The sequence below is a fragment of the Sebastes fasciatus genome, chromosome 15 (assembly GCF_043250625.1).
Source record: "Sebastes fasciatus isolate fSebFas1 chromosome 15, fSebFas1.pri, whole genome shotgun sequence".
Taxonomy (NCBI): Eukaryota; Metazoa; Chordata; class Actinopteri; order Perciformes; family Sebastidae; genus Sebastes; species Sebastes fasciatus.
This window is the reverse complement of record NC_133809.1, coordinates 16,887,614-17,021,829: the sequence shown is the minus strand read 5'-3', so window position 1 is coordinate 17,021,829 and position 134,216 is coordinate 16,887,614. Positions and strand designations below refer to the sequence as shown.

The 134,216-nt window shown below is 41.3% G+C and overlaps 6 protein-coding genes and 1 long non-coding RNA gene across 13 annotated transcripts; 4 read left to right on the top strand and 3 right to left on the bottom strand.

The window, feature by feature from the left end:
* Positions 1 to 17,867: 17,867 nt before the first annotated feature.
* On the bottom strand, positions 17,868 to 22,543 carry LOC141783977 (homeobox protein six1b). Its single transcript, XM_074661632.1, has 2 exons — positions 21,673 to 22,543; positions 17,868 to 18,557 (listed from the first exon to the last, which is right to left on the bottom strand). Exons 1-2 carry the CDS (start codon positions 22,230 to 22,232, stop codon positions 18,260 to 18,262), a joined length of 858 nt encoding a protein of 285 aa, XP_074517733.1. The 5' UTR covers positions 22,233 to 22,543; the 3' UTR covers positions 17,868 to 18,259.
* LOC141783978 (uncharacterized) lies at positions 18,452 to 34,092 on the top strand. Of its 2 annotated transcripts, none has more exons than XR_012597392.1 (3): positions 18,452 to 18,591; positions 29,025 to 29,127; positions 33,954 to 34,092. It is a non-coding gene; the product is annotated as an uncharacterized LOC141783978 (long non-coding RNA). The 2 variants fall into 2 exon arrangements; XR_012597393.1 differs by having other exon boundaries at positions 33,950 to 34,086.
* Positions 30,298 to 37,124, bottom strand: six4a (SIX homeobox 4a). Its single transcript, XM_074661624.1, has 3 exons — positions 36,205 to 37,124; positions 33,930 to 34,624; positions 30,298 to 32,990 (listed from the first exon to the last, which is right to left on the bottom strand). The coding sequence occupies exons 1-3, from the start codon at positions 36,927 to 36,929 to the stop codon at positions 32,398 to 32,400; spliced, it is 2,013 nt and encodes a 670-aa protein (XP_074517725.1). The 5' UTR covers positions 36,930 to 37,124; the 3' UTR covers positions 30,298 to 32,397.
* Positions 34,208 to 77,245, top strand: mnat1 (MNAT1 component of CDK activating kinase). 4 transcript variants are annotated; one of them, XM_074661631.1, is made up of 10 exons: positions 34,208 to 34,346; positions 37,120 to 37,267; positions 39,745 to 39,839; positions 47,673 to 47,825; positions 48,223 to 48,296; positions 50,329 to 50,432; positions 51,270 to 51,410; positions 53,137 to 53,268; positions 64,486 to 64,607; positions 76,930 to 77,245. In XM_074661631.1, exons 3-10 carry the CDS (start codon positions 39,751 to 39,753, stop codon positions 77,048 to 77,050), a joined length of 936 nt encoding a protein of 311 aa, XP_074517732.1. In that variant the 5' UTR covers positions 34,208 to 34,346; positions 37,120 to 37,267; positions 39,745 to 39,750; the 3' UTR covers positions 77,051 to 77,245. The 4 variants fall into 4 exon arrangements, with proteins under 4 accessions (XP_074517732.1, XP_074517731.1, XP_074517730.1 ...); XM_074661630.1 differs by having other exon boundaries at positions 34,217 to 34,356; XM_074661629.1 differs by lacking the exons at positions 34,208 to 34,346; positions 37,120 to 37,267 and adding an exon at positions 38,520 to 38,666.
* On the bottom strand, positions 77,242 to 81,423 carry trmt5 (tRNA methyltransferase 5). Its single transcript, XM_074661625.1, has 5 exons — positions 81,291 to 81,423; positions 80,221 to 80,816; positions 79,212 to 79,336; positions 78,462 to 79,101; positions 77,242 to 77,555 (listed from the first exon to the last, which is right to left on the bottom strand). Exons 1-5 carry the CDS (start codon positions 81,296 to 81,298, stop codon positions 77,494 to 77,496), a joined length of 1,431 nt encoding a protein of 476 aa, XP_074517726.1. The 5' UTR covers positions 81,299 to 81,423; the 3' UTR covers positions 77,242 to 77,493.
* Positions 81,424 to 81,440: 17 nt separating this feature from the next.
* Positions 81,441 to 96,285, top strand: slc38a6 (solute carrier family 38 member 6). Its single transcript, XM_074661626.1, has 16 exons — positions 81,441 to 81,716; positions 84,939 to 85,063; positions 85,178 to 85,251; positions 86,532 to 86,584; positions 86,706 to 86,745; positions 88,730 to 88,808; positions 90,710 to 90,795; positions 90,890 to 90,948; positions 91,025 to 91,096; positions 91,541 to 91,597; positions 93,272 to 93,351; positions 93,456 to 93,556; positions 93,672 to 93,796; positions 94,719 to 94,863; positions 95,199 to 95,293; positions 95,429 to 96,285. The coding sequence occupies exons 1-16, from the start codon at positions 81,636 to 81,638 to the stop codon at positions 95,510 to 95,512; spliced, it is 1,356 nt and encodes a 451-aa protein (XP_074517727.1). The 5' UTR covers positions 81,441 to 81,635; the 3' UTR covers positions 95,513 to 96,285.
* Positions 96,286 to 105,880: 9,595 nt separating this feature from the next.
* prkcha (protein kinase C, eta, a) lies at positions 105,881 to 132,795 on the top strand. 3 transcript variants are annotated; one of them, XM_074660538.1, is made up of 15 exons: positions 105,882 to 106,054; positions 106,192 to 106,586; positions 111,938 to 112,001; positions 115,821 to 115,968; positions 116,063 to 116,097; positions 116,183 to 116,265; positions 116,909 to 117,041; positions 117,134 to 117,267; positions 117,362 to 117,493; positions 118,524 to 118,697; positions 121,504 to 121,658; positions 126,643 to 126,781; positions 128,467 to 128,655; positions 131,968 to 132,114; positions 132,249 to 132,795. In XM_074660538.1, the coding sequence occupies exons 2-15, from the start codon at positions 106,236 to 106,238 to the stop codon at positions 132,396 to 132,398; spliced, it is 2,034 nt and encodes a 677-aa protein (XP_074516639.1). In that variant the 5' UTR covers positions 105,882 to 106,054; positions 106,192 to 106,235; the 3' UTR covers positions 132,399 to 132,795. The 3 variants fall into 3 exon arrangements, with proteins under 3 accessions (XP_074516642.1, XP_074516639.1, XP_074516640.1); XM_074660539.1 differs by having other exon boundaries at positions 105,885 to 106,046; XM_074660541.1 differs by having other exon boundaries at positions 105,881 to 106,586; positions 116,912 to 117,041.
* Positions 132,796 to 134,216: the final 1,421 nt, after the last annotated feature.

Below are 134,216 nucleotides of genomic sequence, written 5' to 3'. Positions count from 1 at the left end.
ACAAAAATCCTTTAATTTGATATTACTTTAACTTGCAATTCATTATTTTAACTTTGTAAAATAGCAACATTTAAAGAAATTGAGTCTAAAGTATATCAGAATCAGTCTAAAGAAACAGCACATGTGTAAGGATTGTAAAACTTAAACTCCTTTTAAAATTCCCAGAAATCATACTGTCCTCTCTCTGATTAGATATAAAGATGGGATTTGACAAAATGCATGTCCCAGGCTTCAGTTCAATTTAAATTGAGGAAGCCATAGAAGTCCCATTAAGGGTCAGTAAATGCTGATTCATATGAACTCAGCCTCCACCATCAACAGTGAGATGCTGCAGGAGACGTTCAGCACCACGGACAGAGACACAGTTCACCTAATTCATCAGTAATCTGTTCCTTAATCATACATATGTTTTGTTAAAACCTCTTGTGATTCTTTCACTTTGTGGAAGAAACCCTGTGTACCGTCTCGTCTGCTTAATTATGTGCCATCAGTATCTCCCGCAGTATGAAACCACATTAACGATACTGGTCATTTTCACATTTTGGCCTCCACAGATTGATCAAGTTCTTCTATATTCGACATATTGTATTAAATGAATAAAGTGTAAAATTGCCAATATGTCTTGTTTGTTCCTTGTTACTGATAGAGAGTTCAATCATCCAATCCACCAAACAACTCAAAACAAGAGTCAACACCAACAGGAGAATACACTGTTTACCATTGACGGAGCATTTTGGCAAATCTTTCTTGGGCGCTCCCCACATAATCAGCTGTGCTGCTCATCCCACAAATGCATGATCCTTACAAGTTGGACATCATTGCGAAGGTAAATAAACAGGCTTTCCAACCATGTAAAATACAATGACAACTAGCATTGTAACAACAGAGAAATAATCCACCAAACACAAGTTTCCAAACTTAGTTTTTCCAGTTTATTATTACTGAAAATCAATTAACAACACAAAACAATGACAGATATTGTCCAGAAACCCTCACAGGTACTGCATTTAGCATAAAAGATATGCTCAAATCATAACATGGCAAACGGCAGTCCAACAGGCAACAACAGCTGTCAGTGTGTCAGTGTGCTGACTTGACTATGACTTTGCCCCAAACTGTATGTGATTATCATAAAGTGGGCATGTCTGTAAAGGGGAGACTCGTGGGTACCCATAGAACCCATTTTGGTTTGGTTCCTTATTTAGCGTCCTTCCTGACAAGTTAGTACGACATGGATTCGTTAGGTTTTCTAGTTTCATATGATTCCAGTATCTTCACTCTAACTTTAAAACTGAGCCCGCTACAACCTCCAAAAGATTGAATAGCAGCCGGGATAAATTGCAAGTTGCGTCAATACTTTAAAGAAATTAGTGCGTTAAAACAAATTTGTGTTGATGCATTACTATCCAGTTAACTTTGACAGCCCTACTTCTTAGTAATACTTTATTGAGTTTAAAAGGACAGTTCCCACAAAATGCAGATAACTACAATTTTATCACATGCCGAGTTGTGCATCTCTTCTATCCGATGTCCAGTGTTCTTTGTCTTTTCAGTTCAGTTACAATTTGTTTGAACACTGCATCATCAGAGACTTGGTGAAGGACCACTGCACACTTTGTCTTCCATATATTTGTAACAACCGCACAGCGTATCATCCAGTAAATTCTTTCTTCAACTTGGGAAGATTTTCTAGAACAAAAACACAAGTTATAGTTAAAACTAACACCTGCTATTTTTTTCCCCATGCATCTCTAAAAAGTTAAGTTTTCCATATCAAACTCAGGAAACCTATTCTGGGCATTGTCATGGCCGCAAAATTGGAAATACACTATTTTCTGAAATATCACTGTATGCTTTAGCATCATGGAACTCAGAAACTGAAACACCCGCATAGACCAAAAGTACACAAGTATATGGGCCATTATAGAGTATTTCCTAAAAATGTGCCATTTTAGAGAAAGTAGGTTTTCAGCTGACAGTGAGGGCATGTTTTTCTTTGTCAAATCCACTTCTTAACATATTGACCTGCACTAATAGGCTGTGGATGTAATCACCATGTTCACAAATGAAATCCACTTCTTTAATTGTCATTGTTGTTGACCGTTTAGTGTTACATATAGCCTTTATACATATGTATATGCTATTTATATACATTTAATCTGTCTGCCAAATGATACATTAAGTTAAAAGTGGTTATTGTAGCCTACTTAATATAATAAAAATGCACTAACCAAACTTAAAACAATAAGATTTTCTTGGTACTTTCTGATAGATGATGTTGCTTTTGTATCTTTACTACACTGTGGCTGTGTCTTACTTAAAGGACTCTAATAATTGCCCCTTATGTAAGGAAGTCCCATATAGGGCTACTTATTGATCAACCACGACTGTAGTTCACATGCTGATGTTCTGCAATTTAGACCTTCAGCAGACCTCTGTTAGTTCGTCTTAACAGACATTGATTGGCCCCGTTTAGTTCTGCTTTAAATCGTGTTCATGCTGGCGGATCAATCGATCAATCGATACATCGCTCCAACCTTGACTCGTCTGCTTCGCTCCACAAATCCGCCGTTTGTTAGCAGATACAATGCAGACAATGTGAGGCAATTATGTGAAGTCAGCTAGCAGCGTTCACATCATCATCAGGCTGCTCTGCTCACACAAAGAGGACTAATGTCAGCCAGGATCCTCCGCCTCTTATTGGAGCTGCAAGTGGCCTTTGTTTTGACAGGCGCTGGTGACAAAATATGGGATGAAAATACAATCCAGTCCTGGTTTGTGGCGACACTAATATTGACAGAGAAGATCTTAGATGAAGCTTCCTGCTGGAGGTCAGATGGCCTGCAGAAAAGTCAAAGACTGTGTTGATCTCACAAAGACTGCAAGAGAAAGTAGATCCTTAAGTTTGATAAAATGTCAATACAGAAATGTAGAAATACTCTGTTGAAGTATTTTTTGTACTTGTTATGTAAGAGGTTTCTGAGCACCTTTAAACGTGCTAGAAAAACCTAAATCTATTAGGCCTTTTATTATGTAGAATGACTTCTTTCCATTCAGCCAGTAGATGTCGCACTGTCCCTCCCCTTTGCATTTACTTCACAACAAGTGGTTGCCTGTTCATTGCACATTCATTGCATATTTTATGGCCGAGTGGAATGACTCAGACAGTCATGAGAAGTCATGAATCTTTCCTGGTAGAGTAGTGAAGTCATTATGCAACCTGTAGCTATAAGCCTACATCAGCTAGGTTACTTTGGTTACCAAGCACGGCAGAAGCAGCCTCCTTTTATAGCTGAGCACTTGGGATTGGTACTGGAGGGAAGCTTGAGTGCTTACCGTCAAACTCAGCCATTTATCCGTTTTTTTCCACACTAACTGGCAACTTCATCGCTGATATAACATGTGATGCAAATGTTGTTATACTGTTTGCTCACAAGCCTTGTTAGAAGTTGGAACCAAACGTCAGATAGCTTCCACAAAGATAAACAAAACATTCATTTTGGACCCGTCAAAATTTTTTAAATGATTAATTCACAATCATACTTGTATTCGACACCTTTCTAAAAGCTCAGTGGATGTATTATTTTTGAAATATTTTTTTGTCTACATACAAATGTTATCAGTATAACTTTTAAAGCCAGGGTAGGCAGAACGTTTTTGGCATCATTGGGCAAAAATTCCATAATAACCTTGGTATAGTGTAATTCAAGTGTTCTGAGAGAAAACTAGACTTCTGCACCTCCTCGTGGCTCTGTTTTCAGGCTTTAAAAAAAACTAGCCTGTGACGGGAGACTTTGGCCAATCACAGGTCATTTCAGAGAGAGCGTTCCTATTGGCTGTGCTCCGGCTGGTGGGCGGTGCTTGGTATTTCCCCAACTGATCTCAACATGGTCCCAACCTTAATCATTTTACAGCTAAACAGTACACTACAAGATGATTCTGAAAACATTTGAGGTGAGAAATAGGCATTACAGTAACAGAATATTGATTCATATTTGATCAACGCTGTCAGTTTGACCGTTTGATCGGAGTTTGTGAGTGATTGACAGCTGCTCAGAGACAGCAAGACTCCAGCTCGGCTCTGATTGGTTGTTTTCCTCCTGTCTGTGAAATCTTGCAGATGCCATAAGGAGCACCGGAGGACACAGAGGCACATGATCTTTTTCAGATTACCTGTCTCATGCACTACTGTCAGTATATAGTTATCATTTTAAAAAAAATAACTTTTTTAAATCATATTTGCTCCATTTCTACCCACTGCAGCTTTCATCCACTATAGGGGGTCCCAGAGGGTTATTGGCTTTGTTCACAAAATACATTTTGACATGGAGTAGGAAAAGAGCAGGTTTAAATTAAATGAATGAAACACTATCACACAGTGTCATGACTTACTGGGACACTTGAATACAACAGAGCCATTGTTAATGTTATTAATAACATCTTTACTTTTATGACAAATAGAAATGTCTGCTGTGAAAAAAGGCCTGTAGATTTTGACACAAGGCCTCTTTACAAGACGGGGCCTCAAGATTAGTTAACTGTAAAATGCAGTATAACACCTTAAAGGCCTTTCCAATTCAGTTTATATTGTGCCGTAGTGGTGCATATTGTCAAAAAATGTGCAAATAATCAATTTACCACAAAGCAATTGCCATACAGGGAACCTGGGTTCTTGTTCTTAGGCCCTGAGGCAGTTGTTTTGACCAGATGTTGTGATAACTTTAGTGTTGGGAAGACTCAACTTCATATTTCATAAGCTGGTGTTTTTCATCAAAATTATATTCTATTTTACATTGAGGGCAAATTATAACCAAGAAAGGGAATTATTGCTGTGAATTTCTCAGGTCAGTGAGTGCAGTACAGTATTCAGCCACTAGATGGAGGCGGTGGCTAAAGAAAGAGATGCAAATGTACTGTATGTTTCCTATGCCACTGAAGCCCCTTTGAATAGAATTGATTTCCTATAGAAGCCTTGTTATATTTTATCCAGATATAAGTGGACGTCTGTCATTTCAAAAATATGTTGTTTTTTTTTTTGCTGTGGCTCATTCATCAACTTTGATCAACTGCATACATTATTTTTTTTGATGAAAATCCTTTACCCCTCAAATTAAATTTGTTTTTCCTTCAGTAATCTTTAAAATATGACAGACTTTACCAAAGTGCTGTGAGATTTATTTTAAATGCTATTTTTATAAATAAAATATAATATATAAAAAATATAATATAAAATTATTTTAAATGCTATTTTTTAATATTATATCCGTTGTTTTTATTTATTGTATTGCCATTTAAAAACTATTAATAATAATATCTATATCATTTTTTCCTTTTTAATTTTTTAATTTATTTTTTTAACATTTTTTAATTCTGTGCTCATCTATCTCTTGTTCAGATAAGCCTTGTGACAAATATTTTTTATGAATGGGTGTTTTTACCAAAAAACAATACCTAAATAATTATGATCTAGGTGTAAACATATATAACACAAGCTGACTTTCATTAGTTTATTTAATCAAAGAAAAAAAAAATCACTATTATATCAGTGTTTATACTGTCTTTACCTGTAGTACTGACTTTTGACCACACGATGGTGGACAAGATCCACACAAAGAGAAAACCACTCAGCAGCTCTACAGCTGCAGGTTTTCTACACTTCTGTCATACATCACTATATCAATGAAAAGCTTCACATAGTCAACAAAACCTTTATTGACTGCTTTTATTAAAGAAAGAAAGAAAGAAAAAAACAAACTGGCACTCAGAAGACAATGGTCTGAGAGGACATATGTTTGTTTTGGCCTTCAGGCCTCCAGTTTGGTTCCATTCAATAAGAGAATATTTACCCCACATTAAGAGTAATATTGAACTGTACAAAGAGCTCTTTAAATACATATTTTGACCGTACACGTATACAAACAAACACACAAGTAAATTTGGACCCGAGTGTAAATGAGCGTACGGCGTTACTGACTGGAGGGTGTGAATGTACATGTGTAAGAAAGTGTCGAGGCAGGGCAAGGGGGCCACCAGTTGGGATTTTTAAGGGTCTATATTTAAACTCTCTGGTCTCCAGTTTCTGCAGCTGTCGCCAAGTTTAAGTTCAGCACCTTGAGCCTTTCTCAGTCATGCTCTTGGGTCATAGTTATAAACCTGCCAAACTCTGAGACAGAAGCAGAGACACTCGTCTGCCCTCCGTGTAGTATCTCCTGGAGCTTCAGAAAGTGTCACTGAACTACAGTACCAGCCTAACATCAGCTCATCCGTATCTCTACCAACATCACTTTATAATGCTTCAAACTCTGCCACAATATTACTGCACTTCTTCTAAAAGGCTTGACAGACTCTTTTATTGTTCATGGGATCTTAGTTTCCCCCATTTCACCCTCCTAAAGTGATATTATCAATGATTCAGCAAGGAAAACTGTTTGTTTTTTTGTATTGGTTTGTTCTTGTTTTCCCTGCCCCCTAATCATTTATCATAGAATCAAATAATTATTATAGTACAATGCCCCCAGATTTCTCAAAGGCATACGGTTGTTTTTGTTTTATTGTAGCTAGTTACAGTCGATACCATCATGGTCATATCATATTTAATCCAGTTTTAGTTTAAACCTGTCCGCAAGCAGTTATTTTTAAGATATTGTATAGAAACAGACGGATGAGTGAATTATTTATAGTTTTTATCTCAATAATAACCACAAACAGATCAGAACTGAAATGTTTAGAGGTGAAAACTGTATATACGTTATATGCTTTTCATACACCTTCTAATAACAGGTAGCAAAAAGCATCATTGCTGTCTGATCAAAACAATAGGAAGTCAGTGTAATCAATTACTGTATGAAACTTACAAAGGTTTTTACTGCATCGTTAAATACTGTTGTATAATGTATCTACTATAATCTGCATGTCACAGTGAGTACTATAGCAGGTTCACAGCACTCTGTGTTGTTGTCATGACTTTGGGACAGACTATAGGACCACTATGGAAATACGTTATATTAACTTTGAGTGTTTTTATCCTGAGTCATGCCTCAATTTTTTCCAGTTTTATATGCTCAGTGGTGGAAGAAGTATTCAGATCCTTTACTTCAGTAAAAGTACTAATACCACACTGTGAAAATACTCCACAGCAAGTAACAGTACTGCATCCAAAACCTTAAAGTATTTAAGTATTGTCAGCAAAATGTACGCAAAGCATGAAATGTAAAAGTTCTCATTGTGCAGTAAAATGGTCCCTGTCAGTGTTTTACTATTATATATCATGTTTCTGGATTCATATTACTGCTGCTTTAATGTGTATGTTGCATTTTACTGCTGTAGATGTTTAAGGTTGAGCTAATTTTAACTCTTTTAAATACTATTGGGTAGTTTAATTTACAGCAACGTATCATATTCTATAAGATCATCACACGTTTGTAGCGTCGCTGTCCTGTGAGAACAACACATTTAGCTTAAGAAGTAGGAGAATTTTCTCAACCCTTACAGGAACATTTAATCCTTCAGTTTATCACAAACATACAACATGAACACATCTGGAGATACGTGGTTTTCATTGGACAGGAAGGGGATGAAAGTAATCTGAAAAGTAACTAAAGTGGTCAGATGAATGTAGTAAAAAGTACAATATTAGCCTCTGAGATGAAGTGGAGTAAAGTATAAAGTTAGTAAAGTCTCAAGTAAAGTTCAAGTACCTTAAATTCCTACTAGTACTTGAGTAAATGTACTTAGTTACATTCCACCACTGTGTAAGCTGTTTACATTTTGTTTGTTTTGAATTTCTAAATGCTCATGTTTAATTTGGTTTAGATCTGTGTGTTTGCTTGTGTTTTGTTTTGGTGAATATGTGAAAAAAGTGTGTTATGTGTTGGTCGTTGTGTGACAGAATGAAACGAACCAAAGTGTTTAAACATTTGAATTATGCATGAAAAGCAACACAAAATGCAGATTTTATCAGAAAACCAGAATTCCACACTGTGTTTTGAGAATAATGATTTTCATTTGAGATTTATGCCAAAGCAAATGAAAAAAAAAAAAACATTCAAATTCAATCTATGTGAATATGTGTTTTTTTGTAAATGTTATTCCATACTATTCCACATTATTTTGTCTATTAAACATTTTATAGCTCAATCATAACTATTGTTTTTTTTATCTTCAAACTCTCTATATGTGATTGCTTAAAATCCTCATTGTGTGGGTGTTACTTTGGAAAGACTTGAGAGGTGAAATTATGAAATATCTTCATATACTTCCAGTATTCCAGTAAAACCAATGTGCTGAATGTAACTGTTAAATCTTTGTATGTCCCTAACTGATCTGCTTCTTCTCTTCTGCAGGCAGCAGCAGCAGTGAGTTTGATGACATGCAGCAAGAGGATGATGAGAAGGCTTCTTCTTTCCTGCTATTCTTTGATGAGTGAGTTGATTTACATAAATGTTTTTTCCAACTGTCCCAAAATGCAGCCTTTATAAAGACATGTCAGTCATTTTGGTAGAGCGAGATGATAACTCTTCTGTGCGTACGGCAGCCACATATGATGAATATGTTTTCCCACATAAAACAAAGATCCTACTAATTTAGCACTCCAGCCTGTATTTTGTAAGTAGTAAAACAATCATTATGCAGACAGACAAGATAGAGACATTCATACACAGATAGATAAATAGATAGACTCTGTGTGTGCTGTAGTGGTGCCTACTATCCAGTGGCAGCTCTGGGCCTAATAACAGAGCTTAGCTGGCATACCAGAGCCGGTGGCACATTGGTGTAGCGGTAACTCAGAGAGAGCCTGGTAATTACCACCGGCCGCTGACACCATGCTGCAAATGCACCAGTCAGCACTGAGAGGACCAGCGGAGCATTTCCCCCCTCCCTCATGCTGCCAGGATCATCAGCCATGGCACACGAGTTATAAGAAGGAGGAACGTGCTCTCACCAAACAGCAGAAAGACAAAGAAGTCTTTCCTGTTTCTTTCTGCTTCATTAAAACAAATCTAAGTGTGGAAAAGTAGTTTTTTTCTCTCTCTGCCTATTTCTTGGATGCACTCGACTGGGCTATGAGCACTGAGTGAGGAGTCATGAAGGCTTTCTCTCAGGAGAGGCCCGCTGGAAAACATACTGCAGGGCCGGAATGGGAAGTTTATTTTGCTTGGTGCATGAATATCTGTGGGATGTGGGGCTCTGTGCACAGAGCACTCCAGTTTCATCACTGCAGCACCCTCCTCCTCTTTCACTGTCTGAGGAAATAATTCCAGTTCATCCCCCCCACTGCATCCTAATAATTCCTAATTCCTCACTCGTCTTAATTTCATGCCTTCTCTTCTCTCCTTTCCGTCTCCGTTCTTCTATCATCTGCAGGCTAAAATAGGGCCGGCAGCAGCAGCAGCAGCTTTTCTCTGGGCCTTTTGTCCCTGCTCAGGGAGACGTTTGGCACACAGAGGATCGTGTTACCACTTTCATTTCCTGAATATTTTTCCTTTTTTTTTTTTCCCCCTGCGTGGAAACCAAGAAGGGTATTTTATCCTCCTGCTCTGCAGCATGAAGATGAAGGGGCGAGGGGAGCGAGATGGCAGCTCAGATTCGGGCTGCTGTCACTCCAACGTTGGCAAACAAATAAAGTGCAAACTGCACATAGCTGCAGGGTCCTGGTGGAGGGTAGCTGTGGTGTGGTTCGGGGCTCAGCGGGGGTTGTGGATCATGTGTGTGAAGCAGGGGGGCCTTGGTTATTTGAGCTATTTGTGAGCCCCAGGATAGGTGAGGTGATGCCCTTTGGGAGTGTGAGGTATATTTCATTATCCCATATCCCATACCACTTCCTCTTGTTGTGTCTGCCACCGCTGCCCCTCCCCTAAAGCCCCTCGAGCCTGGAGCAGTGATGTGTCTGTGTTTAGATCTGTCTTGGCTGGATATAGAAGCGGTATAGCGCTAACAGTCTGCAGAATTATCAATTATTAATCCTATTGTGAAATAACACCCATAATATGATACCAAACCCAGTCAGGATGGCTCTAGTTATGTCTGGCTCCTTAAAAGAAGCCATCAAGGCTGTTTTATGTTCTGTACATAACAAATCTCTGGATACAGTTGAATAGGCAGAGAGGGAAACTATAATTGAGGTGTTTTTTTGTGAATTTGAAGTCAGTAAGTTTACTTTAAAGGTTGGTGCTGGTGTTAATTTATATTTGTTTTATTATCAACAATAAGAAAAGACCAAAACCAACAATGTCTTAGTCCATCTCTCAATACTTTCATCCCTCCCTGTGGCTCTCAGCCCTGAGCCCATTGTTCCACCCGAAGACTTTAATCTTTAATGCGACTTGTAAATATATAGTTTTGTTTAAAAAAAAAGGCTTAGTAATTTCCTAAAACACCTGGGCTGTGTAGATTTTATCAAGTGTTACTTAAACAGAAGTAAATCATGCATTTGTTAGGGACTACTTTCTGCAGTGGATTAATCTGTGACAATTTACGCCATCAGAGCAGTGCTGGTGTGATGACTCACACTAAACTACAGTGCCTATGTTCCTGGTAATGAAGGAACATGTCACCCAGTGCAACAATGTGGCTCACTGATGATTTTTTTTTATAGTTTTTGGACGACAATTAAGCTCAATGGTACAGGTATATCAGGCTTTGGCTACATAGAAAATACTTGTACTTGAAAATACATGTTTGTGTTGGTTTTAGTCTTTTCATGGGATTTGCTGACAATAAGGAAAATATAGAATATCACCAGATGTCTCCTTTAAATTAAAGAAAGTCTTCTGTCTTTGTTTGGGTTCTTTATTATGTTTGCATTTCAAATTCAAATTTCAATCTCTATAGTTTGACATTCATCCTCTAAAAATTAGAGATTAGATTAAACAACGACCTCTTTTCTAAAATGTAAGTGAGTACATTTTAAACAAAATTTATGTTATTACACTTGTGCTTTTATTTCCACTTATGTTAAATAAACTATCAATACTTCAATTTATGTAGGACATTGTTCGACTGTTTACATTGTTTCTGCCCCCTGCTTTAAAGTATACACCTCCTGCCACTGTAAATACTCACAGAACACCAGATGTGTATTAATCCGCAGCTGAAAATACTCCCCAATAATTGCACTATTTATTCCTGTTTGAGTAACGTTTGATTCAAAACTACAGTGACCAGCTATTTAGGAATATTATAGAGCCTTATTTTAAAAATGAAACTATATATTTGTGACCCATTTTTAAAGATTTATATCTCCAGTAGGTACCAGTGGGCTGAGAGCCACAAACACATTGTTGGTTTTGGTCTTTTCATTGTATTGTTTGAAAATAAGAAATGTATAGAATAACACCGGCCTAAACCTTTAAAGATTGCAAAATGAGATTAAACTATCTCTAAAATGTAAATGTGTAACATTTTCTTTTCTTTTATGGATTGGATATTTGCACCTGTACTTTTGTTCCCACATAAGTAAACTAATAATAACATAGCATACTGCTCCTGCTCCCTAAGGTTTCTTCCTCTCTATTCACTCTTTTCTTTGACTCTTCTTCAACAGACCACCATATATCCCGTCACCTAGAAATATGTACAATTAAATGATCATATAGTGTTGTTTTAATTTGACTTTGAAAGGCCATAGCTAACCGAGAAAATCTGTTGAGTAACCCAAAAAAATATCCCAGACTGAAGTCACTTTCCTGATCAAACATATGAGACTAATGCCACTATCATCTTTCTCGCCAAGCTCCAAAAATATACATATCTGATTCTCGGCAACCAGAGCTGGGTTTTGTCTCTGGAAGGGAACGGGTTGGTTTGTTATATGAGCCTGTGCCTTCTGGCCACATTTTTTTTTCTTTTATACAAGTCCTCTTTCGTTGACATTACGCACGTCTTATCTTGTCCTTTGTCTTTTCCTCTTGTAACGTATTAGAAAATTTCCCTCTTTCATCGGGTAATATATATGATGCTGTCCTTCATTTGACACACAACATGCCATTTAACACCCTTAATAGGCAGGGATCGTCTGCTGAGTCTCCTCCTCCTCGTGTCTGAACCCTGGGTCATACATCACTCATCTGACTGGAAGAGAGAGATAAATATTTCTTTCAGCTCTGTCACATAGGAGCTTCCTGTTGGACGAAAGGCTTCCTACTCGCAGTGCCCACATCAGTATAATTAACATTTCTCAGGCAGAGTAGCCTAATCCCTCTGATCTCTGTACACTCATAGAAATATAGCAGTCGCCTGCCACTGCCATGTAGGAAATGTTTTACTTTAGTCAGTTTTATTTCTCCAAGTCTGGTACACGTGAGTTTTCCAACACACACACACACACACACACACACACACACACCCAGCCGTGTACTTCTATCTTTGTGAGGACACTCATTGACATAATGCATTCTCTAGTCCTTTACCCTAACCTTAAATCTTCAGTAGGCAGGATGTTTTTGGCATCATTGGGCAAAAATATCCATAACAACCTTTCAGCATATTGTAATTCAAGTGTTCTGAGAGAAAAATAGACTTCTGCACTTCCTCATGGCTCTGTTTTCAGGCTTTAAAAAAAAATCTTTCCCGTGACAGGAGTCTTTGGCCAATCACAGGTCATTGCCTAGTTTGACCTTTTGATCGGAGTTCACATAGACTGGGCGGCAGACTCCAGATCAGCTCTGAGTAGTTGTTGTCCTCCGGTGTCTGAAATCTTTTAGATGCCATTAGGAGCACAGGAGGACGCCGGAGGACACCGGAGGACACCGGAGGACACAGTGGCACATGATTTTTTTTTAGATTACCTGTCTCATGCACTTCTGTCAGGATATAGTGACCGTTTTATAAAAATAACTTTTTCTTAATCACATTTGCTCCCTTTCTACCCACTGCAGCTTTAACCGTCACAACTAAATGCCTGACCCCAACCCTTTACCCTAATCTTAACCTAATTCTAACCTGAACCTTAAAACCAAGTCTAAACCCTCAAACAGGCCTTTGAAGGTCTGTCCAAAGGCCAAAATGTCCTCACTTTCCAAAAATGTCCTCACTCTGAAAGTCTAAAACTCAAATTGGTCCTCACAAAGATAGCTGTACAAATACACACACACACACACACACACACACACTGCGTCTGCCTCTGGGTACGTCCAGGCAGGAACATTGTCAGATCCATGCATCATTGGTAAGAAAATCTCTCTACCCCCCCACACACCACCACCGCCCCCACCCCTCTGAGTCAGACCTGAAAAGATCCTTTTGTCCCTCATCACCCGCCTGCCCCCCGCTCCCTCCCCCCCACCCCCGACACACACCCCTCATACAGCCTGTGGTTATGGATACCTGGGACTGTCTCACACCCGGCTCCCGTGTGGCGTAAAGCTACCTGCAGGCACCAGACCATGGAAAGGCAAAAGTTCCTCATCTTTTTTGGGGGGAATTTAGTCCTTTAATAGGAGACGCACTCTGACTCTGATGCCAGAGAAAACATTAAGCCAGCTGAGGCTCATGCAGGCTACTCTCCATGTTTATTTGCACACGTCAGGGCCCTTCCTGCTGTTGATTTAGAGCCACTGCCACTTATACGCCTATGAGAAATGAAATGCCCTTTTGATGACTCGGACTCTGTTTGCCATCAGCAGCTGTTGTTGCTGGCACTGGCGTGCTTCAGGCTAACGTTACCTCCATCTTTTGTCATCTAGTCTATAGGCTGGAGCACGCCTAACATTTTCACTTGTTGCACGGCCGATGAGAGGAAGACACAGCGGCTGATACAGCAGATAGATTTATGGCTGCAGACGTTGTCCCTCCGGATTCGGAAGCGAGGGATTGGAGCGTGATTAAAAGCACTGTCAGAGTTTCCGTGTTGGATTGATTTTAGTCTCTTGCACATCCTGAAGGTGACTCTGATAGCCTCCCTCTGTCATGTGGCACAGAGCCTGTTTAATCCTTGATGTGTCTGTACGCTGCCGGGACATGTTGTCGTTAGATTAACAGGTATGAGGAGTCACTTTGGTGGCTTTGTGATCACCTGTTTGCTAATTTGTGAATATTTAGCCACACTGTGTGCCAAGGACACGTGATCTGCAGGACCTCTGCTGAATGTGACATGTGGGCAATACTGTGGGATTCATTTAGGCGTAGGCTGTTATAGTAAACATTTTTATCTTAAAATTAGGTCTGTCCTCGACCAAAGAAATTCTTAGTCGACTAACCAATTAGTTGATTTAATCAACAGATCAGTTTCTCCACAAAGAATCACACAAAAGCACCACCTTAAATCTTGTGTTTACCAGAGATGTTCTCATAAGATTCTTGGAAAAAAACTGAAAAAAACGAATCTAGGGACACACCGGTACTGATACTGGATCGGGTATCAGGCCGATATGGACTCAAACAGCTGGATTGGATATCAGTGACAATGGAGCCGATCTGTTAAAGTCAATTCTATGTTCATATACTATATACATTATACACTGTAATTGTAATTGCTGTTTAAGTTTTGACCAATTTGTTGTTGCATTAAAAAAATGTACACTTGAATTGTAATTCCTGTTAATTTTGAAGATTTTTTTAAAGTTGCTGGTGTACGATTTATTATTTTAATAATAAATAACAAATACATTTATATCTATGTATCTATTTGTTACATTTAGTTTGACAAAGTTAGGAAAGCTATGTTTGAGTCAAGCCTGGTGTTACCTTACACATAAAAGAATGATCCCAGTCACTTCTACACAGTGAAGCATACAGCTTATTAATTAAACACTGGTACCGGATCGGTACTCGGTATCCAAAGCTCAGATATCGCTATCGGGACTGAAAAGTTGAATCGGTGCATCCTTACACTAATCAACTAAAGTAATCTTAACAATTAGTCGACTAATCGGCTAAGAGGGGGCAGCCCTATACGTGAAATACTACCACATACAAGTTAAACCATTTGTATTTACAATAAATCTAAATGTTCTGGGCAAACTGCTCTATTGTAAAAAATATCCCTTAATACTTTTAATTTGGTATTTAAAAAATTCAACAGCTCATATAATCTACATCTTGACTGCTTTATAAAGTAAAGTATTAATGACCATCTACATCTCTGTGTTTGTTTTTTAGTTTTTTAGCCAGAAATCATTTTGTAAGAACACATATGTCACATTTTTGTTTTCATATTTTCAGATTGAAATTAAAATGCTCATGTAATTTCACCAGCTGTGTAATGTACAATAACTACGTACTTTTACATAGGTAGCTAATTTAAAGGCCCTGAAAACACATTTTCTCCACCAGCTTTTTACTGTGAGTGATGGTTCGTATATGAGCACACTATTTTCTGCTTAAGTTAGATAAGTTTGTTTTTCTGTATATGAGTTTTTGTCTCTCACTGGTTTGAAGTTAGAGGGGCTCAGATGGAAAAGGTAATGTCACATAGGCCTATTTCATAGCACCAATCAGAATTAAGCAACATGTGAATCATAATCTGATTAAAGTCGTGGGATTGTTGGCCTTGCAGGCTGCTGTCAGTCAAATCTGATCAAACCACACCCACACAACCCTGATGAAGCAAATAGGGCTGTAACGATATACCGGTATTGACAATAACCGTGATATTTAAAAAATGAAATATTGATATCATGTTAGCAATACTGTGGTAATAATCCAGTGCTCTTAAATCACGTCTTTGTACAGTAATGGTTACAGACGCTCTCTCCACCTCCCTACACTCGTATTTTGAGTGTAATTAATTTGCCAAAAAAGAGACAAAACATTCAATACACAAAGTTAAAGATGAATTTCACTGATAGCACTATTATTAATTTTAATTTTCTATAGATATCATGATATCGGTATTGAATTCCTTTGGCCATGATAATCGTGTAGTTAAAATCTGATATTGTGACAGCCCTAGAAGCAAATAAGTTGAGGTTTTGAGTGTTAAACTCTTAATAAGTAACACCCAACTGTGTTTTTCCTAACTTTAACTATTGCGTATTTAGTCATAAATATTTCATGTTAAAGAGACATACTTTTAAAACAAAGTTTTCAGGGGCTTTAAGAATTATGAGTATTTCCATTTTATGCTACTTTACTTCTGCTCTGCTACATTTCTTTTTACTGCAATAAATGTATCTGACACTTTGCAGATAAAAATCAATGCATTGCATTCATGCAAAAAACAGGATGCACTGTTATATAGACTAAACAATCAAACAGCACATAAAATATCTAGAATTAGCTTCACATCTGCATCTGTAATAATTATCTAATAGCATAGTAATACAGGACCAAAAGGGGCTTTTCTGTGTAGTATTTTAAAGACATTTTTGCTGCTACTTTTATACTTTTTTAGGTACAATTCTGAATGCAGGTCTTTTACATGATACTACTTTAAAATGTGGCATTGCTAATTTTACTTAAATAATTGATCTGAATGCTTCTTCCACCACTGACACTCACATATTAAATGTCAAAAGAAGAAACAAGTGATGATGGAAGGTCTGCTGAGGACATTCAGACAGACACATCACTCAAACACAACCATATGGATCTCTGTATAGTTGATAGATGTGGAGCACAGCCTGGTGTTTTTAGTAGACCTGAGAGGGAGGCCTCTGGGATGCAGAATACCTCAAGGTCCCTCCACTGAAGCCGGGCGTTGCAGCCCCTGCAGCCCTGCAATCTTAGCAATCAGGCAGTAATGCTGGCAGCGACTGTTTCAGATTATGCTCAGGAAATCCTCTGTGCTCTCTGCTCAAAACAATTTAGCCTGACATGAGCCCAAAAGAAGAGTGTAGGGGGGTGGGGGACCAGAGAGCTGTCTTCACCAGATTCCTCCTCTCAGACCACCAGATTCTCATAATCTGGCCAACAAAATAACTTATCTATTTGTATTATTATATCACATTGTTGTTGTTTATTATGGTAATTATTATGATGACCTCTATAAGAGTGTCTACTCTATTTTAGCAATCATATATAATTAGTTTTTTTTTTATTTGTTTTGTTTATAGGGCACATTGTTGTTGTTTATTATGGTGATTATTATGATGAGCTCTATAAGAATGTCTACTCTATTTTAGCAATCATATATAATTTGTTTTTGTTTTTTTTAATTTGTTTTATTTATAGGGCAGCTATATAGATGACATCAGGCATGTGAAATTTAAACTTTTCTCATATGGGATGTTTGCCATTTTTTGCGTCAGAATATCCAGAGCTAGTATAAATAAAGGTTGAGTGGTGGCTCTTTCTCATGGCCCGGAACCGACAGAACAAACTCTCGGAGAGAGCAAAGAAAACACGGCAACAAGAAGCCAATGATCCGCAGCACTAGGGCTAAAAATGACGAAAAAGGAGAAGAAAAATTCCTCTTTCTCCTTCCTTCAGCCAAACCTGTAATATTATTATTATTATATATATATGGAGCAGACAACATAATCAAAGCAACCAAAGCTGCTTCATGCTTATATACACAACCAGCCTCCTGACAGACAGCTGCTCATGTTGACTCACATTTGGATAATTAAATTTCCCTTTATGACTCTGTGTTTGAATTTTTTGAATTACCATTATTATTGTTAAAAAAAAAAGAAAAACCCACAAAGAACCCGTAGAGCAGCTTTTAATCTTTACCACATAATTACTCATAATACGTTCCATAGAGATGCATATCTCACCAGTGTAAATCTGATTGCTTGCTTTGCTTTTTTTTTTTTTGCATGTAATTTTGCAAAAAAATTAAATAATAATAATAATAAGAAAAATAATAACGTCCTTTCCTCCAATTCACGATTAATTAATGGTAAATTGTCAGTGATTATAATTTGTGTTTGAAGGGCCAGAATCTATTTTTTTATTCTAAATACACAAATAACACAGAGACAAAATGTATTACTTTTGTTTTATTGGAAACTACCATGACTCTAATGGAAAACGTTACCTCTTAGTTTCCATCGCAGGACGTTTGCTATAATTCTTTTATCTCAACAAAATATCATAAATTAAGCACATATGGGCAGTCCAGTTAAGTGTTTCGTTGAGTTAAGAGTTTGTGTGTGTTCACAGGAGATGAGAAAAAAGCTCCTGTCATGTGGGGATATACAGGTTAAGAGCATAAAAGGAGTGTTTGTTCTATAACCAAATTTAACAAGTCAGTCTATATTATAAGGTATAGGCTACTATAGTGTTATTTCATACATGTACTCAATCTGATACACTTAATCAGTGTTCTTGGGTTCTTTTGTTGTTTGTAAAATAGAATGGAATTCTGGCATTCTCTTTAAGAGCCCAAATCCACGAGACTGGAGGTTAGAGGTCCCAGTAGTGAGTCCTGCAGTTGGTGCGGGTGTCCGTGCATGCTGTGCACCGGCTGAGGAGGCCCCAGGCCGGACATGGGGTAACTGGAGGCTCCGGGGTGGTTCATGGAGCCCTGCTGGAGCAAAAGCGATGAGTTCTGGTCTGGGCTCTGAGGGGGAGAAAACTCGTCCTCCGAGCTGGACATGAGCGACTTCCCTCCGTCCAGAGGAGACAGCTGGTTCTGTTTGTTGCCGCCTGCGTTGCTGTTTTCACTGTTTTCTCTGGAAAAGAGACAACAAGGAAGAGGAATGAGAGGTAAAATACAACACATTTTGGAGGATTAAAATCCGCATGTTGACATAGAGGTATATCCTTGATGCAATATACACCTCAAGCAGGCGGTTAAGTCTTATTTTAATAACTATTTCCACTCATGTTGAGCGTTATTACCAACATCTTATTACCAATATAATATTAATACTGTTAAATATGACATGTTAGAAAGACTAAATCGTATCACAGCCTTGATAGTGCTACATATATCTATGCTATATATATATATACTTGAGCAATATACACCTCAAGTGCAACTACCTTTGTAAATGACAACAAAGGAGGAATGAGAGGAAAATACAACACATTTTGGAGGATTAAAATCTGCATGTTGACATGATATTTATAGGAGATATATCCTTGATGCAATATACACCTAAAGCAGTCGGTTAAGTCTTATTTTTAATAACTATTTACACTCTTATTAAGCGTTATTTCCTCTCTTAAATCTTAACGGTTGACCGTTAAAAAGACGTTAGAATTCTTTTTTTAAATGAGCTTTTAGCTAACGGTTTGCTGTGCTCTCTGATAATGTGACTTCCTGTTGGATATAAACCCCATATTCTTATTACTAATGTAATATTAATATTGTTAAATATGACTAGCATGTTAGAAAGACTAAACCGTATCACAGCCTTGATAGTGCTACATATATATGCTATATCCTTGAGCAATACACCTCAAGTGCAACTACCTTTGTAAATGACAACAAAGGAGGCATGAGAGGAAAATACAACATATTGTGGAGTATTAAAATCCGCATGTTGACATGATATTTAGGCAGTGGTGGCTGATGGAAATGTTTCTTGGTAGGGCTGTGCCACATCCAATCAATTTCAGCAAACATCCCAGTATGATTTAATGCAAAAAAAAAGTGAAGGTATCAAAAACACATTACTACTTTGCAGTTAAATAATTAACAATTATTTTATTCCAACAGGAAGAGTAAATAATGCTTTGAAAAACACACCAGTATAAAATGTACTCAGTGGTGGAATGTAACTAAGTACTTAAATACAATTTTGAGGTACTACTACTTTACTTGAGTATTTCCATGTTCTGCTACTTTCTACTCAACTACATCTCAGAGGGAAATATTAGACTTTTTACTCCACTGCATTTAAATGGAATGGAATGGAACTACATTTGGTATGGAATGGATGGAACTACATTTGGAATGGAATGGAACTACATTTATCTGACAACTTTAGTTACTTTACAGATTCAGATTATTAATACAAAATATAATCACATTACAATCAAATTACACATTACATTCAAATTACACATATTACTGGGTGCATTCCATATTAAAAACACACAAATATTGACAATTTGTATAATTTGTATTGTTATTATTATTATTATTATTATTATTATTATTATTATTATTATTATTATTACTAGTAGTAGTAGTAGTAGTAGTAGTAATGTTGTTTTGTGTGAGACTCAGGATGACTGAGATATATCTCAGATATATCCTTGATGCAATATACACCTCAAGTGCAACTTTGTTTACATTTTATTTATTACATCTACTCTACCTATTTTACAACTGCAATTACCTCTGTTTTACATTACATCTATTTTTATATTTTATACTTCTAGTGTAACACTTCTGTTTATATGTATTTATTACATCTACTTTACCTGTTTTATTTGCTATTGTATATTGTTGACAATAAAGCTTTCTATTCTATTCTATTCTATAAAAAGGGCAGCATGAAAGGCAGCCATAATTATTAATAGATAGATAGATAGATAGATAGATAGATAGATGGATAGTAACTTTATTGATCCCGAGGGAAATTCAAGTTTCCAGCATCACAGTTCCATAGTGCAAAACATGTTAGTAAAAAGGCATAAAAAAAGTTAGTAGTGCAAAGTACAAAGAAATATATACCGGATATAAAAATACAAGGAGATGAAGAAAACTCTTAAAACTGAATATAGTGCAGGGTAACAGCTGTGATACAAGAATATAAAAAAAATGAATATAGTGCAGAAGAGACTGTTAAAAATGAGTATAGTGCAGTAACACTAAAAATATACAGTGTAGGCCTGGGCCTTGAAGAAAAACTGATCAGAGGTTCAGTTTTTTTTCTTCCTATTTGTATAAAAACATGTTTCATATCTTTTTTATGTTGGATGATATTTCCCCATAACTAAAATAGAAAACACCACGTGTTAATTTGACTCCACTGTAACCCAGTCAAAACGTCTCCAAAAATGTGACCTTATTGTTGTTGTTGTTGTTTTTTTATTTTTCCAACATGTATTAAACATTATCTTCATTGCTGAAGAGGGTGTCTTTTTAAGATTACGTGTAGTTTATGTTATAATTCAGGCTCAAGTCAAACAAGACAGACAGAAAGTCATTTGTCAACAACACGCTTCTGTTTACCACCATCACTGTTATCAGGAGCTGATTCTGGGAACTACTATAGCTGTATCCGAAACGACAAAAAAATAATTTCTAACTTCTACTTGAAATAAAAGTATTTCCATCAGAAATACAAGTTATTTGCCCACGTTGCCACTTTCTTAGTGTGAATATGAAGACTGTGATTCCTGCACTTTTTTTTTTTTTTTTTTTTTTTTAAACTTTGTCTGTTTAGCCACATTTTTACCATATTTCATTCTGACTTGAACCTTAATTTGCTCCTGAAACATGCATCAAAATGTGAATAAGATTACATGTAGTTTATGTTATAATTCAGGCTCAAGTCAAACGGGACAGAAGAAAGTCATTTGTCAACAACACCTCTTCTGTTTACCACCATCCCTGGAACTATAAAGCTGTATCCAAAATGACAAAAATAATTTCAAACTTCGACTTGAAATAAAAGTATTTCCATCAGAAATACAAGTTATTTTCCCACTTTGACACTCTCTTAGTGTGAATATAAAGAATGTGATTCCTGCACTTTTGTTTTTAAACTTTGGCTGCACATTTTTCACCATATTTCATTCTAGCTTGACCCTTAATTTGCTCCTGAAACATGCATCAAAAAGTGACTATGTGTGTATAAATGACAGGCTGCTTCAGGCAGCTGCACGTACCTCTCCTTGGCCTCCGCAGCTCTGTCCCTCTGCCGTCTGTTTTTGAACCAGTTGCTGACCTGCGTGGTGGTCAGTCCTGTGGCCTCGGCCAGCTCTCTCTTCTCCCTCGGAGACGGATAAGGGTTGTGCGTGTACCACTCTCTCAGCACACCCCTGGACTTCTCCTTAAAGCAGTAGCTGGTCTCCTCTCCGTCCCATATCGTGCGTGGCAGCGGGAATTTCCTCCTCACCCGGTACTTCCCCACGGCTCCGAGCGGCCGGCCGCGCAGCTTCTCCGCCTCCACGTAGTGCGCCTTCAGCCACAGCTGCTGCAGCTTCGGATGGTTGTGCGGAGAGAACTGGTGGCTCTCCAGGATCTTGTAAAGCTCTCTGAAGTTACCCCGGTGGAAAGCCACCACCGCCTTGGCTTTGAGGACGCTCTCGTTCTTGTGGAGGTGATCGCAAGCCGGTAGAGACCACAGGAAGCGGCCGAGCCTCTCCAGGTTTCCTCCCTGCTGCAGCACCTCGCAGACGCACGCAACTTGCTCCTGCGTAAACCCGAATGACGGTAGTATAGACATGATGTCCTCCGCCCAAAAGGTTGGTATCCAAACCTACAGCTGTCCGTTTATTTAGTGTTTTACTTTCTTGCAATCCAGCGCAATACCGTCCGCGCAACACAGGCCCTATAATAAACTATCCTATAATAAACTATCCACTCTCCACTCCAGCTCCTGATGCGCGCAGCAGATTGGGGATGTTGATTGTTGGGACAATTTGTTCCTGTTGGAGATATGTCAGGCTTAAAGGGAGCCTGTGCGTTTCGGTGATTGGCTCTCTCCCTCCTCTCTGCCCTGCACCGTGTACAGCAGAGCAGGACTGAGTTTGCAGCTCCGTTTCCTCCCCAGAGGCAGTGCGTCAGGGGCTGAAATAGGAGCGCTCCTCACCTCCCACCAACCCACCCCCACACAGTCCCTCTCTCCAGCTGCACCACCTAAACACTAATCAATTATTACAGACCTCTTAAGAAGAAGCCTTATTAACATGTTCTGAATGCACATCTTCTGTAATGGTGGAGACCACGTCTCATGCTGGACATGAAACAGACATTTCAGGACTACCATTTGCACTGACACTTCTATTTATCTATTTATTAGGTATTAAGAAAGCCTTATTAACATGTTCTGAATGCACATCTTCTTATCATTAACACTAGTAAGACAGAAGAAATTACTTTTGGCCTTCCTCCTGACTGTCAGCTGCCTCCAGTTACAATTCATAATGTAGAAATTAAACAGGTCTCTTCATACAAATACCTGGGAGTTATGATGATAGACTCCACCCTATCATGGATCATTGAATTTACTTGCAGCGCATTTACTTTCTTTGCAGACTCAGATCATTTGGAGCCAGTAGCAAGATTATTATTTTTCTATTTTTCAGTTCAGTGATTCAGAGTGTTCCTGTTGTACTGCAGCACAGCCTGGCTCAGTAGTATATCTGTAAAACTTAAAACTAAACTTTATAGCCAAATCAAAATCTGCGCTAAAAAAGATCATTGTCCAACCTGTGACAGCCTCCTTTCAAGCAGCTCACAACAAGAGTATGCTCAGACTTGCTAACAGCATCTCTTCTGATCACTTACATGTTTTAAATTGGGAATATCAACTTCTGCCCAAGAGGCGATTCAGAGTCCCTACATTTAACCTGTATCTGGTTAAAGAACGCTTTTGTCCATCAGTCCATCTTGTTACTAAATAATAATGAATGTGCTGCTAAAGAAGACATGTAAATCCAGAGGACAGATGGTAATTTTGTAATGGGTTATGTATGAATAATGGTGATGTGTGTTGTTTTTTTGTCTGATGGGTCTTACTTGTCTGTCTGTCTATGGTAACAGTTTGTCTATTGTATGTGTACTTTTTCTCAAACTGAGCTGCCTATGGATGCAAAATGAATTTCGGTACAAACTGACAATAAAGTTGTATCGTATCGTATCATATCATATCGTATTGTATCGAATGGTGAAACTATATAGGCTTCCAGATTTCCCCACATGGGGGTCAAACCAACCACAGCATCTCCATATACGTTATCAGTAATCACAGCCAGTGGAGGGTGAACCCACAAAAACGCAACGCTTTTTATCTGAAACAGACATCATGAAACAGACATTTCAGGTCTACTATTTGCACTGACACTTCTATTTATCTATTTATCTATTTATTAGGTATTTATACAAGGATAACTACTGGAGAGTCATTGGCTTTTTATATATATATATAGCACTTTTAAAGACCTGATTGCTTTTATACTGCTTTACTCTGTTAATCATCCTGTCATCCACTTTTTATTGTGCTGCACCATCACACTGTGTTATGTTCTATGTTTGTGACTATTTTTGTATGTCTGTGTTTGCACCTTGGTACGTGAGCAACGACATTTCGTTTTAACCGTGTACTTTGTATGTGGAAAAAATGACAATAAAGTTGAACTTGAACTATAGAGGCTTCCAGATTTCCCACGTTGGGAATCAAACCACACACTGCATCTCCATATACGTTATCTCCACTATATATAATATCCTTTAATTCTAATGTAACCTATGATTTTATGGACAAATAGGTTTAAGATAGTTTTCAAAATACACCAAAAAAAATCTCAATATTAGGGAATGTGAGCATATGTTTAGACTACTGATTTTATTTTTTAATTTTTTTAATATATATATATATATATAAATCAGGTAGAATGACTGCAGGATATCAGGTTTGGTCAGGCCGATGAATGGTGTAAAATCAAAACTTGGATCATATGTTCACTTGTTTGCATGGTTTAGTTGACTATTTATCAGAGACTATATAGGCTTCCAGATTTCCCACGTGGGGTCAAACCACACACTGCATCTCCATATCAGTAATCACAGCCAGTGAACCCACAAAAACACAACACTTTTTATCTGTAGTTGAAAGTTTATCCACTTTTAAAGTTAAAGCACACCTAAAACAGCTCACATAATCAACCATTGTTTTTCAGTTAATACATATAAAAAAAACAAAACGATATATAATTAAAAATCTTAATTCATTTTTTGGTTATTTTTTTATTTTTTATTTTTTTGGAGGTTTATTTACCATCTCAGCTGATCGTGGGTGACGCCCACCACCTTAATTACATGCAGATTGAACATTTTGTTGTGTCCCCACCTTTCATAGTCTATTAATTACCAAGGCCGTTTATTTTATGAGGTGATATAATTTAATAAGTTCCTATGATTGTTGGGTGCCATTACGCACTTCTTTTATATGAGAAACCTATATACTACCTGCCAAACGTGTTATGGGACATAGACCACCAGTAGGAAACCAGCCACTTAAGGGTGTGTGTGAGTGAGTGTGTGTGTGCGTGCGTGTGTGTGTGTGTGTGTGTGTGTGTTCCCACTCTTAGGTCTATACATTGGCAAAATATATTCTGCAATGTTGTTGATTATAGTGAAAGCTTTGTTTTTATACAGACAATTTCCTCCCTTTTTGTCTATAGATTTGAACATGAATATTAAATACTTCCTGGATAGATATAACAGACCCCTCACTCATTTAATTTGTTGTTTTTTTGCTTATTTTTCTTCTTATTGTTCCTACATCATCACGTGTTTTTGCAGAGGTCCTTCCAGCCTACATTTATATTTCAAGGATTAGACGGGCACCGCGCTGGCTCCAGTGTTTTCTGTGGGGTGAAACACTAAACCAATCCATTAGTAAATGAGTTCTCTGCCACACTGGTTCTTGTTGGTGCAGTCGTTGGTTTGAGCCGAATAGATCATATTTCTTTATCTGCACCAGAGTCTGAAACTAAACTCCTTTTTCAAAATGTTAAGAAACAAAGATTTGACCTAGAAAATAACATTTAACTTAAAAACAAATTCACACGAAACGTTTTGAGAAGATAACCTCTTTCCTGTAGAGTATTTTTACTATAAAGACAAAATGATTTGAACTTTTGTTTTTGTCTTCCACTCTGGAATATCCTTTAATTCTAATAACCTATAATTTTATGGACAAATAAGTTTAAGACACCAAAAAAATCTCAAAATTAGGGAATGTGAGCATATGTGTACTGATTATATATATATATATATATATATATATATAAATCAGGACTGCAGGATAATCAGTTTTTTTCAGGCCGATGAATGGTGTAAAATCAAAACTTGGATTATATGTTCACTTGTTTGCATGATTTAGTTGACTATTTATTAGAGACTAGACTGGACCTAAACAGCTATTTTTCCTCCTGAATGGATGACATTGAGGAAATATCAGATTATTTTCTGAATCACACTTGAATTCACTGTTATTTAACCATATCTGCAAGGTTTTGGAGTTAATTTTAATTGTTTTTAGCAATATAATTTTAGCAGTGTCATCAGCCTGCAGAGGAGCAATAGGCACAGATCATTTTTATATTAATGAATATAAAAGTAAATTCTGTTACAATTTATATTAGGCTATATAAATGTAAAAAAAAAAGAAAAAAAAGAAGCTTAATTTTCATGTGTTAGGGTGACAAGAAAAGAACATAGATTGTGTTTTTAAATAAATGTTCTCATGTCAATTTGTCCTAGAAATGTTTTAAAAAAAAGATGTGTGCAACTTATGTAAAAAAAGAAAAAAGAAAAGAAAAACACTCCTAATACATTTAAATTACTCCAAAAATCAAAACGGTGCATCAAAATGTCAAAGAAAGTTCCTAGAAAGAGTTTTTATTTGTGTAAAAGTCTTCTGCTGCATGAAGTTTTTTGATGTGATTGGGTCAGGGTTAGGGCAGTGCTGTCTCAACAAGGCCATTCATGCCATATTGCATAAACCTAATTAAATGAGTATACCTTCTAATGCAAATGAAGTGTGTCTTTAGTGGACACACTGGACTCTATAGCAGCAGCAGCAGCAGCAGCAGAGAGCAGCAGCAAGCAGCAGCAGCAGCTTCAGCAGCAGCAGCTCTCGGGCTGTGTGCGTAAAACCTCAGTGCTTCAGTAAATGAGCTGTCTGATGAGCGCCTCTCGGGTTTCTCTAATATCTCTACCACATTGCGCCGCGCCTCCTCCTTTAACCCGAGCAGCCCGGGGGGCGAGATTATTTCAAGATGTTGGACTCTCTCCGCCTCTAACACAAGTAATGCAATACTTAGGTCGGCTATCACTCGTTACTCCTCTCAGAGTGCATGGGACTCACAGGATTCCTTATATTCTCCTTATTTTCTCTCTCCGTTAAACTCCTCTGTTACCTCCAACATTAACTCAGCCTGGAGGCGTATATAGGGCTGCTAAATATAATGGATATTCCAGGTTTTAGTCATGGCCTTTTCCGGAAAAAACTCAAATGAGTCACAATGTTTTTCACCCCGAGAAAAAAATCAACTTTTGTGCCATTTCTCATTAAACTTATTTAAAGGTCCCATATTATAAAAAAGTGAGATTGTTTTTTTTTATTATAAAGAAGGCTTCAGTCCTATATAAATACTGTGAAAGTATCGAAACACTCAATCCACAGGGAAATACACACAGCCCTGTATTCAGAAGCTCTGCATTTGAAACAAGCTGTCAGGATTTCTGCCCATTTGTGATGTCACGAATCTACAATATTTAGACCATTTACACAGTTTTAAACATAAATATTCTAAATGTGTCCCAGTTTATTTCCTGGTTGCAGTGCATGTGAATGTCATCAGCTGACAGGAAGTACACATGGACCCAAGCTGTTGCCTAGCAAAGCAATTCTGTTGCAATTCCGTTGCAATTCCGTCAAAATGCTCTAAAACGGAGCGTTTCAGACAGGGGGTAAATACAGACATATTCAGGCCGACAGTACGAGGAAAATAAAGCGTTTTTTGAACATTACAGTATGTAAACATGTTCTAGTAGAAACACAAAATACAAGTATGAACCTGAAAATGAGCAGGATATGGGATCTTTAATGTGAGAAACATGAGCCCTTTCCTTTGTTGAATTATTCCACTTCATGACAGCTATTTGGAGGTGAAAACGACTTATTATTAATTATTGATAGATGCAGTAGCATATTAGAGAAATTCATTACACCATGCGTTACTGGGAAAACGAATGAAACGGTGACACTCCGGTCCATGTGGGAGAAAACGAGAGAAAGAAAACTCAAAAGCAACCCAGAAAACACTTCATAAAAATGTCATCATCAAAAAGCCCGGGTTTCCTATTGGAGAGTTTATTTTTTTGAGAAGGAAAAGTGAAACGAGCACTGGCTCTCTGAACAGATGGTTTTCACTCCATCTAAATCCAAAGTGCTATTTCAGCTGTATCGACTGGAACAAAGCCGATACTGTTTAAATTAAGTGAAAAATGTCTCATTTGGTCCCCAGGGTTTTCTTTCTTTCTTTGCTTTATTTTTTGGGAGGGACATTCAAGGGTGTCCTCTTACTAATTAGAATTTATTTATTTATCTAAAACATCAACAAAAACCAACAACGAAGTTAATTTATATATGTCAAGCTTTCTCACACACACACTTGGCAATCTATTTATTTATTTTCTTATAATACAATATCACAAAAATACATACTAATTGACTTTACATTTGCACATTTATTGACAAATTAATTAAATCTAATCAATAGAATATAATTGGTTTAACCCAAGAGGTCCTAAAATGTCTCTTTAATTAAGAGTTAAAGCAGTTTTATTCTGTGAGGTGAAAGGCAGTGAAAAAAAAACTCCTCTCAAAACAAAACACAACTGTTGACATGAGTGAGTTAAATGAAATTGGAGCTGCAATTATCAGCTTAACAGAGTTTCCTGTCATGTTGGAAAATTAGACCTGTTACAAGTGCACTGGGGTTAGCCCCCCCATCAAAATCATTAGGCATTTCCTCAGAGGACCACCTCCACAAATATGCAATTACAGGCCTCGGCTTTTACAGTGCTCTGCTCGGTAAACACGCCCAGGGCATGTGGAGGATTTGTTTTAGGGAAATACTTTTTTTTTTAATTTTGCTACAGGGCTGGAGTAAGTAAACAAACCAGAGGGATAGATAAACACATAAACAAACAAAAGGAAGGATTTAAACGCCTTGCTACACCTTGTGTGCCTGCTGGCAGGGAGGGGGCGCCATGACAGTGACTATCATAGATTTAGCTCCTCAGAGGATGCATGTGTTTTAGCAAATGACAAGGTTTTATAAGGCAGAGCAGCAGGTGATCATGTCAGGCCTCATCTGCTACTGCTCCTGTTACAAAGTGCTGTTTTTTTCTCTTTGGGGAACACTGTGGTGTTGCTGCCTCCCAGCTGCTGCCTTCTGTGTGTCACTTAAAACTTGTCCCTCTGACTTTCTGTTCCTCGCAGGCCATGAACAAACCAGTGAATCATGCTGGTTGCATCTACTGGATGATGAAGTGCTGCATACCTTCCACCCTGCCAAGCAACAACTCAATTATTTTAAGTGGAGGTAAGAGAAAAAGGGTTGAGGACATTTATTCCTACTGGTTCATAAACACCACCTACTTTCCACAAGCTTCGGAAGAGCCGAGAGTGGATTTAGTTTCTGCCAGGACAGGAGGGAGAAGTTCCTCTGGCATGCCTTGGCCCAGTAGTGGTGGGTCTGTAGGAGCAGGCTGGTACCCGCTGACCCCTGCCCTCTCATTAGTGGGACGTGGAGCAGTGGAGTACCGTGCTCCCCAGGTCATGTTACATATGGCTTGCAGTCTGCTGCGCCGCATTAAATGTCAGCTTTGAAACCATCTGAAAGATCAGAGGTCAGTGTTTTTAATAAGGCCAGAGTTCTGGGGGAGTTCCTTCTTTTTTTGTTTTTACTGCAAGTATGTTTTACGTTGCATGTATGAAATTGTGGATAAAATGATCCACTACTATTGATATACTGATTTCCACACATAAAGGAAGCATTTTAAAATTCAGCAGCTAGCTGTCCCCATGAAAAACTACACATCTTCTGTGAATGGGACAATCGTGCTCCTTTCCTCCTTTCCTGTCTAATTTATAGGCACAATACAAAGGTGGAATTTGGAGTTTTCTGCGGCCCCCTCCCCGTGAGACCCACAGACCATGCTGCGAATGGGATATTGTTCTGGGCTCCAACAAAGCTGTTTTCACCCTCTTCAATATTACAGGAGGAGTTACCTGATACCTAACAATCAGCTAATCCACTGCCCATGGCGACGAGGTCACCTGTGCACAGGTAACTTTATCCCGGTGGCCTGCCTCTCCCTCCCTTTCCCGCTAGTCTCTCCCATTTTTTTCTTCTCTCTCTCTGTGCCTCAACAGTGAGCACAGACAAACAGCCTCTGTTTATTTAGGTCATCAGTTAGATCATATATAACTCCTCCAGCCAGAGAGGACAACTCCTATAATCCACCACAGACACGCTGTGAATCAAATAAAATCCCCCCGCTGTTCGTCCATTTGTCAGACTTTTGTCTCCCATCTTATCTCTCCTTGCTGGTTTGGTCGGGTGCCCACTGAGTGAACAAGCATTGGGTGGAAATGCATGAATTTAAGGAGAATCCCCTCAAGCCATGAGAGGAGTTCAGGCACTCTTCTGGACTCTGTGAGTGACAGCACCTCAGATTCATTCCTCCACATGCTGAAGTAGTGAGTAGTTGGGGTGGGGGTGGGTGTTCGGCCTTCGCTCGGGGGAAAAGGCCATTGGATTGGACTGAGCTGCGGGGAGCTGCAGACCCCCCACCCAAAAGGAGCTTTACCTCTGGAAATCTCATTGCTGTTTATTTGAATTACAGGGGCTGAGATGAGAAAAGGAGGGCTAATGAACTCCAGGTTGCCCGGCATGTGCAAACGATCACTGCAGGTTTGCAGAGAGCAGCACCAGGCTCGCTGGATTACTGTGTGCCACTTTCCCCCCCCCTGACCCTCACAGTTTGGCTACATAGGACTCTTAAATGTTGGGAAGACACATGCTTTTTGTCTGGCATGAACTTACAGTACATTCATTATTGTGTGACTAAAATGTTGGAAAAAAAAAACGTAATTTTAAAGTCATCTCGAAGCTAAATTTGCCAGAAAGAATTAAAAATATCTGTTTTATGTTTTTATAAATATAAACTTTTATTGCAGTATGGAGATTTAGAAAAATACATTCACATAATTTCAGATAACAAACATATAATTCAAACTAAGATTTAAAAAACAAAACAAATGACCATCATTTTTACTATTTGCCCTCGACTCATTTTTGGTATATGACATTAAAGCACTGAGGATACTTTCACTGAAACGTCCATTCAAATTGATGGGATTGTGTCATAAATCCTGACAAAGAAAAGCATTACTAGTCCACTTGTATGAAGACGTGTGATGCACTGAGAGATGTGCATGGGTGAGAGTTGGCTGCTAGGCTGAAATGTGCTATTATGGTCACGTATGACGGCGAGGAATTAGGCTCCTGTTGTAAAAAGCACCGGACACACTCGACAAACGGGCTCCACATTCTCTTGTCTTTCCCTCAACTGACACCCAACAAATGTGCCAGTGACGGCGGCGGGCGGTAAATCTCTGAAGCTGCAATGTCACTGCCTGCACGCCAACGCAAGACTTTCTAAGCTTTCTTTCAGTGTTCTTCACAAAACAAAAGTAAAAAGGCACTAGTGTCCAACACATTATGACGCCATGCAAAGAGAGATCATTACAATCCCTTTATAGAAAAATATCATTCGTGATTACTGACATTTGGAGAGACACATCAAAATGAAACAGGATATAGTAGAGCATCATCACATCTAGTTAACATACTATGAGTTGCAGCGTTATAAACAAGGTATGATGAACAACGTGTGAGCCGACAGCGTTGACCTTTAGGTCATCGTTCATATCTCGGTCTCACAGGTTGACGATGAGGCTTGAAATATGAGTGAAATAGTGTGCATTTGTTGAGGTGTGTCAAACCCTCCAACGTGAAGGCTGTTTGAAACATCATCATGGTAGTGCAAATGCCAAAACAGACCAATGCCATTGTGTATTTTAAGTAGCAGAAAGGCACATTCGTCTTAGTCCAACACTCCTAGTTCATTTGGTATGATTTAAAGCACAGAAACAAGGTTTTGCAGTGACTTGAGAGGCATTCAGAGAGTTTAAGGTGATAACTGAAGGACACTTGTTTTCCTAAATCAGCAGCGTTGTGTATTTAATGACCTATTCTCTGTGTGTGTGCAGTCCTTTTAGTGAGGCTGTCGCTGTTTAACCGACTGAGGCTCTGTCCCTCTTCCCCCCTACCGAATGACCTTTTTGGTTTGACCCATATGACGCATTTAGTTTGGAGGAACATCCTGGTCACATGACTCGAGGCATTCCAGCACCTGCTTCTGCAGATCAAATCCATTCAACAGGAAGTAGCAGGTGTTGTCTATAAAAAATGCACATTTAAGCACGCCTCGAACACACACAGCGACTTCTTCTGCTAGCAGTCGCAATGTTTCATCTCATGAACGGGGCTTTTAAAAAGTGTCATAGACTTTTTTTGGTTTATTTTTATGATAAACTGATAATGCCCGCCTACAGACAGGGCTCCCTTCTGACTAGAGTGCATCGTAAAAGTCAAATGAACACAAATAATTTAACATTTAAAGGAAATGAATGGTAAAAAAAACACACACACACACACACACGCTCACACAAAAGTAAAAAGATTCACCATATCACTGCTTGGGCGGACACGAGTGCTTCTGTGGGAGAGGAGAGAGGTTTGAGGTTAAAGGTCAGCCATGTCCTCCTCCATCTGCACTGTCTGTAGTTTGGCTAGCTCCTTCCCCTCCACAGCCTCCATCTCCCCGCACATCGCCCGCACCATCTCGCTCACGCCTCCTGAGCCTGAGCCGTCCGCCTTGTTCTCTGAAAGGTTCATGTAGTTGCTGTTCATGCCGGGCCCTATCAGGTGCGAGGGGGGCCCTCGGAGGTACTCCGCGGGCTGCATGTGGTGGCTGCTGGGGTTCGTTTGGGCCATCAGGGGCGTGCTGACGGTGAGGGTGGTGTAGACCTCTGGCTCGGGGCTGGACGAGCTGATGGCGGAGACCTCGGCGGTGGAGGCGGGACCTTGGCTGGAGGGAACCTCTTCTGAGTTGGGGCCGGTGTAGCTGAGGTGACCGTTGGGGTCCATGTGGAGCCCGTGGTGGTACGAGGCGTAGACGCCTCCCTCCAGAGGCTCCTTCTTGATGGACGGCTGGCCGGCGTTGCTCATGCTGTAGAGGACTGTGCTGTGGTGCAGGGACGACATGGTCAGCTTGTCCTGCTGCTGGAACGAGTCGTTGGAGGAACTCACTGCTACATTGTTCAGAGGCATGGTACCTGTGGTGACACAACAATGGATCAATACATACAGTACCTCCAGTTTAGCTCCCATTCCCACTGCCGGACCCCCTACTCATTCTTCACAGTTTCATTTACAGCAGGCCTTGGCCCCCCGAAATCGCTGTTGTGTGTCTCACACACTTTGTGCTCTTTAAGCTCGACCCCGCGGCGCCCCAGGGAGCGAGTGCACAAGTCTGCCAGGACTCAACAGCAAGCTGCAGTTTTCTGTTTTTCCTTTATTATTCATCCTGGTGTAGATTCTCTGCTTTATGTCAAAGTAAGTGCTGTAACGGCTGATTCCCTGTTAGTGCGTTTCATGGCCTCTGATTGTCTGAAACATATTTCCCCTCCTCCCTGCTCTGCAGATCAAGAGTGCAATGATGATGAGTGATGGTGACTTCAGAGCTTGTTTTTATTCATCTCTGGGGTTTTCAAAGGACCACCTTCTTCTCTGTGTGTGAGTGTGTGTGAGTGTGTGTGTGGCCCTACTCTGTTGTTTCTGTCAAGCTACAAGATATAAGGATATAACATCTACATTTTGATATGAGATTAGATTTTTGTCTGGATTTTGGTTATTCTAATACAGTGATGGATCTTAATTTTGTCTTTTCCTGGTCTTCAATGCTGCACTACATGCCAGCATTACATTATAGTAAAGTGAAACTTCTAATGGATTTACATGACTGCTTAAGAAGGGGAAATTAACAGTGAAAGCCTCCAAATCCTTAAGCAATATATCCCAATTTTAGACAACATCACCAACGCCTAATCATGATTAAATACTGTGAGTTCAATGAGTCATAACCAAATTGTTTTGTCATTGTCAGCCATATCTGCCTCAGTATGTCAAAATATAACTCCCAAAAATAACAAAGTTATTGCAACCACCCAAACAAGTGAGTTAGATGAAATAATGGTGTAGTTTTCTGAACTCACCTTGTTGTGTGATTGTTGAGGCAGAAGAGAGCTGCAGAGGAGGAAGACCTACGTCGCTGTTGAGTAATGAGCTGCCATCGTTGTCGGAGACTCCACCTGGTAACTGGACCAGACTGTAGCCGCCCAGCTGCAGCGCACCTGACGAGGAGCTAAACGTGAGCACGGAGGAGCCTCCGTTCTGGGAGGCCATGGTAGGAACCCCCTCCAGCTTCACCTCTGCTCCATTCACACAACCCGAGTAGGAGGCGTACTGCAGGGCCGAGTCCTCAGCAGAACTGCCCAGTCCCTTCTCCTGTCCTGTCTGCATGTGCATGTCCATACCAGAGCCCCCCATTAACACCCCTCCAGACGGCCTCAGAGGGTTGAAGGCCAGTGGCTGGATGCCCAGATTGAGCCCGTTGAAGAGGATGTTTCCAGGTGAGTGGAGGTAAGACGAGCCGCCGTTGTGAAACACGGTGGAGGAGTTGTTACTGGTCACTAGGTTTCCGTTGTAGAGACCGCCACTGCTGGATCCAGGGGGCAGCTTGATGTCCCCGATCTGCTGGATGACCACCCCACTGTCCATAGGCCCTGTTTGAATGGGAAGGGTCCCATGGGTGATCACCCCATCTGAGGAATTAGAGAGGGGCCGGGGAGACAACTCCTCGTGGCCTTTGCTAGACTCATCCTCTGTGCTGTGGTTTCCATCAGATTCACTGTGAAAAAGATGACAAATGGTGTGTCACGAAACAAAAAAAAAATTATTCTTTGTGGTAAACCATTGCTATAAAGTGACTTAAAGCCACTTTTTGAATAACAAAATGAAATAAGATTAGATATAAAGTATTTTTCTTCCATTTCTGCACTTTTTTTGGCAAAGAGGACACACTCTAAAACACTATTACAACACAAATTCAATAAAGTACAATTGGCATTTATTTCCTTTTCCACCTAACATGCTGCCAGTCACATTTGCTATTACACAGCTTTGAAGAGCAGGCTGTGTTTGTGAATGTGTAGCCCTCTTTTACCTCATGGAGAGCTTCACTGACAACAACCAACCAACGTCAACAACCGTGCAACCATTTGGCGCAATAAATTCTGGTGTGACAAACCGCCAGCACTGCTGGCGTGACAAAACAAATGGCTCAGGGGATTTATATGAATGTCTTTCTCAATTTAAAATGGTGCTGTCATTTAAAAACCTCTTATTTTCTGTTTCCATGAAGTCTTTAAACGATATAGAAGTAGCTGGTACAGCTTATTATGTAATGAACAAGTCTTTTTATAAAGATTGATCTAAACAGCTGCACCACACACACACGCACACACACACACACACACACACACACACACACACACACACACACACACACACACACACACACACACACACACACACACACACTAAAACGTCTCAACACCACTTCCACAAAAAGATATAAGCAAAAACTAGTTGATACAAATATGAGAAGATCTGTTCAAGGTTATACAATTACTAAAAGTATAGTTTAGAAGCGACTTAAAGGAAATCTATAATGGTTTGTCTGTGTGTGTGTGTGTGTGTGTGTGTTTGTAAGTGAGAGAGAAAGAGAGAGAGGGGTCACCTCCACCAGGTGTGCGTCAGCTTTGTTCACAGAGAGAGAAACATGAAAGAAGCTACATGTCTGTCTGTGTGTGTGGAGGATTATGAAATGAAACGCAGGAGCTGATGGAAGTTCTGAGAGGAAAAAAGTGAAAAATGATTTATGTGCTGGGATGGGGACACGTGCACGCGCTAGTGTGTGCGTGTGTGTGTTCATCTCTAACACACAAACACACACTACAAATAGATAAGAATAAATTAAAGTTAATTGTTTCATCTAAACATATAATCTGGTGTCTGACAGTGAAGTCAGTGGAGTTGGTGGAAGTTAACCATGTTGTTTAGTTGCTTATGGTTTACATGCCCCTTTAGCACCAACACACTTGAAACCGGATCTGAATGGCAACCAGCTTCATATTTCAAAACATTAAAAGCGTGCTGCAAACTCTTTTACGCACACTTTTTTTTTTTTTTTTTAATTGTCTCTTAATTATCAACATATAATGATTCACATTGTCAAGTCTTATACAGTGAGGAGGCCGACGGGAGATTATGAAATACACTGCCAGGCAGAGTGAATGGTAGTGAACTACTTCCACGAAAAAAAGCTTTTGTTAAAAAAATGGTTTTGTCTTAGTGCGCCTTTTACGCACAGACGCACTCCAAATTCTATTAATGTGTTTTATATGGAGTTTGTCTCTATTTGCTCACCTTTTTGACTGTGCCTCGGACGGGTTTCTGTCTCTCTGTCTCCTGTTCTTGAACCAGTTGCTGACCTGGGTCAAGGAGAGTCCCGTAATCTTGGCGAGGTTTCTCTTCTCGGCCGGAGACGGGTACCTATTCTGATTGTACAGATCCTTCAGCGCGTTTCTGGACCTCTCCTTGAAACAATACACAGTCTCCTCTCCGTCCCAGATAGTCCTGGGCAGAGGGTACTTTCTCCGGATCCGGTACTTGTCCACGGCACCCAGAGGTCTCCCCCTCGCCTTCTCCGCCTCGGAGTACCTCGCCTTGTACCACAGATCCTGCAGAAAGGTGTGGTTGGACGCGCTGAAACTGTGGTTCTCCAGAATACTGTACAGCTCCTGGTACCGAGCCTGGTGGTACGCGACGAGGGCTTGCGCTTTCAGGATGCTTTCATTACCTCGGAGCAGGTCGCTCTGTGGCAGGGACCACAGGAACCTGGCCAGCCGGTCCACATTACCTCCCTGCTGCAGAGCCTCGCAGACGCACGCCACTTGCTCCGGAGAGAAAGCCAGAGAGGAAGCGGCGCTCACCAGCAGCTCCGTGTTGCGCACCGCATCCACCGTGTTGTTGCGCTCCATGGACAACTCCACCGCGTCCACAAGCTTCATGCGCTTATCCGCCTCCTTCACATTTTCCCTCTTGATGTCATTTGCTGTTGTTGTGACTTCTCCGGCAGAAGAAGAAGACATTTTTTTTTTCTTTCAAACCTTTTCCCCACTGGTAAAGTCACTCCTCCTCCTCCTCCAGCTCGATCAGGTTACCTCCTCGCCATGCGAATAGCGATCGGATATCTGACAGCAGCTTGTAAGTAGATATCTCTCTCTCTCTCCTCTCTCTCTCCCCCCTTTCTTTCCTTCCAACGTGACTTTTACTCTGCAGGGGACTGGAGCTGGAAGGAGACTCACTGGGGTCTATCTGCAGGAGAGCCACGCTATTGGCCGCCGAGGGGCCTCATAAGAGGAGGAGCTGAGCACGAATGTTTGGTTTCCAGCTGTCAGTCATATAACAGTATATTCACCTGTGCAAGGTGAGTGGCTTTTTGGGATCGTGGGAACGGGATATCCGTGTTGTCTGGAGCTGACTGAAGCATTTTTTAATTCCAATATAATTTTTTTCTGTGCTTTTTGTGTAACTTTTTTATGATTTTATGATATGTTGTGTTTTTATTCCTGTTATTTCTTGATGTTAATGTTAAGCACTTTGGGTACCTTTTGGTTATTGTAAAGGGCTATACAAATACATTTTGATTGATTGAGGAAATCCAGTCAATCATTGCCTTAATCTAAACTGTTTTTTTGTGTGCCAATTTTAGATTAACTCACAAAACATTAAATAAACTTTGACACTGAGACTGCACTCCAAAGGGATTTCTTTAAACTGCACTCCTCTTTTTCTTTTTATAACTTTCAGTACAGAACCATAAAATGCTGATTGTGATTGAGATAAAGTGTGAATATTGTTTGTCTGTCACAAGCCAGTCACACACTGGGTCATCACATCACATAATGATCCCAACAGCAATGTCAGGTCAAATCTCACACATAAACATAGAATATTTAATAAACTAAATTTCTGCGTTAATGCAAATTCAGAGCATTTCCTCAATGACATTAAGTATGTCTGCTGTGAAATTTATGTCCTACAAAAGGCACAGCTCTAAGTTTTAAACTAAAGCAAAACTATCTGTCTTTCATGAATATAATTTTAAATAACATGATTTTCATATTTTCCAAATTATGGATTACCTAATAATCCACTGAAGGTCACAATTTAAGTATGTAAATGCATATATTTAGTCTTACATTATATTTATCCTGTTAACTTGAAAGCTGGGAAATTGATAATTTTTTGTCTTTTGCAAATAATAATTGCCAGTCTAATGTAGCACTGGAGTCTAAATTGGTGTCTGATCAATGACTGACATTTATACATAGTCAATAAATCAATATGACACATGGCTATGTCTGGGCTTTTAGTGATTGTGATATAACCTTTGAAAAGACCACCCTGTTAGTCACTATAATATCTGTCTTCATCATGCATTGTTTATTTAAGATAATACAACACATGATATATCCACCTAACTTTGAATGAATTATTTCCCCCTAAAAAGAAACTACATGATGTCAGAAGCCCTGGGGAGCAACATCTGGAGAGGTTTTTGGTTTTAATTATGTTCCAGTCCAGGCTTACATTAGATCATGGAATAGCCTATATGGCAGTAATCCATAGGGTACTGCACAGAGGAGACAGACAGTGAAACCTATAATCAAAACAGCCATTTTATGCATTCTCTCTAAATACAACCTTTGAGTGGATAATAAACCACTCAGCTTTTTTTTTTGTTTTACCTCAGACCCCCCTGGGACTCCTCGGGGACCCCTGGGTGTGCCTGCACCACAGTGTGACCACCGTTGCTGTTAGAGGTGATCATTAAATAGGAACTTAAAGGTCCCATATTGTGCTAATTTTCAGGTTCATACTTGTATTTTGTGTTTCTACTAGAACATGATTACATGCTGTAATGTTAAAAAAAACTTTATTTTCCTAATACTGTCGGCCTGAATATATTTATATTCACCCTCTGTCTGAAACGCTCCGTTTTAGTGCATTTCAATGGAATTGCATCGGAATGGCGTTGCTCGGCAACAGTTTGGTCCATGTTTACTTCCTGTAGCTGATGTTATTTACATTCACTGCAACCAGGAAATAAACTGGGACACATTTAGAATGTTTATGTTTAAAACCGTGTAATGGTCTAAATATTGTATATTTGTGACATCACAAATGGACAGAAATCCTAATGGCTTGTTTCAAATGCAGAGTTGAATACGGGCTGTGTGTATTTCCCTGTCGATTGAGTGTTTTGATCCTTTCACATTATTTATATAGGACTAAAGCCGGCTTTATAATAAAAAAATGTGAAAATCTCATTTTCTTATAATATGGGACCTTTAAATAAGTAGCAGTAACTAATGCAAAAGCATTAAAATACGTTCCTCTGAAATACAGTGTTGTGGCAGAAAAAAAAGTAAATTTTACTTACCACCAGTGTCAAGGACAAAACACAGGGGTAAACATTGGTCACACACTCAAAAAACATACTAGTTACATTTTGGAATATTTTATAGAAAATATGTAATATAGCTAAAAAATATATATTTATTATTTTCTGGAATTGTTTTGAAGTTCCCTGTTGGAGACCAGAACCAGTGGTGGTCTAATCCCCATTTTCTTTTTCTTTAAGCGCAGTTTCAGAATAGGACTGGGCAATATGGAGAAAAAAAAAAGATCCCGAAAAAACTTAAACCTGCTTTTTAATATAAAAGATATATGAATAATATGAAAATCTCACTTTTTACAATATGGGACCTTTAACTCTTATTAATGGCGTTTCCCGTCGGACCGCATTCTGTGTAGCACAGCCGGGGAAAGTGAAAGGAGAGCTGCTAGCTGTTGACACACTGCTCTCAACGTTTATATATTTATATTGTGTTGCTACAGGCAGGAATGGACGACCAGGGCTGTCCACGATGCAAAACCACCAAATACAGGAACCCGTCTCTGAAGCTGATGGTGAACATCTGCGGTCACACGCTGTGAGTACTTAACTACATCTAATGAGCTGAAAGGAAGCTAACTTCACCCAGTTATTCACTTCTAACTGTGCATTAAGACACCTCCTAACACAATATACACCTAACGCATGTGGTTAAGTCTTATTTTAATAACTATTTACACTCATGTTAAGCGTTATATACTCTCTTTATATCCTATTTTTTTTTTTAAATGAGCTTTTAGCTAACGGTTTGCTGTGCTCTCTGATAATGTGACTTCCTGTTGGATATAAACCCAATATTCTTATTACCAATATAATATTAATACTGTTAAATATGACTATCATATTAGAGAGACTACATTTTTTTTTAACTTTGATATTTATTTTGCATTTTTAGCTCTGGGTTGAACATCATGAGCATCCATACAGAATTCAACAAACAAAACAACACTTAACAAATACAAACATTTAACCTAAACCATTGTCAGGGGCAGTCAAACATGTATATATTCTCCAACAACACATGCATCATGTTTCATGTTCCATGGTCCATTAAATTATCCATTTTCCCACTTCTTGTCAAAGATATTGCTTTTAATTTTTAGTTGTTACATCAGTTTTTTCCATTGAAAAAATATCACGGACAATCTCAAACCAGGGATGTTTCCTGGAGGTTCTGCTTTATACCAGTTTCTTGTTATAGCTTTTTGGCTGGCTATAAGCAGAATTTTTGCCAGATATCTATCTGCTCCATGCACAACCTCTTCAATGTTCCCTAGGTACATTAAAGCACAATTGTTTAGAATAGCAAATCCCAAAATGTAGAAAGACTAAATCTGATCACAGCCTTGATAGTGATAACTACATGACAACTGTCAATTTTGCTAGACATTGCCAATTTATTTATTTATTTATTTATTTATTTTATTTAAAAAGGATCCCCATTAGCTGATACCAATGGCACCAGCTGGTCTTCCTGGGGTCCCAAATCAAGTACATTACATTTATCACATACATATTATATACAACATCATATTTGTGTTACACTAATAACATTCAAATTTTCCAAACATATATAAATTTCACATTCATACACATCTTCCACAACCATTTAGCCTCAAGGCCCATCATCAGGGAAAAGGAACAAAAGAAAAACCATACATGACCAACACTGGACAATGGATCAGCTGCTTAAGTAATGTTTTCTTAGATGGTATTTGAATGAGGATTTGTTAGAGGATTTACAGATGTAAAGAGGGCCGCTATTCCAATGATTGATGGCACGATAAATGACTGTCTTTTTTAAGGCATTAGATTTTGGGTGAGGTAACATGATTTGGCTGTCCAAAATCAATTAGCCATGTTCTATTGCTAATAAACATGGCAGCCAGTTAGCTCTTAATAACACTGCATTGGTAAAATTTTTGCATCTGACCTTGCATTGCTTATTTGGTGCTTCAATGATACAGGGCTTTTTCCACTTGACAGGAGCGGTCAGTCCTTTTGAAATATGGCATTTTATGGAAAGTACACAGGATGGCAGAGAGAAGAGTGATTAAAGATGAGGAGGATAAACTTCATACCTAAACATTACCGTCTCAAGGCTGATCCCTAAACGTAAACCATTTTTTAGACAGGAAGGCAATCCAGGCACTCAAGGAAGGAAGTATATTATTGTTTATTTATATATTGTAGTAGTTCAATTATTAAAAAAAGCCAACATGTTACGACCACTGTAGGTCTTCGTCAGGGCATTCATCAAACAGACAACGCGGATGTGGCCTCACCTATATGGTATCGACAACCAATGAGCAATCACATGATCACCATACTACTACAAAACATTACAAAATATCATGAAGAAATAACAGAAACAAGTAATTAATGTACATCACCAATGAAAAATACTCCTAGTTTTTAACATAGGTTGTAAAACAAACATGGGAGCCTATACAGAGAGAAGAGAAAATGTATACATTTGACTTATTTACAGAAAGCATGTTAAGTCTATATCCTCGTTAAGACCAGGATACTTTAAGGCATCCAATTGATGGATCTAAAAAGTCTCTCTGGTAAAGTTTTTGTAACAAGCCATAGCCATTTTTTTTTTTACATACTTACTAAACCCATGTGGTGGGTCAGTTACAACAGTTCTATTTCTTAATTTTGCATGAAACAGAAACAAAAAAATAGCTAAATGCCCATCAGAAGTTACCAACTTATAATGAAAAATGTAATATGAATTAGATTTAATTTACAATAACATAAAACAATGTAAGCAAGTCTTTGCTTTTGTCAAACTGTAACCAGTCAATATATAGTATTTTATGTTAAAAGTGTCTTGAACAATTAATCACAAGTGGAATCATTTATTTTTGATTGACCAGATTGCTTAATAAACTAGGTTAATTGTTCTAGCACTAGTTTACACTTATTCTATTACAGTTTTAATTGTGCGTTACCCTCATGTCACTATTCAGTAAAACTTGTGTGCTGTGCGTTTTCCAATATTTAACCTTGTCATCTGTTTGAAAACCTGGTCATTTAAATGAAGGGGACATGCTCTCTATGAGCACCATGCAGTGACGGTGGTTGCCTGATGAGAGCATCTTTTCGACCCTGTCTGTTTATTGACCGTACCATCAGGAAGTGGCCGTGCTTTGTCATCAGGTCAGCGAGCTCATAACTCACTGCCTCTGTCTGGATGCAGGGCTACACAAAGAAAATTAAAATGATTCTGCAATGAAGCAATTTGGAGAGAGATGTCCTAGCCCAGGTCACCTTGGATTCGTTCCTCAGAGCGGGTGCAACGGTGAATTAATGCACCGCTTGGAAACTGCTGTACTCTAAAACTCTATCAGTATTTCATCCCTGATTTGTTAGCAGCCGGGTTTCCTCAAGAGTTGATAGATATGGACCGTACTGTAGCGTGGGCAATGTGTTTCAATTTCATAGTTACTGATTTCCCATTTAGGTGTAGTCAACAACTCTATGCAGAAAAAGTGAATAAGAAAGAAAGGGAAATATGAAATTAGAAAGGCACATGTGTACATGCACATATTGTACAGTATACAGTAGTGAAATTCTTGGTTTCTGCATAGTGATGTTTACCCTACACGGCTGCTGGATTCTCACAAGATCGCATAAGAATCACAGGATAACCATCTGGCAGGTCAGGTTACAGTGACGTACATCTGTATACAGTTGTTCATGTAGGCAGAAAAATCACATAATAGAATTTGTCCTTTTAAATTCTTAGTGTATTTTATTACCAAAGTTTGACATAACCTTTAACAGCAGGATATGAATGGCCGTCATCCTATCGTCCGTCGTACTGAAGCAATTAGTCGAATATTTGAATATTAATCTACAACAATTTTGATAATCTATGAATTGTTCGTCATATACCAAGCAAAATTGCATTCTTTGGATCCAGCCCAAATGTTTTCTAATCACTGAAAAATAGATGGCATTGAGTTTTGGGCTGGTTTGGACGAATCAAAGCAATTTGAAGATGTCACCTCAGCAAAGAAAGCGTAACTTTACAGCTGGGCGCTGATATTGCAATGGAACGAACAGTTGACTTTCACTTCTTGGCAATATACCTTCTTTGACCTTGGGCTCTGGGAAACTGCGATGGGTATTTTCTTCTGTATTTTCTGAATACGGGCTAAAGGATTAAATAGATTTTATTGAAAATAATCAGTGCTGAATGTAATCATTAGCTGCAGCCCTAGTTGGACTCTCTGCACTTGTTCATTCATTTAAATAACGGTAAGCCTCACTCACTCTACCTTGGTCTGGTTGAGTGGCCGTTCCAGTCTCTGGACTGACCAGGCGATGCGAAGCATTATTGAGCTTCTCCAACTCTAGCATACATCTAAATTTAAACCCCACCACAGCACATTTTCTATCCCTGTCAGCGGGGGCATTTGATGTGTGTTATTTATTACCTCTGCACAATGACACCGGACCAATGTCCTTTGGCATTTGACACTGGGCACAGGCACAAACGGTAGTAGCTTAGGCAAACAGTTGTGATTATTAGACCCTCTATAGTAAAGTTGACACACCTCATTAAGTAGAAGCTAGTTTTCTGTACCTGGTAGTTGTATGTTCTAGGTTGGTATACAGTAATACAGTGGGAAGAGTTTTTTCAGGCAACTTCCAGAAGTAAAAGCTCTGTTCATTTTCCCCATGGATACCTCCAAGACATGGATGGGCATAACATACTTTTGGCTGAGTAATCAGTACAAACGACTGTGCACTTAAAAAATTAAAAGAATAGATCGACAATTTGGGAAATAAACATATTTGCTTTCTTGCCGATAGCTAAATTAGAAGGTCAATACCACCATAGCTACAGCCAGGAGATGGTTAGTTTAGGATAAAGACTGGAAGCAGGGGGAAACAGCTGTTCTAGCTTTGTGTAAAGTTTAAAAAAAATTACCTACCAGCACCACTAACTCCCTGTAAATTATTGTTTTTCCACTTGAGTTGCTGTACGGATAAAAAAAAAAAAAAAAAAAGATATAACGCAGGGCCTGAAATTAGCTAGATGGTTGGTAGTGGTGGGTAAAATCGTCAGGCCGTCCGCCACTTTCATGGACAGGGAAAAGGCTAGGGATGGAATCGAGAATCGGCAGTAAATAGATAAATAAATACATGTAAATAAAAATATATAAATAATGGTTATCGTATTAATTAGTGAGTTTTCGTGATGCTGGGAGGCTGATTTTTTTTTAACCTTTTGACAGAGCCATGCTATCTGTTCACCCCTTGTTTCCAGTTTTTATGCTAAGCAAATGAACCTCCTCCTGGCTGTAGCTTTATGTTTAACAGACAGACACAAGAGTGGTATCGATCTTCTCTTCTTAGTCTCGGCAAGAATGCTTATAAGCATATTTCCCAAAATGTTGAACTATTAAGAGAGAAGTCAAATACTAGTTCCATGAGGCATTGCTGTGAAAGACAGCCAATTAGCGAGCTTACAATTTTGTTGCCGTTGAGCTGCTCATAGAGACGTTTTTCAGATCCCTGTTTTTATTTTGAGGAACATTGAAAATAATTATTTTTAAAAAACTGTTCAATTCAAATGTACTGTGGGAAACATACTTTAGAAACCTGTGTCTGTGCCCACTTTGCTTCTCTATAAAGTACACCAAATCTAAGCTTTATTTTTTCAAAGATCAGACAAGCCTATGCTAGCTTCCTGTGTAAGCAATCATAGTCCTGGGCCTCAGCATTTTTTGACTCTGCTGCTGCAGGTACTGTAGGTCACAGGGCAGGACAGAGCGTCATAGCAGGTTTAAATTTGACACAAAGCCAGCCCTGTCTGGACTCTGAGAAGATCATGAGCTTTGTGGCAGAAACAAGTGAATCCAGCTCCTGTGTGTTTATAGTGCTGTTCTGTTTTTGTTCTTTCTTGCATAAGAAGGGGGCAAAAGATGCAGGCAATGTCACCAAGGGGCGGTGGTGGGGAGGCCTCTTTGCTGAGCCAGGACCCAGTTCACCCTCCCCTTACCACCCCCCTTCTTTGACCTGCTGACAGCTGCAGATGGGAAAGATAGGAGCCTGGAGCTGTGAGCAGGACAGGTGAGAGAGGGAGGAGTCAGGAGTACTCAGTCAGCGACAACAGCCCTGGGACACAGGGACGGCAAGCTGCTGGAGATCTGTCGGCTCACTTAAATGTCTGTTCAGTATGCCAAGCAGTACGGCGTAGCCTTGGCAAGAGATTTCTGGGTCCCCTTTTGATTACAAATTGCGACAGGCACACAATCCGAAAGCTGTCACTAAGAGGAGCCACATTTCAGAAGAAAGATGGCAAATCTCCTCCCTCCCTCTTAGACGTTCACCTCTTTGCTCTAGAGTTACACAGGATTTCCCCTTTGGAGAGTTCTGTTGTGTGGTCCATTTATGGGGCAGGGGGCAAGCTACGCCCCACTCCTCGCCCCGTGTTGATGAATGGGCTCTTTGTGGGCCTGTGGAAACAAGCTGAATCCCTCCATCTACCTCCATATGGCCAGGCCTATACATCTCCTGTAGCCCGGGGCCACAGTGAACATCTGCCTCTTCCAGGGTGCACTTGAGCAGGGGCTCCTCGCTCTCTGAAGCGCCAACTGGACAACGCAGATGTTTCTGTCTGTCGTTCAGCTTTCATTTTTACTTTGTGGCTTCATCTAAGCCAAGCTAAACTGCCATGCTTGTAAGAGAGTCCCCCGCAATGCAAGTTATATCTGTTTGTTGTATGGCTGTGAAAGCTTGGCGTTGGCAGGTTGGGCTTGTTTGACCCATATCTGAGACGCTAAATGTAAACAGCCAAACTCCATGGCTCTGCAGTTTCTCCTGTAACTGCATTTTTTTTGTGTGGAATCCTGCTGATGAAGCGAAATATCTTGCATGATGACTCTGTTATGAGTGTTCTAATAGGCTCCATCCATCCCCAGAAAGCTTTTCACTAGGCACCAGTGTCTCAAGCCCAGTGCTTGACTTTGGAAAGAAATGACTCAACCATACCATCAATGACGTACGGTGAAAAAGTCTTTTTCCCATCAACTTTGCTTTTATTATGAAAACTGTCGGTGCTCGAAAGCAGATAGTGACATTTGGAAACCAGATGTTGTCCATTTTTGTGAAGGTGGTCACAAGCAGGAAGGTGAATTCCTGTGGAAATAAAGCTCCGCAGAGACTTAATTAAAAGAGCGTACTGTGCAAACGTTTATCCAGGCCCCTCAACCCCATCAGGGGAGATTTAGAAACATTCCCATTGTCCTCAGTGTCCACTCCTCACTCGAGTGTGAGTGATGGGTAAACGCCTACCTGCATAAAGGTGTGAGTGATGGCTAAGCTCAGGGTTGTGCCCTCAGCTAGATCTGACAGTTGCCATGGTGCCATCATGTCGTCATGGTGCATGAAGTAAACTTTCCTGTTTGAACCTGGGCTTCACCTGAAATTCCCCAACAGAATCCTTAGAGACTTTCTTCCTTTTTCTTTTGAATTGGTCAAGGGTGGAGAGGATTTACTCAATAGAATTATATGAGGGAACCAAAGGCTGCCTGAAAAACTCATCATGACTGTGCTTGGAAAGTAATCGTATCCATTAAAAATGATTTACTGTAGATACTTTGATCAATAACTGCCTAGATTTCCACAGTATTTAAAAATGTGTCTTAAACTTCTCCATAAGACAGCTTCCTTTCATTCAGGCACTGTGTCAGGAATAATAATGTCATTTTTTCTGCCAGAAAAAAAGGGGAGAAAGGTTGGAATTGCATGTGAGAATATTGATGCTTCTTTTAGATGTTAAAGTTACATCTTCTGATAGATGAAAGCCTTAAGCACGCATGACAATTCATCGTAAAATACTTCCATTTACCAATGGAGTAAGGAATACACAAAACACTCTCCATCTGTATGTCTTTGCCCAAAGTTACGACGTAGTCCATTCTTATAATGATAGCCTACGCTGTGAATTACAGAGCTGGATTTTATCATATTATGCAACGTGGCATGACTGAGGTCTGTTGAAATAACAATAAAGTGTATGTTTTTCCAGTGCAGACAGACACACCACTGATGGGGTGTCAGACTAATTTCCTCTTGTCTGAGAGTAGGAGGCAGCCTAATCGACATTCCAATAATAATCCCGGCCATCTTTGAGCACTCAGAGGAAATATTCATATGCCCCATTATCACCCACTGCGCCTGATGATAACTTGCAGACATGAAAAAAAAAAAACACAAATTTGCTTTATTGAGAGGAAAATTGTATTTCAGCAGCCACGTACGCCCACACATGCTTACAACTGAGGCCTCCATTCAACTCAGCTTGATGGTGTTTTCTGTCTTGTTGACCCCTATCCCCCCCCCACAGATGCGAGAACTGTGTGGAGATGCTGTTTGTGCGTGGCTCGGGTAACTGCGTGCAGTGCGACACACCCCTGAGGAAGAGCAACTTCCGCGTGCAGCTCTTCGAAGACCCCACCGTAGACAAGGAGGTGGAGATTCGCAAGAAGGTGCTGAAGATGTGAGTGAGGGGGGGGGGGACCAGGAGGGTGAGGGGTGCGGCCCTGCGTGTTTATGTGTCATCTCATGCCTCCTCCCACTTCTTAAGCCACCTTTGTCTTTCTCATTACACTGTTTGTTTTGTAGACAATGAGTCTCCCCGGGGGGGGGGGGGCGGAGGGGGAGGCTCTTTCCCTGCCAGGTTTTTACTTCGCAGCCCCTCCCTGCCTTCCCTCTTTCCCTTCCCTCTCATCTGTTCTTTAATAGCCCCTTAATTGACATCTAATGTGTGTCTATTAGGCAGTATGCAGACATGGTATTTTAAAATGGTTGATTTAATGGATGCTATTAATGTTGGTGCATATTTCCTTTCACCGGGTTTTACTATTTGTCTCATCAGATCTCTTCTTCCTCTGCAGATACAACAAGAGAGATTTTGACTTCCCCAGCCTGAGAGAATATAACGACTTTCTGGAGAAAGTGGAGGACGTAGGTAGGACATAATAATGAAACGGAGAGCAGAAGGGATGCTTATTAGTGTAAAGCTAACACATATTGTCTAGGGGTGTAAGAAAATATCGATACACATGAATATTGCAATATTTTGTTTTGGAATACTGTATCGATTCTCCAAAGCACTGTATCGATTTTTAATCAACCTCTTAAAAATCTGACGGCCCACTGTCGTGCCCGGCCGCTATTTGATTTTTTAGAGGTTGTAGTGGGCTCAGTTTTAAAGATAACTAATGAATCCATCGGTACCAACCATGTCATAGCTTGTCACGAAGGAGGCTAAATAACGCTCCAAAGATATGCTAAATTCTGGGGAAGAAAAACTGTCATGGCCATTTTCAAAGGGGTCCTTTTGACCTCTGACCTCAAGATATGAATGAAAATGGGTTCTATGGGTACCCACGAGTCTCCTCTTTACTGACTAATCTTTATGATAATGTCATGCAGTTTTTGGTAGTTTTTTTGCATGCGGTAAAAATGTGTTATTTTTCCTAAAATTGGATTAAAAAAATTGCAATATATCGCTTCGCTTACAGTATCACAATATATCTCAATGTATTGAGTCGTTACCCCTGTATCATTATATGTATCTCATTGCCAGATTCTTGCCAATACACAGCCCTAGTCTTGACTGGCAACCTACCATGGATGTATTAAGAGAGCTGGATATGATGCGGTCAGTCAGCCTCACTGCCACTTTGTCCCCGTGGCCAACCCTGCTGCTGCAACGAAACAAACCCTATGCTCCAAAAAGCATTTTCCCGATAGACCACTATTAGAGACGTCTGTAAAACTGTTGACAGGACACATCGAACTGCAAATAAGGCTTGGTGCTAGAATGTGCACCGGTGATATTATGTGTACACACCTTTAAGTTGACTACCTCCTCTGTTTTTAGCCCTTTAAGGGGAGACACCCCAAGCAAACACATCATTTTAAATGCATTGGTCAATTTTGGTATTTTGGGCTATTTTGCTTACATAACATATCTTCTTTCAGACTACTGGAAATCTATATGTATCTACATTCTGAAGGTTTTTACATAGGGGTTTGTTCATGGATCATTCATAGCCTGATTTATAGAGCATTTTATTACTAAAAACATGGCAACGTTTTTTTTTTATGGCTGTTGACAGCCTTTTCTGATTTATGGAGTGATTAAAAAAAAAAAAAAAAAAAGATATCCAAAATTTCCTCTGTAAAATTCTTTGACTCTAATATGTCAACAAAATGAAATAAGAATTTTGAACCTGGCTTTAACCAATGTTCAGGAAATTTTGTGCAAATTAGCACATATCTAATAAGATAATGCCTCCATTTCATATTTAAACAAGAAAACTTGTAATACAAAAAATAATTGTCTTAATGTCAGTAATCATTTGGGGAAGTTTCATGGTGATATCTATTAGTTAAACTTTTTACCCTATTCACCTGTTGTGTCTCCCCTTAAACCCTCAAAATTCTCCTTAAATGTCCTCTCAAGCAGCCTTGAAGTTTGATCTTTTTTCCCACAGTTTGAAGACAGCTTATGAGTATACATTCTGTATTCGCTCACTCCAGTGTGTCAATGAAAATCTACAGTATCTCCCTTAAGTTGAGAGAAATATTGAATTACCAGATGTCATATTTTAAGGCTGCACCATTCCATCAAATGGAAATGTCTTGAACATCATTTTACACACTTTTTCCCCAGTATTTCAGATGGCCATATATCTGGAGCTCTTTGGATCTAGACTATAATTGTAAATAATAGTATTGTGGGTTTGAACAGTGCTTGGGAACAGGGGTATTATTTAAAAATGGGTATAACGGCGCATACTTTCAGACAGTCTGTCCTGAAAGAAGTTCATAGTGTTGCACTCAGTTGTTCACACGGAAAATGAGCTGAGAAAGAGGTTCAAACCCTGGCTCCTTTCTCACCTCCTCACAACTGACCAATCACTGGCTGCCATGTTGCATAACATGTACTGTATAGTGTCCCCTGAACGCTGGTTTTTGTCTCCTCCATGTAGTGTTTAACCTGACAAACAACATTGATGTGGAGAACACAAAGCTGCGGATGGAGCAGTACCAGAAGGAGAACAGAGATACCATCCAGAGGAATAAGGTTAAGCTGGTATGTACCGAGTGTTTTCCCACACATACATAATACCTTCATTAATAATGATAATTAAGTGCTAAAATTAACACTGGAGGGAACCTCTTTTTTTGCTTGCTCCCCACCTTGGAGAGGTCAGAGTGTAGGGTCAGACACAATGTTGCATCAGGACAGACAGGAAGGCAATCCAGGCACTCCAAAATACTAAAACAAGTGGCAACGAGGAAGGAAATATATTAAAAAGCCTTTATTGTAGCAGTTAAATCATTAAAAAAGCCAACATGTTTCGACCAATGTAGGTCTTCGTCAGGGCTTAAAACAGACAGACAACCAACTGACCGATTGGTATCGACAACCAATGGGAGGCAATCACATGATCAACATAATACTACAAAAATTACAGAATATCATGAAGAAATAACACAGAAACAAGTAATTTATGTACATCATCAATGAAAAATACTCCTAGTTTTTAACGTAGGCTGTAAAACAAACATGGGAGCCTATACAGAGAGAAAAAAAGTATATATACATTTTACAGAAAGCATGTAAAGTCTATATCCTCGTTAAGCCCAGGATACTTTAAGGCATCCATTTGATGGATCTAAAAAGTCTCCCTCAGGTAAAGTTTTTGTGACCTGGCTGTCACACCGCCTGCCCAACGGTTTAATATGTTCAATGTCCTTTATGCGCAACAAGGAATCATTGGCACCATGACACTCACTAAGCCACGGGGTAGTCGCGATTCCTGACTCTGATGGCATTTTTACAATATGACCACTAGGGCTGGTGGGAATTCAGCCTTGTTGTCAAAGATGTGATGTGATTTTTTTGCAACATCCCCGTTGTCCTCAGACGCGAGAGCAGGAGGAGCTGGAGGAGCTGCTGTTGCTGGAGCAGCAGGGCAATGAGCAGCGGAGACTGGACTTATTACAGGACGAGCAGAGGCAGCTGCAGGCCAAGAGAAAGAACAAGCAGGCTCTGCTGGACGAGCTGGTGAGATACACACATTTCGCATGTACATATGTCCACAGTCTGGTGAAGAGAAGCAGTCACATTATGACAGATGTTCCATATCTGATACACACACCCTCAGCCTGAGGGTTCATGGCTGTGAGATCATTAAGAGATTATTACCAGTCATTGTGCTGCTGGATGCATTGTTCTCATTCTGTGATTCCAAAGCCTACTGACTCCATTGTGTTGAGCTGCGGGCTTTGGAAGTGATTGTTCCTGTAGAGCGGGCTGCTGAAGGACCATCGCAGATAGCAGGCTAAGCTGTGTGTTTGTTTGTTTAAGGCACAGGGCCTGTTGACTGTAGGCAGATGAGATCAGCTCCTACCCCTACCTCCCTGGGGGAACTGTCCTGAGCTCTGACATCTGTACATCCCTGTGGTCAGAGAGCTTCTCACACAAACGCCAACACATACATTTAGCTTCCTTGTTGCTGTTTGCTGAGGCAGAGGTTAACTAATCAATAAAATACATCACTGGGAACTTGTAGCACAGCTCATGATATATTGACCTTATCTAATGCAAACATCGATTTTAAATTATTTTTCCGCAGGCTTATTTTATTTCTTGAATTTATTAACTTTTTACGTCTGGACCGCAGAGGGCCAACCCTACAAACACAAAAGTCTGTCACTGAGTGATGAAGTTACACGATTGGTCGGCCGAGTGTTGGAGTTTCCTCATTGGCCGTTGCTCTTTCAAAATGAAAAGGCGGGGAACAGTCCTTTATGCAAATGAGCCCGTCCAGCGCGTCCGGCTCAAGCTTTCAAACTAGGTGATCCGGTTAAAAAATGAAACGAGATTCAGCAGTGGCGTAGCCTATTTCTCGCTTGAAATGTTTTCAGAAGTTGATTTTGGTGGATTGTTTAGATGGAATAACAGAAAATGTACAACCAGGCGGCTATGTTGTTTCCCATTTTGAAACGGCAAGCAGAAAACCAGGAACCAATCAGGTGCATATGGATTTAATATTATAGACATGACCACTGACTATTTGTGTAACAATTTAGCCACAAATTCACCGACTGACCATACACGCTCCAGCCATATACTCGGTTATGACCGAGTCTTGTTCCTCAATATCTTTGTGAAATGAAGAGCATATTAACCGTGTGATGTAATCCAAATAAAGAAGGTAAATTCACCTATCCAATGTACCTCGCATAAGTGAGAGTGTGAAATGTTTGCAGTCAGACGTGCTGGAAGCCATTAAATGGCTTTTGGTTTATTGTTAAACGCTAAAACACCTCTAGACTGTCCTAGCATTGCTGTCCACCCCATCAAAAATGTCCTACCCTTTCAGTGAACAAAGTGTCCAAGCTTCTTAGACCTCTGTGCTTGGCAACACTCCACTTGAGAAATTGAAATGTCCGACCTTGCATTTAATGGAGGTGAAGGCGGCGCAATGCACTTGAAATAGCGTCCCCTGCAGTGCCACATTTTTGTTGATATGGCTTGCATCAATAATGTGGCTGATAGCCTGAAAGGACCCCATGCTGATGGGGGAGGGAGGGGGGGTCTGCTTGTGTTTTCATCTCTTCTCAACATGCAACAGTTATAAAAGGAGAAGGCCTCAACAAATATATAAGTGTCAGCTGATTTTGCTGAGCCGTGCCTGATGAGGCCGCTTTGTTCTGTTACACGTATCACACACAGCTACTGTAGATTAACATTCTCATTAAATCCCAAATCCCATTTGTTTCTCCAGGAGCAGTCTCAACTTCCTGCCACCATCTTGCTGGCCCAACACAAGGTCCGTGCTGCCAAGCTGGAGACCCAGATAGAGCAGCAGAAACAGGCGGTCAAACCTACCAATCTATTTTCAACTGGAATCCATATGGTGAGTGCAACACTTTAGACTTATTAGCTCTTAATCCCCTGTTCATACATAGAAATTCAAAGTGACAAACTCTTACCTGCACTCAAAACATGCAAGGGGCTGCGGTGATGGGGGAGTGTCGTTTCAGGTACTTGTGAGACAGTGAATTACCTAGTTAGAAGGCTTATCAGATGCCAAAACACTGGACAGTGGTTTATGATAATATGAGGAAGCGTTTTACAATTCTTCAAGTTAACGCAATAGCAGATAACTCGTTAGTAACGCAAATGAATAAAAAAGTATGGTAACTTTTCACGTTCCTTTTTAAAAACTGTTCTTTTACTTTTTACTGGAGCATTTTTTGGGGGCCATCAAGCTGTGTGCGTTGCAGTTATGAAGGAGAGTTTTAACCGGTCCCCCCTTAGGTACAAAGAGACATGCGCTTTGTGACAGATATTAATAAGCTTGGCAAATTCAAAAATTTAGAATATTTGGCAAATACCATTTTTAATTTAAGGTTTGGTTGTTCTACTAATGTAACTCAAATCCAGTAACAACACATTATGCCATTAGTGGCCGTGTTGGAAAGCAGCCTGCATCGCTCTTTCACAAGCCGGAAGAAATACTTTCACTTTCCATTAATGACGTATTAAAAGCGTATTTAGTCTATGTAGAAAAAAACGTAGGCTACACACAGTATAAACATCTAAGTCAGATGATCACTGGATTGATTCTGATATATTAACAGGATCCTCTCGTTGCCCAAAGCATAGCTTTATTTTGATGGAAACTAGCTTTTTTCTCTAATTTGCATTGGTTGCTATTTGTTTTATAGGGATGCCCAATGGTGAATTAATCAAATAGAATGTCGCTGGTGAAACTGATCTTGGCTTTTACTCAGTAGGCTACCAGTTGTTATTTTTGATGGTTAAAATGACTTATGAAGATCTCTGGCCTACACACACTAAACAATACAAATCACAAAGTAAGTTGTACTTTATAGTTCATTGACCATGTACTTTTATACTTTTACTTGAGTAAGTTTGTAAAATGTTCATTTTTCCTTTTACTTTAATCTTTTATGGGAGTAATTGTACTTTTACCTGAGTAAAGATTTTCAGTACTCTACCCACCACTGATGAGGGGGGTAATGTTAGTCTGAACACAACCGTGCCTGCATTTGTCAGTGGGCTTTGCAGCTTCAGGTGAAAGCAGGGTGAGCACAGTGAAACATGAGAGCTTGAAGAAGCTATACGTACCACAAATAACAAATGGCTACTATATTTACAATGAGCCCATGCAGGTTAAGGTCACGTGGTTGTTGTACCTCTATCCACTGGTGGGTCTGAACGGTTGAGGTCTTGGTGGGATTTTAGCTCGGTGCTAATTTAAACTTCATGTGGAGTGCTTGTTGACAGTAGAGCGGTGATAACAGTCCAGACCTTCAAAGGGAGGATGTTCCTCGGTGTCTGGTGCGTCTTCAGTGTGGGAACGGGGCCCTCACCCCTTCAGTCATGTCATCACATTCCTCTGTGGGCGACCCACAGAGAGAGCATGTGGGCTCACGGCTCCGGACGCTCTGAGCTCGCAGCTTTGTACTCACCGTGTGTGGAGAGACCTTCCATTTGGCTATCGTTCAGGTTTTCAGTCGTTTATTTTCATTTTACTGTGATGAGATAGGCTGTGTCATCACCCCCACTCCCTCCCCGGCAACCCTCATGGGGCATGGTTGTCTTCCCACAGCTCAGTGATGCGTGGGAGAGATATCTGCTTAGTACTCACCTATAGGCTCAAGCTGGAGGAGCTAGGTTTTGACATACCCAGGTATAACCCTACTCTCTCTTAGTCTTTTACCATCTTTCTTTGCCTATCCTGCCCATTTTAATGTGTTTTCCACTAGCAAAGCTCTTGGTTAAATAATCTGATGCAGTAATAATCAGTGAGACTTTACAAAAACATGAATTGACTCATTAAAACCCAAAGAGACAACTGGCTCATCTACCACCAGTGGAAAAAGCACTGACTTGATCCAAATGGAGGATTTGATACTCTGACTCTCACCCCCTTGATATACAGCATGAAGTTAAACTTGCTGATGGAGAGAGAAACAGCACGATTGTGTTGCTCTTGGCTCCGTCCGTGGCTGTTTTTCCTCGCTTCTTTCTTCCCATTTCTCTTCATCCTCCCGTCCCTGAGCTCCTGTTGGTGTAGCAGAGCTCTCACCATGCATCTGCTGTGTTGGACCGAGAGGCTTGAGTCAGGGGAACGTGTGGGTTTGGATTTCCCTTCACTTCAGAGTCCATAGGAATGACTTCTGTTTGACTTGGTGGGCTTTCAGCACAGAGCGGTGGATTCCTGCACATTGCTGGAATTCATTTATCTGCTAGCTTGTGGTCCCTTGTTCCAAGCGAGGTTTCAGTTTTTCTTCAGCAGGAATTAGGAGAGGCAAATGTAAAAACACATTTTTTAAAGCTGTGCCTTTTTAACATTTAAGCTAGTTTGTGCTGCTTTCTTCACTGACAGGAATATCAATTAGTGCTGAAACGTTCAGTCATTAATTGATCAGTCATTCGACAGATTAGGTTCAGGTTACTTTATTTTTACCCGTAGGTACATTTGGTTTGCAGTCGACGAGGCATCCATCTTGACACACATTTTACAAACAACACAGACAATAGACGGACACAATAAAAGTCCTCAAGGCTCCAATAATCATTAAATCCTCTAAAATAGAATACATAAATAAGCGTTGCTTCTATAGCATCTGTGCACTGTTGCTATGACATGGCTGCTAAAACGAAGCTGTTTTTATACTAGAGCTGCAACGATCAATCTATTAGTTGTCAACTATTAAATGAATCAGCAACTGTTTTGATAATCGATTAATCAGTTTGAGAAATTTTCTAAGAAAAGAAAAGTCTAAATTCTCTGATTCCAGCTTCTTAAATGTGAATCTTTTCTGGTTTCTTTACTCCTCTATGACAGTAAACTGAATATCTTTGAGTTGTGGACGTAACAAGACATTTGAGGACGTCATCTTGGGCTTTGGGAAACACTGATCAACATTTTTCACATTGACATTTTATAGACCAAACAACTAATCGATAAATAGAAATAATCAACAGATTAATCGACAATGAAAAGAATTGTTAGTTGCAGCCCTATTTTATACTGCTTTGTTCTACACCTTCGGACTATAAGCCTCTGTCCTGAAGGAAGAAGCTGAAATTCAGGCAATCATTTTGATAATCTTTCACTTAAGTTGCGCATTCACAGCACTCCGTGGTACCAGCCTCTCAATTGTTTGTTTTTTATCATTGTAAACGGATCATCTTTGGATTTTCGACCGTTGTCAAAGAACATATATTGCCAAGATGTGAAAGTCAATCGTTCGTTCCATTGCAACGTCAGCGCCCAACAACAAGCAATGTTTCTGCCATTTTGGACTGAAAGCGACTACCGGATGCCAGTAAAACGTCCGACTAAAAAGTGCCGTAGAAAAGTAAAACTAAATTATTTCTATTCTATCGTCATATCCTACTAAAATGGCCTGTGTTGAACAATAAAATATTATAAATATAATAAGCGTTTTTAGCCCAAAATGGCAGCAGCGACTGTACTGTGCTTCTATACTCTTTTCCGTTGTTCAGACAAAACAAACAATCTCACATTGTGTCACAGTGACTCTGGGAAATTGTGATGGACAGTTTTCACTAAACAAATAAATGATTTGTTTGAAAAAAAAAGAATATAGAAAGATTAATAGACAATCAAACTAGTCTTTAGTAGAAGCTCCAGTATCAACACATTCTTGTGAGGCACGTACTCAAAGGAGGAACAGATTGTGACAGTGATGAATGGACACAGGGCTGACGCATGACCTCTTGTTTTTTTCATCTGGACGTTTTTTTATGATGTGCAAGTTCACCAGTCAAGGAAGCAGAAATTTGTGGTTTACTTCAGCCAGCTGCTTCACCCCGGGCCAAGGTGAGCCGTCACTGGTGGGATGACATATCTGCCTGTCGTTGAGCCGTTATAGAACGTGAGGATGCCGATTCTTCCTCTGCTCCCCCAGACTTTATTTAAAGCGTGATCTAATATTGCATCTAGTTGTGTCATGTTGTTTACTGGGAACACGACGAGGGGACATCTCAGCTATTCTGGCACTACTCTTTGCCTGGGTGATATTCCAGGAGGTGGTGAAAGGGACTCCAACCCTGATCCTGATTATTCTGGTTGCATGTTCACATGTTGGTGAACGGATGCTCGATGAAGTTAGCCGATCCTGAGGGAAAGTAGTGTCGGTCCAGGTGTGATGTGAGGTGGGATGGGCCTGGTCTTGTCTCAGGAATGGTCTAGAATCACTCACTAATCCCTCACTTTGTAGGCACTCTATTGAACCGAGACGCACATACATACCCTCGTGCGGGTGCATGCACACATAAAACGCACACTCCCCTCACCCAGTCTGAGTAAACATCCTTTGAAGAATAAAGTGTCTTTTTAAAATAGATGTCCGCTGATATCAAAAGAGACTCTCTGTGTGGGAGGGAGGCAACTATTCACTGTTTAAACAGGTTGCTTGTTGTTGTCTGACACATAAGACCAGCCTCAGCGCCAAGCACGATGACAGGAGTCAGGATGACAAGAGTCATCATCATGTTTGGCACCTGCTCAGAGCAAAACATGGACATGAGTTGAGAGTTATTAGCATATAAATGATATTTGTTTGAAGTATTGTATGAGGAATTGTCTCTTTGATATTTCTTAAGCATGCTGGCTTTGTTTGTTTACAGTGGTGGAAAGTAACTAAGTACATTTAATCAAGTACTGCACTTAAGTACAATTTTGAGGTGCTTTTACTTTACTTGATTATTTCAATTTTATGGTACTTTATACTTCTACTCCACTACATTTCAGAGGGAAATATTGTACTTTTTACTCCACTACATTTATCTGACAGCTTTAGTTGCTAGTTATTTTTGCAGATTAATATTTTACCATGAGACCAGTTTATAAAATATGATACTGTGCTACAGATTAAACTATCCAACAGTACATTAAGTAGTTAAAATGTGCTCCATCTCCACAAGCCGTCACATTGAAATGCTGCTTACGTGTTAAAGCATCAGTAATAATATTCCAATAATGTGATAAATAATGATATAAACACTCTGAAAGGGACAATTCTGCCCAACAAGTACTTTTACTTTAAGTGTATTTTGATGCTAATACTTTTGTACTTTTACTCAAGTAAGATTTTGAATGTAGGACTTTTACTTGTAGTCATTCTACGCTGTAGTATTAGCATGTTTACTTCAGTAAAATATCTGAGTACTTCTTCCACCACTGTTTGTTTGTTTAGGGAAGTTCTTGTGTTTTCTCGTCTAAGCGTGTATGTGTGAGGTTGTGGATTGTCCTCAGCTGCTACAGTGTCCCATTCCTGAAAGCGGTGACCGATGGGGAATCTCTCCACCTTGGGGCAGCTTTCAGCGCCATCTTAGATGAAAGGTCCCAGGTTCCAGCACTGCTGGGCCCCAATCCACTCCTCACAGGCGGCAGAGCAGCTGACATACCTGACGAGGCCGGCATGGGCACCTAATGAAAGCAGAAGGCGAACACACACATAAACAAAGAGCAACTCGCACAACCAGTCAGCCAAATGTGGGTGGAAAGTTTATCCCTAAACATAGATGTGTAGCTGACTGAAATAACCCTGGGTTCTCTCTCTGGCTTTATTCCATTCTACACTTAGGCAGCGGTATTTGACTACCATAGAAAACACAAACACGAGTACACACACTCCCGCACACACGCTCATGGTGTGAGCTTGTTTGCTCAGGCCTGATTTACTTGGTTAAGTTGTCCTCTACAGTGACCTCTGCTCGGTAGACGTACTCGTCAGCGCGGGCCGAGCTCTGCTTTACTTTACTCTGGCAGACTGGCCTAACCTGTTTTACCTGCGAGGTTGTCGTTACATACTCCCCCCCTCAACCCCCACCCACTCTTTTACTATCTTCAGTGTTATTTCCATTTCCCTTATTCATGCTCTTGAGACAAATAGTACCAGACAGATATTTTTGTTATATAAATATGGTATTGTTTATAAATGTTGACATATAAAACATTCACAAACCAGTGACTTTATGTGGGAAAGTGCATAACCTCTTGCCCTTTAGCCTTTTCCTTTTTATTGGATTGCTGGCATGTAGGTTGGTAGCTGCAGGGGCTTGGGGAGATGGGGTCAGCTCAGGGGGGTAAAGAGAACCGTCAGCCCTGATTGGCACTAGCACATGTGGGCATTCACACCTCTGCCCCTGCTCCTGCCTTGGCCCTGTTAGGTTGGCCTCAGCAACCCTTGCCCACACGGGCAGGCCTAGCCCAGCCCAGCGGAAAAAGGAGTTGTCAGCTTTAGGGGCTTTGCGCTGGGGCAGCTGCCACTGGACAGGCAGTTATATTTAAACCTGTAAGGCGAGGGGAGTCACTGTGTGGGCAGCAGCTTTTACACTTGCTACTTGCTGCTCTCTGGGCAGCACAAAGCTCTTTATCCATACAGAAGCACTGGCAGTGCCAGGGCAGAAGGTGGAAGTGAGGGCTGAGGATGGGATGGCACTAGTCTGGCCCCTAACTAGGCTTATTAATTTTATCCCCTATACAATGCTGGCCAACGTTTCCCTTCCCATTGTTCTCATTATCACTTTGTGCATTAGCGACAAGAGCCTCGCTGCCTCTGGAGCTCTGCTGGAGCCAGCTGTGGCTCCCCCCAAACCCACGGGAACCTCGCAAGTGTATGTGGTTTGTGTAGATGTGGTGGGGAGGTGCTGATGGAGAGGTTAGTCTCTCAGCGACCTTGGTGTGTCCTGCTGAGCTGCAAAGTCAGAGGAGAGATGGGGGGGCCCGGAGAGTGCTGATGATCGTGCAGTGTGTGTGTGTGTGTGTGTGTGTGTGTGTGTAGCACGTGTTTCTGGTGGCATTCTTAGTGGTGACTCATGATTTGAGCTGTTGACCAGTGAGTTTTTGATCAACATTGGCATGTTGGACATTGGATCCTTCACCGAGTATCACTTTCTATCTTTAACAAAATTTGAAAGTACAAATGGTAAAAGCATAGAAGTGGTAGTAGAAGTAATACTTCAAAACATTGGGGATCATCGGCAGGCAATAGAATAAACAATGTTGCATGAAAACATACTGTATGTAAGTGAGTTTTAAGAAGTGATTGAGAAAAATCTGGGAACACATCCGACCCCGTCCATTTCTTGTTTTTAATGTAGACTTTGGTGCTATGCTTTGGGGGCAGACCTCTCATACCTTAAAAGTAATGTGACTTTTATGAGACCCCTGTCCCGTAAAAGTCACATGAATGTCTGCCGTATCATTCTGTCAGATAGGTTAACCCTGTTGCTTTCCCAGAAGGCGCCATTAAGATGGACAGCAGAGTTAAGAAAGAGTAACGTGACGACACATCACAAGCCAAATTCAACCCCCCTTCCCCCTCCCGGAGGCGTAAAAACAGTTTCCCAAGCCAGCACACCTGTCCCCTCCACCGACATGAGGACAGGCCACAGTGACGGCTTCACTTGACCTTTTAAAACGATTCCGCTCCAAGAAATTGAAGCTGGTATTGCACAATCACTTTAACTCTATCTGGAACTGTAGGAGGATCACAAGACCAGCAGAAGCAGGACTACTCCCTCTGGCGCGATGGTGATTTCCTCAAATCATCCTCCCCTGTGGTTTTATTAAGATTGATGACCCCCAGAGTTTCATTTTAGTGTCACAGGGGCATTATAAGAGTCTTAAATACCAGTTATACATAAACTTGAAAGCATCACGAGGGCACACATAATGTTGTATAGGTAGTAAGGTGGGCCTCCATGATGTAAAAAGCAGATGTTTGTGTTGGCTGTTTCTGTGGTGTTGTTCCAGTGGCCCCTAGTCCCTTAACCATTTCTGCTCTGCTTGGCCTGAACGGAGGTCCCCCCCCCTCTCTCTCCCCTTCTGTTGCTTTCTTTCACCGGAGCATTTCGAAAACAACATTCATATGGTGTAATTCACACAGGCTTTTAATAGGGCATGATGAGTTCATGATTGAAGGCTTCAGCAGTATTATTAGGTGGAGTGGAGCACGGAGCAGGTCTGCTTTAGATGGACTGTCAGACGGCTTGTCTTGCATCAAAGCAGCTTACCAAAAATCATTCATTTCCAATTTTTTTGTAAATGTATTCAGAAGAGCAAAGGCTGTTCTTGTGTATGCATGTCTTATGCTGTGTTTGTTCGGGACGATGTGTCTGCCAGTATTCAAGGTGCCCTTGCAGAGGAATGCAACAGAAATGTCTCTAGACCGGGGGTTGGCTCTGTTCTGTCTGTCGCTCAAAAATCTGATTTAATGCCCTTTAGCTATCTGCAACTCCCAATTTGCCCCCCCTCTCTTTCTCCACCACTTCAACATTGTAAACTTTGACTCTTCTGCTTCTCCCTCCGGCACGGCTTCGTCCCAGTGCGTCTCTTTGATTGGCGCAGTAGGGGAGTTAACCAGTGCTGAAAGTCTGAAAGAAGATGGATGGAGAGACTGAAGGAGGGCGAAAGTGAGGGAGAGTGACTGGGTTTGGGTTGGTTGGTCTGGGTTTCATTAGCCTGTGGTGGGGCTCCACTGTGTTGGATGAATGGATGGGACAGCACAGGGGATCACTGGCACCTTGGGGTTAAAGGTTGAATGAAAACCATAGAGAAGTGCGTGTCTAGCATTTGTGTTTTAAAGGAAAAATCCCAAAATCTAAAGCATTTAAATAGTGTTTAAAACAGGGTATGCATATTTGAGCAATAGGCTAAAATATCATCTGTTCTTGGGTCCGTTATTTGATTGGGTACTGTGTTTTTTTTAATTATTATTTTGGATACAGTAGGTGACCCAACATGGATAACATGTTGGTATCCCTTGCAGTAGAGGAGCAAGAGTTTGATGAATAAATCAATCATGGAAAAGAACAATACTTGTTATTTCAGCAACAGCAGTTTCAAGGTAATGCTGACAAAAGACATGTCGTGTTTTGAGTAGACGTTCTCTCTAGGGCTGCCCCCTCTCGGTTGTTTTGGTTTTAGTCGACTAGATTTCTTTAGTCAATTAGTCATTTTTTGTATCCTTTTTTTTTCATGCTGAATGACTTATTTTCAAGAAACTTATGAGCATATCTCTGGTAAACAACAGATTTAAAGTGGTGCTTTTGTGTGATTCTTTGTGGAGAAACTCATTCACACATCTGTTGATTAAATCAACTAATCGATTAGTTGACAAAATCGTGTGAGTGTTAGATAACTAAGAATTTCGCTGGTCGAGGACAGCCCTAGTTCTCTCAGTATTTCTTGCTTGAAACACTATCTCTGTTGCTGTTAATATAATGTGCCACTGTCGCTCCCCCTGCTGCTCCCCCCACCTGCATGTATAAACCACCGCTGAATGCAAACAGGTTCAGGCTTGCTTTGCTAAGATAGTTGAAAGTCATTCTGGGAAAAAGGATTGGATGATATGGATGAAATCCTGCATCACAGTATATGTCAATTTATATTGTGATATTGATATATATAGATTGTGATATAGCACATTTCTCTCCTCAAATGTTTTCAGAAACATCTTGTAGAATACTGTTTAGCTGTAAAATTATAAAGTTTATGACCCGGCAGCCATGTTGAGATCAGTTGAGGAAATACCAAGCACCGCCCACCAGTCGGAGCAAACATTCTCATTTTACAGCAGTACACTACAAGATGTTTCTGAAAACGTGTCAGGTGAGAAATAGGCACTACAGTAACAGAATATTGATTCATATTAGATCAGTGCCGCCTAGTTTGATCGGAGCCCAATGATGATGTATATCATAAGAGTATAGTATAAGCTTTGTGTGTGTGTGGTTATTGTTTTGTCTAACTATCCTGGTTAGAACAATCCCTGTCATGTTGTGTTTGGCTAAGAAACACTGCATCCATTGCTGTCTCTTAGTGTTCATCCCTCTGTGCTTTTGTAACTTCCAGCTCAGCTTTGGTTGCTTTATTTCCCCGTGTGTGCGCTCACACGGGCCAAAACTTGTGTGCGGGCGGGCAGTCTGAGGCCGCGGGGCACATGTTACTCGTTTAGTTTGGTTTTCATCAGCTCCCCTCTGTGTTCTGTTGTTTATACTCCCCCACTATTCTTTTCTTTGCTTCTCCTGTTATCTTTTTATCTCTCCTTTGTCTCTGAGTTCCTTTGCTACCCTCTAAAATAGTCAGTGTTTGTTTAGACATCATCTTCTTAATTCCAGGTTTGTTTCATGAGTCTGGCTCGTCTTCGTAGCCTCATTACTTTAATGCTGGAGAAAACAAAGTGGTCTGACGCTGTGTGGAAATTCCCCTCTGATGGCAGAGCCCCAAATCGAACAATTCTACAGTGTCCTTAAGAAGTATCATGTTTCTCACTCCATCACCCTGGTCAAGAGCATTAGGAACTGGAGTAGCCCGACTGAAATCTCAACTTTGAGTACTTATGGATTGAAGGGGTTTTTATGCACAGACTACAAACGGACCACAGTTTTCTGTGCTTGACACTGCAGGTCTTATGATTTTAGGAGACCCAGCAGTGAAACATTTTTGTAAATCCTGAGAATTTGACTGATTTCAGGTTGGAGCGACATTGTTTTAGGTGAATCCGTGGAAAAACGATGCAAATTGCAAATAATCACAACTAAACCCAACAACACTAGCCTATCACATTTAAGTCTAATCATTAACTTTCTCGCCTACATTTATACATTATCAATTGATTTGTCTTTTGGTGATTTCATTGAAATAGCCAAAGTACACTCTCTGTTAACAGGAATTACATTTCCTCATCAACCCCACCACAGATGTCCTGCATGATGTTTTGTTCGTTTCTTCTTGATCAGGAATAGTTGTTGGGTTGCCAACAGTGTGTTGACCACTAAAACATGCTCAGTCATTGTTTCTCCACCAAACCAGCAGTGCCTGGGGAAAGTGAAAATGTTGTCAGACAAAACTCCTATTGCCAAACCAGTCAGTCTAGAACTGGTTAATGCTGTGGTTTGAATGACATTAAGCTTTTTCCACATTGTTGTTTTTTCTGTTTGTGTCATCCTGACTGCACTGTAGCCGTAGTTTCCAGTGTTGCACTGTGTACTAAACTGAGACAATGAGGATTATTGTCCTGTGTTGAATTTTGTCTCTCCTTTTGTTGTTGTTTTTTTTCAGCGTCAGACAGTGTCTCTTCAGCCTCCTCCCAAGATAGAGGAAGTTCTGTACCAATACAAGCCTCTTCTAGTTGAAATCTACGGACCCCCGGTGCCTGAACTGGAGCAACTGGGCCGACTCGGGTACAAACTTATTACACACTCACACACATCTGCCGCAGCCAGGGAGTGACTAACTATGAGTTTTAATTCCACCTTTAGATCAGCGACGGTTGTCAAGTTGAATGATAGAAGGAAAAACAATAAAGGGTCCATCATTTCCTCATACATTTTTGGGAAGTTTCCTGGAAATAACTGTAATTTGGTGCCAGGTAGGCTATAGGGAAAAATAGAGACAAAGTTCTGGGACTGTTGAGATGAATTAGTTGGGTCTAATTTCTACTTCTACTTTCCTTGAAAGAACTGCTCCATTTAAACCCAAGTAAATATTGAGTAAAAGTTAAGCTGACCTGCCACTGAGTTATAATAGCAGTTAATTGTAATTTAAAAAAACAAAAAACGTTTTATTTATTGACTCACTTAGGCCAAACATGTACTCTGTTCTCCAATATACAGAATCATCATACAGTGTCAGTGAATAAGCCAGAGAATATGCCATAACATAGTCATAGATCCAAAAGCAATCATTTTATGTGAGGGAAAAAAAGAAGACAAATAAATAAAAGGAGGAAAGGAATGTAATTAATTAATCAAAAACATACCAACTGAGTCTGTCTCAATATTCCTTGTAACTGATACCAAATTAAAAAGTTATTTCCATATCAATTTACAGTTCCTCTCTAGGAAATTATAGGAAACTATGGAACGGGTAAAATGAAGTGTTACTGATTAAACTTAAATCATGGAGTTTTGTGATTCTCCACATAGCTACAGTAGTATATTATGAAGGTTTATGGTGTAGAGAGCTGCGAGAGAGTCGGTGTGCTTGGAAAGTCTGGCTCGTCTCACTTGACTCTCCTCTGATTAACTGGGAGAGTGAAAGCAAATGAGGAGGAGGAGGAGGGCTGGGAGAGAGAGAGAGAGGGAGGGAGGGAGTAACAACCATCACCCTGCCACAAGCCGCCACAGTGCCTCTGTAGGAGTGTCCATTAACACACACAGGAAGTGCTTTCCCCGACGGCCCCTTTGGGCCAATCAATCCACGACGCCATTGGTCCAGTCCTTGCCGAATGTAAGCTATCCATCAGACAGCCCAGCGCCCAGCCATCTGCACTGCAACTGGCTGGCACTGAAGCCTGCCCACACACTGAGAGCGGCCTGCTTTTATTGGGTGACAGGAGCAAAGCGGGGTCAGGTTCTTTTTGGACGAGCTCATTGACTTTCAGCGCTGCTTCACCCTGACGATAACCTTCATTTGGCTGAGATGTGCGGATTTGTACATAATGTCAGCATGTTTAGGATACAGGTTTTCTAGTTTATTCTTCTTTATTCTTTAGACAAAAGTTGCTATTGCTTTTGTTGCACAATCCCGTTCACCTAATTACCTTTTAAAATCACCTACTTAAGGTGAAAACGTTTTCCTTAAAGGATTGTGGGAGAGTTTAAGCAGAATAACTGGTACTTATTTACATTATGTATTCAGTGAAGTGCTGAGGTCCTACTTCTTTTGGCCAGGCTGATCAATATGCAGATGAAACACATCTCACAATTTTTGCCGCATGCTGGAGCTCAGAGGAGGGAGGAAGAGGAGGGGGGGCCCGGTGTCAGCAGTTCAGGGGTCCAGGAGGACCGATGCTGGAGAGGAAGGGCTCTGCCACAGAGATAAATGAGGTTCAGTTCAGTTAGGAACACCAGTCCCACTGGTGCAGGCCGCAGGCAACGACACAGACGGGCTCGTTCAGACAAACCACAACTCCCAGGATGCAACGTGCTGTTAAGTAAAAGCAAGGAATTGTGCTGACACTTCTGCACAGTTGGCAGTTTGTGATTCAGCTAGGTTTGAGGTTTTGTGCATGCAAGTTCAGATATACACGGACGATCGAGCTCGCACATACACATGCATGCAGACGGTGTCCCTTAAACCTGCTATACATTTTGTGTCATACACCCTCACGATCACCCCTGTTATTGCAGTCCCAGCATTTTGGCAACAATGGACGTTGTGTGATGTGGTTGAACTTCACAAGTGTGTGTGCAGTGGAGAGAGAATGCAGACAGCGTTGAGAAGGTGAAAAGTGAGTCCCCTGTGTAGAGTGTTGGACTACAGGTCCGGTCCTATGACCTGTGAAGGGAATGTGCTTGAATGTGTGAGAAGATATGGATGTGCCTGAGCGTGGATGAGGTGAAAGGGGCTGTGAAGGGGGCAGGTACTTATTTTAAAACACGGCTGTTTGTCTTGGTCAAGGCCCACGGTGACAGCAGCGCCGCTGGTGATTTGTCTTGGACACAGCCATCAAGAGAGGCTGGAGAGTTGAGCTCACACACCCCCTCCCTGGTGGCCCCAGGGCCTCTGGGGCCGGTCTCTTGCACAGGATGTCCAGTCAACACAGGACTCACTGGAGCCGTGCTTTTTTATTTCAACTCGCTCTTTTCTTTTACGCCGCTCTCTTTCTCCCTCTGTCTCAGTGTCTTTTTCGCCTTGTCCCTTTGCCCCCAAAAAACCGCAGGAGTGCTGCACGGCTGCCAGGAAAAAGAAGGGCCACGCCTCTTTCACTGTCTCTCCCTCTCTGTCAGCTGTACCTGAATAAATATGGGCTGAGCGGAGCGCTTATATTAAAGACAGCTGCCTCAATACTGGAGCAGAGTAAAGGCTGCATGTTCAGGCAACAGGGGCCTCCAAAAGTGCCCATTCAGCTTCTACCTCAACATCTACCCCCCCTTCACACACTCATACATAACCAAACGCTCCTCCCCTGATGTGCATAGGTGCGTATGATTTGCCACAGAGGATAGGACCCCTACTGCGGGAGGTTACTATAATGGCGGTATAGTGCTGTCCATCTCGTTGACTGGCACGTACCCAGAACCCTGCGTGAGCCGTGAGAATTATGAGCAGGCTATGAATGTAACATTACAGCCTGTACTCCAAATGTCCTGCCATGGCTCCTTGCTTTTATGTTGAACAGTAAAAGCCTCTAATAAACAAAATCAAAGTAGAAGTAAATACTGCTTTGGAGATACAAACGGAAACATATGATGTTTACATTGACATGGCTGTGATATGAATCCCAGCACGCAGCAGCCAGAGACTGAAGCGGTAGCTGTTTTAACTCACCCCGCCGACCCTGCGCCTGCTGACGGACATAACCCGAATGGAAGCGCTTGGATACATCAAAATACACCAGCACCAACTAACAACTCAGGCCTACATTATAGTTAAAATAAGTCAGTACTTGAGCTCATGTAGACGCCGACGACCTGAAAGAACATTTTAAGTTCTATTTTTGTTAGTGTGTGTAGATGAGCATCTGGGTCTGAGTTTGTTCTCTGCGAGAATACTTTTAAAGCTCCGACTGCGTAGGCGTTGAAAGACTGACTGGGATCTTGGACAAGGACAAATCATATGGGGGGGAAAAATAGGGGAAAGAGAAATTGGCTGCGGAGCGTTGAAAAATTCGACTCAAACCTCAAGTGCTGACAATGAAAGCTAGCCAGAACAGTTGTTTGTGTTGGCACAGGTCGCCCTGAAATTAGCCCATCTCTTTCTGACAGAAGTTGCTCAATGCGCTTCGCCAAATGCCAGTGTGTATAATATTATGAAGTTTTGCCTCCTCCCCCACATGCATTGCTTTCTATAATTGGTGGAAAAAGTGAGGTTTTCTGCTGGGAGCGCTTGTCAAGCATCCGTCTCTTGTCGGCGGGGTGAAGGGGAGCAGCTGAATGAGCGGAGTGTTTAGTCTGGAGCTGGTCTCCTGGGGATACACTTCTCCGCACGAGGAAGTAGTCCTCAGAGCACTTTCTCTCACCAAAACAGACAACGTGTGACTGGCTGAGGGGATAAATAGCGATGGATAGTTTTCTATGACCTTCGTTCATAAACACAGAGGACAACCAATTGTTTTCATCCTCTGGAAACTGCCCCCCAAATCTTCATTTACAGTGACTCTTTTTATATGAACATACACATGGACACACAGAATAAATCACTTGTGCACACACGCATAGCCTGGCTATGTTTAACGTGTACTTAAAGGACGCCTGCTCACTGTTCTGGTTGGGAGCCAAGGGTTAATGGGACGCTGAGTGATGCTCTCCTCCTGCCTGTGTTCTTTAGCTTTCCAAGCATCCCTTGGCGTCTGCGTGTTTATGTGAATAGTGTGTGTGTGTGTCTGTTTGTTTGTTTGTTTGTGTGTTGGCTTATACTGCATGTTAAGTGCTTTGGTGGGAGGGAGATATCCAGAATAGTCGGTGGTGCCATCACAGCCCTCAGTTCCTGGCAGCCGGCTTCGCTAGCCTCTCCCTGCCTGGTTGGCCTGACTCCAGGTCTGAGCTCTCCATCTTTCCACCTCTGGCCAAGAGCACTACCAGTGACCCTGGATTTGGCTCACGCAGTTAGCAGGACCACTAGACATGGTCCATAGAGTACTCTTGAATCCATTTCTGCCATCACTAAATTGGAGTGTATGAGGTTTAAATTGCATACAAATCATTCTTTCCTTCCCCTTCGTTCCCCTCTGACTCTGTGATGAAAGTGCAAGTCAGCCATGATATTCTTCTTTTTCACTCAATATGCAGTACTCCAGAGGAATTTCTAGAAACGGCTTTTCCACGTATCCCAGGTTCTCTGATCCCTGCAGGGCGCATATCCATCTGATGGGCCTGACGGGCCTGGAAGGGCTGGTGGGGGGGCAGGGTCAGAGGTCACTGACCACGGGGGGACCTGAGGTGCAGCACCGGGACGTCAGAGTGCCGAGACTGATGGGAGCAGAGTGATGGCACCTTGGAGAGACGGGTCTCGTATTCTTCTTGGCCTCAAATAGTCCTGCACTCACGCACCCTCTCTCACACAAACACAGCTTTGATGCTTAAGTTATGAGCTGGAAACTGAGGCGCCGGTTAGCATGACCTCAGATGAACTCCCTCAAGAGCAGCGTGCTTTGATCTACTTTTACTACTATTAGATAATGTCTCAAGGCAACTATTTTGCCCTCAATTAAAATATGCTGTGACGTTGCCAAATAGCACCATTTATGGGGAAAATTGTTTATTTGGCTCTTGCGCAACAGTAGGGCTTTCCCTCAAATACTTTGGGGTTGCCACCATAACCAAGACCTAACGCTGAACTTGTTTCTCAGATATCTGATACCCTCCTTTCTTCCACACTACACACTCATCGCACATGCCATTGTCTTGTGTTACTGGATCCAGCATAGCCAGTAACTATAGACTTCAATGCAGTGCTTCTCTGGCCATATAAGTGTTTCCATAGCTTGGATCTAAAAGCTTGAGTGCAGCCGTGGGGCTCTCAGATTTTAAAATTTGCATAACCAAAAGAGAGTGCAGTAAAAGTGTGGAGGTTCAAGTCCGGCTATTTGACTTGCAAACCTGTCTCGTGTCAACACAATGCCTCGTCTTCGCTCACAGCATATAGCCGCCACCTTGCTTTGATACTCAGCTTCTTGTACTGTAGGTGCTTCCTCTCCTCGTTACTAACTAGATCAGAAGCAGAGTGGAGCGTGGCCGCCGTCCGACTCTACCCCAGCCCCCACCCAGCCCATTATCCCCGTCTGTCTCAGTAAACAGACCATTAACAGACAGAGCTTGTGGAGGCCAGATCACTATTGTTTCCCCTCCCATAGTTCTGTGCAAATATTGATCTTCTCTTGAAGTATGAGTCAAAATAAGCACGCGTTGTAGTTGACTGGAGGCTTTTTACTTGCGGGTGAGTCATTTCTGACCCAAAGAGTGGGCAAAAACAAGAGGGGACATTACCGAATGACGGAGCGGGAGAAACATTTGTCTGTGTGTGTGTATTCTGGTCATCTGAAAGAGGTCTGCTTTTAGTGTTATTGTTTCCCTCTGTGGGCTGTGTGCCAGACAGACCAGCAGTCTCCTCCCAAGATGAACCCAGGCCAGGCCAAACCAGGCCAGCGAAGGAGACACCAGCGGACAGGGAACTCCGAGTATAACACCGTCTCTTGCCTCCAGGTTTATTTGTGTCACAGCCTAGAGGCGACAGGGTCAACACCCAGCGGAGGGTGAGGTGATGTCTCCTGACTATTTTAACACACACTGATCTGTGTAGAGGTTTGCAAAGCTGCTGCACGCTTTCTAGAGTTGCATTTTGAGCATGATGGTGCTCATAACTCTGCGTGTGTATTTTCACACAAACACCAACAGACCTTAACTCTCCGCCCCTCCCCAGCTCTTCACCCCTGGGGCAAAGGGCCGGTAATGTACAGGGGGGATTAGCTGGCTCATTTTCCCCTCTTAAGAGCTGGAAAAAGAAAACAAACTCCCGTCATGTGGGGCTTGGCTGTGGGGACTTGCCACGCACACCTCATGGTAGGAGGTACTTCTCCACTATGATGTATGAATTATCACCCTCCCCCTGCTGTACCTTTCCCCTGCCTTTTTCTGTTCCTTCATCCCCCCCCCTTCTTTGCTCTTTTCCCATCTTTCTCCCTAATTGAAATGCCTCTCCTCAGTGCTTGAGGTGCTTCAGTAACTGATACCTGTGGAGGCGACCCAACCCCTCGGGGAAACTCTATTCTTCCTCTCTGTATCGGCGCTCTATTCCCAGAATGTTACGCCTTACTGTCAAGGCTCCTTTGCTGTGTATGTATGGGTGCGCCTTGTGCTAGCAGCCATTCACTGAACAGCATATGTCCTTCCATTGTTTACGGCCCCATTTGGTTAACGATGACACTGATGTCATGTCATTATCCTCCCTCTCCTGTCTGGTTTGCCCCCCCCACCACCACCACCCTCCACCTCCTTCCTCTCAGCTCTCCAGGGGGCAGAGTTATCAAGTGGCAGCTCAGGAGACGAAAGAAAGATGCTCTCTGTATCAAGTGGCTAGCGGGATGTGTGATGCCTCTCCAAGCCCCACGGCTGTTGCAGCGGTTAGGTGTGAGGCAAGTGGCCCAGCCGGTCAGCCAGCCTCTACTGCCCCCATCAGGTCAGACAGAGGAGGTGCAAGGCCAGTAGGCAAGAGAGCTGGATGAGTAGCGACAGGTGACGCTTGGACCAGGAAGTGAAGTTTGGGCACAATAGGCCTTTATCGTGAGCACCTCCACAAGGCTGTCTTTCATAGACACAAAACAAGTGTACCTCTTAGTGTTTATCACTGATACCAACAAGCTGCCTTCTTGAAGACAACTTACAGATTGTCCGTCTCTAAAAGCGTTAATGTCAAGTGTCACCCAAAGCTTCTGTTAACACTCTAAACATGTTCTCCCCTTAACTAAGTGTTAGCTACACCCGCCTCCCTCTCCTCCTCTCTTTTGGGATGCAGAGACTCAGCCTGTCAGCGGTGATGATAAGACACAGGATAATGGATAAGGGGTCTGTAGGCCCGTGAGGATGTGATGTAACCGCACTGAGCCCCCCCTTAGACACACTCACAGAATACAACTTGAGATAATCTGGTGGACAGTGGGTCGGCTGATGGCTGAGGATCTGTCTCACACACTCGCACGTCCCAGAGGAAGCTGCATTCAATGGAAAAGAGTGTGACCTCTGACCCGCGGTGATGAAAGACCGCTGTTGACAGATATAGTATACCTGTGAGAGTCCTCTGTGTTTGGCTTGTCTGCGGGGGTTTTGTTTCTGGACCGCAGCCTGGACCAATTCACACGTCCTCCTCTGGTAAAAATTCTGCTCCATCGTTTCGCCGTCGATATCGATACAAACAGCTCTGCCCTTAGAAAAACATGTATTCACACACGTTTGAATTGTGTGGACACACACATGGGGGGCATAAGCACACATCGCACATCCACACAATGCGCTCAGTGTGTTATGTCTCTCACAGGGGTACATTTTCTCTCAGGGCAGAGTGTAGGAAGGAGGGGCAGATGGGGCAGCAGTGCTGCGAGTGAAACCGGAGCCGCCTGAGGAATGCAGGGGGTGTTTTTGGAGGACTGGAGTGGAGTTTGGGGGGTAAAGGGGGGTTGACTTAAGGGGTAGGATGGGTGATTAGGGGGTGACAGCTGAGTGCTGACCCCTCTATAATGACAAATCATCTGGCAGGTGTGTGGCTCTGCACCCCCCCCCCACCCCCCCCCCCACCGCCTTTCAGCCCAGGCCAGGAATCCTCAACCGCTGCCGGAGCAGAGCGCTAAAGGAAGACTTCCGGACATTCACGCTGCTATCCAGCAGCCTCATGACTGGCCTTTCAGAAGTATTGGGCAGCCTCTGTTCAGATATAGCCTGCCCTGTGTTTTTCAGCTGCCGTGTCTTTGTGCACTCAACACACCAGTCTAAGCTCCTTCGCTTTAATAAACATAGCTAATGAGGCTTCAGTCCTTGGAGCGCTCTCAGGTAGGGTAGGTTTTATTGATTTATCTTTGCAGATGGCATTTTTGCTTTATTATCTCTCCAACTGCCTGAAAGTCAGCGTGCCCTGTTTGGGTCATGAATCATGCTGACGACAAGCTAAACTCAAAAAGCCTCTCTTGTTTTGTGAAGAAATAACAAACGCTGAACCTCGATCAGTGAGGGTGCTGTGAAAGCGGACAGGCGCCAAGCTGAGGCCCGATAAGGGCGCCGGACTTCAGAATGTATGAACTCTCTTTGAAAATCCCATTCATTCAGATATTGCATCAAGTTTTCTGTTGAAGGAGCCAGTTTAGCTTCAGTTTAGCTTCAGTTTAGCTTCTTTGAACTGTTAAAGCTTCAGCAGTATTTCAAGTGCTCTGAGAGAAAACTAGACTCCTGCACCTCCTCATGGCTCTGTTTTGAGGCTTTAAAGAATCTAACCCGTGACGGAAAACTTTGACCAATCACAGGTCATTTCAGAGAGAGAGCGTTCCTATTGGCTGTGCTCCGGCTGGTGGGCGGTGCTTGGTATTTCCTCAACTGATCTCAACATGGCTGATGAGTCAAAAACTTTCTAAATTTTTTTAGCTAAACAGTACACTACAGGATGTTTCTGAAACATTTGAGGAGAGAAATAGGCATTATAGTAACAGAATATTGATTCATATTTGATCAGCGCTGTCTAGTTTGATCGGAGTTCTCGAGTGATTGACAGCTGCTCAGAGACAGCAAGGCTTCAGCTCGGCTCTGATTGGTTGTTTTCCTCCGGTCTGTGAAATCTTGCAGATGCCATTAGGAGCACCGGACGACACAGAGGCACATGATTTTTTTCAGATTACCTCTCTCATGCACTACTGTCAGGATACAGTGACCGTTTTATAAAAACATTTTTTTTTTTATTCATATTTGCTCCATTTCTACCGACTTCAGCTTTAAGTCTTTATGTATGAAAGCAGCCAAACCACAAACAGTAATTCTACAGTGAGCGTTGTTTAAGACTGATTCAGATTGCTCCATTGTCCTATGCGTCTGCTCTGTGGTTTGTATGTTGATTAAGTGTCTGCTTGCTGAAATAACCATTGTAGCATTACAGGCCTCTTTTCTTTTCCATCAAGCCCGGGCTTCCACAGCTCCTCTTAATCCAATTCAAGCCAGCACATGGAGTCTAGACAAGAGGCCCATCGCAGCCTGCGCCTCCGTCTGATATCGCCTGGAGTCCCGGGCCTCGCAGCCATTTCCCTGAAGAACCCCAAACACCCTCCGTTCTGCAGCAGCACCGTCGATCGGAACGCAAAGAGGAGCCACACATTCCCAGCTGGAAATCGCGCAGAACCCCGCCGGAACATTTCGCCACTTATCTTTTCACTTTGAATTACAGATGCGGCCTTGTTGCGTTTTCCAGGCAGCAGGAGTGGGGAATACTTTCGGGGTCCCGTCAGGAAAATCCCTGAGCGTTATTAGCATTAGCAGGAGACATTGCCCAGGTATTTAGAGTTCCAGACCCAAGTGGAAAAATGCTGTTGGCTCTGAACTGTTTTGATCCGCGTGGCTTTTTGAAAGAACAGCAGATGGTACGAGTAGAGTTTGAAAAATAATACAAGCACTTTATCTTCTATTATGCTTTTGAGAATACAAAAAAAATTACAATTTGACGCTCTGATCTGAGAAACAATCTGTCAAAATCATATATCACTCCTTTGAGTGTGTATACTAATGGAAAACCCCTGTCATATTCCCTTGTGGCGATTGCAGTCTGACACGCACACTGTCATACTGTGTCATTCAGTTGTCTTCATCACCTGCACTCGTCTTTTCCCACTCCTCCCCCCCCCCCAAGCGACATAATGGGCCAGTCCAAAGTGACCCATATTTACCCAATAATACGAGGCTTTGAAAAGACCCATATCGAGTTGCAGCTAATGCTCCAGTGGGGCCCGGAGAGTGAAAGATGTTACCGGCCGACACGGCTTGGGTTTCAGGGCCCTGCGAACAAAAGGCAGTCCAGTCCTCAGAGAGAAAGGGAGAGAAGGAGGATGGGGGGGGGTGGGAGGGCGTGGAGACTGTGAGTGCACACTGAAACAGTAGCGTCGGAGGGTCTCGAAGCGTCTGTTTCAGAGGGGTATAGTGTGTGTGTTGGATCTCGCTTTATGATTTAGGGGCCTGTTTTTGTAGGCAAATGCGCTGCACATTTTTTAATGCACTTCATGTCGTTGCACGTCTTGGGTGTTGTCAGTCCACTCTTAATGTTTCAGCATCGTCAAGTACAGTCATGTGAATAGAGTTCGGCTTCCTCCATAGCCACTCATGTGTACGTACATGGCCTTTACAGGAAGATGCGGATACGGCCGCTGAGTTAATGGAGCAGAACTGAACTAACCTCGGGTGTTAGGGGTGAGCAGAGGGCAGACAGGGTTGGTTTAAGAGAAGAGGGTTTGTGATGATGATACCCAAAGGTGATTTCACCTCATATCCTCCCTCCTCCTTTTACTTCCCACCCCCACCCCCACTCACCCTCCTCCTCCTCCTCCTCCCTCTCCTTCATGTTCTCTCTCTCTCTCCTTAGGGGCAGGCAGGTATAAAGTTACACAGAGCTCTCAGCTTTCTTGGAAGGAATGACCACATGAGTAGCTTGGGGATTAGATTAGCAGGAAGAGCAGACTTAGCCGGGCTGTAAATAGCCCACTTTTTTCACCATTAAAAAGGCCCAGTACAATATAATCAATAGATAGCACTCATCTGATGCAGGAAGCCATATGAGAAGACCTCCCTCAAGTGCTCTGAAGGACAGGCTACAGCAGCTTGGGCCTAATGAAGTTATTATTAATCACTGGGCCTCCTGTTTTGAACTTGTGTGTTGTTTCTCTAGTGGGTGATGAGTGGCCTTTGTGCGCGAGACCTGATTGACATCTCTCGCTGCTCTTCCTCTCACTTTCACCATCTGTTAAGACGAGACAAGGTCATCTCGCGTGAATGTTTGACTTTATGTCACAGTCATTCTAGCTTTTATTTTTCACCGAAGGCTTTAGTGTGTTACGAGCAAAGCACCTCGTAGAATCATAAAACACAGAAGTTAAATATGATCTATTCAGCGTGTAGTCTCGCCAACACCTTTTTTCCTCCCTGTCCATCTCTCACACACGTCTCAACTCTCTCAGTCTCTCCGAGCCTCCCCACAGGTGTTGGGTTACTCTGTAAAGCAGCTTGAATGGGCACAGAAATCACAGAGGGCTGTCTGTGCTCTTGATTCCCGTTTTCACTTTGAAGTTTCTCCGGCTCACAGGAACAGGGGCCACAAAGCCAGACTCGTGTGAGGGCTTTAGCCAGGACTCTGATTTCTGCAGGGTGGGGGTGGGGGGAGACAGTATTGACAGGCAAGGCTACGTGTTGTCTCAGTTGCTGGAGGACTTTGCTTTTTTAGCTTTGTAGTCAAGATGCTACAAGAAAGCGGTACAGAACATGTGTGCACGCTTCTCCCCCAATGACCACTTTTTGACTGCACAAAACAGTGGAGGAAGGATTAGAGTGAGTGGGGACACAGGTCAACCCCCCCTATACACACACAACTCATAAGTAGAGGGGCATCTATCACTGTGGGGACAAGACGTGGAGACTAAATTAACAGCTCGACTGTTTTTCTGTCTGTGCCCGAATGTGAAAATAAACAGTGACTTTTGGCTTTGCTTAAGAACTCGGAAAAAAAGGGGCTTTGGCAGGATACATCTGTAAGCACTTAAAAAATAAAAGACACCCATAATACTTTAATAGAGCCATGTTGGAGAGGCTTTTAGGCACAAGGTGTTCCAGTGTTAGTGTATGAGTACGTCTGTCTTCGTCGATCTCATCAAAGGGCCAAAGGGTCGCGGAGAGCCAGAAAAAATAACTTCAAGTGTGGATTTAATGAAGAATAAACTTACACTCACAAGAAACTACTTTTTGAAAAGCAGCTCTCGGGCTGCCAGTCAGTCACATTATTTACAAAATAGCTCACTGCTGTTACTGACCAGAGCTCTCTGTGTGTTCTCAGGTATCTGAACCACGTGCGGGCTGCCATGCCTCAGGACACAGCTGGAGGATACACCTCAACTTTGGCATGTCATCGAGCTATTCAGGATGCGTTCAGTGGGCTGTTCCCTCTGAAACGCTGATCCAGGACTCCAAAAGCCGGTGGTTAGAAATGCGAGTGAAAGGACAATAAAAGCCACAGCGCTGCCACTACGGAGAGGGAGAAAGCTGCTGTGGTAGGTGGTACTCTGACTGATCTTTGGTCAAGGTGTAAAGGAGTTTTTGTATTTTGTGTTAATTTTATATTTAAATAAATCACAATGAACATTGAAAAGCCATTATTGTATAGATTTATTTGAAAGTGAAACAACTTTGGACGTTTGATGTTAAGCTCTGAATAATAATAGTTCTAATACATTCTAGTATGAACAAAAGGAAGTCACAAATTGAAGTAAAGCTGGGTCATGGTTTATTACAAGATGCAATATCATGTGTTCTAAAAGCATCAGTAAAACGTAGTTTGTAAAAAAACAAAAACGAATTCTCAACTCAAATGTTTCCTTATAGTGGCGGGTCGATATGCTGATTACGTTGAATCTGTGGCTTCTTCACACTTCTGTCTCTTTGGAGCAGGTTCTTCTGAAGGCTCTGTGGATAAACAAAATCAGTTTAGAATTGAATAGTGTACAACTTTATTGTCCACCAAGTTAAAAAAAATAGTCTTTGGCCCATCTGGCGGTACATTAAAACGCACACATTAGGGATGACCCGAATGCTTCAAAGCTTCAACCGTTGCCATGGTAATCAACCTCCAAATCAGTATTCGAATGCTTCGGGTTTTTTTTATATACGTTTGTAATAATATAAGTAAGTAATACGTATATGTATAACTCCCCAAAAAATTAGCCCATAAAATAAGGAATAATCCCACAACATTATTCACATTCAACATTACTTATTAGTTATTTTCAGACAAATATCGCTGTTTGTTGTGTGTAGAGGTGCGTGTGTGTGTGTACAGTAGCGAAGCTTCGAATACCTTCGAATATTTCTCACCGAAGCTTTGAAGCCAAAAAAATGATATTCAGGACAGCTCTAGTGCACACACAGCACGTACAACAACAGTGACGGCGTGAATACTTTAAGTTAGGGCTGCAAAGAAAGATTTTCATCATTGATTAATCTGCTGATTATTCTACATCAGAAACAGGATTATTGCCAAGTAGGTATATACAAGGAATTTGAAGAAAGATCTTCAGTTTGCTTTCATACAAGGTTAAAAAAGTCTATTGCTCACATTTGAGAAGCTGAAAACAGATCATTTTTGTCATTCTTGCTTGAAAAATGACTGATTAATCGATTAAACTGATTTAGTTTCAGCTCTTTTCGAAGTAGCAAAAAATAATACATGACAATTAAGCAAACGAAAAAATAAACTGATTAAAATTGAGTCTAAGAGCTGAGCAACGTTCACGTTTGACTACTTGTCTTTTCCCCTGAAGTCATCATCCATTTATCATTAAATTCCTCACTATTTTATGAATGAACTCTCACCTGTCTGTTCATGATCACCGCTGAAGAGGACCTCTTTAGGGAGTGTGAAACTCACACACAGCATATCTTTGTTGGGCGCTACATTACGCACAAAATGCACCGAACACCGGTCCTTCAGGGGGAAGTCGAGGCTGCGGGAAGCCCTCTCCACCACGTCCGTCTCAGGCTGGTCAGGCTTAGAGAAGCCGTAGCAGTGCACTGTGGGTAAGTTCTCCTCACAGGAAGACTCCTGGTGCAACAGGCCTCTGAATGCGTCCAGGAAGTCCAGAGCCAAGGCGGGCAGGTTCATCACCACATGAACACTAGCTTCTCCCTTCAGCAGCGCGGGCAGCTCCTGCTTCACCGGCCCCTGGATGAACGCTCTGCCGTCCAGGTTAAAGGTTCGCACTTTCTTCTCCACCTTGTTGAGTTTGCAGTTGTGCTGCAGCCACCGGTGGGACTCTGGGTTGAGATCGTTGGCCAGGACGTTGGCACCTGAGCGGGCAGCCGGGAGGGCGAAGGGTCCAACGCCAGCGAACACATCGAACACGGTGTCGCCACGTTTCACGAGCTGCACCACGCGCTGGTGCTCTGTGCTCAGCCGGGAATTCCAGTATACACGAGAAAAATCAAACTCGTATGTCACCCCGTTTTCTTTCACCTGCAGCACAGACAAAGATTATATCAATCAGTCAATGACCTGAATTTATCTTAGAATGACCGCACAAATGGATCATTAACATGAAATAACACATTTGTGCTTTAACTTACTTTTGCGACCATGTTCTCCTCTCCAGCCAGCACCTCCATCTTGAAGTTGCGGTAAGTGGAGTCAATTATGTTTATCTTATTGACCACACAGGTAACACCAGGGTTTTTGTCCATGATGACTTCACCTACAATAGAAGCAGACACGAAGTTAACAATGAATATGACTTCCTAACTCTTTTTCTTTGTTAAACCATGGTCCTTTAATTTAATCAGAAAATAACACATTTACAAGAATTTAAAAAGGAAAATAAAAACAAATCTTATACTCATCATCAGTAAGACCCGATCTTCTAAGAAAGCTGATTAAAAAGTGTTGATGGCACTGATAAATGTCAGCATTTCTTCCTCTTTAGAATTGATTGCTCACATGACAGTAAGTCACATTTTTAGAAGGAAGTAGTTGCCTGGTTAAAGCAAAACACTGTCCATTCACAGAAGTGTGTGCTTGACACATGACTTGCTAAACATCCACTAAGACGTATGTATTTTTCACAGTAACAATTTTGAGAGCACACGGTAACAAACGTGATTCAAACATATATGGACAGGTCAAAAATTAAAGGGGGGCGCCTGGGTTAGCTCAGTTGGTAGAGCGGGCGTCCATGTATCAAGGCTTGGTCCTGACCGCGGCGGCCCGGGTTCGAATCCGGCCTGTGGCCCTTTCCGCATCCACTCTCTCTCTCCCCCCTTTCAAGACTCTATCCACTGTCCTCAATAAAAATGGAAAAATGCCCCCAAAAAAATAACTTTAAAAAAAAAAAAAAAAAAAAAAAAATTAAAGGAAAACCCTCAATAAAGGAGTGGAAAGACTAAAAATACGGACACGTCCATTCAGTGAAATGGTTCGATCAGTATCAGAATGATGTGAAATACACCATTAAACAGCTATGGGAGATTTTGGAGCAACGTGTTAGACAGCGCTCTCATCAAAAGACACCTTATTATGCGTTTTTTCCTTTCATTTGTCACCCATCTGTACTGAAATCCTTCATCAACATCTGCCTCTCACCTATGAGGTTCTTGTATGGGAGCTGGTGGTCCCTCAGGTTCATGTGTGCGATGTGTCCCACCCGGCTGAACCCAGAGGTCACGTCCTGACCCTGAGGGAGCACAGCCTCCAGCACCTCTTCACTCTTCAGGTTGTGATAGGTGAGCCGCAGCTCGTAGTGCTGCAGCTCCTCGGGGACACTGAATGACCTCAGAGCCTCGGCTTCAGCTTCACTGAAGGAGCTGGGAGAGGACACTCTGTGGGGGTCCAACAGCAACAAACGAAAGTCACTACTCTCCTCTTTGTCCTGCACCACTCTGGGCACCCCTGGGCGCTGGATGGTCGCCTTCCTCAGGCTCTTGACCACTTTGTTTAACACCCCAGTGGGCACCCGTATAGCTGGGACAGTAATGGTCTGTGTGAAGGCCTCCTTGTCCAGGGAGGTCATACCCCTGACCTCTGGAGGGGGCCGGTACAGTTTAGTCTCCATCGTGGGCTTCAGAGCAAAGCCTGAGCAAGCTGAAGCTGGCAGCGAGGCAGACCAGAGGCTCCGATACGCTAAGGCAGCTTTTAGGTTTCCTTCACTTTGTGCAGACGTAAAGACTCTGGAGAAGAGCCTGAAATGACAAAAAAGTTGCGATTAAGGAGCAGAAATTTAAAAGAAATTCATCCTAACTGTGACATGAGTTTCAAGTTTCAAGTTTATTTGTCATATGCATTTAAAAGTACAGTGTACAGTGAAATGCAATAAAATACATTTTACCCTTTTGCTCTCTCAGCCCTTAAAATCTATAAATAGTACAGTTGATAAATACTACAATAAATAAGACAATACCTGAGAATAAAATAATAAAACAACCTAAAACATCCATAAAACAATGACAATAGTCTTAGTTCACTTTGTACAGACGTAAATACTCTGTATGAGAGCCTGAAATGACAAAAACGTTGCGATTAAGAAGCGGAAATTAAAAAAAAACACATCCCAACTGTGACATGAGAGTTCAATCTAACAAAACGGAGTAATTTCGTGTTAAATAGACAGTAATAACGCTGTTAGTTTCGAGAAAAAATCACATTCAAGAGCTCACCTCAACATCCTCCGCTCTCAGGCATGCTTGAAAATGCGTCATCGGTGTTCGACCAGAGCCGGCTGCTGATTGGTCAACCGAGCGGAGAGCCGCGTTCTGATTGGACGGTCTCCCTTCCTGACGTGTTAAATGCGACGGAAATGACAGGCACCTGACCAACGTGAGTGATAAACAACAACAACAGTCAGCAGCTGATGAGTTAGTTGATAAGAGGGGAGTTTAAAAGTGATTTAGGAGGAAGATGGGACTGCCATAACTCCTCAGGACTTCACGCTGACTGGTGTGTGGAGTTTGGAGACAGACAGAGTTTGTTTCTTGTAGTTTGAGGGTTTTCTAGAGTAGAAAATGAGCCTCAATAGAAGACTATATAGTGGATCTGTAGGCGGGGACGTCGAGGGAAACGAGACTACACCTTTATTATTAGATGTAAGTACTAAAACAAGCACCACGTCTCTCACAAACTAGTGTTTTAGTCTAAATATGTGAACTTCAGGACTAATAGGCTGCACTAGCTGCTCCTTGCAGAGGTAAACTATCAGTAAACTAAGTTGAATGACTTGTTAAAATGTTATTTATGACAGACATCATGTGCTTTTTCCTGAAAACGTCTTCAGTTTCCAGTTTACTTTCTGCTTTCTGCCTCTGTCAGCACTTAACAGGAAAAGTCCACCATAAAACTGAAACTGCACCATAGTTATTTTAATGGTTATTTTCCTTCTGAGGATATCTTAAAAAATATTCTACATGTCATTTGTACCTTTTGCAATATACACCTAAAGTACAACTACCTGTTTACATTTATTTATTTATTACATCTACCCTACCTATTTTACAAGTGCAATTACCTCTGTTTACATTACATCTATTTTTATATTTTATACTTCTAGTGTAACACTTCTGTTTATATTTATTTATTACATCTACTCTACCTGTTTTATTTGCTTTATAACTGTGTGTGTTTTACATGGTGTATGTTTTATCTGCCTTGTTTAGTCTTGTCAAGTATTTGTTTTAAAGCACTGGCCAGAAGTGGCAACTGTGAATCTCGTTGTATTTAATACAATGACAATAAAGCTTTCTATTCTATTCTATTCTATTTAAAGGGGAAGTCCACTGATTTTACACAAGACATTCAGTTTGCTCCTCATGATTAATACCATACAGCCCATAAAACAGTTATCTAATATATTATGTGGCTCTGTGAGCTTTCCAAAGTCTACATACTAAATCCCTTCATTTAATTTAGATTTAACTTAATTGTTTTGTCTAAAAACAGTCAGCATTTAAAGATATTGAGTCTAAAGACCAACAGAACCAGCCTTAAATAGCACACCATGAGTAATGTTTCTGAACTTGTAGTAATAATAATAATAAAGTTTATTTATGTAGCACTTATCAAATCCATGTCACAAAGTGTTTTACAACAAACACAACCATAATCAAAATCTATCAATGAGAAAAAGGGATAAACTTAAAACAATGAATGACTACACGGCACCCTATTCTTAACATCAAGAACAACGTACAGTGCAAATCAATAGTTAAGAAAGTCCTTTAAAAAATGATAGCAAAGCCTTCCGATATAGATAAGTGTTTAAGCGTGATTTAAAACAAGATACTGATGAGATGACCCAAACCGGAGCCGAGGAGTCCTAAAAGCAAACGCTCGGTCCCCTCTAGTTTTAAGCGTGAGGTGGGAACAGTCGGCAGGTTCTTGTCTGAGGATCTCAGGCTGTGCACGGGTTGGTAAGGGGACAACAGCTCAGATATATGTTCTGGGGCCATGAAGGGCTTTAAAAGTAATAAGTAAAATCTATCCTAAAACCAGGATAAGGCATTAAAGTTGGAGTGATGTAGAATATAAACTCCCCCTTGGGTTGCTAAAAGAAAAGTAATTCTCAACAGAAATACAGAGTGATAGCTACATCCCACTCAAAACATGTATTGATAGTGTCATCACCACTGATTGTGACTTTTTTTGAAGTTGGTCTATTAACACTAAACCAGTAATTTGGTTCTGTGAGCTCAAAGACTTTTTGTTTGAGATTCAAAAAGTTTTATTTGAATCTAAGTCTTGAAAATGTCTCCATATTCCAGGAAAGTCTCTATGGGGGCTTTCAGTGTGCACCAACAGTCCATCTGTGGAGTAGCTTCAGCATTTGACTGTGAAAGACATTGGGATTTAGTTTGTCTCTCTGATGTTGAACAAAAGAGTAAATGTTTCAGATTTACAAAGCAGTTTGTGCAAATTGTATTTTGGGTCAATTTTCTCTTGAATAACTTTACCAGTAAATATTCTGAAGAAATGCAGATAGAGAAGAGTTTTTGCAGGGTTCATCAGTAGTAGTGAGTAATGTGACATAGTGTACACTGATCAATCAGTGTCGTTCATTTGCTGTTTTCATGTGACCAGAAGCCCTCACTCAAAGGAAGAGAGTGGTGAGAGGGGAAACACATTAGCACTTAATTTGATGACTCTTTGTCATGTTAGGTTAATTAACGACACCACCCATGGTAAAACATGTCTCTCAAATGACTTTACAGTGAACATGTTATCTAGATTGATCCCATCACCAATCTGAAACCAAGCACAAGACTAAAATTGAAAAGGAACCAGGTGAGATGGGATTTGTCTGTTATACTGATGGGTTTGTTGTTTGACTCAGCACTGTGCTGAGATGTGTTTTACCCAACTGTGACCCTGAACAGGATAAGCTGGTGATGAATACATCTGTATGGAATACATTAATTTGTTTATGTTAACACATTATTTTGCCATCACATATTCAATCTAAAAGTCAAATTTTTAGCATCTTCAAATCCGTGTAATTCTGCATTATAATTTTGCATGGCAACCAGTAGGGGCATAAATCACAAGTTTCATCACAATATGATACGATTCTTTGGAAATCAGGGACCTGCGTTCCATATGAGACAATATCATATGTCCATTTAACACAATCAGTGACATTTCTGTCAACTCACAAACAACAACTAGAATATGATTTGGTTTATTACTGGGCTTTTCCAGACATTTAAATGAAAAACACTTTTAATAAAAAGAATAAATATTAAGTTGGAATTTCAAAATTTCTTAAAGATGACGATGTGTATCAATATTTTCACTTTGCATCACTGATATTGGATCGTTGATCATTGAATCGATCCAGATCGATGTATCGTTACACCCCTAGCAACCAGTCTACATGTCCATCTGGTGTTGTTGTTAACTTCTGTCTTTCAGTACTGTAACTCAGGGTGAATCTGATTTAGCGGCCCGCAGGTCAATCCGAGCTTGTTGTGACACTGACACCAGAGTTGCCACTCGTTCTCTCCAGGATATCCCCTATTAGAGAGGTCAAGCAGTTTGGGCAGCTCCCCTTATCCTGAGCTCAGGCAGCTGTCCCACAGCTAGCAGCTCAAATCCCACCCCATCCATTCCCATTTCCATTCCCTGATCCTGCATGCCACTGCAGTGTTGTTTCATGACATCCATCATCAGGGCCGGCCAGTTGTTCTTAAACTGTCAGGAGCAATTCTCTTAAAGCTCTTGCAAAAATAATCAGATTTCTTCTACTCCGTTGTCTTCACACTCATTGTTCTACCTCTTTATCTTGTATCCACATGTTATCTCTGCTATGTGTGCAGGGATCAGCGCCGACCAAAGGAGCCTCCTTCGCCTCCTCTGTGTTTAACCTGATGAATGCCATCATGGGCAGCGGCATACTGGGTCTAGCTTATGCTATGGCTCACACTGGAATAGTTGGTTTTTGGTAGGAATGCTCTTAATACACCTTCTACATTTAAATACCTGACTGCTTTTTAAATAAATCAAACATAAAACTACATGTATGCTAACTTCTATTCTATGTGCCTTTCCTCTCTAGTATCCTGTTAGTAGTAGTGTCCAGCCTGGCAGCGTACTCTATACACCTCCTTCTGAAGATATGTGACCAAACAGGTGAGAGACTAACAATGCATACACAGTCTAACTTTAGATTATCACTTCCCTGTGCATTTATCCAGGGGGTTTCTTCCAGATTTTTTCATCCTGGACTCTCCCCGGTTACTTCACTCATGATTACATCACTATTCAGGGAAGCAGCTGATATGTTGTGGCTCTTCTTTATTCACTTCCTACTTGTGATTGAATCAGGTGATGTGTAAAGAATGTTTAAAAGGGTCCAAGGAGCCATGAGACGAGATAAGAAGAGATAACAGTGGGATGTTGTTTAGCAGTTATCACTCAAATACTGTTTTCTGAGAGTTATTTGAGGGAAGGGACATCCTATCCTGATTTTTGATCATCTTAGATAGGGAACTCCACCAATTTTACACATTAAAGTGTATTTTCAGGTATTGGGGACGACCACAGCGTACGTGATAGAGCTGTCTGATAAATTGCCTCAGGTTCAGTTGGGTCTGAAGACTACAAGTTTGAAATGAAAAAAATCTGGAAATGTGGAGTTAGGATGAAGTGAGTTTACGTAGCAGACCCCTGTAGCCCGCTCCTCATCTCTGCCAGAGGCTAGCAGCTCAAGAATATATTAGCCACTACAAGCATAGCACACCCAAATGTACGACTGAACTTTCAGTAGGCACGTTGCATTGTGGGTAATGTATGCACCAGGTTTTGAAATGTTAGAAGAAGAATGCCTGGACTAAAAAAGACAATATATCTGGTTCTGCTGCATCTAGGGCTGTTCCGAATACCATTTTTTGGGCTTTGAAGCTTTGGTGGGAAATATTCAAAGGTATTCGAAGCTTCGCGGCACAGCAGGGTGACATGTTCTTCTGTCTGTCGGCCTCCATCTCCCCCGTTTCAGTGCCCGAGACAGTGTCGCTGCCGCACTACTGTCCACACACGCACCTCTACACACAACAAACAGCGATATGCCTCTGAGAATAACTAAAAATAATTAATGTTGAATATGAATGATGATTAAGGTTGTGGGATAATTCCTTATTTTATGGGCTATTTTGGGGATTTGTACTTAATTAATTATATACTTGGATATAAAAAAAAAGCCGAAGCATTCGAATAGTGATTTGGAGGTTGAATAATACCGTGGCAACGGTCGAAGCTTCGAAGCATTCGGTTCGGCCCTAGCTGCATCAGTTTTGATCATTTCTGTTTTAAACTGTCCATCGTGGATCCAACTGTGTTTATAGGAGAACACTGCTGAGTCGGTCGAACACTCTTTTAAGTAGTTGTGACTGTTTTTTATTTGACTCTCATAGGTATCAATTCATATGAAGACCTCGGAGGAAAAGCTTTGCAAAAAACAGGAAAAGTAAGTCTTTTGGATTAGTGTGAATCTCCGTCAAAAAAAAAAAAATTAATTCACTCATTTCTATTTTCCCCATGACCAGAGGAAATGTTTACACTAACCACCTTGTCAAACTTCTTTTTAGGTTGTGGTCGGAATTTCTATTATCATCCAAAATATTGGTGGTAAGTCAGCTCCTGTTTCACTGCACAGTTGCATACATTTCTTTGACATGTTGAACATAAACCAATTTTGTGGTTTGTTTTTTAGAAGTGTTGAAGAGGGTGCACAGTGCTGCAGGGTCAGACTGTGGCCAGTTTATTTTGGAGGCAGATAGTGCCTCCTACTGGTGATCAGAAGCCTCTGTTTACTCCCTTCTTCCTGTGAGGCTATTATACAGATTCTGTGATAACCTTTGACTCTGTAGCCGCTGTCCTCCCGGCCCCCTCCCCTGGGCCTGAAACCTGACTTCTCGTCTAATTGATCACTGATGGTAAACCCACCCAGTGTTGAGTAACCTAATGGGACCCCTCCCTTTATCCCCACACTTCTCTCTCTCTCTCTCCTACTGCCATCTATCCACCCGTCCCTCAGCCACAAACTGCTCTTCTCAGACAGTGGAGAGCTGAGGTGATCGCTCCTCTGCAGTCATTAGTGGCACGGCTGAGTGGATTATTGCCGTGCCCTCTGGTATGTTTGTGGTTTTCCCAGCATGGGGCAGTATGTGTGAGAGTGTGAGAGCCTGCACTGCAGCCTGCATCTGTCTGCACCTCGGGCCCCTTTTATAAGAGTGCAATTAGCCTCACTCTGGGTAAACATTCATCTGTACTGCCAAAGGCTGATGGGCCAATTGACCTTAATTACTGACCAGCTCAGGGCTCTCACAGCCCGCCCGTCCCCTCACTCTTAATGAAATGAAAGTGGCTCTGTCTTGTGTTGAACACACTCTCCCACTGTTCGCTGACCACACACAGACGGTTTGCATCAATTTTCCTAGACGTTTTACATACATGCTTATTATTAGAATATGTTTTCCTACCACTTGGCCAATAACAATCTTTTTCCTTCACTCAAGGGCCTTTTTCTGTTTTAGAGATGTGAGTATTATCCCACCAGGAATTCCCATCAAAGTGTTGTTGTACTTCCCGCAACCCTACTGCATGAAATTCAACTATTGCATCATGCCTGTTGTGTGAGCCCTGTCAGTGTGCCTTTGTGTGGTGGAAAAGATTTTTTGTTTTTTGTGGTTCGCTTAAATTGTTGGATGAAAGTTTTTTTGCGGCAAAACTTTTTTGGCTAAATCACTAAAGCAACTGCTGCCTCAGAATAACCGTATTGACAGATTTTAGTGCTTATAAATGGCATTCGTTATTCACAGAGTGAGTGTCCTTGTGTCTGTGTGGGCTGGAGGGTTATTGGAGGAATTTTCTTTTATAAACAAATACAGGATCTGAGGGATTATGGTCTAGGCTTATTTAACGGCGAGTGCAAGACCTGCCTCGGGGGGCAGTGAGGTCCCAGCTAACTCCGGCTCCGCCTGGCTTCACAAATATAAATCCCTTAACATTATCTCCCTTTATGACTGACCACACACTGCATCTGAGTCCCGTTTCAGCCACAAACGTCCTCTCCATCTCCCCTTTCCCATTTTCCTCCTGGTGTTTTGGGGGGCTGATATGACCCTCAGGAAGTGACCCCCATCCCCTCTCTGATTGGCTGTCCGTTGGAAGGATGTTGGAGCCCGTCGGAGGCTGATAATATCCTGTTTCCTAGTGAGGTGGAGCAGTGGGAGAAATACCTGGATTAGCGTCAGAGATCGTTATTGTTAGCATTCCTCCCCCCACCTCCTCGCACTTCTCCATCCTGGCTGCTACTCCTGGTTTCCAGCAGTTGGAAGATCTGCATAATGTCTGCTCCTCTGCACCGAGGGCTTTGCTGGTGATCCCCTTGAGCTGCTTGCCCCACCCATCTGCATTAACTCAGAGCCGCAGTTCCCCCTCCACCCTGCCTTCCATTTCCTCGCGCTGGAAAACACACACCGCCCTCACACAGCGATTCGGGATTGCTTGTTGCCACATACAGTCATCTGATTTAGTCGTTTTGGTGTCATTGTGTGCTTTTTATTTTATTTAGACATTTTCTGAACCTGTTTTCCTCTCTCCCCCTCAGCCATGGCATCCTATTTGTTCATCCTGAAGACGGAGCTGCCTGCAGCCATCGACAGCCTCTTGGACCCAGGCAACACAGGGTGGGTATACGTACAGCACCACGTTCTCCGCCAATAAGAAAATGTGGTTCAAAATGTGTCACAGCTGCGGGTGAAACCAAGCCATTCTTTTAGATTAGCTCCACTAAGATAACGCATGAGTCATTCCTGTTCCCATGATGTTGTAGATTATACCTTTGGCCTTCAAATAAGTCAAATTTGACACTCGTGCACCGCAAAGCTAAACAAACTGGAATTAGTCGGGCAGTGAGAAATGTATGTATGGTAGAAGAAGATCTCTCATCAAACCACAGTACACTACTAATACATTGTCTGTGAGCATGCTCTGTGCTGTCTGGCCTGAATCACGCCCAGAGGAAATGCATTTACGATGGAGAGCCATACATCACCCATCATGAGCAGCCTGTAGTCTTTCATTGGCCTACGTGGACGAGCCTGCAGTCCCTCGTCCCGGGCCAAGAATGTAACTTCTATCACTTTATTATTGGCCACACTGGTTTAAGCAAGAGTCGTAGCTGCTCTCTCAGCCCGATCCGTCAACATCTGAATCTTCCGCACACAGCTGCTTTGTATTAGTGCTCTCATTTCACCCCCCCCCAAATCTCTCACACATGTTCCCCGGAATCAGACTGATACAAGGGGATATCAGTTTTGCCATTCTAATTACAGCTCACTGCTGAGGGAAACAAAACATTTCTGTTAATGAGTGGCTTTGGGATGTTAACAGACACATACTCAATTCCATCAAAGCCTAAATGAGCGAGTTGTTTTATATTAAAATGTCTGGCTCATTTATCATAATCTGACAGAGCGCAAACACAGTTGTGCTCAATCTTTTAGTCTTGCGCTAATGGACTGTATGTCCTGTTCAAGTTTCTCTCCAAGGCCAAAAGACGTGGACAGCTGTTGATTTGGGTTTGTGCTGCACTGGCTAGATTTATGCTGATCTTCAACACTATGTGCAGATCGACTCATTGGCATTCATACTCCAACTTCATACCTTGCAGCTATCCTGCATCTTATCATAGCGTGAAATGTTCCACATTTCATGGGTCTTCTAGGTATCCTGCGCCTTTACAGTAAGCCTCGAGCCTCCTGAGAGTGGATCCTAGTGGTGGTGGGGGATTTTTTATACATCCCTGTGTGTGCATAATGTTCTGTAAAAGTGGAGAAGGGGGTTAGCTAAGCTGCGGTCGAGCGGTTCGGCTAAACTTAGAGTTGGAGTAGAGGTGATTGGACAAGAGAGAGTCAGGGTCAGAGCAGGGGTCTCCGTGACATCCAGTTACAGGGCAGAAACGGCGTAGACGCACAGACAAATCCATCAGCGCCTATGGTAACGCCACAGCTGTGAAACTGCCAAACAGGGGTCAGTGGGTGTTGATGTGGTCGGAGCAGGTGCTGCTGACTGTGGGAGCCCCATAAAGAGTGGTGGAGCCAGTCCCTCATGACCCCACGCTGCGGTCCAACATACAGCAGCGCCTGGCAGCACCCTTCCCCACCCGACCCCGACCCCAGCGGAGCCGGCATGCCTTCCACATGTGTCACCTCGAGCGCTGCCCCTCCTCCTCCTCCTCTAGCTCCCCAATCCCGAATAAACCGCCAAGGCTATCCCTCAGCAAAGGAAAATATTATTCCCCCTCTCCGAAAAACCCGGCAAGTGAAATGTGGTCTCATCTGACGGAGCGACACAACGTTTGCATGTGAATTACATAATTGTTATGGTTCGCAAGAACTAAAGCCCTTAATTCGTACCACATGATGAATCTGTCGTTCCGTATTTGAGCACGAAATGGAGACAAATTTCCAGAGTTGGTCCATTTTTTAAAGCTCTGAAGCTTCATCTCTGTCGTCCCTGACGCTGCAGGACCGAGGAGATGATGATGATCATTGAATAATTCATGTCCTTCATTCTTGTTTTCCAGACATGCCTGGTATGAAGATGGCAGGTTGCTTTTGACCCTAGTTACAATTTGTATTGTTCTACCTCTGTCAATATTGCCTAAAATTGGTAAGTATGTAGATCAAATGTGATCATCTTGATTTGCTGCCCTGACTGGTTTTTAATTCTTGTTTCTCACCACATCTTTTTCTCACCATTACAGGCTTCCTGGGCTACACCAGTGGCATCGCCTTTATCTTTATGCTGTACTTTGCAGTTGTGGTGAGTTTAGATATAAAAAAAAAAAGTTTTTTGCCAACTTTTCTGTTGTTGACATGTTGTCTTGCCTCCTCTCCAGGTTGTGGTGAAGCAATGGTCCATCCCCTGCCCCCTGCCTCACAATATAACCACACTCTCAGGTGCCATCAAGGTAACAACAACAACAACCCACATTTCCTTCTATTCTTGTCCACGTGCACACAAACACGCATACATAAGATACTGCAGGTCTGAGGTAGGTAGTCTGGGCCAGACGGTCACGGCCACAGGATTATGAGGAGACTGAGTTTACTGATTACTCTGGCTGATGAGGACCAGAGGAGGCTGCAGCAGAGAGCTGTGTATGGTGAATGGTGCCAGTCCTGAGGGGAAGGAAGTTCAGGTGACCTTGCATCAGTCTGGAAATGACCTCTGGCCTTTTTGAATTATACAGCCCAGAGTATAGCTGCAGACCTGGCATGGTTTAATTCGATGGTTGTTTTTCCTTTTAGCTCCAAAGCCAGGCAATGGAAACATAAAGCTCTATGTTGCAGCACTGCAGAAGTCGTCTCCTCTCCGCAATAACACGCTCCCTCTTCTCTCCTTGTTTCTCCAGATATCAAATTCCTCTGACTCAGATTGTACACCCAAACTCTTTGTCATCTCCAGTAAGGTACGTGTATGAAACCAGCCTTTTTTTCTCTATGCTGCCCACGCAGAATCTGTGAGGTGGCACTGAGTCGTTGTTGAAAGTAGGTCTGCTGCATTTCTTTGACTCTGGTGGTGAGAAGTCTCACTCTCTTCCTAAGTTTGGGCTGTATATACTGTATGTAAGGAACTCGGGTGCACTATTCAGCTGCCACTCACCTTTATGTTACATGTAAAGGCCATATGTACATGCAGAATTACACGAAGCACATGTTTGGTCCAGATGTTTAAACACAATTTGACAATGTTTTGCGAGAAGATCCGAAAAAGGTCACACATAGGCTGCATTCACAGCAGATCCGGTGGTGCGGTGAAAACACAAGTCCTCCCATTTTCATTTTGAATAGGGGTATCAATCAATCAATCAATCTTTATTTATATAGCACCTTTTGAACAAATAAAATGCACTTCTTCTTCAGTGCTTTAGAAGCGATTGTCAAATGTCATAATTAACAGTTACTCAAAGTCGTAAAGTTTTGATAAAACAAAATGAGTAAAATAGAGTATAAAATAGTACAAATAATAAAATCTAAAATTGTAAAACACTACATGAAAGCCAGACTGAAAGGATGGGTTTTTAGTTTACCTTTTAAAAAATATCAATATTTTCAGCTCTTCTCAGATCCTGTTGAAGGCTGTTCCAGCGGCGTGGAGCATAATGTCTGAAAGAAGCATCGGCAAATGTTTTTGTTCTGCTAAAAGAGAAGAACCAGAGATTCAGAGGGGTCTTGCTGGTTCATAAAGCAAAAGCATTTCTGAGAGGTAGTCTGGTGCACGGCCTTGCAGTGCCTTATAAACTAATAAAATCATTTTTAAATCAACAGATAACCAGTGTAACGACTTTAAAATAGGCGTAATGTGTGCTCTCCTTTTGGTCTTGGTACTGCGGCAGCCGCAGGGTGTGCCATTTAAAAATAAAAAAAAAGGCAACAGCCTGCAGTGGAAAAGTAGAAACAAAATCAACTTCAACGCAACCCGACGTCATGCTGCGGTGGCCAATCACGTAAGCGGCAATCCAGAGCTGTACAACCGTGCCATAAGGGATCAAAAGACGTTAATCGTTGCTGTCACCGCTGCATAATCCTGCAGCGAACCGCTGAAACGCCTGATCTGGTGTGAATGCAGCCTTACACAGTCATTGGTAATATACTGTATATTTCCATCCACTGAATACATTTACTCAGGAAAGTTCACACCTGAACTTTGCGTCGTTACACTGATGCAGCCCAGATGGTAGTTACTACTTAACCGTACCTTGATGGTCAAGTATACCTCGCTTTGGTGCTTCATGTCGTCTGCTCTCTCCAGGCTCTTCCCCTGTTTCCCTCCAGATACAAAAACACACGCCCCATACACACATCCATGCTCATACGCCACACACACACTCACCCAGGACAGTGTGTCTGTGAGAGGGAGAGAACTGCGGGAAAAGTGAAACGCCGGAGCGAGTTTCATGACGGTGGCTTAAAGAAATAACATGACAACTAATATTTGTACTCAATGTTGGCGATATCATAATTTACTACATCCCACGTAGAACAAGATGCAATACATCACGTTTATTCAATATATCAGCCACCCCTACCTTGACCCACCTGCCCCCTCACGCCTGTGTAACTCTGACATATATGTGTTGCAGAGCGGCTACGCCATCCCCACCATGGCCTTCTCCTTCCTGTGCCACACGGCTATCCTGCCAATCTACTGCGAACTAGACCGGTCAGCACTGCAGCTTTACTTTTACTGTGTAGCTTAAGTCATTGAGTCTATTGTTCACCAGCCAAGTAAACATTGCGCTCAATGAATGCATCCTTGTCTCTCAGACCTACTAAAGCCAAGATGCAGAAGATTACAAATGTCAGTATTAGCCTCAGCTTCCTGGTTTACCTCATTTCTGCTCTGTTTGGCTACCTCACCTTCTACGGTAAGCCTGCAGTGACACACTTTTACCGCAACTACTTAACTCTAGCTGCTTTTTCCGAGCCCCGTCATATCTGTTCGCATCGTACCCTCACTTTATTCTTGTCTCCTGCTCGTAGATCAAGTGGACTCGGAGCTGTTGCTTGGCTACGATACGTACATGCCTCGGGACATTATGGTGATGGTGGTTCGACTGGCCATCCTGTTCTCGGTGTTGCTGACTGTACCCCTTATTCAGTTCCCTGTGAGTATACCGACCCCGGAATGTTCTTTTAAAGGACCAGTGTGTAACATTTCAGGGGATCTATTAGCAGAAATGGAATATAATGTTGATAACTCACTCACGCGGCTCACACTGTATCTTTAACACAACCCAAAAGTACCAAAGAGTGTCCCAATGTCCTCATTTTGGATTCTTTTCTTTTCAATTCTATGAAATTACTTAAAAGCAAGAAAGGGCTGAAGTTGTTGGACTCATACAGCTGCATTTCTTTCATAAGCCTCTGATGTAAAATTAAGTTTTATTTGAGTCTTTGTTTATATGTTTGTATTATTGGTAGGACTGTCAATCAATTAAAATAGTTAATCGCAAATTAATCACACATTTTTTATCTGTTCAAAATGTACCTTAAAGGGAGATTTGTCAAGTATTTAATACTCTTATCAACATGGGAGTGGACAAAGATACGTGCTTTATACAAATGTGTGTATATATTTATTATTAGAAATCAATTAACAGCATAAATAATGACAAATATTGTCCAGAAACCCTCACAGGTACTGCATTTAGCATCAAAATATACTCAAACCATAACATGGCAAACTGCAGCCCAACAGGCAACAACAGCTGTCAGTGTGTCAGTGTGCTGACTTGACTATGACTTGCTCCAAACTGCATGTGATTATCATAAAGTGGGCATGTCTGTAAAGGGGAGACTCGTGGGTACCCATAGAACCCATTTTCATTCACATATCTTGAGGTCAGAGGTCAAGGGACCCCTTTGAAAATGCCAATGTCAGTTTTTCTTCGCCAACATTTAACGCAAGTTTGGATTGTTTTTTAGCCTCCTTCTTGACAAGCTAGTATGACATGATTGGATACCTATGGATTCCTTAGGTTTTTTTCTAGTTTCATATGATAAGCTTTGTTTGTGTGTGCGCTTCAGGCCCGAAAGGCTGCTGTCTTGCTGATGTTTGAAAGACGTCCCTTCTCCTGGCCGATCCACATCATTTTGACTCTCATCATCCTGAGTGTGGTGCTGCTGCTGGCCATCTTTGTGCCTGATATCAAAAATGTCTTTGGAGTTGTGGGTATGTGAAATGTTTATTTTGCTGTATTCTGGTCTTTTATAAATCCTATAATTATTATTATTTTTATTTTTAAGGACACAGTCATTTTGCATTAACAGTGACCTTGAAATACTCTGATCTGTTTTCAACTACAGCAGACATTAAACGCAGCCAAGCTCTCAGCCAAGATGTCAATATTCCACAGTTATTGATCGTGGTGGCTAAAATCACAGTACCTGCTTATACATAATTAATGGTGCAGTCCTGCTCAAACAGTTTATGAAGCTGCTATTGTCGGACATATATACAGTATGTTGTCTGTAGAATTCATGTGACGTTCCTGTTTCTTTCCCCAGGAGCGACAACATCCACCTGCCTGTTGTTTATTTTCCCCGGCATTTTCTACCTCAAAATCAACAGAGGACCCCTCAAATCCTTCGACTCCATTGGGGTAACTAAACACTGATATAATCTATCGATCTAATCTATATAGATATAATGAATACTCACCGACTACAGCTTCTGCGTACATTTTTATTTATTTTGACCTTGTTCTGACTGTTGTTTTTGCTCTTTGTGTCTCCAGGCTGGACTTCTGGTGGTCTTTGGTTTCATTATGGGAATCATCAGCTTCTCTGTCATTGTCATCGAATGGGTACATGACTCATAATCCTGCCTGGCCCCTCTTTAAGGGCAAAGCGTGCCAAAGAAACTGAATAGTGGATAAAGAAAGGGAATAGACACCTCAGGGAGATTATTTATGGAAACGTTGTTCTCAACTCTAGACTTGTGTTTGTTTCTGTCCTTCTAAATTACAAACAAAGACCAAACTCACAAGAACTTCTCATATTACACTCACCTTATTTTTACATGCTGACTTTTAAATGTATACCCAATTCAGAGCAAATCTTTATTTTATTTTTTTTAAATCTTCATAGAACAAAAGATAAGTGAAGTTTACTGTGTCAGAACGATACAAGAAAGCAAGTTGACCATTATCTTTAAGTTAATTTTATGAACTTGTTTTTCGTTTTTACTTTCCGACAGCCTTTGTATTGTCTGTGTGCATGATAATCACCGTATGTAAACCAATCTGACTGTATTTGAAAATGCTGTTAGTCCAAGTCTGAACCATATATGTGTCAAAAAATGTGTTGTGCAACATTTATACATACACAATCACTAATACTCATTCCCAAGATTATTTAAATGTTATTTTATTCACATTTGTTGTTTTGGATTTTTCTTTTAAACTTGTTTTATATCATTTAAAGCATGTATTGATTTTCCAAACAGTTCTGCTTCTACTTGTATTCTCTACCTTTTAAATGAATGGGACCAGATAATTCCAATGTATTGTATGTGGTTATAATGTACAGTAGAATAATATAATAATGTTCTTCAAATTATTTGGATTTAATAAAAAGGGAAATTGTTTATGTAGTGACATGTCACTTTGCTCATTTAACCACTAACCTGTCTTCATTAGTGTTGTGGGAGGCTCATCAGTCTAACATGTCACATTCATGGCTGTGTGTATTTGATTGGCAGGCGTAGCATTGACGCTGAGACCTGCTCCTCAGCGCTGTGCTGTGGGTTCAGCCTGCAGCTAATGAAAGCCACATGCTCGGTACGTTTCTAATCATGATGCTGTTTAGATTGTCTCCATGCTGCCTCTGGAACCTACAGCCATCCGACTGCTGCTTTTAATCTAAGGAATTAGGCAGTGCGGCCCCGCCGTCCCTGCAGAAAGCAGTGGCTGCCCGCTCTTCACGCCCCCTTAAAGAGGTCCCCCAGTCCAGGAAATATCCCATACCTCCATCCTCCACTCTGAAGGACACTCCCATAAAGTCAGCGCACCACTATCAACTCTGAACATACAGTATATTTGGTAGTTGATGGTGGAAAAAGCACTCAGACCCTTTCCTTAAGAACCGATAGGACAATGTAAATTATACTCCATTACTTGAGTAAAGGACTCGTTCTGCAGAAAAATGCCCTCTCTGACTGCTATATTTATTATATATGGCATTATTAGATTGTTAATACTAATGCATCAATGTATAAGTAGCATGTTCCTCTTGTAGCTGTTCAAAAGTGTAGTTACTGTAGGTAGTTCAGTGGTTCCCAACCTAGACATAGATATCTGAAAGTGACAAGGGCTCACGAGCCAAAAAAGATTGAAAACCACTTACAGTGTATTTTATAAGCTTATCATATGTTTTTTTTATGTAAAACCTAAACCTGAAAAGTAATTACAGCTGTCAGATAAATGCAGCCGAGGAAAAAGTAAAATATTACTCTCTGAAATGTAGTACAGTAGAAGTATAATTCTTCAGCGACCATCATCGCCAGCCGTCTGTCACCAAATCTGTGGAAACTCTCAAGCTCTTTCAGAAATTAAACCAACCTCTGACTACATGGTTCCTATGGGAACCTCTGAGCTAAACCCATTTGCAAAACAAGATTACCACCTAGTGTCAGACTGTGCTCACAGCAGTCCAGTTCCTCCTCAATTCACTGACATTCCTCTCTTGGTTTATGAACGCCTAACTAGGAAGAGATAACCAGATGCTCCAGTTCTCTCCCGGTTTTATCATGTGTTGGAAACATGCACGTTAACAGAGACCAGAGCTGTTTTTATGGAGGTCTGACTGGGGCATGAGTCCTCATCCCAGGGTGGGAGTGTTTTTGTTTAGTTAAACTCACTCACACCCTGGGCTCATGTCCAGCAGTATGACAACACCATCTCCCAGGGTTAAAGGATGGAAGGAGGCGGAGGAACGATGGTGGGCTGAAATGAATCCCCTGTTGGCAGCCTCCGCTCTCGTATTGTTTCAAGAGGAGTCGGCTGTGTTCTTTGAAAATTATTTTCTGTTGTTGTAAATCAGGATTTTTGGGTAACAGCTGTGTCTGATCCCATTTTGACCTTTAACACAGTTTGACATCCTATTGTTTGATAGCCTTCATGGATGAGATCATCGATTCCCAACTGGGGGTAGCCTACTACTAATTAACTCAACTAAACTAATTCAACTAAAGAATTGCCGTTATATATTTGTGTGAAGGATGAAAATAAACAGCCATAATATTACAAATTGGTGCGATGATGAGCTTTCATAAATGTACAATTACAACCCAAGTCAGTTGGCCACAACATGTTGCAACTAAGAGTGTGTAAAGTGAAATAGTTAGCTAAAAGTAATGGATAAACAGTTGAAAAAGTTTGGTTAAAGCTTCAGTAGGCAGTATATTTTTTGGTATCATTGTGCAAAAAATCCATAATAACCTTTCAGCATATTGTAATTCAAGTGTTCTGAGAGAAAACTAGACTTCTGCTCCTCCTCATGGCTCTGTTTTCAGGCTTAAGAAAATCTAGCTCATGACGGGAGACTTTAACCAATCACAGGTCAATTCAGAGAGAGAGCGTTCCTATTGGCTGTGCTCCGGTCATGTGACCAGAACCTGCCGTTCCTTCACCAGATTTCACAATGGCGGCGGCGTCACAAACTTTCTCATTTTACAGCTTAACAGTGCACTACAAGATGATTCTGAGAACATTTGAGGCAAGAAATATGCTTTAACGTAACATAATATTGATTCATATTTGATCAGCGCGGCCTAGTTTGACCGTTTGGTCGGAGTTTGCGAGTGATTGACAGCCGGCTCTCATAGACAGCAGACCTCAGATCAGCTCTTACTGCTTGTTTTCCTCCGGTCTGTTTCATGTACTACTGTCAGGATATAGCTACCGTTTTATAAAACTAACTTTTTTAAGTCATATTTGCTCCGATCTCGCCTACTTCAGCTTTAAAGTAAAGGATAAACACTTGATATTGTTTGGTTAACGTTTACTAAAAGTAAATAATTAAATATTTAACTAAAAGTAATTGATAAACAGTTGAAATTGTTAGGTTAAGGTAGGCTAAAATTTTAAAATAGCTGGCTAAAAGCAATAAACCGTAGTTAGCTGAAGTAATGAAGAAACAGTGGAATTAGCTGAAAGTATTGGATGGGGTAGCCGGCTACTTGAGCTCATCTGACAGGACTGTGGTGGTACATACTGTAAGTCTGACAATAAAAGGTTGTGAACCTCTGGATTAGAACATCTGCACAAAGCACTCAACAGCCTGTTCAGTTAGACTTCACAGTGAAGCCATCGCAGCCCTCTACAAATTAGTAGGCTATTGGCAGAAAGCAGAACCAATGCAGAAAAATCCACTTCCTCTTCCTGTTTGTGTTTCAACAACATCTGATCAACATGCCTTCATAGAGGATGTCAGAAACTGCAGCAGAGCTGAGAAACGCGCACATCTGCTTTCTGTTTACCCGCGTAATCTTGTTCAACAGGCATTCCTGGCTGAAAGGTGCTTCAAGGGTCTTTTCACATGAGCCTCTTAATGCTGGTTGGCATGATGAGTGGTTTTCCTTGTTAGTCATGGTGGCGGACTGCAACTCAGCAAATGCCATCGATATGCAAGTGTCATCACTGAAGAAGTGCTCTCCTGCTCTCCTTCCATTCTCTCCGTTCTCTCCATCCACCGTCGCTCCATGCCGATTTTCTGCTTTTAATCGATTTCCACGCTCTATCAGTAAACATGCTTTTTGGGTCACAGTAAGAGCATTCCTTGCTCTGAGGACTCTTTTTTTGAGACAGCAGATGCCATAGTAGAATTTATTTGTTTTATGCTTTTTGTGTAATTGTATTGATAAAAGGCCCACAAATTAGAAAACTATAGACTTCCTGACAGTATCAGCTAACAAGGCGTGAGGCAAATGGAGCGGTCTCTCAAACAACCAAAGCTCACCAGGCTGTGCTTGTCTTCAGTGGTTTTTACGTATAACATTGTGAGTCTACATTATCATCTGCTTCTGCTCTTTAGCCACAGACGCTTCGTGCTAGACGTGTTATGTCCTTCGCCTTGCCCCTATTGTGGATGTCAGAACACCACGGGCTGCACAAAACACTGAAAACTGTGCTTAACCACTGTGTGCAACAAACATCTTGCTGTCTTGAATAGAGTGTCTTGAAACAGCGTTCAAGGGAAGAATTGCCTGACACACTCGGGGTCCCAACATAATAGCAGCAACACAATGACGTCAAATAGACTCCCAAGATTGCTGTCACCATAGTCACCGAGACATGATGAGCCTTGGAGAGAGAATGACAGATTTCATATTGTCAGCACAGAAATTAAGGTCGAGGGGTGAAATAACTCTTTGGTAAATAAACAAGTGGGGGGTTTACGATGTTTTAAGAAGTATTGCAGTGCTTAGTTGTTTTGGCAGATGATGAGCAGGGGTTGAGAGGTAGGAAGGGTACTGATGGAGGCCCAGTGGTCAGCAGCACAGTATGGGGGTTCAGTCTGTGTTTTTGGGTGGGGGGTGGGTGGGGAGTGGGGGTGAGCTTGTCTCTCTGCGATCCCATCAGCCCTGGGCTGAGCTCTTAATGCGGCCCTGACGCCTTGCTGGCGCAGGGGCCACGCTGCCTCACATCTGGAGCCAATTACCCTGGAGGGGCTGTGACAGAGCCCCCAACCCACCACACCACCACCACAGCACCACCGCACCACCCTCTACGCTCTGCTCCACTGGCCAACGCTGCTACGACCACTCTCACTGTTACATTCCTCCACTTTTCACAACACCACTCTCTGTTTTTGTCAGTCCCTCTTTCCTCTTCTTCCTCTTCATTGATCAGGATTTCGTTTTAACTATAATCAGTTGTTAAAGGAAGAGTATCGGGGCGTAATGGTGACCTCACCATGTAATCACAGTGTTGTTGTATGTCATCCTCTCTCTATCCCCACTCATTTCTTAATAAAGGCTCTAAAATTACAAAAAAAATACTGCTTTAAAGAAAGAGTTTCATCAGTTTAATAATCAGAATCAGTTTTTATTATTATTATTATTATTAAGTAATTTGATTCTGGTTTTATGCACCTCTCTAAGCGTACTTACACAGAAATAGAAATAACAGCTAGGGACAAGGACATCAAAGCTGGACAAATAAAGGTGAGAAATACTAATACTACTACTAATAAAAATAATAATAATAATAATAATAATAACTTTATTTCTTTAGCATCTTTCAAAATCAAAGTTACAAAGTGCTGTACAATAAAAGCATGATAAAAGTAATTAACATCCAGACAATTACCAAAATGAAGTTAATTTAAGTGTGCTGTTAGTATACTTCTTTCGAACTTAAAATAAGAGAGTATGCTTTCAGTTTACTTTTTATGTACTTATCAGAGATATACTTAACAAAAGTATACTTAAGTATACTGGGCTCATACTGACAAGTATACTTAAAAGTCTAAGTGTACTTGGCTTATAGTGACAAGTATACAGAGAAGTCTAACTATTTTTGGCTTATAGGCCTACTTACTTCATCTTTTGATCAAAATATACAGTACTTAAGAAAAAGTATAATTAAGTATTCTTGCCTTATAGGCCTTTAGAAAGAATACTTAGCTTGTTAATTTTTGATAGAGTACCTCATTAAAGTGTGTGAGCAAATCATCAAGTCAAATAGCAAAATACATAACACATAAATCATTGGCTAAGCACTATAATTTATAATATACGAGGTATACTTTCATGAACTAAAAAGCAGAGATGCCCACAAGTCATTTTTTGCGAGTCCCAGTCAAGTTTCAAGTCTTTGAACTAACGATCTAAACAAGATAAAATCATATAAATAGGTGAATACTCATTCCTCACTACATCGTATAGTAGGCTTTCTGCAGAATAGCACCATCTTAAGTCATGTGTTCCTGTGGTAGAGCACTGGCAGTAAACACCACTTGTGAATATCGCACATTTAGTACCAAATCAGCTTTTACAGGTGTGATTTATGTGGTGCCTCTGCTTCCACGCTGCAGAGCCCCAGGGGTGCATGTGTGTGTGGTTCAGCGTGTAGGTTTCTACGCAGCCCTACCTGAGGAGAGGCTGGGGTCTTGTGACTGTAGGATTGGGGTTAGTTCACCCAGTGACTGATGGATGTAATTGAGTTTGTGGTGGTTGCAGGAGGCGTGGTGGGGGTGTATACTGGCCCCGCTGGATTACTCTCACCGGGGTCAAAAGAGTAGGGAACGGGCTTCGCCATATCTGGGCCGCACTCTCCTCTCCCCGCTGCCCCGTTTGGCACCAATGCTATGGTTCATTAGCTGCAGCTATAGGGTGTACCTGGGCAGGGAGCCAGAGGATTGAGCTGTCCTGGGTTACACGGACATAAATTGGAGCGTAGACTGTGAAGTGAATGTGGAAACTCTACAGGTGGCTGAAATTAAGTCGTATACAGAGAATCACTCTGAAATATGGGGAGGCTTTTGGTCGCTGGCCTTGTGCGCAATAAAAATGTTGGCATCTTGAGGAGATACATCAGAAGTATGTATTCATGCCTGTGAATGTGTGTGAGGCATGCACGTGTCCGTGTGTGTACATGTACACATGAAGCCCTCAAGTCTCGGTTAGGTGTCTATAGAGTCATGGGAAGTTGTTGCAGACTTTCTCCCATGGGTGCATAATTCAAGATTTGGCCATGACAACCACTTACAGGGAGAACGTTAGACTGGAATGAGGAGGAAGGGAGGAAAGAAAGAGGGGGGACTGCAGGTAGAACAAAGAAACAAAGCAAATCATCCTGGACCGTAAAAACGCCAGCTCTGGCTCCGGGGTAAAACAAGGAAGAGAAGAAGTAAAATATACAGATTTTTAAAAGTTGTTTCATCATAAGAGAGAGAGGGAGGAAGAGGAGGGTGGAGAAATAATTTAGCAGTCTTATTCTGCCCTCTGCTGGACAATGTGAAATGTAATAAAATATCTTCCCAACTTATGACCTCAGGCACAAAAATACCATTAAAATACCTTCATTCTAAGGTCACAAATGTAGGCAGTGAGAGTGAACATATACTAGCGTGTTTACTCTTGTTGGTCGAGGTGATCTGCAGCGTATAGGTGCAAAATGTTTCACTTAAATCCTTCAGGACCCACAGAGGTTCGTTCAAGCCTTTGCCGCTGATAGCTGTGAGTGTATTCACACTGTTCTGCACCGAGGCGATCCGCTATCTGTCTGCTTTATCATTACGACCTTCTCTGCTCAGTAAGGTCATGTCTGAGACGCTGTTTACAAGACAGTCTGTATCCCAGAGATGTGTAAGGTTCTGGGACCCAGGCTCTTTATTTATAACAGCTGGAGCAGAGAGATGTGGAGCGCTGACATTATGGCAGAGTGGGGTGAGAGGTCAAGTCTAACACCAATAAAGTGGAGACTTTGATCGTGGCATTTATGGATGGAGCCGGCACAGCACCCTCAGAGAGAGAGAGAGAAAAAAAGAGAGAATGGCATTTAAAGAAGACAAGAGAAAGGGATAGCACTGGGAAGAAAAGAAACAAGGGGATTAATTCATTTCAGATTTATTTTCCATTAGCAATCGGAATTTTCTTTTACTACATTTTCTTTTTTGCAATAAATCAGTTAAAATTTTGGTTAATAAAATGTTAAGAAAAAAAAGGTGATAAATGCCCATCACAAGAATCTTACCAAAAACCACAAAATATTTAAGTTACAATGACAAAACAGACAAAAGCAGCACATCCTCACATCTGGAACTCATTTATATTCAGCATTTTTGCTTGATAAATAACTTAAACAATTAATTTTATGACGATTGACTAATTGATTAATTTGACAAATCATGTCAGCACAAATCAAAACCATCGAGGGTTGTTCCAAATTTGTGATTGACCAATCTGAGCCGTAGCCAAATCCTCCCTTTGCCACCCACAGCTGCTCCAATTTTAACAATTGTTTTTTTTCCATCTGTCTTTTTCGAGTCCCACAACAGTATGATTATTACAGTTTTTCTCATTCGCTTTGGCTCAATTCTTGAATGAGAATAAATATTTTTTTCAAAACAATAATCTCTAAACAGTTAGTTTGTTGTTCACAACAGATTATCATTTTCCATTCATTCAAGCAAATTGCACATGTTCTGGCACATGTGTGCAAAACAGTAAGTACAATAACCACTTGCACATGTCTTGCTGATCAAAACTAAAGAGTTGATTCTCAGTGAAATTGTCGTCCTCTTCACAACTTCTAAACATTATTTATCATTTGAGCCATCGCATGCAAAATGATCCATACAATTATCAAAATCTGTCAGACATTCATGGTTATTCCATAAATATCTATAACGAGGAGGTACAATCTGTTGTGTTTGAACTGAACTACTGCAGGTTTTTTCATTGTTGGGGAAAGAAAGAAGGAAGGAAAGAAAGAAAGAAAGAAATACAGAAAGAAAGAAAGACAGACAGACAAAACGAAAACAAGAAAGAAAGAAAGAAATACAGACAGAATGAAAGGAAGAAAGAAAACAATAAAGAAACAAAAGAAAGACAGAAAAAATGAAAGAAAGAAAGAAAGAAATACAGACAGAAGGAAAGAAAGAAAGAAATACAGAAAGAAGGAAAGAAAGAAAAAAAGAAAGAAAGAAGGAAAGAAAGAAAGAAAGAAATACAGACAGAAGGAAAGAAAGAAAGAAAGAAATACCTTAAAGAAGGAAAGAAAGAAAGAAATACAGACAGAAGGAAAGAAAGAAAAAAAGAAAGAAAGAAATACAGAAATACAGAAAGAAGGAAAGAAAGAAAAAAAGAAAGAAAGAAATACAGAAATACAGAAAGAAGGAAAGAAAGAAAGAAATACAGAAAGAAGGAATGAAATAAATAAAGAAAGAAAGAAAGAAAGAAAGAAATACAGAAAGAATGAAAGAAAGAAAAAAAGAAAGAAAGAAATACAGAAATACAGAAAGAAGGAAAGAAAGAAAGAAATACAGAAAGAAGGAATGAAATAAAGAAAGAAAGAAAGAAAGAAAGAAAGATATACAGAAAGAAAGAAAGAAAACAATAAAGAAAGAAAGGAAAGAATGAAAGAAAGAAAGAAAGAAAGAAAGAAAGAAAGAAAGAAATACAGAAAGAATGAAAGAAAGAAAAAAAGAAAGAAAGAAATACAGAAATACAGAAAGAAGGAAAGAAAGAAAGAAATACAGAAAGAAGGAATGAAATAAATAAAGAAAGAAAGAAAGAAAGAAAGAAATACAGAAAGAATGAAAGAAAGAAAAAAAGAAAGAAAGAAATACAGAAATACAGAAAGAAGGAAAGAAAGAAAGAAATACAGAAAGAAGGAATGAAATAAAGAAAGAAAGAAAGAAAGAAAGAAAGATATACAGAAAGAAAGAAAGAAAACAATAAAGAAAGAAAGGAAAGAATGAAAGAAAGAAAGAAAGAAAGAAAACAAGAAAGAAAGAAAGAAAGAAAGAAAGAAAACAAGAAAGAAATAATGAAAGAAAACAATAAAGAAAGAAAACAAGAAAGAAATAATGAAAGAAAACAATAAAGAAAAAAGAAAGAACGAAAACAAGAAAGAAAGAAAACAAGAAAGAAAGAAAACAAGAAAGAAAGAAAGAAAGAAAGAAATACAGAAAGAAAGAAAGAAAACAATAAAGAAAGAAAGGAAAGAATGAAAGAAAGAAAGAAAGAAAGAAAGAAAACAAGAAAGAAAGAAAGAAAGAAAGAAAGAAAGAAAGAAAGAAAACAAGAAAGAAATAATGAAAGAAAACAATAAAGAAAAAAGAAAGAACGAAAACAAGAAAGAAAGAAAACAAGAAAGAAAGAAAACAATAAAGAAAGAAAGAAAGAAAGAAAGAAAGAAAGAAAACAATAAAGAAAGAAAGAAAGAAAGAAAACAATAAAGAAACAAGAAAGAAAGGAAAACAAGAAAGAAAACAAGAAAGAAAGAAAGAAAGAAAGAAAACAATAAAGAAAGAAAGAAATAAAGAAATAAAGTAGTCCTTCCATCATGTAGTTCATTATAAGAGCCACTAGAGGGCGTCATTTCCCCTCAGCACACAGAGGACAGGTGAGCTACATCAGCGAGCAGAGAAGTGATGCATCATGGTCAGCGTAGTTCCAAACTCCTCTTTCTAAAACAAGAACTACAAACTCAACCATGTGACACACCAAACCAACAGTGACAGGCTGTGTGTGTGTTAGTGTGTGTTTGTGGCAAGTTATGCGGAACTTGTGCCTCCTCCTCGGCGTGTCTCTGTCTCTGTGTCTCTGTCTCTGTTAGTGTCTTCCTCTGAAGCTGGACCTTCTCAAACACACCGAGACACACCGGATAAAGGTGTGTGCTGCAGGTGAGCAGGTAACACGGAGGAGGAGTGTTCACATATAACTGGATTTATGACAGCATTTGTTTTCATCAGTCAGTGTTGATATGAAGAAGTCGGCGTGAGTTTCTTTTTGTTTTTTTTATTCTTTTTGTTTTTTTCGCATCTCGAGTATTCTTGTTTTATTCTAAAGGCTATAAACTAGCTGATTAAAACATGAAGTTTAACGGGTTCGTGAAGCTGCGGATCGGTGAGGCGGTGGACCTGAAGCCGACCAAATACTCCCTCCGACACTCAGTCATCTTCCACAAAGCCCCCCAGACCCTGGACCCCTACATGGTGCTGAAGGTGGACGACGTGAAGATCGGACAGACTGTCACCAAGCAGAAGACCAGCACGCCGACGTTCAACGAGGAGTTCAGCCTCAACGTGAACGACGGTAAACACATCGAGATGGCGGTGTTCAACGACACCCCCATCGGCTATGATGACTTTGTGGCCAACTGCATCATCCAGTTTGAGGACCTCATCAAGACCTCCAACACAGGAGAGACCTTCGAGGGATGGGTGAGTGAAAAGGAAACCTATAAAGAGCACAAACAATTATGTTTTTCAACCCTTATTACTCTAATCATGGCTGTATTAACCTTTTTAGGGTGCCCTGGGGAGCACATTTAGCCTCGGGGCCCCTCTTGACCCACCCCACTATCTATATCTATATCTATATCTATATCTAAATCTATATCTATAGCACCTATAGGGAGTAATAGTGAGGCGAAGTCCGTCCCCTTCCGGTGGACCACCAAGGGACCTTATTTCGGAAAAAATATGAACAACAGCGAGAGTAGGGATGTCCATAATTAACCGTTTAACCAGCATTAAGCATTTTAACCGATTAACACAATCGGTTAAAACGGTTAAAAGAAATGTTAATAATTAAAGGGACTGTTTGTAACTTTTCACACGTATAAATCACCCGGGCTCGGTGTCCCATGCGCGCTCGCATATGCTGTTCAGACAAGACTCCAACACAAACCACACGGAAGCACCAAAACCGTGAAGTTATATCTAGGGAATCCCGTCTGTTAAACAGCGTTGGCCGCGGTCGTAGTACGCAGGGGAGACCGTAGCTTTGGTCTCCAGGGCCGGAGTCTCTGCTCCTCTGCTCCTCTGCCTGCCTTCTCCTCCTGCTTGCTTGCCTTCACTCACACACCGCGCTCGTTCTCGCTCTTTCACTCCACTCTCACGTGCATGCGCTACACACTACACACTGCAGAAGAGTTAGTGTAGCTCTGAGAATATCTGCTGGACGTTTGTGCAGAAATAACTGCTGCAGCTCCTCCAGACCAACAGAGGTTTTCCGTGTCTTGTGAAGTGACGGGGCTCCGCAGCGAGAAACGTTACCGTCTCCGTGACACTACACGCAGCATCGTGGCTGCTAAGTTAACGCTTCCGGACGGTGAACTGGGGACTCCCGTCAACAAATATCTGTTGTGCTCCTGCAGCTGGAGCACCGCTGCATGCGAGGCACAAATCTTGTCGGTTAACGGTTAATAATCGGTTAGCGAGGGTCGATTACCGGTTAAGAACATTTTTCAAAATGAGCATCCCTAGGCGAGAGACAACGCCGCCATGTTGGTTCCAGTTTTAAACCCAATCAGGTGCTGAGTGCCTCGCGTCTAGTGGCAGCCCATCAAGTGTCCAATTCCAAGACGCGAGGCAATCCCTCGCAATAAAAAACACCCCTGTGGACATGTAACATAGAGAGGCGAAGTCCCCGCCCCTTCCGGTAGACCACCATGGGTCCTTATTTCAGAAAAAATATGAACGTTAGTCAATGGTGAGCGACGAATAATTGTTTTGATCCCGTTTGAATTGGACCACGAATCACACGTATGATGTTTGTCAATTTAAAAAGATAATTGTGCAAGTCAAGCAAGTCAAATCAATCAAAAAATACAAATATTATGGCATGAAGTTACCTTTTTCTTTCCAAGGATCTATTGTCTCAAAATCCAGCCATGAATATTATAATAGTATTTCCCCATTTACATCTAGATGAATACTATAAAACAGATTTAAAAAAATGTAATTCCTATAGATAGATTTAGATTACAAAATTAACGTGAAAAAGTTACGTAAACTCCTCGTGGAACATCACAAGTACTGTCTACACAGAAATATTGTAGTTTTTTTTTTTTCCAATAAGAGCTATGACATATTGCTGAACAATATCAGAGAGCAGGTTCAGGAAACAAAACATGCTATTTAGCTCAAGGCGATGTTCACTACACGTGTCACTGTCACTTTGAGTAACATTGCCTGTTTGTCTGCCTGAAAACATCAACACTCCCTAATATTCATGTGCAGGCTCTCTGAAAGAAAACACCCATGTATTAGTTTGGGGCAGTATGCAATGCACCGGACGGGAGCCACGGTCTTTCATGCACTAGAAGCGTTTACTGTGATCATTGGCAAATGTGGTCTGAACCCACACACGCCCCTACTGTGGCGGGAAGTTAGTTCTGCTTATGAAGACTTGCTATACCACAAATAGATTCGCATCGCCCCTGCCTGCCCTGCACGGCATTTGACCACAAAAAAATAAAGGGTGATAAAAGCCCAACACTTTGCCTTCCTATTGCACACTTGAAGAAAATGGACCTCATCAAAGTTCAGATTAAATGCCGGCTTATGTAGAGTATCACATTAGTGTCACCAGCAACAAAAACTGCTCCTTCAAACCGGAGTTTCCCTCTTCTTAATTATTCTCATCCCTTCAGGACAATAAGCCACTGCAGGTGTTGGTGAATGTAACCTGAGCCCGTCTGGGCCCGGAGCAGACTGAGGTGGTATCGACTACGTACCACAACACGCTCATCACACGCAGAATTGTCTCTCTTCTTCTGCAGACATATTCTCCTTCAGTTCAGCCAACACAGTTTTTCGAAAGTGAATTAAATCACCCAGTGGGTTTATGCTGTGCAGCAAAACACCTCATTTCACCAGCGAAAGAACTTTACAAAGAGATGTGTGTTTCAGAAGTAAATAAATCCAGTAGCCTGCGTCAAAAAGGACCTTACAGTAACTGCAATGCAAAACAGATAAAAACAAAGCTCATACATCACTGTGCATCACAGACAAATGCTTTAATGCCACAACTTTATTTGTACGTAACATTGTAGAAATTGTTTACAAAATGTAACTTCCCACACCTCACTGACCACCCAAACACTTCTGTATTTCATCACGTCACACCAGACATTTATAATACAGTGTGTGAGAAGAGAAGCATACTGTACATACTGTTTGACACGAAACTCCACAAGTACGCCAACAAACAAACAAGTAAGGTCACTTAAGAACATTCACGACAAAGCCCTATAATTATACGTTGCGTTGACAGGGCAGAGCAATAAAACACTTCCATCTATGAAAGAGATCAAAAAGATTTATAAGCAAAACAATAAAAAGATAATGTGTGTATGATATCAGCAAATATTCAAGGAAAACAGGCTTCTGCAAATGCCTCCCCCTCTAGCATTTATATACATTTAAAATGTGTGTAAAAGAGAAATGCATATCCTTAAGTGAGAGAAATGAGTGACAAATCAGTTAAGAATCAAAAAAAACGTATACAGTAACATCTTTGCAGACACCCTCAACGAGACCCCCAAACGTTGAGGGGAAGTGGAGCGGTGTGAAAGTGGAGTGGTGTGAAAGTGGAGCGCGTCTCGTGGTCTCTTAGAAGAAGTAATTACTTGGCTTTTCTCACTTCAAGACATGAGTTGTTATCCGCCAGATCTGAACTGCGAAGGTTTTTTTTGTGCTGGGCTGGTTTGTTTCACATGTGAGACGGCAGAGACTGCGGCACAAGCCTCCACACGCCCACACTGCTGTTTTAAGTCTGACTTAAAACAATGCTCCTATGCCTGAATGTACATTGAAAGAGTTGTTGGTCGCTGTAATTGTTCCTCCTGTCCCTTTCTAAATCAACCTATCCTCATACAACGGTTCATATGATATCCTATGAAAAGTTGTTCCTCATTTTTCATGCATTTTCCTAAAAATGTCCAGCAACACGTGATGCCCGTGTCAATTTGTCGCTCAAGTCTTTTCAAAATAAACTTCCGTCTTCACAGAAAACAATTTAGTTAGGTTTAGGCAACTAAACTACCTTGGGCACTTTCACAAGCCAATGTCCGTTTGGCTAGTCCGAATCAGAGTGAAATTGATACTTTTGGATCGTTTTCTATTGAGCCTGGTTCGGTTTCACAGTGCACAAATCAAAACGGACATATTTTAGCATATTTTGTATGTTCTCTCTTCGGTCCAGATGTCAAGTAAACATCAGACTTCTACAAAAGTCCAGTTCAGTCCTCTCCCACTCATGTCGTTTACCTGTGTCCATCTCAAAAAATGCCCGCGCAGGCAGCCTGCGTTGTGGTTCGCTTAGGAAACGGTCCGAGGCCACCTCTCGCAAGCGGCCTCGGTCAGGTTATTTTGGTCCGCACCAGAGTACGATTACTGCGTTCACAACCACCCAAACAAAACGAACCACGGGTTGATCCTCACCAGAGTTTGATTAAAATGGACTAAATGTTGGCTTGTGGAAGTTCCCTTAGTTAGGTTTTGGAAAAAACGACTTAGTTAGGTTTAGGAAAAGATCATGGTTTGTATAAAGTCCGGTGATTTTCGCTCTTTATACTTCATGGTAAACAATTACGTGGATTACATACAAATTGATTTTGTGATATATATGTATATATATATATACGAATTACAGTACATTACTTTTCGTAGGTGTAGCTACGAACGGTGTATGAGGACAGCCTGTCTAAAGGAATTCGAAATGTAAGTGATGGGGGACAAAATTCACAGTCCTTGTTCTGTGTTATAATACATTCTTAAGTCAAGCCAAAGCCAATAGCTAATATGAGGCTTTACAAACAATGACTCTTTCTAGGTATATATGGACATGTAAATGTTGTTTTAAGACAGCCTGGAGAATCTATCCTTTAATCCCACTCCTTTTGTACAGCAAAGCTGTTTCACTGGAGGAGAGCGACATTTCAGAAATGCGTTGCAGCTCCGAGAGTTTGGCCAGAGTAAGCAAAGGTGAAAATACCAAAGACAGCAAACACACAGAGAGAGGAAGTCCTCACACTGGACAAGTCAAACTTGCTGTCTAGACTGTAGATTGAGAGATACAGGATATGAGCAGGTAAACAAAACGTGAAACGGACTCTTCCATGAAATGAAAGTTTTACTCTAATTGTGCTGAGTGGCCACATTTGACACTTAATGTGTCACTGTTTTGTGGGTAGGCAACATTTTCCAGGCGGGGGTGTATGTGTAGTAAAAATAGATCCTTATTTAAATGTACAGTGACCTAAGTTTCCACTCGGTGGTTGCAGCAGGAAGTTTCTCGTTCTGTCTACCCGTGGCCGTCCGTCTCTAAGAAGACCTTCTTCTGCATGCAGGGCTTTTTAATGCGTATTTCGGACACATGTGTAAGTCATCACTCTGCGCTGAGCATTAGATCACCACAACCTCTGCAACCAGCCCAACCTGCCAGACGTGCTTTGTTGTCTTACTGACACTGTGTCCAAATTCCTCCGACATTACGTACACACTGAAGAATGCAAAAGTAAGCAGTGACGTAGCTCCATTCTTCCTGTACGGGAGCTGAAGGACTGATGCCCAAATGTCACATACCTTCCTTGTGTAACTAAAGCACCACAAACTCTTAGTTATGTGATTTCAAAAGCATCAAATGTGCCATATTTCTGATTTCCTATTTTGTTGATATGTTTTTTTATAATGCATTGGTCTTGTATAATCTGTCTGTACTGTTTGTGTTTAGCTGTTTGAGCATGCAGAAATGTAACTGTGTGTTTGTGTTTGTGTGTCTGCAGATGGACTTGGAGCCAGAGGGCAAAGTTTACGTTCATATTTCTCTCACTGGATCCTTCACTGATGGTAAGGCTGCTACTGTAGATTGATATGTAGCCCAGTGTTTCTCCCCATGCAGAAACATCACTCTCACACTTCTCCTCCTCTGTTTCTTTTTCACACAATCTTCAACAACTGCGCTAACCATTTTTACCAACTCAGTTAGCCACACTCTTGTCTTTCTAGTCTGTGCCCGCTGTTTTGAATAGTTATCTGTGAGCCATTAAATACCCAAAGTGCAACTGTGTAATAACAGAGTCTCTGAGAGTAGGTGTGCATGCATGTTTGTGTGTGATTCGAGTAGTTCAGTGTGCGTCAGGTAGGTATGCTCCGTGTCGTCAATCTCCTGTGACGAGAGGAAAGTTTGCTTTCTTCAGACGTCAGAGGACGTCATCATCTGTAGCTTAGATATGTACGTTATATTTTAAACAATACGAAGTAGGCATTGAAAATAACACGAGTGGGAAGTGGAAATAGAAGTCTGGTTAGCGGGTGACTACTTGGCCTTTAAGTTCCTCTTTTATCTGCTGCCATCATGCCTCACTGCCTGCCAAACCTCATGAAATACTAACGTTTTCATTTACCTAAAAATGCATCAAACATTAAAGGTTGTTTCAGTTTCGTTCCCACTGTGGGAAACTAGCGGAACACCTACACAGATTCATCTTTTTAAATACTGGCTGTTTTTATGATTGGGGTTGTTTATGTTTTATATGTTTAATATTTGTATGTGATTAATTTACAGCTTGAACAAAGGTCGTCCAGCTGTTTTCCACAGATTTTTTTTAAAATTTCATCAGCATTTTCTTAAAAGCGCAGGTTCAAACCCGGCTTGGGAGCTTCTTTGTGAAGTTTGCATGTTCTCCCCGTGTTAGCGTGAGTTTTCTCCAGGTTTTCCGGTTTCCTCCCACAGTCCAAAGACATGCAGGTTAGGTTAATTGTTGACTCTAAATTGCCCATAGGTGTGAATGTGAGTGTCTGTCTCTATGTGTCAGCGCCGTGATAGTCTGGCGACCTGAAATTCTCTTTTTACCCCTCTTGCCCTCCGCAGAGTCCACTGGAATGTTTGTTTTCCAGAAAAGCACAATACTGTCACAGTACTACTAGCCAACTTCTTAATTTACTCACCAAACTTTGGAGATAAGCGCAGCTTTTTATACGGATATTTTCAGAGTGTACATACCGTATCAGTCACGTGATTTGAAAGGTCACTTTGAGATACAGATGACCTGAAAGGCAAAAAAAAAGTTCAGAAATGTTCACATTGTCTGTGTGCTGGTCAACCTCAAGGTGGACATGAGTGGCTGCAGACAGCACTGATCAATGAGAACCAGCTTTGAAATATATACAAGGAATTACAAGCTCACACTGATTGCCAGTGAATGCACCATTCTGGCCATTTTCCAGAATATTTCCTGATATTGATAAAATTAATAATAAATATTAAAATAATGTTTAATGCAATGAACTGATAAGGGCTGCAACTAACAATTATTTTCATTGTTGATTAATCTGTTGATTATTTTCTTGATTAATCAATTACTAATTCAAACCGATCAATCGATTATCAAAATAGTTGCCGATTAATTTAATAATTGACAACTGATCGATTAATTGTTGCAGCTCTAGAACGTATTTTGCAAAACACGGTATGTTCACATCATTACGATACAATTTCACTAAAGGTTGATAAATAATATATAATTATTGCCCTGCTTCAATATGTCAATATGGACTTTAAAATCCATTTTTATGCAAACATTTGAAGAAAACAAAACAAAAATCTTTCTGGTCGGGGCAAATCTTTTTGGTGGGACGCAACAAATTAATCTGTTTATCAGATAGACTATTGACCTTTAACAGAGAAAAACTAAGTAGTTGTGCATAATGATGGAGATTTTCAGTGTACAAAAACACTGTGTAAAGAACGTAGAGCCCCTCTTCACACCTCTACCACAGATAGATTTGTTGTTTGCAGGGGGATGGCGGGGGCTCAGCAGATAGGTTTCCGTAATGCATGTGTGGTTTTCATCTCACATATAGCTCCACCATTACGCTAAACTCGAACTAGAACACAGAGAGCCAAACTATGCAGATGTGCACAAATGTAAAACGATATGCACATTAATTTACTCAATAAAATGTCTAAAGGATTAATTGTTTGTCGTTTTTTAAATCCTTATCTCATATTCCATCTGTCTTCTGTTGCATCCTTCCACATCCTGTCTGTCCTGTCTGTCAGGTTGTCGTGCCACAGTTAGAGTTGGATGATATGAAGAAAGATAACCTGGTGATATTCTTCTGATAATGATATCACAATATTTGTTCTGGTTTGGAAAATGATTTGTTAAATGGTGGTAACATCAAGTCAAACGGGGGAATGTTGCACCTGGCATTGGCAAATATTTAAAACATCATTCTGGGGAACATTGGACAAGCACTGAAATAATAGATTAAATTGATATATCGCTTAAATGAAAATTCACCAGCAATCATTTCTATCATCAATTTGTTGTTTAAGTAATTTACCATGCCAAACATTTGCTTGTTCCAGCTTCTGAAATGTGAGGATTTCTGCTTTTCAAGGTTTTATATCATTTTAAATTGAACCCCTTTGAGACTTAGACCCCTTAACGTTAATTTGATGTAAATTTTATGCAAAAACCACAACAAAAAAAAATAGTTTTTCTGGATTTACAATATTTTAAATTGAAATTAGGACTGCACAATTAACCAAAATTGTATTAAAATTGCAATATGGCCTACTACAATTTTCTAATCGCAGTATTTGTTAAAATCGCAATATATGTTAAAGGCAAAATGTGTGTCAAAATACCATTTGAAATTAAATATTGTGGTGCTGCAGAGATGTCCTGGCCTACACATCATATTCTACAGACTTAAGAAAAAACATCTTTGTTTGGTACAGATCTCCACAAAAATCATACCGTTATTATTTAAATGTGTTTTTCAATGAAAATGAGGATAATGGTGTAAAAGTGATCAAAGGATTCCCTCTAATATCGCAAATCATATTGCAATTGCAATATCAGCCAAAATAATCACAATTACGTATTTTTTCATTATTGTGCAGCCGTAGTTGAAATGGCCAACAGTTGTCTATTTACACCTCCTTCAAATATGGAACAAATAGAAGTAGTTGTCATTCAGAGCTCTAGTCTAGACCAATGCCTGAGGGAACTATCAAGCCCTTTAGCTGCTAAGTGCTCCACGGCATTCACCAGCTAGTTGTGAAATGCGTCTGTCTACTGTTCAGTGCTGTTCAGCAGGTAGTGCACAGTGGGTGTTTTAGCTGAAAAAGCAGTTGCCTCTTGTGGCTGAAAACGTCGCTATGAGACGGTAAAGTTCTGGGTCGCGAAACCAAAACGATGACCTGAAAGATGTTATAGAGCTCTGTAGAGTCAGGTGATAATTATTCTTTGTGGGTGACCCCTTTCACACACAAGTAGTGGTGTGATCCATCGTTAATATAGAGATAGTGATTATTTGACAAATTACCCGTAGGTGTGAATGTGAGTGTGAATGGTTGTCTCTCTCTATGCGTCAGCTCTGTGATAGTCTGGCGACCTGTCCAGGGTGTACCCCGCCTTCGCCCAATGTCAGCTGGGATCAACTCAAGCCACCCCGCGACCCTGAATAGGATAAGCGGTTACAGATAATGGATGGATGATTATTATTTAAAGAAACCTTTGATACAACATGATAACCGTGATCCATTCTGTATTTGTATGTTTTTAAACCGTAGCGCTTGTGGTATTGGGTCTAGGAATTGTCCTACTGTTTTTGTTTGAGCGCTAACTTTTGCTCTCATTTTTTTTCTGTCAGACGACGCCATAGTGAAGACCTACAAGCAGTTCACGAGGCAGCGACACGGGGCCGTGAGACGGAGGATCCACCAGGTCAACGGACACAAGTTCATGTCCACTTTCCTCCGTCAACCCACCTTCTGTTTCCACTGCAGAGAGTTCATCTGGTGAGAAAGTCGAGCAAAGACGAATCACTGCCGCCCTGCACGTGTCTGTGCGGACTGTAAACTGGACCTGATTGTGTCTCTTTCTGTTTTATAGGGGTGTCTTTGGAAAGCAGGGATACCAGTGCCAACGTGAGCAGACCTTATTTTCTCTTCCTGACTTGATTACTTTAACATGCAGACACAAGTTTGACACTGAGCGATTGTTTTTGTCCAGTATGTACTTGTGTGGTTCACAAGCGATGCCATCAGCACGTCGTCACCGTGTGTCCACGCATGAAGAAGCCGACAAAAGAACAGGTAAGAACAGTTTGACTGTCCGATAAGACACAACACTCTTCTTGTACGCAGCATCAGTATGCTGTCAGGATTTCTTGTCACTACAGATCATCAGGTCAATAACAAAGTGTGTCAGAAGGTTTCAGGCACTCAAGCATGTTGCTGCTGTTTTATTTTACATCTCTAGGAGTTTCTGTGTGATACAGGATGTGCAAAAGAGAGCAGACCCTCCCACACACACACACACACACACACACACACACACACACACACACACCTCTGATTAACACCTGCAGTGATCAACAGACTGTACAGCTTCCTGTTTTCTGTGTTGCGCTGGTCACTGAGCTAGAACACTACACTTTTCCACCCATGCTTGTTGTAGCATTTCCACGTTACCATAAATACATCTGTGCTTGTTTTAGCATTTGATCATGCCGTTTTTTGCTCCGTATTGCTATATTTTGCTTAGCATTACAAGTTTCTCTTCCTATGAGAAAAGCAAATGCAGCAATGAACTCCCACTATGACAAAAATAGGAACTAAACATTTTTCACAATGCGCTCTGTGTGACGTTTATGGTTATTTTGAATATGTACACGCGTGGTTGAACATGCTGTTGCAACACACAGTGGTTAGTTTACAGTGTGTCTTCTTCTCTCAGCAGCCCGTAACCCAAGGCTTCAGCATCAACGTCCCTCACATGTTCAACATCCACAACTTCAAGTCGCCCACCTTCTGTGACCACTGTGGCTCGCTGCTGTGGGGGATAGTCAGGCAGGGGCTGCACTGCAAAAGTAAGACCCGGGTCAACATTTATCTCTCAAAGTCAGGATCTCAAATTGTCTTTTTATTGAGTGGCTCCTGTCTGTGTGGTTTCTCTCTTCAGTCTGTAAAATGAACGTTCACATCCGCTGCAAAGGCAACGTCGCTCCCAACTGTGGGGTCAACAGCGTGGAACTGGCCAATAAGCTTGCAGAGATGGGTCTGCAGGCGGGAGGAATCTCGAAACGCAACTCACTGGTACACAATTTTACAGAATGAGTCAAATCAGCGTTACTTAAATGTGGCTTTCAATAAGGCTGATCTAAGTGGTGTTTTGTTTTTTCACTAACAGGGCAATAGTGCAGGTCAGATGAGGGCGCCCGCTGAAAGGAGAGATAGTATGGACACCCAGCTGGAGACCCTTCGACTGGGCATCTCCGACTTCACGTTCCTTCAAGTCCTTGGCAAGGGCAGTTTTGGCAAGGTGGGAATGACAAGAGAGGATAATGAGAAATGCTCTGTGTAATGAAGTGATGATGACCTAGGTGAATAATGAGGAAGACGGTAGAATGTGGGAATATCAGGGTTCCCACGTGTCCTGGAAAACCTGGAAAACCAATTTTCCGCTAATGGAAAACACAGAAAATGAGAGAGAAAAAGTCAAATGTCCTGGAAAATCTTGTGTTGTCCTGGAAAATGATTTCAACATTTTCCTATTTTCCTTCACCTGAGAATGAACTACAAGGCTTCCTATCAGAGCTCCCCAAAACAGATAACATTGCCATCTGATAGGGCTTATGTTCAGGATCATATTAATGTTCAACTGGTAGTTTATGGCCAAGAGTATTTTGAATAGGCTGCTCTCGGTTATGTTGTGGAAACACTGTGAACACACCACCAAGTCACGTCACATGGTAGCACATGCAGGTAGGATGACAGTACAACCAAAGTGGCCAAAACTCTGAATAATGTAAGTTACATTATCCTTCAGTTCAAATGTCAATATTAGTCACTGCTGGCTGCTGTTGTTTTTATATTATTCTATAATCAATTTGTCATAATAATAATAATAATAAATTGTATTTATATAGCACTTTTCAGGATACTCAAAGACACTTTACACAAATAAAATGATCATAAAACAAGGACATCCTAAAAATATAAAACACACAATATTAATGACACATTAAAAGCAGTTCTAAAAAGGTCATTTCTAAGCATATATGAGAAGATTTCATAGATAAGTTCTAGCCATAGACTACACGTCTTTTAAATCAGACTTCCACAGAGAGGAACATATGAGTGTATGGCGCGATCCCCGTCTGTCACACCAGCTACATCATCACTGAAAATGTCCTGGAAAATGATCTCTAGAAAAGAGTGGGAACCCTGAATATGGTCTTTAAATAGATAAACCTCTTCTGTTCTGATGGGATTTGTATCAAGGTGATGCTGAATTTGGAAAAAACCTGTTAATTCTCATCTATCGTACTCTGCGTATATTGTATCTGCAGGTGATGCTGGCGAGACTCAACGACAAAGATCGTGTTTTTGCGGTCAAGGTGTTGAAAAAGGACATCATTTTGCAAGACGACGATGTGGAGTGTACCATGACGGAGAAGAGGGTGCTGTCACTGGCCCGCTGTCACCCCTACCTCACGCAGTTGTACTGCTGCTTCCAGACGCCGGTCAGTACAGATTACACACACACACATATGCACTTGTATCACAATTCCATAAGCTTTTATTGTGAGGACAATCTTTGGTAATGAGGTAATGTTTTCATCTCAGACCAAATACCTTCTCGCTTGCCTTTCTGAAGAAATGTTTTCAGATCAAGTTGAGGCATGAATAGATGCTGTTGCCTGGAAAGAGCACCGTTCAAACAAAGATTGTGAAACCCCCTAAAACACCCTTTATACTGTATTTTGAATATTCTTGGATGTAAGGATCTCTGATACTTTCCCATCCTGAATTGCTATGGATGAGGCTGCGTTTTTGCAGTAATATACAGTATTTTCTGTCTTTCAGTTATTTTGGTTGTTATTAACTTGCACACTAGCACCTTGCAAAGATTAAAACAATAGTCATTACCCAGTGTAAATACGTTGTAGGCCAGTTTATAGGTTACTTTTCAATATACCACTTTTCTAATACGACTTTTGTTATTTTTCAGAATCACATAACAATTAAAAAAAAAACTGTATTCACAGTTCCCTCCTATGTTTTACATTCATGCCTTTCACAAGCCAACATTTAGTTTGTTTTAATCAAACTCTGGTGCGGTTCGTTTGGGCAGTAATCGTTTTCTGGTGCAGACCAAAACAACCGGCCCAAGACCGCTTGCGAGAGGTGATGAATCAGAACGCAGGCTGCCTGTGCGGGCATTCATTGAGATGGACACCGGTAAACGACAGGTTAACATGAGTGGGAGAGGACTGACCTGGACCTCTACAGAAGTCCGAAGTTAGCTTGACCTCTGGGCTGAAGAGAACACACAGAATGTGCTAAATAAAGTCCACAAAAATAGTGACGTTTATAAAGTCATTTGAGATAAACTGGAGGAGAAGGGATTTCGTGCGCACAGTAGATCAGCGCCGAGTCAAAGTGAAAACACTTCGACAGCAATATATCAAAATCTGCGATTCCCTGCATAGAAGTGGCAGCTCTCGAGACAAAAAAGATAAATTTGCTCCTTCGTACACGCCCCTCAGGAAATATATTTTTTTTTTATTTAGTCTGCTTTCATTTGTGCACCGTGAAACTGAACCAGAATAAATAGAAAACAAACCAAAAGTATCAATTTCACTCTGATTCGGACTAGCCAAACTTACTACGGCTTGTGGAAGCACCCTTATACTGTCTTAATATCCTTAATATATCTCTTCTAAGCGTTACAGTATTGTAGTGGTCTTCATGCGGCAGGGTTTCCATTCTTCCATTCTTGCCCAGTGAAATATCATGTTACTCCCCACACTGTTATCAGGTCCTGCACATATTGCTTTAGTTTCCTCTTAGCAAAAAAATGGCTACGTTGATTATTTTTTTGTGACCACTAACCACAAAAACGGTTACAGTTAGACACATTGTAGTGTTTACAGTTAGTATATAGTGTTGAATTAGGACACAGCATTGTAATGCCTACATTGGTCAGCAGGTGGCAGCAGTTTTTTATTAGTGTTAGGAAGTGAATGAGGCTCGGCTGGCTGAGCTGTTCTTTCCACAGTTCTTTGCACAGACAGGATGACACTCCTAATCTGCTTTGGTTGTTTGAACCTCCACAGACCTACTTCACCTTGGATCAAAATAGAGCAGCTTGAAGTGAAGAGTTGACTCTGTTTCACTGCTCCCCCTGACCCATTCAAAACCACACACAACGACAAAATAGCCTTTGTTCCACCATTGCACCTCATCATTAATTTTTTTAAGTGTTTCGTCACCCTTTTTTCTTTTTAAAGGGTAATTTTGCATCCATTTTTAACTTTTCTCCAGTGTGATATTTGTGAGTAGGTAATGAAAGAGTGGGAGGTGCGATGAGTAGGGGGGATGTGTTGTGCCTGTGGTGAGGTAGATGGTAGGTAGTCGGCACCAAATGATGTGTCTTTGGAAAATCCTACTTCAGCACAGCGATGTATCATCAGTTACTCATCTTGACTATTAAACAGCGAATTAAATCTAATCTCGCATTGCCAGACATCTAACTCATGTTGACCAAGGTTCAGAGAACATTTGCAAAAAATTAGTATTTGTAAACTTTGGAAATCCCAGAGGGCCATTCATTGGCTGTGGATTTAAAATGACGCAAGAAAAGGCATCAGTGGTTACTTTAATGTTCAAGTAGAATTTAATTGACGTAAAACAGTGAACGGGGTTTTTGAGAGAAACTGGTTCTTGCACCTTGGAGCTCAAATGTCAGCGTGACTAGCATTTTAAAAATGTACAACTCTATAAGACTCATGAGAGATGTACAACCGAGAAACTGTTCTAGTGTGGATTTAAACATTCCCTTTACAGTTTTACAGCCTCACCACACACAGCGCTGCCTGCTTCACTTGTGCAGCACATTATTATTATAAACATCTCAGACCACTCTAAACCACAGAGCAGTTAAACGGAGTCAGCTGTGGCTGGATGTCCTGATCACTTCAGGAAGCTTTATGAGCAGATCTGTACATCTCATTCTCCTACAGTGTGCTTTTTTTCCTCCAGGCTCTCATTTCCTAGATCACATATCGACCATATCCTGTAATGAGAGAGAAAGATTTATGGGTTTGATCAGTATTTCTTTTGCCCCGCTGACTTTCAACTTCGGTTAGTTGCACAGGAATCCATTAAAGAGACATGTGAAATTTATGAGAAGCAGACATGTATCACCCTTGAAGCAATCTCAGCATGTCCTTGGTCATGGGTTCCTGGACAGTATAATAACACGGGAGCCTCTGTGAGGCGCACATGGTTTGTGTGCACATGTGTAAATGTGCTTCCTTTTTGCAGGACCGTCTCTTCTTTGTGATGGAGTTTGTGAACGGTGGCGATCTAATGTTCCACATCCAGAAGTCCAGGAAGTTTGAAGAGCCCAGAGCACGTTTCTACACAGCAGAGATCACCTCCGCTCTCATGTTCCTGCACGACAAAGGCATCATCTACAGGTCTGAAGCAGGGGACACAAATAACAATGGGCTTTGCTGTGCCAAATAGAGTAGAACATATTGGTGCACAGAAAGGTCTCCAAAGCTTTACGTAATAGTCTACTGGAGTAAGGATCCATCTCAAGTAGATATTTTGTCTTTTAATGAGACCTAAAATAGTATTTTGAAGAATGTAATATTATTAAGATTTCATATTCTTTACACTACAAACATCCTTGTCTCAAAATATTGGCGCAACAGAAAATTCATGAAAATAGGGAAACTGCAATGGAAACATATAAAACTGTCTCACCCAGATGGTTGAATTGTTTTCTTCTTTTAAAGGTGCAGTATGTAGAATTTGGCGACATCTAGTGGTGAAGTTGGAGATTGCTACCAACTCCCATCCGCTCACTCCTCCCTTTCCAAGACTGCGGTAACGTGAGCCGCCGAGTGCAAAACCGTGGTAACGCTGTTCGCCTCACTCAGAGGCCATCCTTACCATAATAACACTACTTTAAGAGCAACTGAAGTCAGTCAGCGGCTGGCAGTACCACGGTTTTGCACTCTGCGGCTCACGTTACCACAGTTTCACAAGCTTGTCGGAGAACTACGGTGGCCTTCAGGTAACGTAAAAACGCGAAAGGCTCTCTTTAGAGCCAGTGTTTGGTTTGTCCGTTCTGGGCTACTGTAGAAACATGACAGAGCAACATGGCGGACTTCGTGAAGAGGACCCGCTCCCTTTGTAGATATGAAGGGCTCATTCTAAGCTAACGAAAACACAACGATTCTTAGTTTCAGGGGATTATACACTAATGAAAACATAGTTGTTAATATTATATTCCATTTCTGCTAATAGATCCACCGAAACGTTTCACACTGCTCCTTTGTGTAATCACCTGAAACTAAGAATCGTTGTGTTTTCGTTTCCTTAGAATGAGTCGTTTATATATCTACATATGGAGCGGGTCCTCTTCAGGGAGCCGGCTGACATGTTTCTACAGTAGCCCAGAACGGACAAACCAAAACTGGCTCTAGAGAGAGACTTTCACGTCTTTGCGTCGGCCACCGCAGTTCTCCTACATACTTGGTACACGGGAGAAGTTCAGTTGGTTGCAATCGGCAACCTCACTGCTAGATGCCACCAGATCCTACACACTGCACCTTTAAGAAAAAAAGAGTTGTGATGGCTGAATATCATAATAAATTCTTTGTTAAAGGAGAACACCACACACTACAGACTACACATTTATAACAGAAAACCTGCATTACAAACTCGTGGCATGAAAAAGATGTGGGCATTTATCAAACAGGGACAGTCTAACTTAGGGACACTCTGAAGTTGCATTAGGGAAAATTTAGTATCCAGCATTTTTGGATCTTGGCCCATACGAGGGACTAAAAACTTGTCCTCTGTTGCATCGATTTTGACCATTTGTTTAATCTGTCTCTGGCAAATTGTCCAACTGAAATACTCCTTTAAGATGAATGTGTTCAATGTGTTTATTCATCCATTGTTTCCCCACTTCCCATTTCACTTGAAACATCAGTTCAGTTTATTATGCCATCAATCATCTTCATCATTTGCCCCTGTGTTTTCATCTCAGCCTCCTCTCAAACTATTGTTATCCCTTAATGAATTTTTTTTTCCCATTAAAATTCTCCAAGCAGTTCTTGCAGCACAGCGTGTTGCAACCAAACGCTTGGACTGTGAATCCAAATGTTCAGTTTTAAGCTCATTATCACCTGTATATTCCTCAAGGCCCTATAATAGCAATCATTGTGTAACAGCAGATGGCCAGAGTGCACGCTACAGCAGCATGGTTACAATTTTCATTTTGTGTGAACTGCACTACACTGATTTTTGTATGGTTATTGCTCCTATTCCAGCATCAGATATTTGAGTATATTCTTTGAGATCTGTTTAGGATGCTGTTGTCTACTTGCAGGGAGTAGCTGGGTGGCAGAGCAGCGGGCTCCCTGCAAGTGCATGATGACAAGGAAGGGGGCATCATGTGAGCTCAATCCTGAGTTATATTTAGTGGTCCCTCAGTGTTCTGTGTCAGCCTGCACCACATAGCATGACTGTGGCTTAAGAGGCCACACGCAGTTTGCGTGCTACAACTAGAATAACAATCCAAAGAGCAGCTTGCACATCAGGCTGGTGTAAGAAGAGCAGACCTCATGCTACCTCCTTTAAATAAGACTGTAGCCTCTCAGTCACTGTGTTGTGTAATATGCACGTCGTCTTGTGGCTCAACTAGATATCTCTCTAGATATAATCTCTTTTAGCTTGATGTGAAGTCGTGCTTTGAAGCTTCTGCACAGCATGTTTACTGTGCCGTCCTCCTCTAAAAGAAGTTTAGAGATGTTGTTGATTGCTGTTGTTATTCATGATATAAAATACATCTAGTTTTGTTGATGACTTCATTTCAAACAGTCTGAGCCCAGGCTGGCTGACTTGTACTAACCGACTAGTGAGGAGAGTGTGCAGGGGGTTAACACCGTATCACGAACAGTTGCTCAGCGTCATGCAATCCTGCAACAAACGTTGCCTTTGTGAAGCTGATACAGTTTGGTTGGGACTGTGCCAGAGAGGTGTTGTGTTGTGGTGTCTAATGTTTTTGTCCCCACCAGCATGTTAGAGAACAAATTATATTACGAGGGCACAACATATAAAAAATAATGGATTTAAACAATGCCATAACTTTATCCAAAATCTTATTTAAACAGTGTTTTAATTGATCTTCATGTTGTGTATCAAGACACTGCTAAATTGAGACTAGTATCGTAGTCATATAACCTTAAATTGATGTGTATTTCTATAGATTTCAGAAGACCATGGTTGTTTGCCCAGATGCACTCTTACCCTCTAACCACAGTTGAAAAAAAAGTCTTACAGTATGTGCGTCACAGTCTTTGTCAGCACTTCCTCTTCTCTTCTTTGGAAATTTTCATATTGGTACAACTCTATCTCTTACCCAGTTAGTTGTCTTTACAGTGTGTTGAGTTTTGTGGATGAAGGAGTACAGGAGCATTAGTTGCAGTGGATTATTTGCATAGTGATGAGAGCATGATAGTAAAACATACAGGGTTAGGGATTCATTTCTCAGTGGAAACATTCATACTAAAATATATATACATCAAAAGTACTGGAAAGTGCTTTGGAGCATGAACATTTTTGCGAAATAGCAGAACTGGTCACAGACACCTACTTAAACAGAAATCAATTTACTGGCCTTCACAGCTTTGTTATTCCTCTTGTATTAAACCCTTACATGCTGTTTGTAAGGCTGCGAGTGTCAGTCATCATGAACATCTGACTCACTGTTACACAATCGGCTTACGTTGGGGAAGAGCAAACCGGATTAATCCAACCAAACCAGTGTTGCTTGACCAGCAGTCTGTCTGGCTCTTTTTCATTCAGAATTTTCTGTATTTGTCATCCTGTTTGAGGAAATCACCCAGGATCCTTTTTACGTTTTTTTTTGCTCGAAGAAACGGGAAATATTAAAAAGCAGTTCAGTTGTATGCATCTCCTAATTGTCAAAGTTATCGTGATAAAAATGCATTAACGCAAATTCATTTTAACGCCAATCATTTTTTTAATGATTTAATGCAACTTAGCGGGCTCAGTCTTAAAGCTAGAGTGAAGATACAGGAATCATATCAAACTAGAAAACTTAATGAAACCATTAGTACCAACCATACTAGCTTGTCGCGAAGCTAAGCTCCAAACTATTGGCGAGGAAAAACTGTCATGGCCATTTTCAAAGGGATCCCTTGACCTCTGACCGTCAAGATATGTGAATGAAAATGGGTTCTATGGATACCCACGAGTCTCCTCTTTACAGACATGCCCACTTTATGATAATCACATGCAGTTTGGGGCAAGTCATAGTCAAGTCAGCACACTGACACACTGACAGCTGTTGTTGTCTGTTGGGCTGCAGTTTGCCATGTCATGATTTCCATAAAGCAAGCATATTTGTCCACTCCCATGTTGATAAGAGTATTAAATACTTGACAAATCTCCCTTTAAGGTACATTTTGAACAGATAAAAAAGTTTGATTAATTTGCGATTAATCGTGATTAAATCTTTGAATCGATTGACAGCCCTAGTTGTTATTTATCTTCAGCATCAGCCTGTTTTATAACATAGTATCTTTTATCCAGCTTCTGTCAATCTCTGTACAATGACTTTGGTCTATAGTTGGGTCACCTGATCGCAGATTAGAGCTCAACTCCAGAGCCCACACTCAGAAGGTTTAATCTCTGTCAGATGACAAAGCACTGGCTGACATGAACACAGAGGACGGGATCTTTTCCATCGTCTGGTTTGGGACAGACAGCACTGGGGAGGATACTTCCACTGATATTAAAATACTTTTTTTCAATTCAATTCATATTGAGACATGATAATGATACCTGTAAAAAATATAATAATAAAAACAAAATGATTAATTTCAGCGGTTAATTTACATCAGTTTTATTGATACACCCCAAAATCACAAATCACACACCTTAGCTGTAGAGGAAAAAGGTGTTCCAAATTGCATAATTAAATCATTAAACATAATATCACACTAACTTCATTTACCTCCAGTACTTGTGATCACATCTGATTTACTGTGCTGTAAGAATCTGTTCCACAAAAAAAAACAATAGTGCAGATTTTACTTCTCCTGGATTCAGAATAAATACATCTGAGCACTTTTTCCCCTCTTCCCAACCTAAGTGGTCATCTGACTCTTCCTGGCTGCCATTTAGGTTAGTCATCTGTCTGTGTCACAGGAGCTTCACTGTTCTCAGGAGACCTTCTCTTTTTGACTCGTAACAAATTTCTACCTCTGCCAGATACATTTTGAAACAACACCGACAGGGTTGACTGGAGACTGAGCACAACAATTGGATTGTGGTGGCTGATTTATGTCTGCTGGATAACAATGCCCCAAAACAAATGTCTAATTCTTTGTTTCTTTCTGTGTTCGTCTTGTCTTTCAGGGATCTAAAACTGGACAATGTTCTTCTTGACAAAGACGGTCACTGTAAGCTGGCGGACTTTGGCATGTGCAAAGAGGGCATATCTGGAGGCGCGCTCACAGGAACTTTCTGTGGGACCCCGGATTACATTGCCCCCGAGGTCAGTATCTACACTACACTGAACAAACAAATTGGAACGTCATACACATACAGTTTAAGATCCATAACTACTAATAATGACCAGAGGTGGGATCAAGTCATGTTTTGCAATTCACAAGTAAGTCTCAAGTCTTTGCACTCAAGTCCTAAGTCGACACAGGCAAGTTCTGAGTCCTGAACTTTGAGTTTCGAGTCCTACAGTTTCGAGTCATAATGCGCTCTTCACCAAATGTAAAACCATTTTAACAACAGAGTAACTGGCGCCCAGTAACGTAACCTTAGTTCTTCATGGTTTTCTCCTGCAACTTGATTGGATGCTGTCCGATTGGTTCAAACAAGGTGGATCTGGGGAATTAATTGTTATGTAATCACATATAAGTCCAAATAATATTCACCAAATATAGAGCTCAGAGTTCAACAAAAAACTGCACTTTTCAGGGTTTAAGCAATAAACTACAAAAAACAGAAATTCAGTTTGTTCAGTTCAGTTCAGTCATTTCTAGGGCTGTCTGTCTTCATGTCACAACAAACACCGATAATGAATGTTGAATATGAATAAATGAATAATGTTGTGGGATTATTCCTTATTTCATGGGCTATTTTGGAATTTTACTTAATTATTACATAGTTATATAAAAAAAAAAAAAAAAATCGAAGCATTGGAATACTGATTTGGAGGTTGATTATCATGGCAATGGTCGAAGGTTTGAAGTTTCGAAGCTTCGAAGCATTCCGGTCAGCCGGTTAGTTTTTTCCCCCACGAGTGAATCCTCTTCCCAAACAAATCAATAAAGGATCTCTCAAAAAGTACATAAACATCTCTGATGCTGTCTGAGTTACCTTCAGTACCGGGCAGTTGACCGTCTTTGTGCAAATACTTTTTAAATAACATACTTTTTAATCTTTGGGCTCAGGGAAGGTATCAAGTATTTTCGAGTCAAAAAGCTCAAGTCCAAGTGAAGTCACGAGTCACTGGTGTTAAAGTCCCAAGTCGAGTTGCAATTCTTTTTTTTATTTTGTCAAGTCGAGTCTAAAGTCATAAAATTTGTGACTCGAGTCCACACCTGTAATAATGATGGACATTTGGATCCTTTATCCACCACACCTGTGATACAGGACATTTTCATATATTTTGATGCTGTTTTATATATTTCAGTTTCTAAACATTAACAGATCGTATCAAAGAATAAATTCAAACCGTTTAGCTTCCTGCAGCCCAGGTCTTCTGAGTTCATATGGTGCCATTCCCAGTCCCATCCTCTCTCCGTCACACCACCTCGTTATAAACAAACACTGTGGTTACTGCCCGTCACTCCAAACTCCCTCCTGACTTACTGGAAGTCCACGTGGCTGTGAGGTCAGCCTGTGAAGGGCTCTGTTGACAGGCTCTGATCCCCTCATCAGAATGCACCTTTACAGACGTGCTCGGTTTTTATAATGAGGGATTAAGATGTGTGTGTGAAGTCTGTGTCCTCATGTTTGAGATTTTTCTCTGACTGAAGCTGTGTCCGGATTTATGAAAGGCTTCTTTGCTGTCCTCAACACTTGCTCCTCAGTGTAGCCTCACTGGCAGCACACTAATCCACTAACTGAACCTCATGGAGTGGTTATAAGTTTGCTGTAATGCTCTGTGTGTGCTGTGATTTTTAACTATAACGGTATGCTGTCTGTGACATGTTTCCACAGATCCTCCAGGAGATGCTGTACGGGCCCTCTGTGGACTGGTGGGCTCTCGGGGTGCTCCTGTACGAGATGCTGTCGGGACATGCTCCCTTTGAGGCCGAAAATGAAGATGACCTCTTTGAATCCATCCTCAATGAAGAGATTGTTTATGCGTCTTGGCTCAGCGCAGAGGCAGTGAATATACTCAAAGCTGTGAGTCTGCCTCTTTAGTTACATGATGGATAAAGCTGAATGAAGTGTCTTAGATTTCCTCTGTCTTACTTTTATTATGTTTTTGGGTTGTCAGTTCATCCAGTACATTCTCGTAAATGCGTTATCTCAGGAATGCCTGGAGGGAATTTCTTCAAATTTGGCACAAATGTCCACTTAGATTCAAGGATGACCTGGTGGTGAAAGGTCACTGTGACCTCACATAAACACATTTTTGGCAATAACTCAAGAATTCATGTGCTAATTATGATTTACACAAATGTCTAACAGGATAAAATGATGAAGTGATGTTTTGAACAAACAAGGAACTGCAACTTGTCTGGTTGGCGGAGGCGTACAACCACCAGGCAGTAATTCTAGTTTCATATTATACAATTGCAGGAAATGTCTGTGAAGCTTCTTTTTTTTTTTTAAGCTGAACAAACAATAGAGTAAATCAATTTCTCACTGGACTTGTGACCAGCATTGTGGAGAAAAAAACAAGAAGTTTACTGAAAGACCAATTCCCTGCATTCGTGCACAGTGAATGAGCTTGCCGTGTGATATATTAAGATATCAAAGGTTGGAACAGCTTTGCTCTGTATCTCTGTGATTTGTTATTTGTTGTCCTTCAGAGTGACTGGCAGCCCTATGGAGCTCAGCCAGCCAGCTGTTTGGCCCGGGTCTCTTACATAACTATATTAAGGCATGGTCCACTGCCCAGTCACAGCACCCAAGCTATAAATACGACTACGACACCCCCTCCCTCCACTCCTCCCCTCTCTGTACTCTGCTCTCCTCCTCTTATCCTTGTTGTTCTTCCAACATGCTTGAGGAAGCACCAGGCCCATCTCCCCTGGTGATCTGTGTCACTGCTGCCGCTGTCACGCGTTATGTAAAGATGCTTGTCGTGTGAGTGGATTTGAACACGGCTGCACTATTTATACTGAAGGTTGATCCGCTGCGAGGTTCTCCTCATTCCTATAAGCAAGTTCATGGAGTTCAGTTGGGTTTGTTGAGAATAATTACTTTTTTAATTATAACTGAAGTTTATTTTAGTGGTTTGTGTGAAGATGTAGTAGAGAGTGGCTTCTTCATGTAGTAATGCTGACATGGCAGGTCTGGGGCTGAGGATGGCACAGCTGACGTGCAGACATGGAAAGATGGAATCAAATTCAGTGCAATAGTTTTTCTTAGGTTTTGTGGTCTGCAAGCTCCTGAACTGATTGACCCCTCCTGGTCTGTCTAACTCTCGGTTATTTCCACTTCAAGGGCCATACTGGTGTACTGGTGTGTTTTTTAGAATATGTTTTAACCCATTAACTACAAATGACGTCATCAAAGCCATGCTTACGGCTGCAAATCCCTGCACACGATTGCATAAGTATTAAAGGGATAGTTCAGGTGTTTTGAAGTGGGGATGTATGAGGTACTTATCCATAGTCAGTGTATTATCTGCAGTAGATGACGGTCGGCACGCTCCCAGTTTGGGGAAACTGACAGGAGTTACCGCACAGAAGCAAAGCAATGTACTGCTGTGGACGAGGCCGACAACAAAATGTATTTTAGCCACCTGAAAGAAAGGCCCACCTAAAAAAATCGATATCAGTTTAAGTGTTTTGATTTTTAGATAGAATTTAGAGTATTTTTGACGGTTTACCTTGCTGTGAAACAGCTATACAGTGTATGTTTCCGATGGGGAACTGAGGCTGTTATTAACGCTTTCGCCAAAACCACGAGACTCCATTGAAAAAAAACAGTAATTTTACCTCGCAGGACACAAGAGTTGCTGGTCTATCGCCGCCTTGATCGGTTGGTACGTCTGTGTTATTGTGTGACTTTGGTTATTTCAGATTCACTACAGTTACACAATAGTCTAAACAAACTAATCGATCGAGGCAGGGGTAGACCAGCAACCCCCGTGTTCTGCGAGGTAAAATTACAGGTTTCTTCAATGGAGCCTGGTGGCTTAAGTGAGAGCATAGATGGATACAACGGCTTCAGTTCCCTGTTAGAAAGGGCTGTCTGACGGCAAGGTAAAGCGGGGAAAATATACTAAATATAGCACACACTTAAACGGATATTGATTTTTTTAGCTGAGCCTTTCTTTTAGGTGGCTAAAATATGTTTTGCTGCCGGCCTCGTCCACAGCAGTATGTTACTTTGCTTATGTGTGTTAACTCTTGTCTGCTTTCCCAAACTGGTGGTGTGCCGACCGTCATCTACTGTAGGTAATACACTGACTATGGATAAGACCCTCATACATCTCCACTTCAAAACACCCAAACTATCCCTTTAAACTATGATGTTTCTTCCCCAAAAAAGAAGTCTTGATGTTAACAGTGATGTAACCTGTTGATGCAGCATTCAAGTCTCTGCAAGTTGCTTATCATGATGTTCTTGCATCACTTGAGAACAAAAGCTGCCTAGAAGCTGTTGTATGCTTCTGAAAATGATCAAATGTGTGTGAGTTAAAGGAAGTAACTACGCAAAACCAACAGGAGGGTGTCTTAAGTTCAACCCCTCCTCTTTATCTTTTCATCTCCACTTTAATGGTGTTCTTCTGTGTCTCTATTGACGTCTCTCTAATCTCCCCTCTCTTTCTCTGTGAACTTGCTGAGGCATGTGGTGTTGTTTAGGCCGTTGGTAGTTAATAGTGTTTGGACATATCAATCTTTCCAATGACTTTGGGCTCATCTGGCCACTGTCACTGAGGAGATGGAGGCCCATCAGTTTGTTGTGGCCTAGTCTGAATGTCACCGCCATCCCCAGAGGTGTGCACAGACTCCTCGGCCAAGAGAGAGCTGTCCAAAACACATTCGTTTTTTTTCAATTTCCTCCCAGAGGCACGTTAAAACAAAGTTTTTCAATTTTGAGTTTGTTTTGTTTGGACCTCTCCCGCTGGCCTCTACACCCACCACTACTTTGGTGGCTGAGAAACAGAACACTGCTCCATTGTTTTATTGTGTACAACACCAGGAAGTTGAGACACCTTGGATTGTACTACATTCAGCCTAGCTGAACTCTTTGTGAGAGAGTTGAGTTACAATCCAGGGTGTGTTTTTCTTTTGTAAGTTGGGAGGCGGGGATCGACTGGATGTCATCTGGCTCCAGTCCAGTTTGGCATTACTCCCAAACAACTCTGGTCTGATCTAGTTGAATAACATGCGTCATCATTCCTCACAATGCACAGATCATAAATACACAATCTGCTGAAATTCACTGATTCCAAACAGTTTGATCCTACTTTGCTGTTGTTGCTCTCATGTGTTATCTTTTCTTGATAATTAACTGATTTCTTATTGTTTTTCACAGTTCTTGACCAAAAACCCGGCCCGACGTCTGGGCTGTGTGGCCTCAGAAGGTGGAGAGAGCGCAGTGACCAGCCACACCTTCTTCACTGGCATCGATTGGGAGAAGCTGGAGCGTAGAGAAATAGAGCCACCCTTCAAGCCCAGGATCGTAAGTCTTATTGATGGCATGATAATGGAGACACTCAGCAGGACATTACGTCATGTTTGACTTTGTCTCACCTTGTGGATGTGCTTTGCTAAAATGTTGCTGCTGATCAATTATTCTTAATTATTCCCCTCCAGAAAACACCAGAAGACGTCAACAACTTTGACACAGACTTTACTCAGGAAGAGCCCACCCTCACGCCCATCGATGACCCTATGATCCCTTCCATCAACCAGGACGAATTTCGTGACTTCTCCTTCACCTCGACTGAACTGCAGGAGAGCTAAGAGTCTCCTCATTGATCCTCCAGTCATCCTGCACTCTCACTCCTCTCAGTGTTTGTGTGTTTGTCTAAGACAGTTCCAGGTGGTACGTGCAGTGTGATGCTGCCACATTCCCCAGAGACATGAGGGTGCAAAGTGCCGAGGAGTCAGCCAAACTCATGCTGCACCTCTTGAGCACTCCTGTAATTCCCGAAAAAGGGATCATCTTTTGAAATGACATTAAGTTTTGACAATGTTTCCATTCGATTTGGACACATTCATGCAAGTGTCTGTGTGGAAATGGTGTATTTGATGTGGTGGTGTGTTTGACAAAAGTGTCCAACCTCAGAATATTATTGTACATTTTGCTCTGGATGAGTTCGCTTCCAGTTACTTCAAATGAAAAAACACTTTTTGGAGCACAACTGCATGGTTTGTTTTTCATTTTTGCTCTAGCACTGTCCAGAGAATCAAAGAAGTCGAGGGTTTAACTAGCCTGCCAGAGATTCCCAGAAAACTCAAGCTGACAGTTAAGATCCTGGAAAGACTGAGTGAGCAGATGAAATAGTTTCTCAGTGATGTGACCCTTCTCTGGGAAAAAAAACAAATTCTCACAGAGCCACACATACTGGCTAAATGACAGTTGAACAATTTACTTAGGCTGATTTTTTCAGTCAGTCTCAGATAATAGGTGATGTGTATTTATCGGTCACACCCTGCAACAAAAACTTGGCATCCGTCTCAATGATTCTCCACCTGAATTATCAGCAAGGCATGTTGAGGATGTTGCAATGTTTCATCTGAGGAGAAAGCTGTGTGATTCACGCTGACTGTGAAATACACAAAAGTTTGAGATTAGCCCACACAGTTGTCTGAGCCAAGAGAAGAATGCTAGTATGTTGTTTGGCAATTGTCAGATTCAATTGACTCTTGGTGCGTCTGAAGGTCTCTCAAGAGTAACAGTAATCACTCAGTCTGCTGCTCTCTGCTTACACACGCACGCACGCACGCACGCACGCACTCACACACACACACACACACACACACACACACACTCTTTCTCTCAACAAACACAGAGCCTTTGAAAGCTTCCAGGTCCGTGGGCAGACTGCCTGGTAATAAGAGCTCACACGGGGGCATTTTCAAACATGAAAATCCGAGAAAGTTATTGAATATCCTCCCTGCTGAACACTTAAACCACCCTCACTGTGAGAACTTAAATTCAGGAGGAGGTCGACACAGAGAGAGAACTTCAAACATTAACCCTGCAGTACAGTAACATTGGCAAATCATAGTGGTGGGGGCCTTCGGCCGTTCATTTTAACATCGCAAACCAACAGAGAATAAACAGGAAACCACAAACAGCGTCACTACTGTCGCTTTTGATCGAAACAGGAAGATACAAGAAGACAAGAATCATGCATTTTGGGAGACTTTGAGAAGCATGAATACAGAACAGTATGTGCTGTTGGTAACAACAACAGAGGGAAAATAGAAACCTGCATTGAGAGTAATCTTGTGTTGAACCTGCCCAAACATGAACAGACTCGACCTTACAGAACGGAGACGAACTCTTCCTGTTAGTTTGAGGGAGGAAGTCGTCAGGCTCCAAATCACATCTGTTTATCTTTTCAGCCCCCTATCCTGTGGAGGATTGTGTGGCTAAATACTGTAAATTGGTGACTTCAGAAACCAAAAAACTAATACTGCAGCTAAGCTTCTCCTATCACTTCAATCCCTGTTAAACATAATTTTAAATCAAGATTTAAAAGTGCATTGATCTCAGGGACTGAACTGCAGCCACCTAATCTACTTTAAGCGTTCCCTAACAACGATGGGCGT

Coding starts and splice junctions, on each gene's coding strand:
- mnat1 (XM_074661631.1), top strand. CDS start 39,751: ATGGACGACCAGGGCTGTCCACGATGCAAAACCACCAAATACAGGAAC. Junction 47,826..48,222: donor CGCAAGAAGGTGCTGAAGAT/GTGAGTGAGGGG, acceptor CTTCCTCTGCAG/ATACAACAAGAGAGATTTTG. Junction 48,297..50,328: donor GGAGAAAGTGGAGGACGTAG/GTAGGACATAAT, acceptor TCCTCCATGTAG/TGTTTAACCTGACAAACAAC.
- prkcha (XM_074660538.1), top strand. CDS start 106,236: ATGAAGTTTAACGGGTTCGTGAAGCTGCGGATCGGTGAGGCGGTGGAC. Junction 118,698..121,503: donor ACTGCTGCTTCCAGACGCCG/GTCAGTACAGAT, acceptor TCCTTTTTGCAG/GACCGTCTCTTCTTTGTGAT. Junction 126,782..128,466: donor CGGATTACATTGCCCCCGAG/GTCAGTATCTAC, acceptor ATGTTTCCACAG/ATCCTCCAGGAGATGCTGTA.
- six4a (XM_074661624.1), bottom strand. CDS start 36,929: ATGTCTTCTTCTTCTGCCGGAGAAGTCACAACAACAGCAAATGACATC. Junction 34,625..36,204: donor TCCGAGGCACAGTCAAAAAG/GTGAGCAAATAG, acceptor TCTTTTTCACAG/TGAATCTGATGGAAACCACA. Junction 32,991..33,929: donor CTCAACAATCACACAACAAG/GTGAGTTCAGAA, acceptor GTGTCACCACAG/GTACCATGCCTCTGAACAAT.
- slc38a6 (XM_074661626.1), top strand. CDS start 81,636: ATGAGCCTCAATAGAAGACTATATAGTGGATCTGTAGGCGGGGACGTC. Junction 91,097..91,540: donor CACTCTCAGGTGCCATCAAG/GTAACAACAACA, acceptor TTGTTTCTCCAG/ATATCAAATTCCTCTGACTC. Junction 93,557..93,671: donor TGGCTACCTCACCTTCTACG/GTAAGCCTGCAG, acceptor TCCTGCTCGTAG/ATCAAGTGGACTCGGAGCTG.
- LOC141783977 (XM_074661632.1), bottom strand. CDS start 22,232: ATGTCTATACTACCGTCATTCGGGTTTACGCAGGAGCAAGTTGCGTGC. Junction 18,558..21,672: donor GCTGCGGAGGCCAAGGAGAG/GTACGTGCAGCT, acceptor TCTCTTTTCCAG/AGAAAACAGTGAAAACAGCA.
- trmt5 (XM_074661625.1), bottom strand. Junction 79,102..79,211: donor AGGAGAACATGGTCGCAAAA/GTAAGTTAAAGC, acceptor TCTGTGCTGCAG/GTGAAAGAAAACGGGGTGAC. Junction 77,556..78,461: donor CGGTGATCATGAACAGACAG/GTGAGAGTTCAT, acceptor GTTTATCCACAG/AGCCTTCAGAAGAACCTGCT.